Source organism: Lissotriton helveticus, chromosome 8 (genome assembly GCF_964261635.1).
Source record: "Lissotriton helveticus chromosome 8, aLisHel1.1, whole genome shotgun sequence".
NCBI classification, from domain to species: domain Eukaryota; kingdom Metazoa; phylum Chordata; class Amphibia; order Caudata; family Salamandridae; genus Lissotriton; species Lissotriton helveticus.
In genome coordinates, this window is record NC_136069.1 from 601,983,043 (window position 1) to 602,127,221 (window position 144,179).

The following is a 144,179-nucleotide window of genomic DNA, read 5'->3' on the forward strand; positions in this document are numbered from 1 at the left end:
TGAATTTTCCCAAGCTTAAAACAAAAATGAGCCAAAGTAGGAGGAAAAGTACACCTCACACAATCCATAATTCAATCCATGGTGAAATCAGATATGTTTCTTTGAGTTGATGAAAGAGTTCAGTAATTTTTTCTTTGAAAGTTTTAGTTGCTGGCGTTTCTTCATGTTCACTTGGATCATCAGAAAAGTCATCGAAATTGATGACGTAGCCAGATGCAGTTCTGTCAATTGTTGGAATTGCTTCCGGATTCTCATTAATCTTTGCACTTGTGTAGTCAGAGGCTACATCATTGTAGATTGGTGTTTCTTTTTTTTTTTTTTTTTTTTAAGATTTTTATTGTGCAAAGTAATATGATACAAGTATGGGCCTACAACCACAGGGGCCGGCCGCTAGGTTATCCTAAGCACGTTCGAACAGCAGAAAGTATCGGTCGGTGGCCCAGAGGCCTGGTGACATACAGTATGGAAGGCTCCACAACACAGGATGAACTAAGGATAACTTAATTTTGCTTTTAAAAGAACACAAAAGAAACAAACAAACAAACAAAACTCAAGGCGGGAACCACAGTAGATAAAGCCTGCTCCAACGGGGGGGACCCACAGTAAGGACAAATGACCAGGAAATAGACAGAAACCGCCGGGGGGGCGGGTCAGTGGGGAAGCTGGTGAATCAGGAGAAAAATAGAGTCATCCGGGATTGTCGGATCAGGGGGACGGAGAAAGGTCAAGAGTGTCATCCAGTGGGGGGTGTGCAAATGTGTCCGCGATAAGCATTCCATTGACTCCAGATTTTATTCCATACTTTAGGTTTACCCCTAGCCAAATACACAGTCTTTTCCCGAAACATACACCAGTCCATATTCTCCTTCCACACTGAGACGGAGGGGGCCTGTCGGGAACCCCACCGCTGTGCGATGTTTCTCTTCGCAATCATGTTCCCGAGGGCCGCCCACCGGGTCTGAGCGACGCTGTAATGATTCGGCTCCCACACATTCAAAAAGCATCTCCGAGCCTCAGGCAGCAGAGCAACACCGGTGACACACTCCATTACTGCATGCACATGAGTCCAATATGCAGCCACATCCCGGCACTCCCAAATGATATGAAGGAAAGTGGCACACGAACCACACCCGCGATTACACAACCCATCCGAGGAAAAGCCCATGGCAACCAATCGAGGACCAGTAACATAAACCCGATGAAGAATTTTAAGTTGGACGAGACGGAGACGAGCCGGAATGGCGACCTCCTTCGGGGACGACAGAGCCGACTGCCAGTCCTCGTCATCCAACTCTAGCCCATCCCCAGTCCAGGCCACCCTGAGACGCACAAGAAGATCAGCCCGCACATAAATCAGCTTCTTATATATCAACGATATCGTACTATCGGGCAGGTGACCATCAAGAACACGGTCCTCAAGCGGGGAGGACTCGGGAACGTCAGTGCCAGCGGCGAAGACCGATGTCAGAGCGTGATGGATCTGCGCGTACCTAAAGAATTCTCTATCACTCAAATCATACTCCTCCTGAAGGACCGCAAAGGACTTAACCGCGCCCTTCACCCAGAGGTTGCCCACTCTGTTTATACCTATCAAGTCCCACTTCTCGAAACCCTTCGATGTCCAGAGGCTTCCCAATTTTTCTGACGCATACAAAGGGGTGGCTCGCGTCAATCGATCGGACCATCCCATGGCCGCGTTCGCATCCTTTCACACACGCACCGCAACCCTAGTCGGTCCAGTCGAATCCCTCCCCGCTGCCCGAGAGTAGAGCGCCCTATTGTAGTCACCGCCCGGCAATTGATACCTGTCCATCTCGAAAGCAGGGTTCGGACTGGGAGCATACAATGCGTGATTGATGGCGGACAGCTGGGAGGCCCAATAATACCGCCTGATATCCGGGAGCGCTATGCCCCCGTCGTACCAGGGTAGAGTCAGTTTGATGAGGGCAATGCGCGCACGGCCGTCCCAAACGAGACATCTCTGCAAGCCCTCCACCTCCCGAAAGTAGCTCGCAGGAATGATGTCAAACGAATTCTGGAGAGCATTCAGAAATCGAGGCAGAGACATCATTTTAAAAAGTGCGGCGCGGCCGAGTGGCGACAACGGCAATTTACGCCACCGCGCCACGTCGAGTCTCAACCGACGGAGAGGGGGAAGGAGATTATGTTCATAGCGGGTAGCCCGATCCAGTGATATAAAAAATTCCTAAATACCTGAAACCAGAACGAGAGATCTGAATGGGGAATCTACTTGGCAACGAGGGAAGGCCACCCGAGATGGCGTAGACACAGGATTTCGACTAATTTATTATCAATCCGGAGTTCTTACCGGACAAAGAAAGGACGTCAAACAAAACGTTGAGAGACTTACAAGGAGAAGTGAGATACAAAAGAATATCGTCTGCGTACAACGAGACTCGGTCTTCAAATTCGGAGGTCCACCGGATGCCCTTAATCGACGGCTCCCATCGAAGCCAGGCCGCGAGCGGTTCCAATGCCAGAGCAAAAAGTAGGGGGGATAGCGGGCACCCCTGTCTGGTGCCCCTCCCAAGAACAAAGGGAGCGGACACCCGACCGTTGACCACAACCTGCGCCAACGGTTCCTTGTACAAGAGTTGCACCCATCCAACAAATTCCGAACCAAAACCGAATTTCGCAAGGGCGGCCCAAAGATAAGGCCATTTGATCGTATCAAAGGCCATCGTGGCGTCCAAGGAGGCCAAGATGGCCGGCTCCGAAAGAGACCCGGCTCTCGCAAGAACGCCATGCAGCCGCTTCAGATTGAGGGCAGTGCTACGATGCGGTATAAAACCGGATTGATCCAGATGGATCAGGTCGCAAATAACAGAGAGCAGACGTTTAGCGAGGATCTTAGCAAGAATCTTAGGCTCCGCGTTCAGCAGGGAGATGGGCCGGTATGATGAGCAAAGGTCCCGAGGCTTGCCCTCCTTAGGAATGACCACAATCGTTGCCAGACGTTGGTCACAAGGGAGAGTGCCCAGGTCACGAGACTCCAGAAACATATAACGGAGATACGGAGCAATTATATCAGGCCGTAGTTTGTACAGTTCGATAGGCAAGCCGTTCGGGCCCATAGCCTTGCCCGAACTGAGAGAACGGACCGCTGTTGCAATCTCATCCACGGACAGCGGGGCATCCATGCACCTCCGATCTTCCTCAGAAAGGCAGGGCAATGCAATATCGCGCAGCAACAAATGAGAGTCTTCCTCATCCCTGTCAGACACCGGGGAGTACACACCACGAAAATAAGCCGCAAAACACTCCACTATCTCACTCGGGTCAGTCACACTCACACCATCTAAAGTCTGAATCACAGGAACCACACGACTCGCTCTCTCCCTCTTATCAAGCCATGCAATCAGTTTACCCGCCTTATCCCCAACATCATACAGTTTACCCTGCTGCTCCCTAGAGATCGACTTGGCAGCATCAGTAACAAGAGATTTATAATCCAACTGCTTCAGAGCAAGGGCGTGGAGTTTATCCTGGGTGACACAGGATTCTAGGTCAGCTTCCAACCCCGATATCTCATCCTCCAGACACACCACCTCCTGATTCCTAACTTTCCTGGCTTCCGCAATGAGGGATAGGGCCTGTCCACGGATAACATTCTTAAAGGCCTCCCATAGGGAAATAGAGGAAGAAACAGACCCTTCGTTTTCCAGAAAATAGAGGTCCAGGGACTTTACCAAACTGTTACGGGTTTGCGGATTACGCAAATGCCAAGGATTAATAGGGGCAACTCGTCCCTCAACATTCATCCCAGTGTCCATACAGAAACACAATGGAGAGTGATCGGAAATGCCCCGAGCCAAGTGTTTAGTTTCCCTGACAGAAGAGGATTGGACAGCGGGCATAAGAATGTAATCAAGTCTGGAAAGACTCCAGTGGGCCCCAGAGTGAAAGGTGTACTGACTCTGTGTCGGATGCATCAGTCTCCAGCAATCCACCAGACCAAAAGTATCCAGGAACCCACGTAGCCATGACTGGGAATTAGGAATATGCCTGGGGGGGGGTTAACGATCCAAAGTGCCAGACAGCACAGCATTAAAGTCCCCACCCATGAGGAGGGTACCGTCAGGGAGTTCCAGTAACAGACAACCAATATCAGAGAAGGTAGAAGTCTGGAGACCCGGTGGAACGTACACAGTGAGCAAGGTTAGGGTCCTGCCCTTCCACCTACCAACTAGGGCGGCGTAGCGCCCTCTACCGTCAAGGATCACATCATCAATCTCAAAAGGGAGAGAAGATCGCACCAAAATGCCCACCCCTCTAGAACCAGTGGTAAACCCCGAATGAGCAACCAGCCGATAACCCCACCTATTCATGGTATGACACACATTTCCCACCAGATGCGTCTCCTGTAGAAGTACAACGTCAGGCGACAGGCGACGCAGATATTGCAGAACTACACCCCGTTTTATACGGTCTCCCAATCCATTGACATTCCAAGACATCAACCTCAACCCACTACCCCCCACCCCAACAGATAATGCATGAGTCACCCCACAGAGAGCAGAGCATTCGAAAAGTAAAAAAAAACAATACGTCGCCTTGAGGAAAAAGAGCAAACTTACAAACACCCCTTCCCACCCCCAACCAACACCCGTTACAACACCCCCCTCCCTGCACCCCTGCAATAGACTAAATTGCCACCCCAACATGCAGTGTGCCTGTCGCCCTAACAATCCCATTCTACAAAAAGACCCCGGAGGAGGAAAGAGACCCTTCTCCCCCGCCACCCTGAGAAGAATAGCAATTAGAGACATACATATAAAAACCCAGAATCCAGCTGGCCAATGTCAAATATCGGAAAAGAGGGGCCGAGTCATCAGTGTTAGCGAGGCTCACCACCCTCGGCACTACCAGGGTGCTCAGTGCGATCGCTTCGGGCGGGCAGTGAATCCAGCCAGTCTTCACAGGTTCCGGTCGATCAAAGAAAAGCGTCCGTTCCTCGTACTCCACACGAAGCCTAGTAGGGAAAAGCATTGCATATTTCAGGCCCCGATCTCGAAGACGTCGCTTTACCCCCTGAAAACTCATCCTTTGCCTCTGGACGAGCTGAGTAAAGTCCGGGTAAAAGTTGACCGTTGAGTTCTCGAATTTCACCGGGCCGCCCACCCTCGAAGCCTGCAGGATAGCATCACGGTCTCTGTAATGAAAAAGTTTTGCGATGATAGGCCTCGGAGGGGCGCCCAGTTTGGGCTTACCACCCGGGACTCGGTGGGCAAGTTCCACTGCAAAGAACTTGCTCAGACCAGAAGGGGCAAGATGGTTCAGGACAAGATCCTCGACTAGGAGATCATTCGGGAGATCTCTGGAATCCTCCGGAACACCCATGATGCGAATGTTATTGCGCCTTGCCCTGTTTTCAAAATCCTCCAACCGTTGAGACAGGAGATCACCAGCCGATTTCAGCGTGCCAGTCTCGGTCTGAAGCTCAGATACATCGGCCGTGAGGCTAGTAGTCTTAAGGTCCAACGATTTCACCTTCTCGTTGGTTTTAGCCAGGTCACCTCTGATCAGGGTGATATTGATCGCCACCGTGTCGATTTTACTGGCAAGAGCCTCATACTGTTGGCCTATGGTCTCCTTAATACCGGAAATGGCGCCCATGATATCCTGGAGAGACAGCTCCGTAGAGGCGATGGAGTCGTCCCTGGGGTCCCCCGGGGGCTGGCTAGTGCCACCAGGAGAACCTTTGGGTAAGGTGTACCGGTCCATAACGTTGGTTTGGACCGGGCCCCCTCGGAGGGGCGTCTTAGTCTTCCGTTTCTCGACGTCGATCCTGGCAGTCATGCTGGAAGATGCGCCCCGGAGGGTCCCGTGGGACCTGGTGAAAAGGGCAGCAAGCGGGCAAGGCAACTACAGTCCACAGAATCAGGCTTGCTCGACCAAGGCAAACTCACAGCCAGACCGGCCTCATAAGGAGTCAGAAGCACATACCAACCGAGCCGGTCGAATCCTGATGGGAGCTGTTCCGCAGTTTGACAATGCCTGAAATCGAAAGTGAAACTGAAAGTTGAGGCAGGGCGACTGGGGGACCACCCCTCCGCCGATGTTGTTCAACTCTGTCCCGGCGTTACAATCCACCAAGACCCCGGCTCACCTCCGGGCGGGCCTCAAAAGTTCAAAACGACGCAGTTACGGTTCCCAAAGTCCAAATCAAAATTTGAAAAGAGTTATGGCATCAGCTAAGGTTCCTCAGCAACGAGCTGTCCAGAAATTCAGGATTTGGTCAGGATGAGGTGCAAAGAGTGGCGAAGGTCCGGGGAGCTCTGTGCTCACGCGGCCATCACGGACGCTCGCGTAGCTCCTCCTCCTAGATTGGTGTTTCTTGATGAACTGTTGCAATTTGGGGTTCAAGAGGCACAAGTTCCATGGCTTTGTTGCATAGTCCTTTTTTAATCACTGCAGGTTTATCAAATGTGATTAGTCTCTCAGTTTGAACCTCTTGAATTGTAGCAAGGTTTGGTCTTCTGCTACTTCTTGGGAGTCCACTGGGCCTACTACTTATTATTGGCCACATGATTGTGGTTTTACCAGGTCGATTGATACAACTCTGTTCTCCTTTTTACCAGCAAGGGGCGGTAGTACTAGTGATCTTGTTCCGCTGACAGCTAAGACAGGTACTGCTTTTCTGTAAGAAGGCCCAAATTCCTTCTTCACCGCGATCTTTTCTCTGACCAGATCCCCAATCTTTGGAATCCAGACAGGTCTTTCTGGGACAGGTGTTTTTTTTTCAGTGGCCGTTGGCTTTAGCTTTATGTTACTTAGACTTCTTCTTGTTTCATTTAAGTCCTGTAAAATAGCCAAACGATCTTTGATATCAAAGGTTTTTTGTTCCACCACTGAAGTCTGACAATCGAGGTCACTGATGATCATTCTAGTACCAAACAAAAGTTCATACGGAGTGTTTCCCCCCTGAGAATTTCTTGGCAGATTATTAAGACTACGTTGGACACTTGTTAGATGTTTGACCCACCCGTCACCCGAACCTAATACCCTCGCTGTTATAGATTGCTTTATGTCACGGTTTTTTCTCTCCACTACCGCATTTCCCTCGGGATGGAATGGACTAGAGTACCGCAATGCAATGCCCAAGCTGGCCATGGCCTCCTTGTAAGCTCGAGAGCTAAACGCAGGACCCTGGTCGGAATGTAGCATGCCAATTGCGTATGTGCCAATAAAGACTCGCAAATCTTTTATAACAGTTCTGGCGTCAGCCGAGCACTGGGGCCACATCTAAATGAATCTCGTCTTAATATTTATGGGATCACATTTTTCCATATGGATGTCTGCGTATAGAAAGCCTAATGCTGTCTAATAGAGGTGTCTGGGCTGGTATCTGGTCCGGTTCACAACTGCGATCTCTGTTGCAGTCCTGACAATTCTTTGCAAAGTTATAAATTTGCACGCTCAACCCCGGCCACCAGTATTGTGATTGCAATTCTATTAGAGAATTCAGGATCTCTTGGTGCCTCAGACCCATTCCCATGTGTGCTTCTTGAATCAAGTAAGCCCTCCGGTTCGTGTTTGGAATTACTCTGTCCCACACTCCAGGGTTTCGAGCAAACGGAACGGAGTTCCCATCAATTATGTATGTATTTCCGAGTAGATAATTTAGAGGTAACGCCGCATAGTTGCTTTCCATTGAGGCTTTTACTGCTAGTAGCGTTTCTCCATCTATTTGTTTTTTAGAACGCTTTTTTGTAGCTACGGAAGCCGGTTTGACAGCTGCCGCTGTGGCTCTGTTAGCCAATGAATTCCCTGCAACGTGAACGCCATCACGTTGAAGACTCTGCGTATGTATCACGTGAGTCTTTCGTAGTTCTTTTTGTAAAATAACTACTTGTTCCCAAAGTTTTTTATGCTTTATTGTGGCACCTGTCTCATCTTTGTAACCGTTCTTAATCCAGGTCTGCATGTAATTATTGTAAGACTGGACGCAGTAATGTGAATCGCACACTATTATTGTGGGGAATTTGCGATCGGCATTTTCAAGCGCCATCTTTAAAGATCTTATTTCAGCTCGCTGAGCTGTACAGTTTCTGAGTGATTCAGTTTTAGTGACCAAGGGTCTAAATTTACCTAAGCGCCTGCGACCTTTAACAATCGCGCATGCTGCATTGTAAACTTGTTTTTCCACAATGTAGTGTTGAGCAAATCTGTCCGTGTATATTACACAGGTGTAATGTTCGAGAGGCAGAATTTCGATTGACAGAGGACATTCATGTTTGTATTCTAGATCTTCTAGTTTTTTCATTTTTGGATCAAATGCGTGTTTCACGTCTGTTGCAGCAAGAGAATTTTCCCATTGTATCCATCTTGGATCTAAAGCTTTAGCATTCGGAATGCTTGGTCTTGTTACTGCCTCAAGGGCGGATACTGCTGTTAAAACAGATATGTTCTTCCCTTGGGCTAGGGATCTTTCTTTTGCTACAGTCAGAATTTTTTTCAGTAGGACTGAATTTCATTTCAGCTTGTGTATACAAGTGTGATTTATAAGCTATTGGTACTGTTTCTCCCTCATTAGAGGTCAGGTACGTAAATCCGCATCTTCCTGGGATGACTCGGATTACAAGGTTGCGATCGTTTACGCATGTTTGCAGTTTTGTTTTAGTTAGCATGTCTGTTTGTATAGATCTTAAAAATTTTGTGTGATTCTGTGTCCAATTAATTGGTTTCAAATCAGGTTTTATTAATTCGTAGAGTGGTTTAACCCTCTCTGCGTAGTTTAGAATGTAAGTTCTTCCAAAATTCAGGAAACTTAGAATTGATTGCAAGTTTTTCAGCGTTCTTGAAGCTTGGAGTACTGCACACTCCTCTAAGAAGTTGTCAGCTAGGCTTTTGCCTTCACTTGATAACTCATATCCCAAAAATAGGAAAGTGAGGCGGGCAATTCATGACTTTTTAAAGTTGAATTTATACCCTTCAGATGCAATCCCAAGTATTATGATGTTCACTCTTTTAAAGTGTTTCTCCAGGTCATTGTCTGTAAGATAGATGTCATCGACATAAGATAGTGCCTCATCATCATACATTTGTAGTAATTCCGTTACCCTGGCTGAAAATAATCCTGGGCTGTTCTTGAATCCCTGTGGGAGACGGCAAAAGTGCTGTGGGCCCCCATACAGGAGAAAGCGGTCAAATACCTGCTTTCTGGTGCAATGTTTTGGCAGAAGAAACCATTTGAAATATCTAATGTCGTTTTATATTTTTTGCGCACCATGTAATTCATTAGTGCTGCACCGTGTGAGTTTTGTACTGCAAATGTTTTGCAACAAGAGTTTAGGTGTCTGTAGTCCAAAACTAGACGATATGACTCGTCTGGCTTGGAGACAGGAAACAAAGGATTGTTCATTTGTGAGGTGCATGTTTCAATCACCCCCTGGTATTCAAGTTGATCTAAGATCTCCCTGACTTGTTTTTTACCTTCTTGCTTAACAGGATACTGCCTCTGTGCAGTCGGTTGATTTTTTAACTGAATTTTATGGTGAGGAGAATCCTCATCCCATCCTACATGATTTTTATATAATGCAGGGGCTTGGGCCACTGCCCATTTTCTAGAATATGTGTATTTTTTATGAATTGGAATGTGATTTGAGAAGGCAGGCATAACCATTTCTTTGCCATGTGGGCACTCCCTGACAAACTCTGGTGGCCAGTCTTTCTCTGCTAGAAGGATATCATAGCCTTTTGATAGGTTCTCCCAAAAGAGACCTCTTATTTTCCTAGTTTTGTCCCCCTCTATACGTAATGTTATTTCATATAATTTATGGGGTACACTAACTCTGGTGTCTGCAGTTTCCACTTGAATGTATTCATTCGTGTCCACTGTCTCCAGAAGATTCATCAGGATGTTGCGAGCTATGGTCACTTCTGCTGCGCTGTCTAGCATTGTCTGGGCCCATTCTCGGTTCTTGAGTTGTGTCCTCAGAATCCTTGGCATTTTTTATTTTAATACTGGCTACCTTCTTTTTGGAAATTGTAATTTTTTACTTTGATGAGCAGGTTCCTTGTTTTTGGACTTGACGCGCTCTTCTTTATGTTCTGACCGTCCTCTTCTTTCCGATTTCTGTGAGGAAGTCTGAAAAGATCGAGAGGGACGTGTATCATTATCTTGATATCTGTCAGGTTTTCTTACTTTATCCCTATCTCTAAGGTTGTATCGTTTTTCAGAGGGCTCCTGTTGTGGAGACCTGCCCCCCCCCGTTCTGGAGATCTAGTTCTCCGTTGGGGAGACCTTCCTCTGGACTGGAACAGTTTTTCTCTGGGAGTGGTTTGTTTATTACCCTCCCACCTCTTTTCCGGAGTATTGAGATTATTCTTGATAAAGGTTTTTTCAGGATTTTCAGTTAGTTGTGGTTTTAGTGGTTTCCCACCCAAACTATCCCTACCTAATTCTTCATAGGATTTTTCAATTATTCTGGCAAGTTCAAAAGGTTGTTCTGCTATATCTGTTTCTTTCAATTTTTGGCGGATTGCCACAGATGCTGCTTCTCCTTTTCTGTTGGCTAGTAGTATAGCCGAGATTTGTTTGAAAAATTTCGTGCCTAGATTTAAGGCTGGCTCTGGACCGTATTCATTTTGAATCTGTCTAAATACGACTGGTATGACCGCCATAGATGGAACACCATGGGTTTTTGTGTATATTGAAGCAAAGACTGTTCCCCAAGTGTCACAGTCCTCCACATGTGGTGCAATCCCCATTGGTAGGCAGATTGTCAGAATTCTGTGTTTCTCATTAAGTGTAGTATCAGGAAATACTGCCTCTATCTGAGTAATTTTTTGAGCTAACCAGAACGGAATTTGTTCCTGTTTTGCGGGTAATTTGCCAATGACTGATTGTATAGTCTGTGGTGTAATTTTATTTGTGTTCCCCTTGTGAGGGGTGTGCTGTGGAATTTTTATCGCTGGTTGAACTGTTAAAGTCCGCATGACATATTGAACCAATTGTCTATGCATTTTTATTAGTTGTTTTAGCTGAAGTAAAAGTTCTCCGCTTGAAATTTTTTCAATGTCGGGATGTGGTGTATAGCTGGCTAGAACCGGCCATGTGGCTCCTGGTCTACCTAGTGGACCGAGCCTGGTGAAGTGATTTTGATGTTTTAGGGCGCCATTAAACCAGAGCTGATGCTCTTGGTAAGTTAGTGGAATTTCAATGTCCTCGAAAGGAACGTATTCCGTTGGAGATTCTCCTACTTTGTAGTAGTGGAAATCGTATGTCACAGCATGTGCTGCTGGAAAATGTATCCATGAATAGAATGGATCACTGACATAATATCGAGGGACATAATATCGACTAGAAAAAATATCGGTGACAAAATATCGACAGACAGAATATCGAGTTTGTATCTACAAACAGGTAAGTACAAAAATATCGAGTAAAAAATATCGTTTACAAAAATATAGTTTATAAAAATATCGACTTTATAAAAAACAATGTTAAATTAAATTAATATTAAAAATTAATAACTAAAATATACTTAGAAATACTTAAATTACCTTATAATAATTAAATAATTAATAAAAGTTATAAAAAAAATACAATCATATTTGTTAAAACATATATAAATAGTAACATAATATAATTAAATAATATCCAATATTATTACCGTTGATAGCAGAAGTGTCAAAATTACTATTCCCGCTCCAAAAAGTGCAACAGTAGGGAAAGCGTTGGATAGCGTAGGGGTAAAAATTACTATTCCCACTCCAGTGAGCGCAACAGTAGGGAAAGCGTTGGATAGCGTAGGGGAAAAAATTACTATTCCCACTCCAGTGAGTGCAACAGTAGGGAAAGCGTTGGATAGTGTAGGGGTAAAAATTACTATTCCCACTCCAGTGAGTGCAACAGTAGAGAAAGCGTTGGATAGCGTAGGGGTAAAAATTACTATTCCCACTCCAGTGGGTGCAACAGTAGGGAAAGCGTTGGATAGCGTAGGGGTAACAATTACTATTCCAACTCCAAAGAGTGCAACAGTAGGGAAAGCGTTGGATAGCGTAGGGGTAAAAATGACTATTCCCACTCCAAAGAGTGCAACAGTAGGGAAAGCGTTGGATAGCGTAGGGGTAAAAATTACTATTCCCACTCCAGTGAGTGCAACAGTAGGGAAAGCGTTGGATAGCATAGGGGTAAAAATTACTATTCCCACTCCAGTGAGTGCAACAGTAGGGAAAGCGTTGGATAGCGTAGGGGTAAAAATAACTATTCCAACTCCAAGGAGTGCAACAGTAGGGAAAGCGTTGGATAGCGTAGGGGTAAAAATTACTAATACCACTCCAAGGAGTGCAACAGTAGGGAAAGCGTTGGATAGCGTAGGGGTAAAAATTACTATTCCCACTCCAGTCGGTGCAACAGTAGGGAAAGCGTTGGATAGCGTGGGGGTAAAAATTACTATTCCCACTCCAGTGAGTGCAACAGTAGGGAAAGCGTTGGATAGCGTAGAGGTAAAAATTACTATTCCCACTCCAGTGGATGCAACAGTAGGGAAAGCGTTGGATAGCTTAGGGGTAAAAATTATTATTCCAACTCCAAAGAGTGCAACAGTAGGGAAAGTGTTGGATAGCGTAGGGGGTTAAAATTATTTTTCCCATTCCAAAGAGTGCAACAGTAGGGAAAGCATTGGATAGGGTAGGGGTTAAAATGACTATTCCCACTCCAAAGAGTGCAACAGTAGGGAAAGCATTGGATAGCGTAGGGGTTAAAATTACTATTCCCACTCCAGAGAGTGCAACAGTAGGGAAAGTAAATACTTCATATATTATTAAAAAAATATATAAATTAATATCTATAAAAAATTAATTAAAAGTAATAGCCAATTTAATATATTATAATAATTAATCAATTAAAATTACAAATTAAATTAATTATTACAATTAGTTACCTATTAATACAAATTAATTACAAATTAACAATTAATTAATAACTATTTAAAATTATTTAACAATTAATTCAAATTAAATAAATGTAATTATTTAATTAATAATGAATAAATTACTTCCCACTCTATTCCCCTATAAACCCACAACCCGCTACAGAAAATGAATTAGTAAAATTAACATAATTAGCAAATAATCAATTAAATATAATTAATTGGCATTTAAAATTTAATTAATTACCCATAAAAATTAATTAACAATTAATTCTAAATAAATACCAATAAATAACTTTACATATTTAATTAATTATAAATAAATTACTTCCCACCCAATTCCCCTATAAACCCACCACCCACTACAGAAAATAAATTAGTAAAATTAACATAATTAGCAATTAATCATTAATTAAAATTAATTGCCAATACAAATGTATTAATTACCAAATATAAATTAATTAACAATTAATTAAAAATGATTAACAATAAATACATTTATATATTTAATTAATTATAATTAAATCACTTCCCACCCTATTCCCCTATAAACCCACAACCCGCTATGGAATTAAATTACGCAAAAATTAATAAAACAAAATTCATTCATTAAAATAAATTATAACATAAAGACACACTTTTCACACATATAATAACATAAAAAACACTATAAAAAATTCGATATTATTAAAAAATTGATAATTTTAATAACCTATATTATATACTTCGATATTTTTACTTTCTATATTTTTAACATTCGATATTACATTACTTACCTTCAAAACGATATTTTTGATGTCTATATTCTGTCCATTCGATATTTTGTCCAGCCTATATTTTGTACTCGATATTATGCCCATTCGATATTTTGTAGTCAATATTATGTCTGTTTACCGAATAGAATACCTCTGTCTGCCGATATTAATGGATCTCTACCACAAATATGACTGTACCACCTCTTGGTGATACTCCATTTTCTATAAGTTTTATAGTTATGTTTTTCCTTACATTGACTGGGATTAGTATTGCCTCCGGGTCATCTTGGAGGGCTGTGTCATCTAAGACTGCTTGAGCTATTCTAGCTCTTTCCCTTTCGTCGTCCGACATTTTATTGTCAGAAAGCTTTTGCAGACCAAGTTTCAAGTAAACAAAGATTAGGTGCACAATATTTTGGAACACTGTATCCTTCAACGTTGACTAAACCAAAAACTAATACATAGGATTCTCGTCCTACTAAGTTTTGGCGGATATTAACCTTTCACCCACTCCAGACGTCTATTGGAGTTTTTACGGGAGAAAGGGGTCTGTGTAAAAAGCACGACTGAGTTAATCTAGTATCTAGCGATAAATTATCGCCTTACCAAACGTTGGGCGCCATGTAGTGTAGTTCCTATATTCCCAATAGACTCTGCGCATTGGAATAACATAAACGATAGTTTAGATGTAGGACTGAGGTCGACTAGGTCTCTATTGAATATGTTAGACTTAATTATGAATGCCAGGTAGCTCAGAGGTCACTAGAAACTTTCTCGAGTAAACAAGAAGGTGTTAACTTTCCTGAATAGACAAGAAGGGATAAGCGGAAACAATAGATAACTATTTCACTCAGTCAATCGTGCTTGCTTAGTTTCACTAGAAGCGCAGAGAAATAGAGAGACGGGCGTTTTCAATATAAGAGGTTATTTATTGAACAGTCTTCTTTCTCATGCAAGAGAAGTGAGTTGCCACAATTGCAATACTTATCATAAAGTAAAGTGCGTACAGTAAAAGGAGTATTAAAAGCATGGTATAGTTTCTAAGCCATACAGTGTTTAAAATAGATAAAATATATACATATATAAAATCATGACTAAACGTACTCAACTGGTGCTTCTAAGATACGCCTACCCCGGTGTACCTAACCTAAGCCTAGTACGTGGGAAGGAGTAAGTGAGCTGCAGTTTTAAGTTAAGATAGTTTTTGCCAAGAATCTGAATCAAGAATTCTCTAAGGATCTAATCAGCTCCGTACCTTGGTTATAGAATGAAGGAGGTCTTGTATCTCTTTCTCAGGACTCGATCTCCCAGCAACCCCCAGGGGTGACTGGAAACACTGGAGCTGGATTTCTCGGCACGAGAAAAGACAGCGTCTCTCTCAGTGCGTCAATGGGAGGGTTGGCTTCCTTCGGCACTTGCTACAGCAGGGCGTCTGGCAAGTAGATAGCTGATCTGCTCCAAAACACTGTGTGTTTGCTAGGGCTAGGGCAGCTGTTGGTATATTTTTTCCTGGAAGGTGCCGAGTTTGACGTATGGATCATGAACATTTGGGGAATACTAATTTTGCATGCATGGACAAAATAATTAACTAATTTGTATTGTTATTGTGTTGAATGCACAGCTTAAAATTAAGTAAACGCAATATGAATGTGCTTGTTGTACACATTATTGTGCTAAAAAGGTGTTGGATATGTAAGTATAAAACGCATATATGTGGCTTATCTGCTAGGTAATAACTAATAGGGAAACATTAGTACGGTGGGAGGGAAACAGAAGGGTATTCATTACCAAAATTAACATAAATTTGTGTTTGTTTCTATGATAGTTCTAAAAAGTGGCCTCTGAGGCCTGTCAGAAAAGGGCTGCTCGGGTAAACTGTGAGCAAATGCTGGACAGCGCAGGCGCGCCTAAAGCCTGCAAGTCAGAGTGAATTGCCTGTGCTCGGGGAGGTTCAAGGCTACCTTGCCTCAGAACCTAGGATGGGTGCCAAACATGGACGTTCGAATGTTCTGATCCTGGGAAAAAGTCCTGAAGTTGCGAGTGAAGCAAGTGACTAGGCCATGGACTGTCCTAAACAAAGCCCCTTTATTTTTCTGCTGAATCATTGTGAAGATGATGTTGTAATGGTGAGAAGATGCTCACCCACTCCAAATTGTCCAATCAGAACTCGAATTGGTAATGTTAGATACTTTTTAGATAGATTAAGTTAGGAAATTAGTGTATAAAACCCCTGGTTTTACTTAGAGGGGGGCGCTCTTTCGATTTCCTCTCGAAGTGCTGCTGGACTGAAGATCGATTCCTGGATGTAAGAGACTCTTAACCATTTTCCTCTTATTTGCTTTTCAGTATATAATGATTAGATGAGGGTGTTAGTTAGGGATGTTAGGAGAGAATGAATTTGGAACTTTCTGTTCTTTGCTAAACTTTTAACTGATTTCTAAATAAGTAACTTTTCTGAGCTGTAAATAAAATGATAATTTTGAAATAAAGTTTAAGATTTTTACTGAATAAAGAATTCATCAATGTCTAAATGTCAGACATATTAAAGTTTTGCTTTTAATAAAATTGGGAAAATGGAATTTTAAAGCTGGTCTTGTGATTTTCCTACGCCTAATTTTCTTTCTAGCAGATCCATTGCCACTATGGTGGTGTGTCTGAATAAAATGCATGTTAGATTAAACCATGGTAAAATGTATAAACTGTAGGTGTAAATAGTAACTGATTAAATAGGTTTTAGACACTCCGCCAAATGTTACAGCATTACTTCAATTTGCTTTTCACCAGATTCCTTGAGGCCAAGCTGTAAGTGAAAAGAGTAAAAGTGCAGTGTTATGGGCCCCACTGACAAATGGTTGTGTGTGCGAAGGTTTCAGGGAAATGGTGAGTATTGATAAGAAAAAGACTTTTGGAGTTCCGCTATAGCAGTTATATCTTGGTAGCAGAGTAGTGGTTGCTAAGGAAATTAGCTAGGGTTATGTATGAAATACTATACAGAATTTGATGTACAGAAATATGACTAACATCTGTTGAGTTCGTATTACGTTATATGTAGTTTTGAAAAGGCTTCCAAGTGTTGCGTGAAGCTCGTGCCTCTGTCTGCAGGCAGAGGAAGTGTGGCAAGTAAAGTCGCACAGTGCATTGGTCCGTTTCAAAAAAAGAGTATCGTCATATACTGCGGTGGTATTGTTGCATATCACTGTTTAGGGACATTAGGTGTGAAAGGATACATGTATAGTGAGGGCAGTCTATAAAATATCAGCCTTCAAGCACAGGGATTATTGCATATCCTGATTAAAACTTACTGCTGGGAGAGTAGTAGAACTTAACCCGAGCTTGAGAGAAGGGTAAAGGAGCAGCGTCTACTTTGCTAACGATAGAGGAATTCTGTAGTGGGCTAGAGGTAAGCGCTGCCTACTGGAGTTACAGAGTTCATGTGTATATGAATAGAGATTTCTGTATGAAAAGATGTCTGTATGTGCTTTCCTGGAGAAACGAGTTCGTTATTACCTGATAGAAGGGTAAAATAGGGTAGTGTTATTTTATCAACGAGTCTAAAAATTCTGAGGAGATAAGCGTCGTCTACTCCGGTTACAGAATACTTGTAAGATTGAGAAATCTATCACTTTATTAGTGAAACAGGCAAATGGTATTGTTCAGTGTAAGTTACTAACAGATTTTGTAAAATACCTTGTAAATACGGCTTCTTGAAAAAACCCTGTAAAGGAGGGGTCAGTCGGCGCTGCAGGAGCCGGAGCGCTGGTGACGTCAAAAGTGTCGCGCTGGGATTGGTCCTCGTGACCATGAATGTAGTAGGAGCTGATTGGTTCATCACAAAAGGCAGAAAAAGCTATTGGTTAAGCACTATAGTGACGTACCATGTTCTAATTGGTACATTAGTGCAAACCGCGCTGTGATAGGTTGGTGTTACGGAAACAGCAATAGAATAGTATGCGATCTTTTGAAAGTAGGAGAGTTTATTGAAAATGTCGTACTACTATTATGATGATGACAAGAAGAAAACTTCATGGTTTAAAAAGCTGAAGAACATGTTTGTAAAAGACAAGGAGGTAGTTACAAGAGAGGGAAAAATACTTCCTTCACCGAAAACACCTGCTTCTTATATGATATCGAAATATGGTTACCATACGTGTGTTTGGTTGGAGAATTTGGTACGATATACCAAGGATGATGGTGTGTTAGCTTTTCCAGAAGGAGGATCTTTTGATTTGGCAATTTTGAGAAATTTGAGAGACAAAATGATGAAACTTGAACCGAGACCTAGACCCACTCAATTTGAAGCACTGGTTGAGTGGGAAGGTGAGATGCATCAAAGGGAGAGTGAGAGGTTAAGTAGGCATCTTAGACCAAGAGGTAAAGGCCGAGATTTATGGGGAGAAACCCATGAGACTAGACTGCGGAGATGGAGGAATGGTAGCATGTGTGATGGCGTGTATGCAGTCAGATTGGTAGAAGAATATGAGGGACGGAGATGCACAGAGAAGAAAAAGAATGTTGAATCAGGGAATCAAAGTTATGGTGAAAGTGAATCAGAGGATGCTGTATTAGAAGAAATATTAAATAGGAGACCGCCACCATATTAACCAAGTTCTTTATGGACTACCCCGAATTCCCCAATAGCAGATGAGAGAGTTAGTGAAATGCCAAGACAACCATCAAACTTCCGAGATTTCCCTGAGAGAGTAGAGACAAGACATGTCCCAAGTACACCGATAGGAGCAGCTAGAATTTCAGGTACTCCTGTACAGAGTAATGACTCACACAAAATTGTGCTAAGTGCTGAAAGACGAAATGATGTGCAGCCAGATATTTCTGATTATGAACGTTCTGCACATTAATTGATTCAAAACCTTACTAAAAATATGGAAGCTGTAACTGTCCCAGTAACAATAGGACCTGTGATACCAGTATTTGAAAATCAGAGAATAAAAGAGCCGAGCTTAACAATTCCGTTACAACAGAGTCTGCAGAAAGTAAAAGAGAATATATATCCCGATTTGTCAGAAATAAGGCGGAATGTAAATGTAAATCCACCAGAATTTAATTTTAATCAAAGTTCATTATGCAGAATCTGACTCGCCTCGGCATTTCGGTCGGAGCCTCGCCACGACATAATTTGAAGAGACGCGCTATTTCTTTGCGTTCCGAGAAGCCTCTTTCCCCCCCTGGGGTACTTCATTAATCATCCAGAATATCGACTGGAATTTGTAAATTTTGTGTAGGCCATTGGCCTTCCCCGGGCAGACTCTGAGGCCCGTTCTTACTGGAAAGTAATTGTGGGGTGCCTAAACTTTCACACTACAGACTGAACTAATGCTGGGAACTTCGTCCTGGATGTAGATCTACCATCCCTTGGAGCTGCAACTGTGTCCCTCTGTGAATCATCTTCTTGCCATCGTGCATCGCCCAGGTTTTTTTCCTTTGCTGAGGATAGGGATATGATCGAATAATGTGATGTGAAGCTGCAGCCTGGATTTCATCTTTCAATGAAAAACTTGACAAAAAGCATTATATGATCGAATAATGTGATGTGAAGCTGCAGCCTGGATTTTATCTTTCAATGAAAAACTTGACAAAAAGCATTGTAAATAATTATAGTTTTGAATCTTTTTGTATATTGCTGATAGTTTGAAAAATTATTTAAGAACCTTTATGTACCTTTTTGCGCCCTGACGAAGGATTGGAGAATATCGGTCCTGTTCCGAAACGCGCGTCGGCGCTTGTTGTTTTGTTGTTCTGTTGTTTCTTTCTTTTTGTATGCCATTTTTAAACGATGTATATATTGGAATGTTCTTCTTTTGTGATTGTGTGATTCTGTACATATTGTTGAGTGGTATGACTGATGATGGTTTGATTGAGTGTGATTGGTGACTATATTGAAGTGGTGAGTGGGTAGGCTGCATTTTTTGAGTTTGATATGTAAAAAGAGTCTGTATATACATTTATGTCTTCACTGCTATTGGATTGGATGTATAAATGAAAATAACTTTTTTCTAGAAAATAAATAGACATATGATTTCCAAATAAATAAGTCTTGTGTGGGACAATGATGATGTTTTGAATCTTAGATTAGAGCGTTTGCCTTTCTTTATAATTGGACCTAGAGGAGGTTCTCCTGTTCTTGTTTGCAGAATCTGACTCTGCAACCCCAGAGAGAAGTGGAGACAAAATAGATTTAACACAAACACCTGGAGGACCATCAGATAAAGAATTGAGTGATTGGATCAAAACCTTAAAATTAAATGAGCAGGAATCAAAAGTGTTGGATGTAGCTTAACTAAAAGTAGATATGGAAGAATTAATAATTGGAACGATTGGAACAGACTGAGTAAAAACATACCAGGATGATGAACTCATGTTTTTATGTAAAAGCATAACATGGTAGGCCAAAACAATGAATGATCAGCTAGAAGAGGTGGCAAGTGTAAATGGCATTGAATTTTCAAAAATAAAGTCATTGCAGAAAACATGTCGAGTAGACTTTGCATAAAGAGACATTGAAAACATGAATACTGCCGGAAGATTAGCTCAAATAAAAGACTTCATTGTGCTGTTGCAAAAATGGGGAGATGTAAATAAATGGAAGATTGAGTGGGCAAAGAAGAAAGAAGAAATCAGTGATAAATCAACATTAGCCTTTTCAATTAGGGAAAAAGAGACATTAGCAGCTGAGTTTCCCATGAGAGAGATACCTGGAGGAGGATATGTACATGTTCCTTGGAGCAGGCAAGACATATTATCATTTACAAATGATTTTCCTAGGCTGAGAGAGAAACCAGTTGAATGGTACAGACAGGTAGACAGATTTGTAAAGGTGTCAAAAGTTTTATGGATTGATTTAGATGAATTGTTTGACATAGTGGTGCCAGCAGACTTATGGACAGAATGTAAAATATCTGTAGATTGGCCCAGAGGAGAGTTTCCCAGAGACAAAGCCACAGGAGCTCCATCACCAGATGTAGTGAGAAACTATGAACAAGTGATAGTGTAGCTGAAAAATAAAATACCACCAACAGAAACTGATTGGGTGAAAATAGACAGGACCACACAAGAGCCGAAAGAAACTGTACATTCATTTTATGAGAGAGTATTGTTAGTTTTCAAACAGTATAGTGGTTATGAGGAGCTGAATGAGAAGGATATGAGTCATTTCATATATAGATTTGGATATGGTTTGAGACCAGAAATTTCAGACATGGTTAGACACAGCATGATAGGATGACAGTCGAGTTCAGTAGATAAAGTACTGGGACAGGCAAAATACTGCTGTGAAGAAATTGATGCAAAACAGAAAAAGCTGAAGGAGAAAGCCATGTGGGCACAAGTGAAGGTAGCGGAACAGCAAGTAGCACAAATGGAGGGTAAAAATACAGGGAATCAAGGTAGTTTTAAAGGTAAACCTAAATAAGTAGGGAATATTGATGAATTGAAAAAGAAAATGCCATGTTTCAATTACAGCAAGTTAGGGCGTTGGAAACGAGAGTGTAAATGTCCGCCTAGACTAAATGAAGAAAATACATCATTAAATTTGCAGGTGTAGTTTGAGGTAAATCAGCAGCAACCGCAACAACAGCAGATAGCAAATCAGCAAAGTCAGGTGCCACAACCGCCACTGCCATACAGTGTAAACCATCCATCACCACCCCCTTTTGTACCATACAGTGTAAACCAGCAGAGATACAGTACAGAGACAGGATTTAGCGGAGGTGAACAGGTAAAAAGACCGCAAAGAGTGAATGCGTGTCCTCAGTATTGGTTACAAGAGGAGGATGGCAGTGAGCCGGATGAAAGTTTCTGACGGTGCCTGAGAGAGGAAGAAGAGTGTGTGCTTGGAGCCACTCTTGAGGTAGATCAGTCAGGTCCATTTGTGAGCGGAAAAGTGAATGATGTGGAAATAACTTTCCTAGTGGACACTGGTGCTACCCGTTCTACTGTTAGATCAGTGGAAGTTCAAAATCTTCCTCTCTCGGGAGAGACCATCCAAGTTGTAGGTGTAGCTAATAGACAGATAAAAACTCCCTTGACAAACCCAGTTCAAATAGAAATTGGAACTTTCAAAGACATGCATCGATTTGTGGTGTGCAATAGTAGTCCTGTTAATTTGCTAGGCAGGGATATACTGTGCAAGATGAACTGTGCCATATATTGTTCACCGGACGGCATAGAATTGCAAACTCCAGATGAAGATAGTTTGGATAAAATGACAATGCTCATGATTGAGGCAGAGCAGGATAAACTATTTCCTGTTTTTGACAAAGAAAAGATTCCTGTTGAATTGAAAGAGACAGTGAAAGAAAGAGTGTGGGATTTCACTGGAAAAGATATAGGTTTAATGAAAGGTGTTGATCTTGGGAAAGTTACAGTAAAAGAAGGTGCAAGTTACCCAAATAAACCTCAGTATAAAATGACTACAGAAGTAATTGAAGGAATAACTCCAGTAATTGACAAAATGATTGAGCAGGGAATTCTGAGAGAAATAGAAAGCAGTCCCTGCAATTCACCAATTATGGGATTGAAAAAGCCAAATGGAACTTTTAGAATTGTGCAAGACCTGAGAAAGGTTAATAAAATTGTTGTCCGATGTTGTCCGATTGTTCCGAATACAGCAGTGATTTTGTACCAAATTCCTCATGATGCAGAATGGTATACTGTGATTGATCTGTACAATGCGTTCTTTACTGTTCCATTGCATCCAGAAAGCCAACCAATTTTTGCATTCCATTTCCAGAATCGTATCCTAGCATGGTGTAGATTTCCACAAGGATACACTGAGAGTCCATCGATTTTTAATCAGCTACTAAAGAAATCATTAGAAAATCTGAACATGCCTGGAGAGTCTGTGTTAGTAACGTACATTGATGATCTTTTGGTTGCATCAAAAACAAAGGATGCATGTGTAACTGATACTGTAGCGTTGTTAAATCATTTGGCTGAGGAGGGACATAAAGTGTCTCCTTCAAAATTGGAGTTTTGTCAAAATGAAGTACAATAATTAGGTCACAAGATTGCTAAGGGAATCAGACAGGTCACAATTGAAAGAATCAAAATGATACAAGGAATGCAGCCACCTAAAACTCAAAGACAGGTGAGAATGTTTTTGGGAATGGTAGGGTATTGTCGACAGTGGATTAGTGGATTTTCATTGATTGCAAAACCTTTACAGAGATTGACAAAAGCAGACATCAGAGATCCAATTGTTTTGACCAAAACAGAGATGGAAGCATTTGAACAGCTGAAAACTAAATTGTGTGAAGCACCAGCTTTAGGAATGCCTGATTATGAGAAAGAATTTGAACTGTACTGCAGTGAGCGGGAAGGATGGGCTTTGTCAGTATTGGTTCAGAGACATGGAAAATTGAGAAAACCAATTGTGCATTTCTCGCTGTTTTGGACCCTGTTGAAAAAGATTTGCCAGGTTGTCTGAAACCAGTAGCAGCAAACAGTGTAAGTCTGGAGCAGAGTGAGGGTAATAGTGATGGGATTTCCTGTGAGAGTATATGTACCTCATTCTGTGGAGATTCTCCTCACTAGAGCAAAGACACAGTATATGACTAACAGTAGAATGACCCGTTATGAGAAAATAATTTTGGGAGCTGAGAATGTGACCATTACCAGATGTGTGAATGTCAATCCATCAAAATTGTTACCTGATACCATAGAGGCAGAAGTGAAAGGTGAGCTTGATCACAGGAGTTTTGATGTTCTGGAGTATTGTACGAAGCCTCGACCAGACATTAGAGATGAACCTTTACCTGAATCAGATTTTGTAATGGTTGTGGATGGATCATGCTTGAGAACGGAGAGTGGCGTTCTAAGTGCTGCATATGCCGTTTGTACAGTGGCAGAAGTGCTGGAAGCATCTTGTTTGAAAGGAATTCATTCTGCTCCAGTAGCAGAGTTGATTGCTTTGATTCGAGCATGTGAACTGGGAAAAGAGGTGAAAGTAACTATAGTGACTGATAGTCAGTATGGTTATGGAGTTGTACATGATTATGGACAGCTCTGGTCCCAAAAAGGTTATTTGACCTCTGCAGGAACACCTATTCGAAATGCTGAATTTGTGAAGACACTAATAGATGTGATACAGCTTCCTGAGAAAGTAGCGGTGGTAAAGTGTTCAGCTCACAAAAAGAGTCAGGATTACATTACTCGTGGAAATAATAATGCAGATGCAATTGTTAAGCATTGTGCTAGGAGTCAAATTTCAATCAATCGGGAAAAGTCAAAAGAACATGTTACGACTCCTTTAATGCTAGCCACTGTAGTTGAGACTTTGCAGGAAGTAAAACATATGCAGGAAGAGGCAGAAGCAGAGGAAAAGGATATTTGGCTAAAATCAGGATGCAGACAAAGGGAGGAAGATGAAATCTGGGTTTACAAAGATGAAAGACCAGTAATGCCCGATAGCATGATCTCAGACATGGCCCGAATGTACCATGGTCAGGCCCACATCGGTAGAGACGCTATGATTCGTCTCTTTAGGCAGACTTGGTATAATCCTAAATTCAGAATGATTGCTGAAAGCCTGTGTCAAAGATGCTTAGTCTGTCAGCAATTTAATCCTAACAGAAGAACTGTTGTAAGTTTGGGAACCATAGGACGGGAGGGTGGCCCATTTACGAGAGTTCAGATGGATTTTGTTGAACTGCCTCCATGCAACAGACTCAGATATATTCTTGTGATAATCTGTTTGTTCTCTCGATGGGTGGAATTTTTCCCCACGCGAAGAAACGATGGATTGACTGTTGCTAAACTGTTCTTACGTGAGATAATACCACGATTCAGGTTCCCGGTGACAATTGAGTCAGACCGACGCCCTCATCTCCAAAATGAGCTTATGCAGATGATCTGTGAAGCTCTGGACATTCGCCAGAAGCTGCATTGTGCTTACAGACCTGAGGCTTCAGGAGTAGATGAACAGGTGAATGGAACAATTAAAAACAGGATTGCAAAGATGTGTCTGGCAACAGGACTTAAGTGGCCCGATGCTTTGCCACTTGTGTTAATGACACTAAGAAGCATACCTGACAGGAAAACTGGATTAAGTCCACATGAGATTTTGATTCGCAGGGTGATGAGACAGGCCTATGTACCAGTTGATAAGTTGTTGACAATTAATGATGACATCATACTGGATTACTGCAAAAATCTATCTGATGTGGTAACTTCTGTGCTCCACCAGGTGGAAACTGAGTAAAATTCCAAAGAGAAAAATCCAGCTCATGATCTAGTCCCTGGAGACTGGGTTCAAGTTAAAGTGCATCGCAGGAGAAATTGCTTGCTACCTCGGTGGCAGAGACCACGTCAAGTTATCTTGGTCAGTACTACTGCAGTTAAATGTGCTGGATTGAAAAGGTGGGTTCATGCTAGTCACACGATTCGTGTGCCTGAACCTGAATACCCATACGACGGTGAAAGTACGACTGATTCTGACTCTGAAGCTGAACCAGAAGAAACTCCAGATACTGAAGATCGACAGGAACGTCGACACCTGGAAGTATCAGAAGCCAGTTCTGCGTCTCAAGGTGAAGGTGAAAGGGAGATTGTGGAAATACCAGATTCAGAAGATCAATCTGAAGGTCAAGAATCGGTAAAGACAGACACCAGTACAGACGCAAAAGAAAGTGAAGAGAAAGCTGTTGAAAAAGAGAATATTAAAGAGCAATCTGGAAACTCTGAAAGCAGGAACGGAAATCCTGAGACTGGGGAAGAGGAAGTAACTCACGGTAAGGATGAGATTCCAAGTACCAGTTATGAAGGTGTTCCTAACAGAGTAACAGAAGAAAAAGCTGAGTCTGATGAAGACAAAGAGATTGTGAAGATCATAATAAATGATACAGTTGAAGATACTGAAAGTGAAACTGATGACAGTGCAGACGAAACTCCATTAAGAAAAAGCCCAAGAAAAAGAGCTTGGAGAGTGGAGCATAACACAGTAGAGCCAAAGACTAAGAAAATCTGCAAAGGAGACAATTGGACTAAAGAAACAGGTGGATTGAGATTCAAAATAGAGAACAAAACAAAAGAACCGGAAGAACGAGTGAATGAGATCACTAGTCAGAAGGAAACACTGGGAAAGAAAATAGAAACTATTCAGAGGCCAAAAAGAGTAAGACGTCCACACCAGAGGTATAAATCACCTGAGTGGACGTACATCGTCCTACCACCCATTGTTGAAGTTAATAGCAGTCAAGAAAACCTGTACAACCCAAAGCCAATTGGGAAAAGTGAGTAAAGAAGTCAACTAAGAGATAAGAGACAGGTGCTCAAAAATATATGGTATTAAGTAAAAGTTCTGAAGTCCTCTGAGACGGATATTGTAAATATAGAAGAGGTTGGAGTTGACATAAGGTCGAAGAAAACTGGCAATGAATAACCATAAAACAAAATGTTCAATTTTTAGAAAATGGTGTAGATGTTGCTCAATATGTATGGGATTGTTGATAATATTATGGGTGATTCTAGCTATTGTAATTCCTTTTCAGGATAATTTAATGAAATTAAAACAGAATGTGAGTTCAAATAAGCCAAGTGAGAAAGAAAAGGTTCATGAGACCCATGTGTATAAACCAGAGTTACATCAAGATAGGTCAATCAGTGATTTTACAAAGAACACTTTTTCAAAGTTGTTACTTGAGTATATTAAAACTATGAATGTGGATGATTGTTATATTTGTGTAAAATTGCCAGCATCAGTGTCAGAAGGGGTGACCTATCACCACCTTCCTCTTACATATGGAGTAACTTGTAGTGTAATTGCAAGTTTGTTTTATCAGACTGGAAAACTGGAATATCATTATTCCAATGTAGATGAAATATTTGCAAAATTAAAAATTTATGGTATGTTGAATAAAAGAAAACCTGCAAAAGTAATGGGAGAATATTTCTTAGAAATAGATGAATTGACACATAAATATGCTTTTAACAACAATTTAACATGTAAAATGAGAATTGAAGAGATAGCATTTTTAAACATGGTTGAGGAGAGAAGGGTTGCTTATAAACGAAATGAGAAAATGAAGCATGCAAAATCTAAATATTTTACATTTGATGATGAGAATATTGAGGATAAAAATGTGAATGTAGCCATTAATATAGATGCTCCAATGTTAGGAAAATGTTGTATCAGAAGAGACAATTCAATGTATGACAATTATTTGTGGGTGCAAGTCAATGCAAAGACACCTATAGAATTATAGGGGGTTGGGGATTTAAAGGAGGAGATGATCCTGTGTTTCCTGGAATTTATTTTATTTGTGGGAATAGAGCTTATTATAGGTTACCAGACCATTGGTATGGGACAAGTTATGTGGGGTTGGTCTTTCCTAAAATTGTTCATGTAGATAGAGGTACTAATGGAAAGCATGAGATAGGTAAAGTTTCAAGTCGAAAGAGAAGAGAGAGTGTGTTAGAAATAATAGGTGATGTATTTGGAGCACTGATACCAGCAGTGGGAATTTTGTTTAATGCAAACAGATCAGAAAATTGTCCACAATAGTTGATCGATTATCAACAGACACAGCAGGAGGATTCCTGATGGTTAATACTGAAATGGTTGCTATGAGAGCTATGGTTATGCAAAATCGACTTGCCCTTGATATCATTTTAGCAAGAGAGGGAGGAGTCTGTGGGATTTTGAAGGTGCAACATTGTTGTACTAATATCCCAGATAAAAGTCAGAATATTGAGAAATATATTATAAATATTACAGATTTGCATAAAGAAATTGAACCACTGGAGGTTGAAGGTGTCCTTGAAAGGCTAGGTAAAAGTTTCTCAGCAATTAAGCATTGGTTCCAAGAAATAGGTAGTTCAATTGTAGGTAAAATATTAATACCAATAACAATTTTAGTGATAGTGATTTTCTAAAGCCTGCAAGTCAGAGTGAACTGCCTGTGCTTGAGGAGGTTCAAGGCTACCTTGCCCCGGAACCTAGGATGGGGGCCAAACATGGACGTTCAAATGTTCTGATCCTGGGAAAAAAGTCCTGAAGTTGCGAGTGAAGGAAGTGACTAAGCCATGGACTGTCCTAAACAAAGCCCCTTTATTTTTCTGCTAAATCATTGTGAAGATGATGTTGTAATGGTGAGAAGATGCTCACCCACCCCAAATTGTCCAATCAGAACCCGAATTGGTAATGTTAGATATTTTTTAGATAGATTAAGTTAGGAAATTAGTGTATAAAAACTCCTGGTTTTACTTAGAGGGGGTCGCTCTTTCGATTTCCTCTCGAAGTGCTGCTGGACTGAAGAAAGATTCCTGGATGTAAGAGACTCTTAACCATTTTCCTCTTGTTTGCTTTTCAGGATATAAGGATTAGATGAGGGCGTTAGTTAGGGATGTTAGAAGAGAATGAATTTGGAACTATCTGTTCTTTGCTAAACTTTTAACTGATTTTTAAATAAGCGACTTTTCTGAGCTGTAAATAAAATGATCATTTTGAAATAAAGTTTAAGATTTTTACTGAAAAAGAATTAATCAATGTCTAAATGTCAGACATATCTTAAAGCTGGTCTTGTGAATTTCCTACCCCTAATTTTCTTTCTAGCAGATCCATTGCCACTATGGTGGTGTGTCTGAATAAAATGCATGTTTGATTAAACCATGGTAAAATGAATAAACTGTAGGTGTAAATAGTGACTGATTAAATAGGTTTTAGACACTCCGCCAAATGTTACAGCATTACTCCAATTTGCGTTTCATCAGATTCCTTGAGGCCAACCTGTAAGTGAAAAGAGTAAAAGTGCAGTGTTATGGGCCCCACAGACAAATGGTTGTGTGTTCGAAGGTTTCAGGGAAATGGTGAGTATTGATTAGAAAATTATTTTGGGAGTTCCGCTGTAGCTTGCTTAACCCCCTGGTAGCTTGGCACAAAAGCAGCCCGGCTTAAATGTGTAAAGTTTTTATGCAGCACACACACAGTAATAAAGTGAAAACACAACGCAAGAAAAATGACACATGAATTTGGAAAAATAGAGTTAATTTTAATAATTTCTTTCACTCCAAAACAAAACAAATCCAATGAGTGGAACTGGAGTTATGCATATTTAAATTTGAAAATGAAAAATAGCATCTAAAAGTGCAAACCACAGACATCTAGTCATGCATGACCGGGGCAGAGCTGAAAGTTATGGTTTAGATACACAAAGTCTATAGGGCCAAGTCGCTGCTTATCTTGAGACTTAGAAAGAATTTTAAAAGAAACATGTCTGAGAAGGTAAAGTCTAGGGGGGCAAGGTGTCCAAGGAGAAAGCATTGGAAAGCGTTGGATGAGACTGCGGTGAAGATCTGTACATTTGGACATAGTCTGTTTCATGGAAGTCAAAAATCTCCAGCAGGACGATGCTGCAGGCTGGAGCCAAAGACGGCTCTATGATGTCGGATAGTCCTTCTGTGAGAAGTCGCCGAACAGGATTTGCTGCTGCTGGAAAGAACATAGCGGGAGCTGCCTCCAAGTCAGGTCAACTGGTGATGCCCCTTGGGCGAACTGGATAGCAGGTAGGACCCGGACCCCTCTTGATATACAGAGCATTTTTGGGCAAAAAATCTCAAAGTCCTAAGTTTAGGATTTGGGCAATTTGGGCACATTTAAAGCCACTTTCAAGGGTCAAGAACTGGAGGGGACCACTTGGAGGGTCAAGTCTAACACAGGCTGGGTCAAGGGGTGGGTTCAAAATGGTTGAAGCCTTTTCTGTCCCTGTCCAATCTTTTAAATAAAATGCACCCAGCCCTATGGTCTATTTAGGGCCTACCGGTGGGATGAGATATGTAATTAGATGGGTCATTTTTGGCCTAGCAAGGGATTTACTTTGCAAAGTCAAATTGGCAGTTTAAAACTGCAATTGCAGGCCTGGGACATGATTTAAGGGGCTACTTGAGGGGTGGCACTAGTAGCATTTCATTTACTAGCCCTGGGTCTATGGCATACCACCGTATTAGGGACTAATAAGTAAATTAAATATGCCAATCAGGTTTAAGCCAATTTTACAATTTTAGGGAGTGAGCACAAGCCCTTAATCACTGGTTAGCAGTGGTAAAGTACATATAGTCTTGAGGCCAACAAAAACGAATTTAGTCACTAGGGCTGACATTTGTAACATACATAAATGAAAATTAATTTTTTTTAAGCTTGGAGGGACAGGTTACCATCGCCCCTCCCCATCTGTGATGCAGACATTTAAGTGTTTCCCCCTCACAACACACTCTCACCTCACTGCTCATATATGTGGTGGTGCCGTGATGGGAATGAAAAGGTTCCTCTGATGAAGGCAAAGTTCGTAAATCAATTTTGCACCTTTTTGATGAAGTCAAGTACATTGTGACCCAAAATGTAAACAACAGTTTACTAAAGACTATTTAAAAATAGTATACCTAGCAGCAATATTTGGTCTAAGGCCTGATTTGTTTTCAACTTTATTGTCAGACATATTTTTGCAAAGAAAAAAAGCACCCCACACCTTTTTTTTCTGCTCCCTTTAATGTTTCTCTGCTGCCCTTCTTTCTGGGCGAGGCACACTCACCATTGTCCATATGCACTCTGTTGGGTCTTAGGGGACAACTGATGCTAAAACTTAAATGCTCCCTCAGCAGGAGTTGGAAGTGACGTGAGTGATCAGTAGATCGAAGGGTGTACCACGATAGGGCCACTGACATTGCAAGGCTTCTGCTCGTGCACCTATCAGCGAGTGGGCAGGAGTTTGAATACAATTCTAATAAGAAGATGGCAAATGACACGGCATTTGGAGCCCAGAGCCAAGAAGAGGTTGTTAAGTAAATAGAAGTACTATTTCAGCAAAATATTTAAAAACTCTAGCCAGAGAACTGGAGAAGCTCTTTAGATTTAGTAACATTTATAGATGTTTTGAGGCAAGGATTGGAGAGTAGCCAGGCCATAAGCAACCTTCGCAGAGGTCTTATTGATAGGTCGTAATCATCCCTTTCATCCTAATTTCGTTTCTTTTGTCATTTTAATCTTCAAAATCTATGAAAATACTTTCTGTGAAGCCGGCAGCGTTTCAAATGCTGCTTTCCAGAGAAAACACATCTCCGGTGAATCAAAGGAGCCCTTTTTTAATATAATTCCCAGGACGTTATACTCTTCAACAAACCTCCAGAGGAAAAACAAGAAAGGCGGGAAGCTCCTGAGAACCACAGCAGGCTACCTCCCCTTGTCCAAAGGGCTTAACCGTGCTGAGGCTGCGCCAAACTGCAGGTCCTCAGATCTCCCTTCAAGCTGTTCGGCGTGTTTATGTCTTCAGGATGACAATGTTATCACTGTGCCCCCTGTGAAATGGGAGGGGGTGCAAACAAATCCAATGTCATCCGTTTGACCAACATGGGAATGTCCTTGTGTGTTTCTATGCCTCAGCACCAGGATACCCTCACGGGTGATAGTGCGGCCTACAGATCTGCATAACATAACATAACATAACATAACATACCATAACATGGCTTTACGTAACATAAAACCACCAATCATAAATTACTTTTATCAAACATATCTGTCATTGTTTCGTCATGAGCGAGATACAATAAAATATAAAATTGCACTACGTAACGCATAACATTCGATAACATAACATAACATAGGATATCATAGCATAACATAAAATATACAAAAAACATGCATTGACTAGGTAGCCTAACAGTTAACTTTATATTACTTTATTGGTATTTTCATAGTGCTGATCTGTCATTGGTTGTTTGTCAGAATACTGAGGTCAAAAATATCGGACTGCACGGAGGGTAGGTCGGTCGCTACTTGCATAACCGACGGATGAGTTGGACGTGACGCCGTTTGGCTTTTTTCCTCCGCATTTTTGGTCCCTACTCAGAGGAACCCCGATGTGGTTGGTGTATTTGGTGAGGGTATGGTTATTTATGTCAATACACAGATATGAACTACTCCTCAGTGAGTAGTCAGTAGAGTTTTTAGGTCCTGAAGAAATGCCACGATCTCTAAGTCACTGAAGGACATGAAACATGTTGACCGGCTCCTTACTTAAATGCTTGATGAGATTACTAGATCCTCTTCTTGCAAGTATTGTAGGTTTTTAATCATGGCATGGAACCCGCAAATTTAAGGTGGTTCAGCTGGTTCCCATAGTTATTTTTAATTCACATATTCCACACACTCTACTCACCTTTGTATATACACTTCACCTTCCACACACACCGGATTCATCATTGGCCAAGCTCACAAGTGAAAGATCTCCGGCAATAAGCTCCCTTGCATGGCCCATTGGGCTTTGCAGCGCCGGCCCAATGAGGAGCTGCCCTATGATGAAGCATGACCTCCCTCAGGGTGTTTGAGGGCCCTTGCTCCTTATAGGAGCACTCCCCCCTGGTTAGGACCTTACCTTTCTCCACCTTTTTTAGGAACAGCACACTTCTTGGTTTCACAGTACATATCTTGGGGCTTATGTGCTGGACCTTTTTTGCCCTCAAGTCCCTACTTGTTGATTTGTCAAAAATATAAACCTACAAAAATATTTACTCCTGAATATCTACTAACATTATTATTCAAGGTAAGTGTACATAAGTATCCAGAATAGTGACTGTCACTGTATCACTAAAGTAATTACTTATAGGCAGATTTAGGCTTTACAATATTTAACTCCACTTCTACATAGCTTGACGATATATATGGGCATAGTTACAATAAAATGGCGCAGCGATGCAAGCAATTTTTCTGTTCCAAATTGCGTTCTTTAAAAAACGCAGGGATGCACTGTATTTTCAGGAATATGGCGCACCCTTGTGCTTCCCTCTGCGCTGGGGCTAAAACAGCAGTCTTGCGCCAACTCAGACACCCTTGTACCATGGTGCAAGGGTGCCTGCATTGCAGGGATGGTTATGTTTGTGCAGGAAGGGACACCTTGTGCTCCATTATTCTGCAGCACATAGAGAAAGAACAAAAACCGAGGAGAAATAAAAGTATTTCTCTTGTTGTTCCACTTTAATGCTTCACCTTGTTAGTTTCTGGCATTGCCTCAGATTTACCAATCCTTGTAAATCTGGGGCAGTGTCAAAAAGCCATGGGTGTTGCATGGGAACACCCACAGCATCACCCATGACACTCCCTTTCAATGCAGAATACTGCATGAAAGAGGGCCATATTTACAAGGCCGTGTAAAGCCATGCAAAGTGGATTGGTGTGGCCTTGTAAATATGGGTCAGTACACAGCGCCACCAGTGCATTTAAAAAGTGACGCTCTTGTGGCATTAGGGGCTTGTAAATATGCGCTATATAGATGATAGTTGTGTAGATCATCCTGGCATTAGCATAGCTTTGCAGTTCTAGCAGAGCATGGTATATTCCATATGGGATTTGAAGGATTTTGTCACAGACCAGAGTCCGGTTTTATTTAATAGCTCCAACATCTGGAGTCTATTTATGGTTCTGTTTTCTCTACTTTAGCTGTGTTTTAATAATTGATCGGTTGATGAGTTATGAGATGGGTTATAATAGTTGATGGTTTATGGCTGGATGTCTTGCAAAATCATGAATGGTGTGCGAATTATGTGGCTTATTCATTGTCTACCATGTTGTTATCTCTGGATAGTAACTGTAGGTAGTGTGCGGCATTTGGGAGCCGTGATACGTTTACTGTCCTTTCTGGATTGTGTTGTGCTGGTGTTAGGAGATCTGTTCAATATGTTTTGTTTTTGGTGGCATGAAGTCACAGGTTGTGTGTATGCTGCTGGCAGCATAATGATAACAAACTATATCTCATAGTTGATTTGCTAGATGTGTGTAAGGTGTTCTACATATTGTATTGTATGAGATATTTGTGTGTGTTATTTTTTAGTGATTGTTTCTGTTATGACGCCAAAATATTTAGCTCATTTGTGCAGTGTATTTGTACAAAGCCATCTATCATCCAATTGCTCTACTGCCTCTCTTTGTCAAAATTGCAGATGTTGTTAAAAATTCACGTACTTCCTTGAAGATTACCAACTCCTCCACTAGGTTCAACTGAGGTTCAAAAAAGGTTTACATTTGGAAACTGTGCAAAAACTACCAATGATATCCTATTCATCCTTGAAGATGGAGGCATCGCATCTCTGATATTGTTTGATCTATTGGCCGCGTTCAATACCATTTCTTACAGATCACTGTTAGAACACTTAGGTGAAGTGGACATGACGTATATGGTCTATTGCTGGTGTTCCTCATTCTTAAAAACCGCATGCAAACAGTTGGCCTGGGCAATTACCGGTCCTCTGCAAAACCAATGCTTACAGGACCACCTCAGGGATCATTGCTAAGTCCAACATTATTTAATCTTCATGTAGCACCTCTAGCAAGATGAATTGATTGTGGTGGCCAAAAATTGTAATGTATGCCATTAACACCCAATTCATCTTGAGGCTAGTTGGTGGCCTCAAAAACCAAATCACAACAGTTCTTCTCTCTTAAAAACGTTGTTTCCCTTAAACTGAAATAAAACAGAGGTGGTAAATGTTGGTAGCCCCTCCCTTTGGGCTAACAGTTGGCGGCCAGCAGAGTTGGGGTCATTGCCCATCCCCAATACAACAGACTAGAAATTCAGGAATTTTCGATGACGCCAAAATTATTTTCCAAAGACACATTAAAATTCTCACAGCCACTTGGGTGCGGCTTCTTTTTAAAAAAAAATATTTAAAGTTCTTTTTATTGTAAATATAATCAAGGCACAAGACAATCAGACAGTAAGTACAAGCTATATATCTAGACATTAGTAGGCTCTTGGCAATCGGCATATTGATATCGTATAGCTCATTCCATGTGGCACTATTCCAGTTATTGAAATCACAATTCCCCGTCACTTCCATCTTCAGAATCCCTCTCTACCCGTACCCGTGGAGGTTTACAGATGTATCCCCTAAATTTATTTTATGCCCCCCAGATCCTGCCCCACTTTTGAGGACACCCCCGGTTAATAAACACTGTCTTCTCGGTTACCATAAGAGTATCCAAATCCCAGCACCATACTGTGAGTGTTGGCGGTTCTTCGGCTCCCCTGGGTGCGGCTTCTTAATGTGATTGGGAAGATTCTTCTCTTCCTCCTTTCGGGGGCTAGGATAACAGTAGTTTGTGCTTTGATACTCCACAGACTGGAGTACTGCTATCCCTATTGGTGTGCCTCTCTGAATGTCTAACACATCGAGCACGGGCGATCTACAAAACATGGCAGCCTTGCTGGTTCTGGGACTAAAGCATAAATCATCCATTTTGTCAGCTTCATGGGTGCCTGTCACCAAAAGGAACTTTTTAAGGTACTATGCCTCTGCCACAAGGCAATACACCAGAACAATTACATGATCACCTTCGTCTGCTAACACCCCACCTGTACCCTACATTCTGAATCACTTGCTAATCCCCAGATGTAAAAAAAACTCAGGATATTAGGTAGATCTTTATTGGTGAAAATATCCAAGGCATAGAATGCCATACCTGCATCTCGCCAGATCAACCCAACTATGTACATTTTCAAAAACAGCTAATGACTTACTTATTTAACTTCACTACTTAACCTCTTCTTGTCTAGTCTACGTCTTTCTTTATTCTAATTGAAGGGTTGGCATTGGAGCCCTTTATCAATAACAGATGAATTCATTCATTATTCATATGTTTATTATGCATCTGCATGTTTTACATTAATATGTTGCTTTTTAATGCCCTAGATCTTACAGAGACCCTAGTCATGCAAAACAGAAATTCTAGCAAATATGGTCCAAGAACAGTTATTGGCCATCATCATATGTAATTCTTTGAAACAGATGGAACTTTTATGTGTTCTCTTTAATCATGATGTCAATATATAGCTGGAACATGTGTTTTCTCCTGATAGAAAAAGAGGCTATTCAGTGTGCTTTTTGCCTGTTCGGTTGTTGAACAACCATACTTCGTTTCTATTCCTAATCGCACACACAGCTGATCAATCACCTATAAGTACATTGACCACAATAAAATAAGGCATGTGCAACACGCTGAGCCATCTGTGCAAAGCAGGAGAACCTTAAGGTCCATTCTGAACACTGATAGATTTGGTCAATCGACAAACCAGGGCAGCATGTTTCAAAATCTGAAACATTGTATCACAAAACTTTGGTCTTTGCAGCTTTTGCATCTGATTTACAGAACATTGTGCCAGGCAACATAAGGAATCCATGTAAAAGACCAGGATAGTCCTACTTTGTGTAATAATTTAATTGTCAGAAAATGAGCTTTCGGTAGAAATTGCTTCCTTGATTAAGCAAGCACAGTGCTTTCAACAGTGTCGATACAGCATCTGTTCTTTGGAACAGAAATAAGATAACCAGTCGTAGTCTGTACTCAATCCTGCAATTTTCAGTAGCAAGTTTGTAATACGTTTGAATCATAAATGGATGAATTCACTTGAGCTAATGATTCTCATATCCAAGTCCATGAGTTCATGCTCAGATCCAAGTTCACAACATGCGTAGATTTCTGAACTTGTAACTGAAGGCCTGGCTGTCCAAATTTTAGAGGGCAATCTGGAAAAGTGATGGTGAAAGGAGTGCCTCAGAACATTACTTCGCTGTATTAAGCTTTCGTCCAGTTCAGCTCATCCAATATGCGATTAGTTGAAGGCTTTCTAATACATATACCTCACTGTCCTGGGCACCACGCATCATTTGAGATGTTGTCAGTGATATCATCAATGATGTTGTTTAACATGTCATTTGTAATGTAATATGCAGAGGTTATAGTTACTTCACTAACTTATAACTGCTAAGTTTCACTGTTTTTTGGGGTTTTATAGGTGAGGTATATTGTGTGCAGCAAGGGGTTAGCCGTAGGGGCCTGCGCTGAACCCCCAAATAAATGGCTTATGGCAGTGGGCCGCAGTTGGGGAATTTCTACTTTTAGAATTAGACTATTTTCTGGAAGTCGGATTTCCTCAGTGGAGCAATGCTACAGGCTCTAGCCAGAGAGGGTTCGATGTCGTCGAGCCAGCTGAATCAAATTTCTTGCTGTCTTTCTTTCCCAGTCTCCTGTTAGTTTCCAGCCAAAACTCTTGAAAATATTTCTAAGTCCCAGGTTTGAGGTTTGCACAGGAGGAGTGCACTCTGACACCAGCCAAAGGTTCCAGGACATCAGGACCGGCATTTGAGGGTCAGGACTCACCCTAATAGGATCTACCAGCAAGGTCCAGTTAAATCTGGTCCGCTAAGCTCTTTCTGGAAAGTGAGCTTCTTGCAGCTTCCGTGTCCCTGTAGCTTAAAAGATGGTCATCCTGCATACCTAAGAAGCCCATTTCCTGGTCCTGGGTACAAGTGGGAACAGACCCTAGAGTTCCCCTCACCGCTCTCAACAGCGGGTACAGTCTTTCTTCTGTGTTCCACAAGTCCAGTAGTGTTCTCAAAAGGTACCCAAGGGAGCAACATTTATGCCTTGCACTAGCTCAGTGATAATCAAAGTGTGGCCCTCCTAACATTACATGCATCTCCCTGGTAAGCAGGAGTACCGGGTAGCTGTTTTCTCGACTGAGAAAGATGTTAAAAACAAACTCACAGGCATTTATTTACATATTAACTGAAGTTACAGAAAGGAATTAACTAATGTGTCCTACACCACTTTACTTTAGGAATACCTTCATTTTAAAAAACTGTCTTGCAATAAACTTAAAATAATATGATAAAATCCCTTCAAAATTCACAAAATTAATTTTATTGACAAGTAGAAGCTTTTCACCTTAGTACATTTGATTATATCAGTGCATTAAGAAGTATTTTTTAAAGTGATAGCGAGCAAACATTAATTTGGAAATATTAATGCTTCCTCCCACCCTGGCAGCAATGCGAATAGTGAACTAAGAGGCAAGTAATTTGTTACGTGCACCCTCCGAGTCGCCTGGGTTGTTATTATAGATGAACAACAATATAGAATATTAAATATTATTAAATTATATAAATGATAGTTTATAATGAAGAAAAAGGAGGCAAAGTGAAATAAAACAATTGCTTAGGATCATACAATTTGGTCAAATGGGGAAGCTGGGATTTGATCCCAGGTTTTTTGATTTCACAATGTGCACTTCAGCTATTAGATGTACATGCTTCCCTTCCACTATGCCCACCTTGTACCACCGGCCCCATTCCCCTCTCACTGCCACCCTGCTGGCATCAATGCAGCCCTTGGTCACAAATCAGGCCAAATATTTTGGCCCAGTGGAAAATGCTTGTGAGTACCCATACACCAGCTTGTAGGTGAGGGTGGCTTTGACCGCTCGCTGTTGAATAGGGGAAACGTTTCCAGTGGAAACCTTACCACATTTTCAGTAGTTCCTGAGTGCCCTACTGCAAAACTTCCCAAAGTGCCCTTCTGTACCTAAATCCAACATGGCAGAAAAGGTCCTCCCTTGAGCAGAGCTCCAGATCCCACCCTACAGGTATGATCAGAAGATTGAGCAAACACTCCTCTGTTGTCAGCTTCTCTCCGACTGGGACTCGTTCCTGGATGGCTGGAAGGGCAATAGGGGGAGCCAGACCTACTATGAGCTACATTTGCCTGTGACAGGGCTGGTCCCTTTGAAGGCAACTACGTTCCTGAACACAGCCCAGATAGTCATTCTGTAAGAGGAACAGGATAACTCCCCACATTTAACCCAGTTTTAGGAGTCAAGTCACACATCATCACAAGATATTCAGGACTTGTGTGACAGTTGGAAAGTCATGTAAATGAAAGTATCTTTTGTAAAATATGTGTTACAATCCCAACTTTACCAATGAATTGAACTTGTAATACATATTTTAAATTGTCCATGAATAATCTTTTTATCTGGTTCCTAGGAGGAGATAAAACTATTTCATTTTAATATTAAATTCCCATGCTTTCCTATGGAACATCTAGCCCTCCTATATTGAAAATAGCCTTTTAGACCTTTTCACTGTAAGTACATTATTAATATTATAATTTTACATGTCCTACCTTTAAGCCCCTCAATTACCTCATGCACCCCTTCAAAGCCCTTTACAACACCGGACCTGCATACCTCAACCACCGCATGTCCTTCTACACATCCATCAGACATCTCTGCTTCATCCAACTAGCCCTGGCCACTATCTCAAGGATCTGCAAGACCTCATCTGGAGAAAGATCATTTTCCGACCTCTCTGCGAAGAACTTGAACTCTCTACCTTTACATCTCAGGCAATCCCTGTCACGGCCTCAATTCAGGAAGGACTTCAAGAGCTGTCTCTTCAACTGAAGCTGCAGACCACCCCTGCGCATTGAGACCTATACAGATGAACAGCTGTGCTATATAAGAACCATTATTGATTGATTAAATACAATGAAACCTGTCTTATGGACATTTCAGGCAAAATTAGGGGTGACTTATATATGTTTAAAAAGAGGGTTTAGGCTGCCAAAATGAGTTATTTTGACAGGTCCTATTTGCAGGTTTTCCCCAAAAATATTTTATTGATTTTAAAAAAACAACACGATAAACAACAACCAAAACATATCAATCCAATAAAAACAAACCCAGCAGCCATCAATAGAGTAACCCCTGCCCACTCTCTGTTCTTCCCTCCCTCCGCCTATCACTCAGAAAAGAATTACCACATTTTACACCACTTACCCCATCCTAAACCCGGGCCCCCCCAACTACTCAGCCCCCCATCCACTGCGACCCCAGGATCAAAATTTGGCTCCCTACCTATCCCACTCCCCCATATGTTCTCGTATTTATGCATGTAACCCCAACCTCATACAAAAATGTTTCCTTCACCCCGCACAGTTCCAACCCTTTCCACCACTCCATCAACCTAGGGCAGAGTGGGCTACCCCAGTGTCTAGCAATATCCCTCTTTGTCACACTGTAGCTCAGGTTAATCAAGAGCTTGGTGTAGGAGGAGACCATGGAGTCATAACTTAACTCCCCAATTAGAACAGCTCTGCACTGACATTGCACACAGGCGCACCCTGCCACTCTCCTTGATGGGCAGGGTGGTGCTGTACAAAATGAGGACCCTACCACGACTCCTATACGTTCTCCAAAATAGACCTTACCTAATACCGCCGGCTTTCTTTAGACTGATAGATCATGAGCTCTGAGTACTCCTATGGAAAGTGGGTGCACCACATATTGCCCTGGGAAAACCACCGAGGAGAGTCTTCAATTGGGGTTTGGCAATCCTGGAAATTAAAAGATACTGCTGAATCACACAGCTCCTTGTGGTTAATCATTGAGTGTTCTCGGACAGAGGGGAGCTGGTCAACAGAGACTTCATTAGCAATGGTAATTACGAAATCTTCCTCTACTGCTGCCGGAGGCACAAAGACCTATCAGCACACATGAAAACAGTTGCTAGGTGCTGGAGCGAGGCAGAATGCTACCTGGGCTAGAAGGACAAGTTTAATGGCTATGACCCCCCTTTGGCACCGCGACCAACTGGGTGAGGTGGCCACCTTGAAGGGCTTCTCGTGGTGGTCGGTGATAGAGATTGAGCACCTAGGAGATGTGTGGAGGGATAGTTTAGTGATTACATTTGAGAAATATAGTCAAGAGTACACATTCACGGATGGCGAGAGACTCCACTACTTCCTATTGTGGCATCCTCAGCAAGTTCATATACTGGAGGGGATAGTCCTGCCGGATTCCTCCCACCTCGAGGACCAACTACTAATGGAACCCATCCTGGACAAGGGGGTGTCCGCGATCTATCGGAAATTGATTAAAGGTTCCCCCGACCCATTGGGACCCCTGAGAAGAACCTGGACAGATGAAGTGGGAGACATAGACGATGAGGACTGGACTGAGGCCCTGCAGGGCCAACAGGAAATAGCCATCTGAGCCAGATTTAGGCTAGTACAGCTCTAAATTCGCCACAGGGCATACTATTGGTGCACTCTTTTGCACAGAATAGGAACAGTGGATACATCGCAATGTGTAAGAGGGTGCGCAAAGCAAGGCGCTATTTTCCAAATTTTGTGGGAAAGCCCCATGATCCAGGGGTACTGGTGGGGGTGACAAATATGATGTCTAGGGCTATGACAGTACAGATGCCCATGGATGCAAATGGTTACTACTGGTGGTACTGGGAGGGGAGGACTGGCCTCAATACACCAAGATTTGGCTGGCATTGGCGGCCGGATTGGCAAAACGCAATGTCACAAGATGTTGGGGGCAGCCCTTCCCCTTCATTGCTGAGTGGAAGGCTGACCTAGAACAGTGCCAGAGGGCAGAGGAAGTAGCCTACTGAAGCTGGGGTTGCTCCCGAAAGTGGTAAAGGGTATGGGCCACTTGACGAGAATATCACGGCATGACCTTGGGCGAATTAGACTAATGCATAATCTAGACCTGATGATCACTGCAATAGGGGGATTAAGTGCTAGAGATATTGCTTGAGGCTGTAAAAGAGCCAGATTGCTGTCCATTGTGTGCTGTAGGACATTGCCCAGTCATTTTATGTTTCCTATGCTGTAATGTACATACTCACTTCTTTGCAATGTCAATGCAGAATCTGAATTGTATGATGAGGTCTGTATGTGAACAAATACATTAATCAGGCTGCTGGATGATAAAAAAAATATAGGGGCCTGTTAAGTTCGCGGTCAGTCGGACGACCAACCATCATCGCACTAGGAATGGGACCACCAGACAAGGATTTGGAGGTCCAACTCACCGAATTACAATGGGACCACCAGCATGGCGGTCGGAAAAGTGCTCATCAACACTGCAGCTTGTGCTGCAGCCCTGGAACCAGGCTGCAGCACAAGCCGCAGTGTTATTGAGCACATTGTGAACATTCATGCACCACGGTGCATGAATGTGCATGGGGGCACTATATGTGCCCCCAGGGTCACATTCCAGTGGCCCACAGGGGCTTTGCTTGGGGCCCCCAAAGTCCCTTTCAGACAGCCTTTCCATGGCAGTGGGACCGCCATGAAAAGGCTCTCGGAAAGGGACATCGTAATCCTTATGTCAGTGCCTGCACAGGGACCACCTCTGGTCTAAGGATTACTGCCCGACAGCTGCCCCCTCAGGATCGTAGATCCTGGCGGAGGTTCGTCCATTGATGGTCAAGGGTCTGACAGCCTGCATCGTAATGCAGCGGTTGGCAGGAAGGGCTGTCTGTTGTTGGGACCACCACCGATGGCCTGTCGGTGGCGGCCCCACCGGCATTACAATGATGCCCATAGAGCGGGCCACATTAGAGAACAAGACAACAGGAATGGACAGTATTGATCTCGAAATGTCTCAAGGGGGATGGCAGCCTGGAGAGTTTGAAGGTAACAAGGAAAAAGTCCAAGCTGTTTACAAAGGTATTAGGAGGGACTCTCATACCGCAAAATAAGTCAGTCTCTCGTAGAATAATTAGCTAGATCTACTAGAGGATGAAGAAAGATTATTAAATTGGTTCAACTGTAAAGTGGTTCAGCAAAAGCATACAGTTAAAAGGGTTAAAGCAATCAATTTCAGCATTCGCTTGCTGTATATTTGATCTAATCAAAACAGAAATATTAAATTATCCTATGTTAAAGAGAGTAATTGAGAGTTATTCTTTTATATGAACAGTGAGAGTTGGGGTTACAAAATATGCTGTTAATAAAGGGCCTGATTTACAAAGTTAAACTTACACTTTTGTGTTCACAAACTACAAGTTAATTGTAAGTTTTTGACTGTGGATATTCTGCAGTCAGGGGGGTGAGCTCTGAACATAAAAAGACAGGTGGTCCTATTCCTATTAGAATAATTGAAAACTTACACAAAAATGTAAGTTTACCTTTGTGACTTTGGTCAACAGTGTCCGATAACAGCAAAGCCAGACTGAGCTTTCTGTAGTATAAAAGGAACTGAAGCAAAACAATTTTCTTCTATTTGTGAATGTTGACTGGGATTGGAAGAAGAATTGGATTTAGCATTATGTGGACTACAATGTTTGCAGATATTTAAAGTTCAAGATAAACATTAACATCACCAGATTCAAAAACAATCTGTATCAGAAAATATTGATGACCAGCTATTATGCATAAACTGAAGTTGATCCTAGATATGGCATTATAGAGAGCAATGTACATGAAATGAACATTATGAAATTGTGGATTACATTCTCAAAACGTCTCAGTGGTGATAGCAGCCTCAGGCATGAAACATTTATTAGGGAAAGCAATACAGTTATCAATGCTACCAAGTTTAGCATTCTTATCAGTAACTTTGGTATCCTCAAAATAGAAATCCAAGACACCAATTGATAGATGTTTATATTAAACCCACAGGGAGTCCAGGTAACAAAGACCATTGTTAGTAAAGATTTTGATGAGAGTAAAGTATGGCTAACCTTATTTATTTTGGGACTGCAACAAGAAAATATTTGTTCATAAGGCAATTGCAGATGGATTTAGATGATAATCCCATTATTCCTGTATATTCCCAAGGTCAATTTCCACATAGCACATGGCCAGGTGTGAATCTGAGAAAGGTAATTCATCCAGTATATTTACATTACCTCAGACAATCAAGGAACTAAAAGATAGAACTTTCTTGAAGATCCAGAGGATTTTATGTGCAAGTATAACAAAGGATAAATGTCAAATTTTGTTTAATGACCTGATCTTAGAGGACACATTTCAATTTGGTGCTAAGTTCTAGATCAATAAAAAAAACGGCACCATGGAAATAATTATATTCAGAAAATACAAGTTGACAAGAGGAGCAAAAGTTGAGGACTGGATTAAGGAACTGTGCAATTTAGCTAGTATGGAGGAGATCACGTTGAATTTGACCAACAGAGCAGACTTGTTTAAAGAGATTTGGTCAATATCTTTAAGTATACTATAATGTGTTACATCTGTTTCTCTCTTACCTCACTTCTAGCTACATAATGACTTGATATTATGTATATATTTAATCAGGAATAGATTAATAGATTGCAATACTTGTTTCTTGAGGAGGCTGATCTATGGTACATTATTAAATGTAGCGATGGTTTTACTATTCTGATAAAATATCTATATATTTAAGGTAGACTGTATATGTTTAAATACATTTTTTGAGGGATCTAGCCCAATAAAACTTCACACAAAAATAAGAAACATTTCATCCGAAACTCAGGAGACCATAAAGTGCATTCCTCCAGTGGGGGCTATCTAAAATAATTCATGATATGCCATTGCTCATAGATTTCATAAAGATATGTAGACAGAAATCATAAACCCACCAGAGAAATTGAATTAGTTAGAGTGAGTAAACTGTTAGTTCAAGAGTTATGATGAAAACTTGCATGCTTAGGATAACAATTAACTATAATAAAACAATCGAAAATAATTTGACTCATAAAATACTCATAATGTGAATGATATTCACAGCAAATAGAGTAAAATTAATTTAGAGTGCATAAAAACAGTTAATTCAGAGATCATGACAGTAGGCCCAAGCTCTTTCTTTGAAGCCAGGCTACATATAGATAGCGGTGAGGGCATATGCTATTAGGGAGCTTGCATACAATGTTAAAGTGTCTCACACCTAGTGCTATACGAGGCATCTTAATCCACACTCTTCTGAGCCTCAAGAATTTTGGACAGAAAAATTGTAAATGTTCAACATCCTGCAAGTTATACAGTACAGGATTTTATTGGACTAGACTTCCACGTATCAGTAAACTTACTGACCAACAATGTACCTAGCCTAAATTTGATATATATAATATTCGTGCCAGGCAAGGTGTGATTACGTCCAAAAAGGGCTACAAGGAAGTGACATATTTTTTTAGACAAAACACAGCACTATCCCCACCTATTTTTAAGCTACTGTGATCGGAATTTATCTTGAAATTCAAAAATGTCTCTTTCACAATGGCCGTAGTGCTTTTATTAATTGATAAGGGGTCACACCAATAGTTTCCCAAGCCTATATCATTAAAATACTGTTTAATATGATGCAGCCAAGGAGTTGCTTTTCCCAAATTCATGATTTCTACTAGAGCAGACCACAATCTGACCCAGTGAAGGAGGGGTTTCAAAATAGCTATATCTCCAACCCTTTTCTGTCACATCTTAGAAAATAAAGGGATCCAAGAGGTACTTTGGGGCAGGCTAAACAGAGATCTTACAAAACTATTCTCCTTTGTGGTTAGCCTGGAAAAGAACCCTGCTCCCCACATTTCTGCACCATAAAGGACGGAGGTTTGTACCTTTGCATGGTAAGCCTCAATCGCCGCAGAGACAGATTTTGGGGATCGTAGAGGCACGGTGTAGTAGAATCAATTCACTTTTAAGTATCTGAGATCTGCAAGAATTTGATTTATCTATTTTAAAGCTCATATAGTGAAAGCTATCCCCTGTTTGCAGAGACAACCCCTTCATCAAGAATCCTCCTCTAAATGTCCTATGGGGATTGAACACCATGATCTTAGTTTTTGATGTGTTCACTTCCAAGCCTCAAAGTTTACAAAAATCAGCAAAACTATCCATTAGGGTCTGTAGTCCAATTTGGGTATGGAAAACCAAAAGAGTGTTGTTATTGAATAACAGAGTCCAGACTGGAATACCTCCCAATTTGGGGCCATCATGGGTGCAGATGTTAAGATGTTTTATAACATCATTAATGTAACAGGAAAACAGAGTAGGGGTCAGCACACAACCTGAACACACCCCACACTCCACAGGTATGCGATTTGTATGCTTGACCCTCCCCCCCATCTGACTTGGGCAAAACCTTCCTCAGGCAGTTTAATCAAAATACCTAGTTGTGCAGGGTTAATACCCAATGATGCAAGAGGAGACCATAAGCATTGCCTAGGGACTAAATCGAATGCCAATCTTAAGTCCACAAATGCAGCATATAAGTGGCACTTGAAGAATTGTCAACTATTTCCACATAATAGGGTTGAGATAAAACATCTGGTCAATCATACTCACCATAGAGCGGAAGCCTGCCTGAAAGGGAGAAAGAATCTGAGTTTGTGCTATCTAATCAAGCAGTTGTTCTAGGACTTGGCGGCAAAACAATTTCAGTAGATTGTTGATTAGACTAATGGGCCAATAATTGCCAGGAATGGTCTTGTCTGCCTATTGAACAATAGAATTATCTCAGCACTGCACCAGGACTTTGGTATTCTTTCCCCAATAATATTCCTATTTGACAATGCATTGATGTAGGGGCCCCACAGAGCAAGCTGAGATTGAAATAAATCACCAGGGATATTTTCAGGACCAGGGACTTTCCCTGGATGCCAAGACTGAATGGCCTTGTATGTGTCCGCCATTAAATATTGAACAGGGTCATGGGCCTGTGAAGAATAATCAGACAAATTGGTTATGTGTTCTAAGTTTTGATTGTCTGCCTTGGCTTCTGATGATGCATCATGTTTAAAACTACTTGAGGCACACATTTCTTTGGAATAGTTTCCTCGCAGTTGTGGTTGGACATAAAACTCCAAATGGCTGGCATTACTTTGGCTACCATGTGCTAAAATATACCAAAAGGCTACAGGGTCTTTCTGTCTTGAGGCCTTTACAAGGGCATACCGGTTTCAAACGATCCAACTCTGTTTAGATGAGACCACTACCCATTTATATTGTGAAAGTGCTTCCCTGATTGCCTCAGGGTCCCCTAGCTTAATGGCCTCAATCAATACTCTTTTCGCTTTACGAAATTTGCTAGAAAACCAGGGTGAAGAATGGTAAACATTTGAGTAGGAAGGACAAATGTATTTTGTGCATAGGCATTAGAATGCCCTAAACAGTGCTGTGTGAAATGAAATTAAATGAAATGAAATGAGGGTTTTTATAGAGTGTGTGTTTGCAGTGGTGTCTTAGCACTAGCTGCCATTGATTTATGCAACAGGAGATTGGAGATTGGAGCAGCTATGGTTTAGGGGCGAAAATCCATGTTTTCAAGTATTTCCTGAACAACACTAGGTTGGTTTGGTTTCTAAGACGGATGGGCAACGTATTCAATAATTTAGGGTCCAGGTAGAAACATTCCTGCCACCCCATTTCAAAGTCTTTACCCTAGGAACTACAAGTAGAAAGGCGATGATGATCTAAGTCTTTGCTGTGGAGTATAGCGCTTGATATGTTGACTAAGGTGAGCAGGTCCAACCCTGTACAAGGTCTTATGCACAATACACATAGATTTGATTTGGATCCTTGCCTGGAACCCAAATGACTTGACTTATATGGTTGAATTTTGGAATCTTAAGTAGTAGACCGGCAGCAGCATTCTGTAAAGTCTACAGCTTATATATCATACTCTTTTTTGCTCCCAAGTAGAGTGCATTACGGTAATAGATTTTAGGTTGTATCAAGGCAGTGATAACTGTTTTTCTGAGGGCCATGGGAATGAAAGGTAGAATCTTTCCAAGGATTTTTAAAGTATGAAAGCACGAGGGAGTAATGCTATTGACCTGATCTGATATGAAAGGCGGTATTTGAGGTATTTTTATTAACTGTACAATTAATTAAAATCATTACATTAAAAACCTATTAATATGTTATAACTAAAACAATGATAAAACTTCAACCCCCCAACGCCAGTTCTACCACTATCAGAACTTCCCCAGGGTTTGTGACCATGGACGTTAGGTTGTAGTCACAACATATGTCAGTATTCAATTGGGAGCGCCTCACTGTCTTCCATTGGTTTTATGGTGCACTTCTCCAGAGTGTTATTTTGTTCGTCTGCCGTTTTTAAGGCAGACCTGATGTAGTGGATACATTTCCCCAGTCTTGCAAGGGTCATCGTGCTGGATTTAGAAAAGCACATAGATGACGCTTCACTGCTGGATTTTATTCCATTGGTGATACAGATTGGACGAAGTAGTCGTCGACGTTCTTCAGTGAGGTTGGGGCAGCAGCATAAGAGGCGCAGCCACGATTCCCTCTTGCAGATTCTAAAGTTTGTGGCTTCCCCCTTTCTGGCCCATGCAGGGTTGAAGTCCGCGATTCCTAAAATGATTAATCTCATTGACAGAATTTTGCTTTGGGACAATGGGATGAGAGCATCACTTAGATAAGGCTGAGCTTTGCGTACCATATAGGAGCTTTTCAGTGGGTCTAATGTGAGCTTGAGCGGAGAGATTTCACACACTTGTTTATTTATGGCTCTTTTCCACACATTCATGGGAATTTCCAGCCGCAGAATGCTCTCTTCTGCTATCTTCAATGTTTCGATTGCTTTATCTAGGCTGGTGTTCCAGGTCGTGCTTGGCTCTTCAAAGATAAATCTCAGCGGATGTTTAAGTGTGTTGGTTGGGCCCTTAAAATACTGAGATAGAGATTCATACTGTCCCTCTGGCACATCTAGTCCGGCCTCACCACACCTAGTTCCAGCCTTAGCCTTGCTTTGCTTGCTGACCTCGGGATACGGAGCACTGTTTTATATGCTTTAGATTGTGCTGAATTTAGGCAGGCATGCTGTGAGCCAGGGAAGGCCAGATGGCCATAGCTTATCGCTGGTAAAAGCTTTGCTTGTAAGACTTTCAATATTGGACTGCCAGTTGGACTGGTCAGGTGGAGGCTTAATTGCTAAAGTAGAAGTATGACCTTGTTAGCCTTGATGCTCTGATGTTTTGAGTGGGCATTTGCCTTAGCCCGTTCCATCAGCCAGACCCCTGGGTAATTGTAAGACCCTGCTGTCTTACTTTGCAAGTTGCCCATTTGCCATTGTGTTTTCTTTTTTCTGTCGGTAAGTCCCAAAAATGACGACCTTGGTCTTCCTTGATTTACTGACAAGGTGTTGATGTTATTGAAGCGATTTAGTGCATTTAGGGCTCTTTGTAGGCCCACCTTCGTATGATCCATTATGGCTGTGTCATCGGCGTATTGGAGCACTGGCAGCATCCTGTTTCCTAGTTTTGGTACTACTAGGCATGCTTCTTATAGGGCTTCCCCCAGATCTGCTGTATATAGGTTAAAGAGGATGGGTGCCAGCACACAGCCTTGCTTCAGCCCATTCTCCATGGGTATTTTCGAGGACACTGTGCTGGTGCTAGTTTTGACCCTTACATAGGTGTTCTCATAAAGCAATCTTATTGCTTTCAGTAGGTTTGGTGGAATGCCCCAATTTTCAAGCTTCCACCATGATCTACCTCGAACGACTTTGTCAAAGGCTGTGCTATAATCCACGAAGCGTGGTATAGACAACAAGGGGACCCGTCTAGGTAGTTGAGGACCTCGGGTAGTCAGTGATTATTCAGAAAAACAATGGTCCTGAACTTATACAGATAGGATTCAAAAGCAATAAACATAGGCTTAAATAAGAACTATGTGTATTCAATCCAATGTCCAGCCGGACAGAGGAATTTTTATTTTTAGAATAAAGCCAAGATAAGTATATAAATACGACACAACACAGATATACAACTGGGCACAAGCCTGTACCAAGTAGAGGAGTAGTGAAAAAAATACAAGGGGAAAATGACAGGCAAACAGAGTGGAGCAAACGGAGGCTTACAAAACAATGCAATCTTGTGTACGCTCATCCAAACAGTAACTGCAAAACATAATATACAGGAAAAAATTGCAGTACTGTTAACACAGTCGACGTAACGTTTCGATCCCTATCTCCCAAAAATATACTGGGATCATCTTCAGGACTACATTAATTACTATTACCTGAGTATTTAAAAAGGCCTGTGGGAATAAACAGGAAAGGGGAAGGGGGGGGGGAACAATTTTAACTCAGGGATAATTCATGTTTTAAAAAAACACAAAAGCATGTCAAAACACATTTAGGGTGATTTTTGATTCTGTGACTAGGTGCTCACGCGCCGTCGGTTCCCGTGAGAGCGAAGTGACAACAGTGCACGCCGGTCTAGGTGCATAATATGTTGGCCGGACCGTACGTGGAGTAGCTACTGGCAGGACTTTAGTAGTGTGCTATTAAATTTTATCTATGCGTAGTTGGTAAAGATACCATCCAAAGTGTATTTTCCAGTATGGGTAGACTCCGTGACAATTTGCTTTAAGTCTAGACTTTTTAGTCTGTCTTTTAAATTATTAGTGTCAGTGCTTTCAGTGGACTCTAAATAAAAGTTGAAGTCCCCCAGTATGGAAAAATGAGCGTATTACATACAAGACTCCATAACTGTTAGTATGGATTCAGCAAAAGGGTTTCTAGGCCCAGGTGGTATGTAAACTAATAGTCCTTTAAAAACAGATGTGTTGTTATTTTTGAAGGTGAACAGGATAGCTTCTTCCTTCAATTGGGGAATATCTGAGTAGGTAGTTTTAATATGAGAATGGTGAGCAATGGCCACCCCCCTCCTCGTTGTCCTTCTCTGTCGATTTTGAACAAATTGTAGCCAGCTGGTATGGCCGTATTTAAGTCAGGTTCTAAGGAACTATGGATCCATGTCTCTATAAGGAATATTATGTCTGGCTTTTATTGTTAGAAGAAATCGGGAGGTTCGTATTTATGCTTGGGAAGCGATCTAGTGTTCAGTAAGACACAGGTTAAAGCACGCTTAATGACTAAACGTGTGTCTGTCGGGTTTCACATTTCTGCCATTAGTAAGATGGAAGTTTGAGAAATTGGTGCCCATGTTAAAATTGCATGTAGGACAATCATGGACCAGGCAATCAATTTTGGGATGTAAGGAGTCACATCTAATTTGCTCACCTTTCTCGAATTTTTAGCAGAGTCTCTTTGAAGTAGGTAATAAATACATTTTGTCCAGGGTTTCTGGCGCACGGCGCGATCCGGTCGTTGACGGGCGCAGACGGCTTGCCTTTGGCGCACCGGCGGCATGCCTGCTGCGCGTGTCTGCTGCACGGTTGCATCAGCATGCCCTCTTGGAGGTATTTGAGAAGACGTAAATGCTCGGACAACTAGAGCGTCAACCAAGGAATTGGCGGCCCGCCCTAGCTTGCGGGACCGTCAGGAACCAGCAACACGTAAGTGCAAAGTAAGGCAATTTAAAATGGTACGACAAGGCGTATTTTCAAATTCATACAGTTGTAAAAGAGTTCAAATTGATTTGATAAAACAAATTTTAAGTTTAAAAACAGTTTACAATCCCCCAGAGCTGGTGCGAGTTCCCTGCAAATAACTTTGGGAGCCCATAAAATTAACTTTGGCTCCCCATACTTGATCTTAGTGTGAAGATCAAGTATGGGGATCATAAGCTGGCAGTTCTCAAATGGACCAAAGACATTGTTGAATTCATTATAAATTTGCAAAAAAAATTGGGTTTGGTAATTAGATTAGAACATTTGACTGATTTCCAAATATTCCCCAGAGACAAAACAACCTCCGACGCTTACATAAGTTAGTTGTGTCAGCCAAAAAATTGCATTCGAATGTTAGCTTTGAGGAATTATAATTGCTGTCACACCTAAATACTGTTTCAAAACCTGACACTATATGCCAGAGGTCACTGTCCAATATAATATAATCAATAGGACTCTGGCAACACCTTCTGTTGAATGTAAAGCTCAGTGCCTATCTAACGTAAATCTCCCATTGCAAGCAGGCACACCATATGTTTAGGTAAGGGTTAGTAATAGCATAGCAGGAGCTGGCCAGGATCGAATTATCTCTGCTACCAACTTCTGAATACCCCTGACTTTGTCTTCCATATTGGTAGCAGAGGAAATACCATCTGAAAGGCTCAAATAGGACATAAACGTCAACTGCAATTAGGAGATGAGACTAATCTGACCTGCTGGGGAGAAGGTGTATGAGCAACTGTAACGCTGGAGATTCTACATTTTTATATGTTGAACAATTGTACACATTATGTAAGGGTATCTTACAACCGTTACTCCCAACCCAATAGTATCTGGGCTGTCAATTTCCAAGTTACTTATAACTAAATTCAAAGAATTACGAACCCAGATCAATAAACCTCCTGCTGAGCACCTAGCTTTGGAAGCAATGGCATCAATGCGATAGTTTGAGAAGCCGGATCTAAAGGTTGTTTCAATGCCCACGTCAACAGTATAAGAATGATATTAAATTGATCAACCAAAAATTCCCCACTCTGGGTTTGTAATTTTCCCCCATAAGCCTACTCCATTCCAAGAGAGAATCCGGGTGGAAGGCAAACCGCCTTTTTCAATAAAAGGAGAGTTCTGAGAATGAACACAGGAACTATTCTGTGCAGATTTTTCAGAGTACTGTGAGCATATATTGATAACCGGAAATCTATTAATATTACCATAAATGAATAGGACGGCAGGGGTAATACAAAGAAATCCAATGCAAGAATAAGTATACAGTCACCCGCTGGTGGAGAGGACAGAGTAGGATAACTGAAAACATCAATGCATTTATTTTCAACTTTATGATTCTGTAGTCAATCAATCTCTGCTAGAGGGGAATCAGAAGATTCTGTGGGATGGTATTTACAGCAAAACCCATACCACTAGGGAGGCTAGGGATAGTTGGATCAGTATTACTGGGCATAGATGGTTTTGAAAAGGGAGGCGTTACAAAAATCTTAAAACTTAGGTGACTTTTAAATTGTATATTAGAAGTTAGAGGGGGAATAGTTCATTTACCCAGGGCCATAACCCATTCACTAAGTTAAAATCTCTCCGAATCAACATGATAGTATCGAAGTCAGCATTACAGTTGGTCAGACGTTATGCATAATTTACACTTGCTGCATTTTAAAACCCCTGCCCCTAAAACTCTTGCCACCAGAGAGCCGCCTATTTACATGATTAATGTCCCAAAGTTAAGGCTGGGACAAAGGGAATCCAATGAGTCACTAATAAATAAGGTGACCCATTGGACTCATTTTCAGCAGCATTGCCTCTACCTAATTCACTCAGATATCACTTACCCCTCTTATTTGTGTTGGCTCTTCCATTGTCCTTCTTATTGTATGTAATCTTGTTATTACTGTGATATGGGGGATCTAAACTGGCACCGGTGGAATAAAGACTAGCTGCATTGACTTTTTTGCCTTTCTATGGATTAACAAAAGATACATTGTTTGTTACTCAAACCCCCCAAGTCCAGAAATATTATAGTCAATATTGTCCCTCGGAGAAGGGAAAGCAGGAAAGAAAGTTACGTCTCTATTCCGAATAACATGGTTACCTTGGAATGTTCTGGAATAATGAGCTAAACCTGTATGGCTGCTCAGCTGTTTAATTTAACAAACAGGGTGATTGCAAGACTGGTGTGACAAAGGTTTCTCTGTTAATCTAATATTGGTTTCTAACATGCTCATTAGCCCTATATTCAAAGTGGATGCTACTTCTCTTACATTGTTAAGGTCATTCTTTAGACTACCAACATTAACTTTAATATCATCCAATAGGGTGTCATTGCCTTTCACTGTGCAAGCTTGTGAGTGGAGTTTAATGATTAGAACACATTAAAGTGGTCAAACTAGTTGTCTGGTCAATCTTAGGAACTTCCAATTATGAGTGACTGTTAGGTAACAGAGGTTGGAGCCCTTTCCTCCTCTAGATTTTGTGGATTAACGAGGGATGAACTTTGCTTACTAGGACTGTCTTCATTTGGTTTCCCTTTGTAAAACTGAGTTTCTTGGTCTTTTGGGCCTACGCCACAGGTGAAGTCCTCCCTTTATTGAGTATATCCTCTACCTTACAATTAAATTATCATTCTCTGGCAAGGTACAGTTTTCGGCCATGTGTCTTTTAGCGGTCTTCGGTTCTGTCCCAGTCCTCTGTGGATGATCAGCTGCCTTTTTGTAGCCCATTATAGAATTTCACCTTAAATTCCACCTTATTCTGTAGCGTCTAGTAAACCACAGCCTGAGTTAGAACCAGAAACTTTAGATATGTGGGGGGGCACTCTAGAGTTCCAACAAATACAGCTAAATTAACAGTCTTAACAGCATTGCCCTAGCTCTGTCCGGGGCACAAAATCAAGGAGGTTGTCCCAGCCCTTCCTCTTCTTGAAGTTGTCGCTGAAGGACACAGATCGGCCTGACCTTGGCCCATCGGCCTGACCTTGGCCCACGCGTTTCCCGTGCAGTGGGACTCAAAGTAGTGCTATATAGTGTGAAAGATGTATGGCTCCTCCTACCCGCCTCTCTTGCTGGCACCACTCAGGCATGATGAGTGGTGGGGCTTGAATCCCCCCGCCCCCCCACCTTACCAGTAACAAAGGTGTTTCGTGCAGTGGGAGTCCAAGTATCACTGCATAGCGAGAAAGGGTATGGCTTCTCCTCCCCTCCTCGCTTGCTTGTGCCGCGTGGCAGTGATGAGTTCCTGTATATGTATATTGTAGATGTGATAGGTTATCATTATACTTATCTAGCATTCCCAGCTGTGAAGTGGCCCCTGTATCTTTAGGCAAGACCCGATTGCAAGCCTAGATTTTCGAATGTACATGACATGGTGTTGACATGTGCACTTTACAAGTACTGGGCCCTTCCCCTTATTTATGTTTGTGTTTATTTGCAAACTGTTTCTAATTGTATTAAATCGTCTGCACAAAAAATTCTTACGAACTAAAAGTATTACGAAACTATGTCAAACCAGAATAGAAGCAACAAAAATAAATAAAAATGCATAAATAGTTCTGCTTCTTCTATTTAAAGCTTACAAGTATTTTCTCGGTTGGAAGACTCTAAGCAGAATCGTAAAGCAGTCCAATATTGGGTGCATGCCTTTTGCAGTCATTGCGGCCCAGGGCATTTTATAACAAAAAAACGTTTTGTGGGGAATTAAAAAAAAATATATTTTTTACATATAGCAAGTTAAAACGTAGAAGCTGGATACAAGCAACAATATTTTGCAGTGTTATATAAAGATAGGCATTTTTGAAATGCTTACTGGAGGAGAAGGAGATTAGAAAAAACGAAAGTAGGTAAATTAGGTGCTGGAAAAGCTTTTCAAAAATATTTAGAAAAATATTAATTAATGTGCAGAACTAAGGAGACTTAAAATACAACTATAATGGAAAATAGCACTAGGCAATCTTACTTAAACATGCTAGGCCTAATATTCTGAGTCACTGCCATATTAAAGTTAACAGAGCTAAAAAGCTATAAATTATTCATTTGAACTTGACCTTGACCCTTTTAACATACTTGTTTTTTCCCAATGAATGGTTGCTGTGCAAAATGTATTCTTTCACTTACATAGATGTTTCAACTTCTACATAGACCATTTTTTAAAAATGTATAGACTTGTTTAGAAGGTTCGAAATTTAGTTTTATTCTATGGGTGAACGGTTCATGTGAAACTTATAAATGATAAAACTTAGGTTCATATTTATGAGGAAGTGGTGGAGCACAGTGTTAGCCTTCTTGGCTTAACGCTGGACTGGAATGCAGGGCTGCACCGAATTTACACGGATACGGTGCAGCCCATTTCCACCTGCTCTGGTGCTAATTTAGCAGCCTAGCGCCAATGCAGACACCTTTGCACCATAGTGCAAGGGTGTCTGCGTTACAGGGGAAGATTGTTTATGTGCAGGAAGGTGTCTTTAAATGGTGTATTGTAACTTCTATGTGAGCTGCTTAACACAGCACACATAAAAGTTACAAAACATCATCTTCCCTTCCTGCACATAAACAATCAATGGAGTTTTGCTGTTTCTATGTGTGCTGCACAACACAGCACACGTGGAAACAGCAAAAACAAGGAGAATTTAAACATTTCTCCTCGTTGCGCCACGGTTAGACCAGGTTTTTCCTGTTCTTAATTTTGGTGCTACCCCATATTTACGCCACCCTTTTACATATGTGCAGCCTCAAAATCAATGGGTGGAATGCCCACTGCAACACCCATTGCCCTTCCCTTTCACGCTAAGAATAGCTTGAAAGGGTGTCTTATTTACAAGGCAGCGTTATGCTATGTTAAGTCGCTTAACGGTGCCTTGTAAATATGGCGAAGCTCCTATCGCCACCAAAACATTGTTTAAAGTGACGCTGTGGTGGCGATAGGGGCTTGTAAATATGCCCCTTAGTTGCAAACTTAGAAGATGCTGTCTGAGGAATACTGTGTTCCTATGAGAAGACAGGTAGGGAACACATAACCATAAGCACATTGGAAGCTGATTGGTCAACAGAAGACGAAGCAACATGAAGAATTGAAACAATATTTGTGTTTCTCTATACTAGTGTGTATGCCCAGAATAGGTTACCATCTTACCAGACACCTTGCGCCATATTCCTTATTTACCCCATTCCACGTTGCTCTGAGACTTCACTGAGTTTCTCAAACCTCTCTTTATGGGATGTTCTGCTTTGATTGATTAGTGATTTATTCTCTCGATAACAGAACTATTTATTGGTTTTGAGACTGACACCCATTTTTCCTCTCTTTTAGAATAGGGATTTTCTTTCCTGTATGGAACATGCTTAATTTAATGTGATTTATTGATTGCTCATTGATGAATTGATTTATAATGAGATTCTAATGACTGATATTGAAGAAATTACATTGCTCCCTAATAAAAATATCTTTCTAAAAATCTGACTAATAAAACTCTACTCATACCATTATTGTCTGACCTAGATAGAGATTGTGATAATGTAATGTGATGTATAGCTCTGATCTTCTATAAAGCAACAGCAAAGATCCATCAACCGAGTAGAGTGAGCGGGGAAACTTTGATTTTTTTCCACCCCCGCCTTCTAAAGTTGATGAACTAGAACATAAAACTTGACAATGCAATGTTAGTTATATTTTCCACACCCATTGCCAGGTAACTTGCTTCCCAAGTTAAAATTAAATGTTAGTACCACTGTCACTCTTGTTTGCTGTCAGAGTAATTAACAAGGCCTACTGATAAATCCCTTATAGAAATATGGAACACGTTCAGCAACCTTTTGTCTTACATTTAGCTAAGATGCTTAGTGAGCAACACCACAAAAATGCAACCTTAATGTGTGCATAAGAATCGGTATGACATCAACAAATCCTCCTTGGCAGGATTGTGGTGTCGGTTTGTTCGGCATTGCATATTTAAGAAGCCACCACAATACCCCCGTTTCTCATTCTGCCGAGGCGTTCACCCTCCTCAGGCGGCAAAACGGAGCTTTAATTGTCAATGACTGGTCTTAAAGGGCAAACTTGGGCAAAGTTATTGTTTGCACAAGTGACTCTGACATTTTAGGCGGACATCCTTGCTATTCAGTACGGGAGGGCTCCCAATGTTGAAGGCCAACTAGCGTTCGTTAACGCCCGACTGCTTCACACACGATTGGAAGAATATATTATATGTGCCAGCGGAACAATGCACTATTTTTTGCCTAACAAAAAATGAAGCACAAACACCTCAAACTACACGGAATCATTGTTTCGTTTCTCGAATATTCAAAACGCTTCGATTGAACCAATGGAAAAAGGAATGGTAATTATTGTTTTTTTACCTAAGTTAATGACAGTGAAGCTACATGCGCTCGATAAAGTTAACAAGTAGGGAGCATAAAATATTGTGCTGCAGTGTAAATGGCTTCAATGTCTGTGAGACTGTCGGTGTTTTCCATTTAAAGGGCCAATCATAGGAATTATGTCACGGGAAACTGGGAACGTCACAGAAAGACGATGTATCTTCCGGTAGCTTCCACGTGTACCACCATTTTCTAAAAGCAGTAACATAAAATTGTGACCACGTTTACTAATAGGAAAATAAACCTCGTCCTTGCCTAGGTAAAATAAATGGATGAAAGACTCTTTCTCGCACCACATTAACTGCAGTGTGATGGAGAAGCCCTCAGACATAAGAACGGTACAAAAGGGGGTGGTAATGGACGGAGCATCTGAACCAATCAAACACTCACACCCAGTCAAAAGATCTGGGTTTGACCCATCACCGTTCTTTAGCCCACTCTGCCACCCCAGTTCAGACAGGGCTATATGCAAATCAGTCTGACCCTGTGCCTCATGGGAACAGTCCAGCCCGAACTGCCAAGCCATGCCTTCCCTGGACCGGAAACAAGCTTCCGAGGACCGGTTTCTGGCATTACAGCCAGCTTCAGCCCGGCTTGCTTGAATCCAGTGGCAAAGTGAGCAAGGGACTCACGTCTGAGCATACCCTGCCACACTTATGGCGGCCAAAAGCGGTACAAAAGGGGGTGGTGATGGACGGAGCATCTGAACCAATCAAACACTCACACCCAGTCAAAAGATCTGGGTTTGACCCATCACCGTTCTTTAGCTCACTCTGCCACCCCAGTTCAGACATGGCTATATGCAAATCAGTCTGACCCTGTGCCTCATGGGAACAGTCCAGCCCGAACTGCCAAGCCATGCCTTCCCTGGACCGGAAACAAGCTTCCGAGGACCGGTTTCTGGCATTACAGCCGCCTTCAGCCCGGCTTGCTTGAATCTAGTGGCAAAGTGAGCAAGGGACTCACGTCTGAGCATACCCTGCCACACTTATGGTGACCAAAAGCGGTACAAAAGGGGGTGGTGATGGACAGAGCACCTGAACCAATCAAACACTCACACCCAGTCAAAAGATCTGGGTTTGACCTAGCTCTAGGACCCCCCCGCGCCGCACGGCCACCAGCTGCTGTGTGCGTGTTTCCCTGCCTGCTGCCTGCTGCCTCGCTAGCCGAGCTCCGCCGCGTGGCAACGCCCCCTTGCAGCGTGGTCCGCGACCTGCCCCCGTCGTTTAGCTGTGATTACTGATTTCTGTTACTGTTGCCTGTCTCCCTGTATTTTGGTGTTATCTTTCCTTCTGTTTAGCCAGTTGCGCCAGCCCCTTCGTCCCCCCTCCCCGCTCCCCGCTTCCCGCCACCGCCGATTACCCCACCCCTTTTGCCGTCTGTACCCTCCCCGCTCCCGCCTCCCAGCTGCTCCGCCCCCCCGAGCACTTGGCCATATATGGCGACCGTGCGACGCAGGTGAGTGTGACCTAGCTCTAGGACACCCCCGCGCCGCACGGCCACCAGCTGCTGTGTGCGTGTTTCCCTGCCTGCTGCCTGCTGCCTCGCTAGCCGAGCTCCGCCGCGTGGCCACGCCCCCTTGCAGCGTGGTCCGCGACCTGCCCCCGTCGTTTAGCTGTGATTACTGATTTCTGTTACTGTTGCCTGTCTCCCTGTATTTTGGTGTTATCTTTCCTTCTGTTTAGCCAGTTGCGCCAGCCCCTTCGTCCCCCCTCCCCGCTCCCCGCTTCCCGCCACCGCCGATTACCCCGCCCCTTTTGCCGTCTGTACCCTCCCCGCTCCCGCCTCCCAGCTGCTCCGCCCCCCCGAGCACTTGGCCATATTTGGCGACCGTGCGACGCAGGTGAGTGTGACCTAGCTCTAGGACACCCCCGCGCCGCACGGCCACCAGCTGCTGTGTGCGTGTTTCCCTGCCTGCTGCCTGCTGCCTCGCTAGCCGAGCTCCGCCGCGTGGCCACGCCCCCTTGCAGCGTGGTCCGCGACCTGCCCCCGTCGTTTAGCTGTGATTACTGATTTCTGTTACTGTTGCCTGTCTCCCTGTATTTTGGTGTTATCTTTCCTTCTGTTTAGCCTGTTGCGCCAGCCCCTTCGTCCCCCCTCCCCGCTCCCCGCTTCCCGCCACCGCCGATTACCCCGCCCCTTTTGCCGTCTGTACCCTCCCCGCTCCCGCCTCCCAGCTGCTCCGCCCCCCCGAGCACTTCGCCATATATGGCGACCGTGCGAACGCGCAGCGTTGACGCGCAGCGGGCGCGCCGATTGTGCGCCGAAGGCGCGCCAAAGGTAAGCCCGTCTGCGCCCGTCCGCGCCTGGACCGCGCCCAGTGCCAGGACCCCTGGCCCCCACCGACGGAAGCCGACCCGACGAACCTACAACGCCGCCGATCTCATCGCACTCAACACCGGCGGCATCCCGGGATGCCACCGAGCCACCCCGAAGCACACCCACGGACCCTTCAGCTGCCACGCCTGCAAATTCACCTGCATCTGGAACTACCCTGCACCAGCGCTCACCAAGCCGAACACCAGCAACAATCACCTGAAGTGCATCCTGCTCAACACCCGCTCCGTCCACAGACACGCCGTCGAACTTTGGAACCTCCTCGACACCACAGCCCCTGACGTCGCCTTCCTCACGGAGACCTGGATGAACGCCTCCTCAGCACCCGACATCGCCATCGCCATCCCAGAGGGCTACAAGATCACCCGGAGGGACCGCACCGCCAACCAGATGGGAGGAGGCATCGCCATCATCCACAGGGACACCATCCGCATCACGACCGACACCGACGACACACTAACCACCGCCGAACACCTGCACTTCCAGATCCACACCGACCCGAAGACCACCCTCAGAGGCACCCTGATCTACCGTCCTCCGGGTCCACGCACACAATTCAGCGAGGACATCGCCGACTTCATCAGCCCACACGCCCTCCCCTCCGCCGACTACATCCTCCTCGGTGACCTCAACTTCCACCTGGAGAACAACAACGACCGCAACACCAGCACCCTGCTCGACAACCTGGCCAACCTCGGACTCAAGCAGCTGGTGTCCACCCCCACCCACCTCGCCGGACACACACTCGACGCCGTCTTCTCATCCAGCAAAGACATCGCCTTCAGCCACGCAACAGGACTCCACTGGACGGACCACAGCTGCGTCCACTTCACCTTCAGAAGAACGACGATCCACCACCACCAGCAACAGGTTGCCCGAAGAAGCTGGAACAAGATCACAGCCGACCAGCTCGCCGCCTCCCTGAGCCAGCACCCCCCTGCCGGCTCAGCGAACCCCAGCCAGGCCGCCGACAACCTCACGAAATGGATCAGCAACTGCGCGGACGAACTCGCCCCTCTGAGGACCCCGCCCAGCAGACCCGGCAGCAGAAAAGCCCCGTGGTTCACCGACGAACTCAAGAGCTCCAAGAAGAACTGCCGAGCCCTCGAGAAAGTATGGAGAAGGGAACCAACAATGGACAACATGACCACCCTCAAGCTCGCCACCCGAAAACACCACCAACTCATCCGCGCCACCAAGAAAAATGCATACAAGGACCGGCTGGACAACAACGCCCACAACTGCAAGGAACTCTTCAACATCGTGAAAGAGCTCTCCAACCCCAACGCCGGAAACAACGACATCACCCCATCGCAAGACCTCTGCAACTCCCTCGCCTCCTACTTCCACAACAAGATCGCGGACATACACAACAGCTTCAGCAGCCAACCGACGCACGCCACAACCGCAGCAACGCCACCCACCACCACCCTCCGCGCCTGGACTCCGATCAGCACCGAAGATACCATCCGCACGATGAACTCGATCCACTCGGGTTCTCAGACCGACCCCTGCCCTCACCACGTCTTCAACAAGGCCGACGCTGTCATCGCACCCCACCTGCGGGACATTATCAACACCTCCTTCGACACCGCCACCTTCCCTGAGAGCTGGAAGCACGCCGAACTCAGCGCTCTACTCAAGAAACCTACAGCGGACCCCACCGAACTCAAGAATTACCGTCCCATCTCACTCCTCCCGTTCCCAGCCAAAGTCATCGAAAAGACCGTCAACAAACAGCTGGCCGCCTTCCTCGAGACGAATGGATCCCTCGACCCCTCACAGTCTGGCTTCCGAGCCAACCACAGTACCGAGACCGCCCTCATCGCTGCCACCGACGACATCCGAACCCTGATGGACAACGGAGAAACAGCGGCCCTCATCCTCCTGGACCTCTCCGCGGCATTCGACACGGTCTGCCACCGCACCCTAGTGCAGCGCCCTGGCGACATCGGAATCCAGGAGAAGGCACTGGAATGGATCACCTCCTTCCTCAACGGAAGAACACAGAGAGTTCGCCTACCACCGTACAAGTCAGAGGCCACCGAAGTCATCTGCGGCGTCCCTCAAGGATCCTCGCTGAGTCCCACCCTCTTCAACGTCTACATGAGCCCCCTCGCGGCCATCGCACGCCAACACAACCTCAACATAATCTCCTACGCCGACGACACCCAACTAATCCTCTCCCTGACCAACGACCCCGCCGCCGCCAGAGCCAACCTGCACGAAGGGATGAGAGACGTAGCCGAGTGGACGACGACCAGCCGCCTGAAACTGAACTCAGACAAGACGGAGGTCCTCATCCTGGGCTCCTCGCCCTCCGCCTGGGACGACTCCTGGTGGCCCCCCGCCCTGGGCACCGCACCCAAACCAACGGACCACGCACACAACCTGGGCTTCATCCTGGACTCCTCCCTCTCCATGACCAGACAAGTCAACGCCGTCTCCTCGTCGTGCTTCAACATCCTGCGCATGCTACGGAAGATCTTCTGGTGGATCCCCACCGAGACCAGGAAGACTGTCACCCAGGCCCTCGTCACCAGCCGACTGGACTACGGCAACGCCCTCTACGCCGGAACCACCGCCAAGCTCCAGAAGAGACTCCAGCGGATCCAGAACGCCTCAGCCAGACTCATCCTCGACATCCCACGAAACAGCCACATCTCCGGACACCTGAGAGACCTGCACTGGCTCCCCGTCAACAAAAGAATCACCTTCCGCCTCCTCACCCACGCACACAAAGCCCTACACGACCAAGGCCCGAGCTACCTCAACAACCGAATCAACTTCTACGCTCCCAAGCGCCACCTCAGATCAACCAGCCACGCCCTCGCCGCCGTCCCCCGCATCCGAAGAGCGACAACAGGAGGAAGGTCCTTCTCCTACCTGGCCGCCAAAACCTGGAACTCCCTCCCGCTCGACCTGCGCCTGACCCAAGACCACCTCTCCTTCAGGAAGAAGCTCAAGACCTGGCTGTTCGAGCAGTAAAGGCACCCCCCCTCCTAGCGCCTTGAGACCCTACGGGTGAGTAGTGCGCTCTATAAATGTATTGATTGATTGATTGATTGATTGACCGTTCTTTAGCCCACTCTGCCACCCCAGTTCAGACAGTATATGCAAATCGGTCTGACCCTGTGCCTCATGGGAACAGTCCAGCCTGAACTGCCAAGCCATGCCTTCCCTGGACCGGAAACAAGCTTCAGAGGACCGGTTTCTGGCATAACAGCCGTCTTCAGCCCGGCTTGCTTGAATCCAGTGGCAAAGTGAGCAAGGGACTCACGTCTGAGCATACCGTGCCACACTTATGGCGGCCAAAAGCGGTACAAAAGGGGGTGCAGTGAGGATGCTGACCCTAATACCCTGATGAAATTGCCTCCAAAATGTATAAGGCAATGAAACATGTTGGTTTTAACTGAGCAGGCGCACAACAAGGAATAAAATAGAGTAGCCAGTGCTGCCTAGCTAATTTTTAAATTAGGGAATACCACATTTCTCAATTAGATGGTGGAATCCCTGTAGGGTCACCTATAGAAAATCACTACACACTTTTAGTTTTTTTCTATCCCTGCACCACTCACTCTTCAGTTTCGATGGTAGGCAGATGCTAATGATGAGAACCTGAGGATGCTGGTGAGTACCAGCTTGTAAACCTCCCTTGGTGTTACTCCCGTGAGGCTCTGCCTACTTTTCCCTCACCTTTTTTCCTTTCCGCCTCCTTCTCTGATGCCTTGTGTACACTGATGCGAGGGGGATCTAGCAGCTACTGTACCACACTCTTTTAAATTGATGCAGTGATCTAGGAAATAATGGCGCAGTTGTGAAAATAAAATCCACTGTGGTGGCACTCTAAGAAGGGTGTCTTTACAGAGAGATATTTGGTGGCTTCATTCCCACACATATAGCAGGAACAGGTTTGGTGTTGTATTGCAATATTGAGTGGGGGGCGACCTGTTCCGTTTAGAACCCCCTAGGCTCCCTTTTGTTGATAACATTATTTTGCAAGACACCTCAATGTGCTAGTTCATATTTGTTCCCTAGATGATTTTTCTGTTTGAACACAAAGGAGGTATGAGCCATGAAACCTCATTGTCTCACAGGATTTTCAGTGTAGTTCAGGATTTTATTGGTGTAGTTCGAGAGAGTATCACGACGTTTGACCCCAGAATGTTGCTTACATGACATCATCACCATTGTGCAAAGTTCTTTGACTGATGCAAAAAGAATATTTATATAATGGGGACTATAAGCACAGTGGCAAGCCCCAAGTTCCGCTCGCTTCACCTCATTAGCGACTGGCACGGATCGGGGGTGGCGGGGCAGGTGTGGGTAAAGATAAAAAAAAGAAAATTTAGCTCCTCACATCTCTTTGCTTCATCCCTAGTTCTCCTCGTCCTTCCGCTCCGGCCGGAAGAGGCAGCAGCCAAGCTACCCAGACCAATCACAACACTGCAACTCAGCATTGTGGTTGGTAAGCACCAAGGCTCCCCTAAGCAATCACAACGATGCGCATTGTGATTGGTCTGAGCACCGTGGTTCAGCGCTCAGATGGGGAATAGGGGCCTGGGCATGTTCTCCATGCAGGCTCTAATGCAGCCTGCATGGAGGATATGCAAAGTGCGCATGACTGTTTCACTTGTTTTCCTTAATTTCCACTGTGAAAAGCAGCGGGGCGACGCTCCTCCGCCTCAGCGGAGGAACCGCCACATGAATCTCGTCAAAGTTACATGTGCACAGCTATTGTCTTGCACATCTTTCTATGGGCTCAGGGCCTAGTTTATGGGCTTCTTTTTTCTTAAAGGTTATATCTCTGAAACTTCTCAACTGAGAATTTCTAGGACAATTTCAATTTTTTTTATAACAAAATACTGTCAATGAGCAGAAGAATATGGGTGCAGGACCTACAATACAGATAAGACCCTTGCCCGGCCTCATGATTGCAGAACCTTCTGTGCATGTTCTTTGCCTTTGTGCATCCTGTGGTGAGTGCAAGCCTCTGCCTTGCACCAAGCTTCCACATACCCAGAATCTGCTGTGCATAGAACATGCTCAAGTGCACTAGGCTCTAGGTATGTAGCATGTTCCATATTTCTAGTGTACCTTTAATTTTTTTTTATTTGTAGGTTTCTAATTATATCTATCAAATTACACACAGCAGTAATCATTAACAAATGAGTATCTGTGGGAGCTATTGTTGCCGGGTGCTGCACCCACCAAATTCTCTTTCTGTTTCTCCTTTCCCAGGCTCTCTCCCCCTCATCCTGGGCTCCTCGCTCTATCTAGGGGCAAGTTAGGAGTAATGTGAGTAAGGCTTAGGTGCAGCTTTAAAAACCTCCACATACATATGTGCTCTCAGTCCCAGGTGTTTGCAGTCTTATCCACTGAAGAGATGAGTAAGTACTCCCAGTATTGCTTCCGGGCAGCCCAGCACTCTAGTGGCATGAATGCACACCCAGGAGAGCATCAGTGCACTGGCAATAACCACAAGAGGTTCCTTGGCACCAACCATAGGGCTGCATTCAGATGCGTGCCAGCTCAGCCTTCGGTTTGCAGTTGTCTGAAGTTCGGCAATCCTGAGATGGCAAATCCCAGCAGAATGTTGATAGGTGCCCTCTCATCTGGGTCCTTACAATAGGCATCTTTACCCCACCTCACACTCAGGAATTTGACAGCTGCAGCTTGTACAGGTCTTTCAGCAATTTGGTAGATACTGCCCTCCACAGATCATTCAGCAATTCAGCAGATGCAACTCTGCATGGGACATTCAACAATTAAGTAGATGCAGCTGTGCCTGACCGATCAGCAATCTGGCTGGTTCAGCCCATCATGGGCTGTTCAGCAGCACATGATCACAGTTCTGACGGGGCCTTCGATAATCACGTCATCAAGGAGTCATATTTCCCACCTGGAATCAACAGGAGACTATGTGTGGCTGTCTGATACCAGTAAAACTCCCACATTACTTTTTACTAGTCTGGTACTTCTTGGCGCACTAGACCACCAGGAAGCTCTTGATGTCGCTCCTTCCCAGACAGTCTCTCCTTCAGAACAGGCAGGCCCTTTCCCTGTCTCGTCAAGCAAGCAGGTGGGCTTCTAGGCACTTTGGGACAGGTACAAAACTTCTCCAGCAAGACTTTCAGACATCAGGTAACCTCCTCTCATCTCTGGGACGGTGACTGTCAGGCAGACACTCTCATTCTTGGTTATACAGGACTTGAAAATGGAACAAAGTGGGGAAGTTGGGTCCCCACTTTTATACAAAACTAGCTGACAGGAGATCCACTCTCTCAAACTGTAGGTTTGGTTTGGGTTGGTTCTGCTTTCAGGTTTCCTTTTCAGGCTGTTTTCCAGACAAATACTCTGTGAAGTGTGATGTTTCTCACAGCATGGGAAGGTTATGACTTTTTTCTGGGATAACAAAAAATAAAACTTGCAATGTGCTTTGTGATTTGATTCTTCACAATCCACATAATTTCAAATGAAAGTTACCTGAACTGTTCCCTAGAATTTGTGTCTACATAATTAAACGTATATTGCTACACACTTCATGCACCAGATTATATAGCATGGATATATATATATATATATATATATATATATATATTACCTACTGGCGGTCGCCAGTAGGTATATATAGTTAGGATTTTTTTCCTATGGGATTTTTGAAAATTCTATGTCAAATAACTTTGGCGTTTGTGGACGGAATTGGCTGAAATTTTCAGGAAAATGGCACATTTTGTTTCTGAGCAGCCCCTGAAAATTGGGGGGGGGGTTCGTCCAGGGGGGGTCGAGAAAAAAGGGGGGTCCCAAAACGTGTTTTTAACATTGAGTTTTCCATAGGGCGGTTGGCCTCACTTTTAGCCCGAACGGCTGAATGGATTTGCACGAAACTTGGCAAAATTGTAGGGACTGGTAGCCCGATGTGCCTTTTGTAGGTCTCAATATATGTGCTACAGTGGATTTTGAGAAATTAACGTTTAAAAAACAGATATATATCTGTAACAGCGGACCGGGCAGCGCTCCAGTACGCGTACTTTTCGCGCAACGGTGCTTTGTGAAGCGAAGCTGATTGGTTCTCCGGCGTCTGTAAACATTCCAAACAGTCCGTAGCGGCCGCCATCTTGTCTCTCGGTAGGATCGAGAGACAAGAGGAGGCCAAAGCGAAGGGGAAAATGACCATAAGGGGGCATAGTAGATCCTCGCTGACCCCCTAGGTTTGATGTGGAGGTTTTAAAAGGGCCCCGCGGGGCAAAAAAAAAAAATAATAATAATAATCGAACGGCTGAATGGATTTGCACGAAACTTGGTAAAATATTAGGGACTGGTAGCCCGATGTGCCTTTGCTAGGTCTCAATATATGTGCTCCAGTGGATTTTGAGAAATTAACGTTCAAAAAAAGATATATATCTGTAACAGCGCTCCGCTTCGCGTAACGGAGGTTTGCGAAGCTGATTGGTCATTCTGTCACTGGGCTATAGTTGGGCTACATCTGGCTGATATTTGGGCTACATTTGTTTTTTTTGTCTCTGGTGGCCATCTTTGGGCTACATTGGGCTACATTGGGCTTCATTGGGCTTCATTGGGCTACATTGGGCTACATTTGGGCTCCAACATATATATAGGCCAATGTAGCCCAATATATATTTTTCAAAGTTAATTTTCGTAAAAACCACTGGAGCATATATCTTGAGACATAGCAAAGGCACATCGGGCTACCAGTCCCTACAATTTTGCCAAGTTTCGTGGAAATCCATTCAGCCGTTCGAGCTAAAAGTGAGTCCAACCGCCCTATGGAAATGAAGGAAATGAATGGGTAATTTGTAATTAGCAAATAGCTCATCGCAAACTAGGAATGGTAAAGAATCGCTATTTATTCCTTAAAGTTCGCTATTTAGGAAATGCAAAAAACTTTGATGATACATATGGCGGTTCATCTCTAACAAGATAAGAAGCATAGGGATAGATTTATGATGACTGGCGCATCACCAGGGATGTGTTAGTCATTCTGTGCTGCTGTTCCGTCACCTATGGTGTGCTGCATTTACAATGCGGCGCATCATGGGGCAAAAACAGCACAGATGCGTGACGTATCTGTGCCGTAAAGGTGGCGCATTGCTGGAGTTGTATCGCAAGTGTGATGAAGCTCCAGCAAGGCTCAGGGGTGCCCCTGTCGCAGGGTTTCTGTTCTCACACAGAACTGTGGACAGAGGATTGGAACCTCGGCGAATTAGGGTGCCCCAAAACTCACCTTAGTAATCAAAAACCCCTTAGCAAGCTAGGTACAGTGTCACATTGGATATAACAAACTCTCAATGTTTAGACAATCCAGAATATGAACTTATAGTACCTCAGGATACGTGGAACTCATGAACAGTCGGTCGTTATATATTTCTTAGAAACCAGAACATGGAGTTAAGAAGAACACATGTGTATTTGAAATGTTTATTTACTAATGCCGTCTTCTCAGGCGTAGTATCTTAGATAATACAAGTACACATATTATCAGTAGCAAAATTACCAGCATAGTTACTAGTACATAAAAAGCGAATGGTGACAGTATGTTAACATGCTGTAAATGAATAAGAGTTAGCAACACTTATAAGCAGCCTCGGGCCGTGGAGGGAGTTACGGTGGGGCAGGGAGGCGGGGTAGGGGGAGGGGCAGGGTGGAGAGGGCTAGTCCACCTCTCTGCAATGCAGCACAGTGGCACTTACTGGAATCACCTGGTGGGCTAGTTGGCCCCCGGGGCCCTCAGGATTGCAGGGGAATTATTTCCCCAACTTAATACGCGCCACAGGGCGTGTATGCACATGTCAACTCAGGCCCTGACCCCTTCCTTCCCCACTGTGTACACGTGCCCTGTGGCCATTTTTAAGTTGGGAGGTTAAGTCCCCTTGAATCCTGAGGGTCCCTAAAGTCCAACTAGCCAACTAGGTACCTCCAGTAAGCGCCACAGAGCTGCATTGCAAAGAGATGTAACAAGGGGCACGGCCTAGACCACCTCTCTGCAACGCAGGGTAGTGGTGCTTGTTGGAAACACCTAGTGGGCTAGTTGTCCCCCAGGGTCCCACTGGATTGAAGGGGAATTATTTCCCCAAATTAAAATGCGCCACCGGGCGTGTTTGCACATGTAACCTCAGGCACCGTCCCATCCCTTCACCACTGTGTAAATGCCCCCTGTGGCCGTTCTAAGTTGAGAGATTAAGTCCCCTTGAATCCTAAGGGTTCCTAGGTTCCAACTAGCCCACTAGGTACCTCCAGTAAGCACCACAGAGTTGCGTGCAAAGAGATGTAAAAAGGGGTGTGGCCTCTGAACACCTGTCTGCAACGCAGCTCTCTGGCCCATACTGGAGATACCTGTTGGGCTAGTTGGCCCTCAGGGACCCTCAGTATTCAAAGATAAATAATTCCCCAACTTACAACTCGTACGGGGTGCGTTTGCACAATGTTGAAGGAAGGGGGCGTGTCTGCAAACACGGCCTTGTGGAGCGTTTTAAGTTGGAGAATTAATTCCTCCTCAATCCTGAAGGTCCCTAATAATAATAATAATAATAAGAAGAAATTTGTAAAGCGCATAGTTACGCCATCTCGGCGTGTCCCCGCGCTGGGTGAGAAGAAATGACATAGCCAGATTTAGGACCACTTCATGCTAGCCGGAGAACAGATATGTCTTAAGCAGCTTTCAAAATTTCGCTTCAGAGCATTCCAACCTCAGTTTTTGCGGGAGCTTATTCCAGTTCAGAGCAGCCTGGAACCTGAAAGAACGGCCCCCCATTCTGCCCTTTTTTACTTTAGGGATTACCAACAGCCCTGTCCCACTGGATCTAAGAGACCTCCTAGGCACATACTTGGTGACCAAGTCACTCAGGTAGGCAGGGCCAGTGTTCTGAAATATACGGTGGAAAATGCATAAGGCCTTAAACATAACTCTTTCCCTAACTGGGAGCCAGTGCAGTGAGTCCAGGGCTTTTTATTGAAGCTGCTCTCCTAGGCTGCATAAGAACCAGCCTTGCGGCCGCATTCTGCAGGACTTGTAGTCTACCAAGACCCTTAGCCGTGGCCCCAAGATATAGGATGTTACCATAGTCAAGGCGCGAAGTAATTAAAGCATGCACCATTGTCTTCCTAGCCCCTAGCGGTAGGAGGTCCAATGTTTTACAGAGTTTTTTTAGTACTCCGAAACATTTCCCAACTACCCGCCTAATATGTCCATCATATGAAAGAGTAGAGTCCATCCATATGCTCAGATTTTTTGCCTCGGTGCACGGTATGGGGGTGGGGCCCAGACTCGGAGGCCACCATTCTGACGTCCAGCTTGATGAATCACCACCCACACCTCATCACCTCGGTCTTGCTGCCATTCAGCCTCAGGTTGTTATTATCCATCCAGGAGGCCAGATCCTGCATGGAGGCAGCAATCTCCGGTGCTTGGGATAAGGAGATCACCAGCTGGGTATCGTCAGCATAAGATACCACCTCTACTCCAAAACCCTGAACTAATTCCGCCAGAGGAGACATGTACAGGTTAAACCGGGTGGGACTAAGGGCAGAGCCCTGAGGAACTCCCTGATCCAGTTTAAAATCCTTGGAGTAGTATTCTCCCTGTCTAACTTGAAAGCTGCGATCAACTAGAAAAGATTTCAGCCATTTCAGGGCAGGGCCCGAGATGCCTCCTTTGTTCAGACACTGTAGCAAGGTGTAATGGGCAACAGTGTCGAAGGCGGCACTAAGGTCAAGCATAATTAAGGCCATGGTATGCCCCGCATCAGCCCCCTGTGTGATGGTTTCCGTGGCCCGTAACAGGGCGGTTTCCGTAGAATGCCCTGCCCGAAAGCCAGATTGCGATGGATGGAGGAGATTAGCATCTTCCAGATACGTCATCAGTTGGCGATTAGCTACCTTCTCCGCCACATTTGCCAGAAATGGCAAAAGCGAGGTGGGGCGCAGATTCTCTAGTTTATCGTGACTGATATTTGGCTTCTTCCTGACCGGGAGAACAATGGCTCGTTTCCAATTCCCTGGCAGTGTGTGTCTACTGAACTGCCAACTAGTCCGCCAGGTACCTCCAGTATGCACCAGAGAGCTGTGTTGCAGAGAGGTGTTCAGAGGCCACGCCCCTTTTTACAACACCCTGCAACGCAGCTCCTGGAGGTACCTGGTTGGCCCCCAGGGACCCTCAGGATTAAAGAGGAATTAATTCCTCAACTTAAAATGCACCACAGGGCGTGTTTGCACACGTGTCACCTCAGGCCCTGCCCCCTCCCTTCACCACTGTGCAAACGTGGCCCATGGCGTGATTTAATTTGGGGGATTAACTCCCCTTGAATCATGAGGGTCCCTGGGGTGCAACTAGCCCACCAGCTACCTCCATTAAGCGCCACAGAGCTGCGTTGTAAAGAGGTATAAAAAGGGGCGTGGCCTCAGTACACCTCTCTGCAACGCAGCACCCTGGAGCATACTGGTGGTTCCTGGTGGGCTAGTTGGCCCCCAGGGACCCCCAGTATTTAAGGGGAATTTGTTCTTCATCTGCAAACGCGCCAGGGGGCGAGTTTTTAGAGTGCTTCAAGGAGGGGGCCTGGCCCCCGGCACCAATGCCGGTCTTTTATTACTTTTTTATTTTAAGAAAGGGGGCTGTGTGGCCCCCCTTCTTTTTGTAATTTATTTGCTCTGGGGACCCAATCCCCCAAGGCCTGCCCCCTATTTCCTAAAAACAAATGAAAAAACCAGGAAGGGGGCCACGTGGCCCCCCCTCCTGAGGCCATAATCTGCCCCAGGGAACCCATCCCCCCGGGCATGGCCCTTTTTTAAAATTATTTTTTGGGAGGGGTTCTGCCTTGCCCCCTTCCTTAGGCCATTTATGGCCCCGGGGACCCCATTCCCGGGGCTGGCCTTTGTTTATTTATTTTTTTTCCCATTTTTTTATTTGAGGAGGGTGCCGCGTGGCCCCCCCTCCGGGGCCACTAATAGCCCCGGGGACCCCATCCCCTTGGGCTGGCCCTCTCCGTTGGGGATGGTGGGGGGTCCTCAATCCTCCCACGGTCCTGCCGTCTCCCCGCCTCGTGCAGGAGCTGGTATTGATTTTCCACACGAGGAGCTGCTAAGATGCAGCTCCTCCTGTGGAAAAGCAATTTGCTTTGCTATTTGGAAGAGAGAGCAGGTTTCCTGCTCTCTCTTCCAAATAGCAAAGCAGTTTGCTATGGGAAACTACAGTGTTGCGGGGTTGGGCACCCTGTGAATCCCCCCACGGTCCTGCCGGCTCCCCGCCTCCTGCAGTGATGTCATGAGTGATGTCACTGACCATGTCATGAGTGATGTAATATGTGACGTCATCAGCAGTGCATTGCACGCGCAAGTTATAGTGAGTCCAACTAACTATAACGTGGGAATTTCAATGGTTTTATGCGAGTAAAATTTCCAGCTAACTATAAGTGGTGTAAAACCTATGGTTTTTTCAGTGAACTTAATAGGTTTTTTAAATGCTGATTCCTAACTATAACTGGTGTGAAACCTATGGTTTTTTCAGTGAATTTCAATGGTTTTTTAATAGCAAATCTTAATAGGTATAGAAAGTGAAACATTTTAAAACGAAATTTATATTGTATAAACATGTAAAAAAAATATATATATTTTTTTATTTGTAACTCGGGGGCGCTCCCGGGGCGTGTACAGGTGAATGCACCGGTAAGCGCAATGTTACGGCGCGCCCCGGGGCGCGTACCGGGGAGCGTCCCGTTAGCACTATTCTCGTGAACGAAAACAACATCGTGACGTTTCGCGTAACCGCGTGATGCGTCATATGACGCACAGCGTAATCGCAACCGAAAGCACGCGATCGCATACGATCGCGAAATGTCCTGACGCGCTTACGCTACGCACCCGCGGGCTCGCCCCGGAGCGCGACTACGGGTGCGCCCTGGTGCGCATAGCGTAAGCGCGTCGGGTCATGTGACCTGAAAATAACACTTTCTATTGGTGCAGAACAGTTTTGGTTTCCAAATGAGTATAGCCTGGGTCTTGTGACCAGCCTGGGTCTTGTGACCTGAAAATAACACTTTCTATTGGTGCAGAACAGTTTTGGTTTCCAAATGAGTAAAGCCTGGGTCTTGTGACCTGAAAATAACACTTCTGATTGGTTCAGCACAGTTTATTTTTCCAAATGATAAAAAACCCCACCTTTCTTCCTCACTCTGACTTTGTCTTTTGACTGAGGAAGACCTGTTTCATCTACAGAGACAATTCTTTTGTACTTTGAAATGGCTACTGTAGCAGCAGCTGGAGCATCTGCACCACCACCACCACCACCACCACCAAGAGGACCACCACAACAATACATTGCTGGTGGAGAAGAGGAGGAGGAGGAAGAGGAAGAGGAGGAGGGGAGCAGATGGCTGCCGGAAGAAATTACCCCATACAAGCCAAAAGAACACATTGTATGGGAGTTTTTTTCTCTTCCAGAGGGCAAGAAGAAAGTTAATGCGGCCAAGGTAACGTGTTGAATCTGTGGTGCAGAACTCTCAAGGGGCAATCCAAATAAAAAATATTCATTTGGGAATCATACCATGATTCGGCATATGACCCGGAAGCATCCTGCTAACTATTCTCGTGCAGAGATCAGGGAACTGGCCAGTCACCTACCCCAGTGTTCAAGGACCAGCTCAAAAAGAAAGCAACCCAGTCAATCGGACCCAGAAACAACAGAGACGATGCCTTGCATTCAGCAACAATTTGGTACTTTTAGAATCACTTGTACTGAATGTGGCAAGCTCATTGCCTATGGTGAAAAGAGCGTAAAGCTGATTGTCCTTGCTGGTTAGAATCACATTTGCCCCAAACAAAAGAAGTAATTTTTTCGTTTTTTGTTTTTTGCTCCAGTTGAGCCATTTTCAATTCCCTTTCTCTTTGTTTCTTCCCATAAAAAATACAAACAAATATAAAACTGTTTTGAAAAGCCAAAAAAAGTACAAAATGTTCAAAAAACATTAAAATAAATATAAAACAACAAAAAGAATTAAAAAAAAAGTTCTTTTCAGAACTACCTTTCATTTATCAAATTAAACCTATATTTTTAAAGGATCTCTGTCAATTTTTTGTCCTTAGGGTACGCGTACCGGGGCGCGCCCTGCAAAAAAATAAAAAATTTAATGAAGCAGTTAGCATGAAGGAAGGACACAAAGAGAGTTATGTTAAGAGAAAAAGAGCTACAAGATGACCACAGAGGGATTATTTATTACATAGTAAAAAATAGAGAAGGTGTAATTGGATGAAAGTGAGAAAAGTAAAATGAGTAAAGGAGCGAAAGAAAGGAAGAGAGAGGAAGAACACTAAAGTAGAGATAGTGTGAGACTGTGATTGGCTGTTAAAAGAAAAAAAAAGGACAGTAAAAAATGGACAATGAAGGGTAGTGGCGGAACCACGATAAATGAAGAACGATGAGGGAAAGTGAGAAAAGACCAGGTAGTATAAGTAAAGAGGGATGAAAGAGGGAGAAAAATTTAATTAGGATAACACATGGGGAGTGACAAAGAGAGAGGACAAAGAGAGTAAAGGAAACAGTACCTGAATGGACTTGAGTAAAACAGTAAAAAAAGATAAGTAATGCAGTGTGTGTGATTTACAGGGAGTCAGTGGGTGTAGGTCGGAGTGTGGGTGTGTAAGGTGTGTCTGTGGGTGTGGTTGTGTGCAGTGTTTTGGTGTGGGTGGAGGTGAGGGTGTGTGAAATATGTGTGAGAAGTGTATGAGTGTGGGGTGTATATCTGTTCAATGTATGTGTGTGTATGGAATGTGTGTGTGTGTTTGAGGAGTGTGTGTGGGAGGATTTTTTGTGTGTATGAGGTGTGTGTGTGGTGTGTGTGGGGTGTATGTTACAGGTGTGTGTATGTGTTGGAAGGGGGATGAGGTGCATGTGAGGAAAATGATATTTTGCCTGACCAAAATGTCCACTACATACACCCTATGTTACATACATGTGCATGTCACCCATGCATATTTCTCGTAGTGGCCTGAATCACTAGGCCTCTGCAAACATGTCCTGCAAGTCATCAAGTCATCAAGTCTCCCAAACATTAAGCTAACATGAAGGCCCATGTTTTTTCATTTTGCATTGTGCACTTTTTAAATAAATATCGTACTGAACCTATTTTTTGTGGTTGAGCCTGAAACCACTTTCTGAATTAATGTTTTTCATGACTCCTGGCATACTGAAAACTGCAGTCACGTCAGCAAGAAGCCTGCCAAGACAGTGTTATGAATAACAGTTATCTGTTTTCAGTACAGAGTGGCATCCCTGCCCGGTGAGGAAAAGTAAACAGAACCCGTCCGCGACAGATAGGGCCTAACTCTCTGTCTCAGCCCCCATGCAATGAATGGAGAAATATATGCTTTTTCCTTATTTCTAGTGATGAACAACCTTTGCTTCAGATAAAACATCCCCTGACTCTAGATATCAGCTGTACCAGACGTGCTCAAGTCGCCCTGACACAGGAGATTTCTCTGCTAGGCCGAAAGTCAGCTCTCCTCCCAATACACGTCAATTACACGTCATACTCAAGTTGCACAATTAGGGCAGAGTTCCAGCTGGTCATGCATACTCCTCCTCTAAGTACCCACCCACCTATGACACCTACCTATCACCTACCTATGACTCATCAAGTGTACACCCTCATACACGCCCACATGCTCTTATCTCTTTCTTTCTTGCTCTGCCTGGAGCGCTCCTCCCTATGTACAAGGAGTAAAATGTATATATTCTGTTCATTGTTATTAAATGTTAGATTACTCTTCCTGAACCTCAGTGGTGATGGAACATATTCTCCCTTTGACTCGAGTTATTGGAATAAAGCCCATTTTAACTTGGACACCACGGATCCTGTCTCTCATTTGATGCATGATACTTTGTTAATGCCTAGAAATTCTGCCAGGGTAATATTTTATTTACCACAATAATTGGCGCCCTTGAACAGGGACATGTCCCTTTCCCCACTCGCCGGAGTTTGTAGGTCTAGTCTTTGCCCCCTTCCACAGCCGTGACGGACTTTAAAGTGTACACGTCATTGGGATTTCCCGCTACTCCCTCAGGCCCAGGAGGAGGACGGACTGCGACCAGGCATCCATGTGAGGCGGTGAGGAACGCGGATCTTCTCAAACCAGAGCCCAGCCCGTGAGAGAGCAAGGTCCGAGGTCTCCAGAGGTCCACCTGTTCCAAGGCGCATGCGTAGAAGTCCGAGGCCTTCAAGTTTCAAGGTTCTGCTTCCCGGTGAGTACCACTATGGGGAGTGCATCAAGTTTCAAGACGGGTCCACTGTAAAAGGTGGGAACGATCAGTCAAGACGGGCCCATGGTAAACGTGGGAACGGTAAAGACGTGTCTCATTTATGAGACCGGTATGGTTGTACTGTATTTCAGTGCATAAAGTTTTTCAAGTACATGTTTAGCTCTCTGTATCAGGTTAGGTGGTAACTGTTTTAGTGTTTACTTTTTGTTTGTGTGTGAATGATTGTTGATTGTTTCAGTCTATTTTTGTGAATATTGGTTTCAAACATGCCACTGTTTTCAAAGTTACGTCAGATAGGGACCAGAAAAGGTATACCAGAAGAATCAGTTAACATCCCGCCTAGAGACACACCTGGTCATTATATGTATAATAAGCATGGATTAGATGCCATTTTGTTTTTAGATTTATGGGTAAACTATACAAAGGACCTGGAGGAAAAGTATAGATGGCCAATCTCGGGAACATGGGATCCTGAATGTATTATGAGGGTGGAGGAAGCGCTATGGAAAAGGAAGTCAAGACCCTCTCAGAAAGATGCCATCGAATTGTGGCGCAAAGAGTCACATAGGAGAACAGAGAAAGAATTGAATAAAGCAGATAGAACTAGACAAGCTGGGGAAAAAGCCAGAGAAAAGGAACTGCGGGAGGAGGGGGAACGTGTCAAAACAGAACAGACTGATAGGGGAATGAAACGCCTTTGTTAATGGTATTTATCCCGTTCTGTCAGAAGAACTAGCTAAAGTGACCACCTCAGAAAGATCCAGTAGGCCGCGAACGCCACCACCTGTACCATATAGAGTACATAGAATAAAGCCGACAGCATCAGATGCATTCATTTCCTCGTATCTAGACGAGTCCCTTCCAGACTACGTTAATGCAGGTTTTCCTCCGCCCCCACCAGCAGATCAGCTCCAGCAACTCCAGCAGCAGCCCGTAAAAGATGACGTAGGTCCCGGGGAAGTGGGAGGGGCGCCTACTGTAGATGCAGCCATTCCATTTTGTGTATATGATCCAGAACCAGGAAAGGGTTCAATGGTCGTGATTTCACGTAGACTAAGACAAGCTGTTGCATATCTAGAGACATTACCAGACATGAAAGATCACCTAGATAGCATGTATCGTTTTATTAGAACGGGGGAGGGACCAGATAGTATAGCACAAGCCATGGCACAAAGAAAGGTAGGGGTTAAGAATCATATCTTACGTTTTAATATTAACTGCCTGATCAGGAAACAAGACGAAGGAGACGGAGATGTAAAGCCAGGTTTGATAGAATGGAGTGATCACATAGATGCCGGTAGACATGAGAAACAGGGACAGATAGATGCCATGTACAAGAAAATACGAAAGGAAATAATAGAAAGGCACAGAAAAGAGTCTGACGAGAAGGGCGAGTCATCATCCGAAGAGGTAGAGGATCGTCAGGATCCGAAAGGCAAGATTAATTATGTAGGAAAAGCGCGACAGTTTGACAGACCCAAGTGCCTTGATTACTGTAAACAAGGGCCAGCTATAAAAGAAAGATATTCCCTTGAAGCTCTATTCCAGGCTACTGAAAAAGCACTGAAACAATGGATAGGGAGTGAGAGACCTCCCACACAACACGAAATAGAGTTGGCCCGGTCAGCCACCCAGTGGGTGTCCAATGCCAATATATATAGTAGTGATATAGTGGCTCAGACCTTCTTAAGCCTTCCACCGAACGAACAGCGTTTGGCTGGTATTTACATGGTTCAACACTTGATAACGTTGTATAAAAGTCAGCATTCTGATCCTGGTCACTTGCATAAATTACTAGACGACATTTTACTAGATAGATGGACAGGTTTAGGTACTGAATTAATTAATGTTATCCTGGATCAACGACATAAGTACATAGATTCTCTGACTACATGCATGCCTCCAGTCTCACACCACGGTAGACATAACGTACACATAGACAGACAGAACCCCCTACGAGAGGTTCATCCCGTCAAGAATGCGGCCAATGAGTTACAACGGGTGTATGTTTACACCCCCTTAACGAAATTAGAGATTCTTGAAATGAAAAAGATGTTGCCTTGTCATGATAAAGACCCAGGGGGATTTCACCGTGAATTAAAAGACATCCTCCGCATAGGAGATTATACATACGCTGACATTCTGAAGCTATTAAAAGTACTGTTACCTGCAGGGATTTATGAAAAGCTTAAGGAAAAAGACTGGGAAGTGGGTGAGAAAAAGTTAAGTTGGGATGCATTGGAAACAGAAGAGAAGGGCAGGTTCCCAGGAGTTGGTCTTGGAGATAGAGCTAGAGAACTACCTGAATTCCTGATACAAGTTTTGCCAAGATTATTGATTACTAAAAAGGAAGACTGGGATGCTATTTCAGCCTGTAAACAAAAGCAAGACGAGGACACAAGTGATTTCTATTCTAGATTTGAGAAATGCTTTACTATTAATAGTGGCCTTAAGCCTGGTAGCGAGTCATTTCCACATCTTTTTGTGAGCAAATTAGTAGAGAATTCCTTACCCCAGATCAAGAATAGAGTACTGAAGGTTGAGAGTACTTGGCAAGCAAACAGCCCTTCACAAATGTTACAGATGCTACAGTATCATCAGAATAGGATTAGAGAAGAGCAGGATCATGAAAAGAGACGCATGAAAGAGACAAAAATGAAGGTGCTGGTTGCCCAGACGGTACCGGCGACTTCAAACAAACATAACACAACACCTGTCAAAGGGAACTGTAATTATTGCAAACAACCAGGTCACTTTGTAAAGGACTGCACTGTTCTGAAACACAATATAGCTACAGGCAAGACAAAAGAGCGACAGTACACTCCTAGACAGAATAACACGCAACAGAACACACAACAGACAGTAGCGAATTTTCCTCCACCACCGCCTGTTCATGCCACACCACAAATGTATCAGTACACACAGTCTGACTATCCAGAATATCAACAGTTCTCATGAAACAGCCTCGAGAGGGAAGTAGGCTTGCCCCTTATTGAGGTTCCTGTAGATCAAGAGGGTCCGTATGTACATAGTCGTGTTCTAGGTCAGGATCGAAAGTTTCTGATTGACACAGGGGCGAGCATAACTACCATCAGTCATGACGAGGTTCCAGGGGCACCTCTCTCGGGCTCACAGAATGTTTCCCTGGGATTTTCAGGAAAGCCTATTGTTAATGAAGTATCAAAACCAGTTTCCCTAGGGGTTGGTCCACTGTCACGTACCACTGACTTGCTACTTACTAAGTCATGTCCAGAAAACTTACTTGGTATGAAGACATTAAAAGACCTAGGAGCAGTTATCTGCTGTTCTCCAGAAGGAGTACGCCTGTTCTTACGTGATTTTAAGGGACATTATGTACTGACTGATTCTGACCACAGACTCAAGAATGTGCCACAGACACTATGGGCACAAGGACCGACTGACGTAGGTTGCATGGACATAACGCCACACCATGTCACACTCAAGGCAGGAGTAGTACTTCCACGTATTAGACAATACAAGTTACCACCTGACGCCGAAACAGCCTTATTGAAATTAGTTGACAAACTTATTGCACGAGGAGTAGTGGTAGAGACAGTCTCAAATGTATGTAACTCGCCTGTCATTCCTATCCTTAAAAGATCTGATCCTAGTGTACTGCCAGTGTACCGACTAATTATTGACCTACGAGAATTGAACAAATGTGTGGTACCACAATATCCAGTGGTTCCAGACATTTCTTCATTACTGACTGCCATTGATTCTGAGGCCACGTTCTTCACTGTCATAGACTTAAAGAACGCTTTCTTTAGTGTTCCCATCCATCCCGACAGCCAGTACCTGTTCGGATTTTCATTAAAAGGTCGTAGCTTTGTCTTTACAAGAGCTCCTCAAGGTTTTACAGAAAGCCCTAGTATTTACAGTCAGGCATTAAAAAGACAGCTACACAGTGTTCACATGCCTACTAACACTGCCCTACTCCAGTACGTAGATGACATCCTAATTACAGCACGTTCAGAAAAAGAATGCGAAAATGCTTCATTGACAGTTTTACATTTTCTGGCAGACAAGGGGCACAAGGTGTCGCCTTCGAAGTTGCAATTCTGTGAAATGCAAGTGGTGTATCTTGGACACTTGCTTTCCAAAGAGGGGAGACAGCTAACACAAGCACATATACAGCTCATTGCTAACCTTTCACAGCCCAAGACACAAAAGGAAGTACGTGCCTTTATTGGCCTCACTTCATACTGTAGGCAATGGATTCCCCAGTATGCCTTTCTAGCCAAACCACTCATACAGTTAACTACACAGGAGGCAGGGGGGACTGTCCTCCCTTGGACACAAGAACACACCTTGGCATTTGAGGAATTAAAAAGAGCTTTATGTCAAGCGCCAGTTTTAGCGACTCCATGTTACAGCAAACCTTTTTTGCTTTTCGTAACTGAAAGAGAAGGAACAGCGTTATCTGTTCTCACACAAGATCAAGCAGGAAAACACAAGCCGTGTGCTTATTTTTCCAGTACACTAGACCCTGTGGCCCAGGCTCTGCCAACATGCCTGAAATCAGTTGCAGCAACAGCCCTAGCCATAAGACAAAGTGATTCAATAGTATTGGGTCACCCTCTGACAGTACAGGTACCACATGCAGTAGAGGTTCTCTTAAACAGAACACAGACACAACACTTGACTGTAGCAAGACTGAGAGTATATGAACTGACATTATTTCAGCCACACATAGAAATCAGACGTTGTAACATTCTGAATCCTGCAACACTTTTGCCCTCAAGTACAGTAAATGCACCACCACATGACTGTGTGGAAATAATGAATATAGTGACGAAACCAAGACAAGACCTGACAGATATTGCACTTCAAGAACCAGACTTAACGCTCTATGTAGATGGATCATGTATGAGAACGAGTGCAGGAGAGTTAGTAGCAGCCTATGCTGTGACCACTGCTACAGAGGTCATAGAGACACAGAAAATAGACACATTGTCAGCACAAGCAGCAGAGCTCATTGCTCTGACACAAGCCTGCATAAGAGCTAAGCACTTGAAAGTAAACATTTATACTGATTCACAATATGCCTTTGGCGTTGTTCATGATTTCGGGGTACTATGGAGGGAGAGAGGTTTCTTGACCTCCCATGGGACCAAGATCCAGCACGGCCAGCTTATTCAGGCCCTGTTAGAAGCCATACATTTGCCTACAGCCATTTCTATCCTGAAGTGCAAAGCTCACACCAAAGTTACAGACACCATTTCCCAGGGTAATGACCTGGCAGACCGGACAGCTAAACTTACAGCCCAGACAGCCCAGACACCAACATACACGACAAGGACAGAGGTACCATTACTGACAACAAGTATGACAGTCAGGGATCCCACACAAGATGTACTTGACATACAGACACATGCCACCACAGATGAGATAAAGAAATGGACTGAACAAGGAGGGGTCCAGACTGACCAAGGTTGGATGACTAAGGGAAAAAGCTCATGGTTTCTCCCAGATTCTATGGTACAAGTAATCATAAATACAGCCCATAGTCCAGCACACTTAGGAGAAAAAGCAATGTTAGCCAGCTTACAGAACATCTGGTTTAACAAGCACATGCGTGCAACAGCGAAGCAGAAAGTACGAACATGTATGATCTGTTGTCAGTTCAATCCAGGTAAAGGCATCCCGGTGGAACAAGGCGGATTTCATCCTCCTGACCACCCTTTTGAGGTTCTCCAGATGGATTATATCCAAATGGACAGATGTAGAGGTTACAAGTATGTCTTGGTAGTAGTGTGTGCACTGTCTAGATGGACAGAAGCATATCCAGTTCCAGATTATACTGCTGTGACAACAGCCAGACAATTAGTGCGCAAGTACTTCCCCAGGTATGGATTACCTCGGGTGATCTATTCAGATAACGGCCAGCCATTCTCCTCTGAATTAATGAAACAAGTGTCCCTTCTGTTAGGTTATACATGGAGGTTCCATTGTGTCAGACACCCAGAAGCAGCAGGCCTTGTAGAAAGACATAATCAGACCCTCAAGACAAAAATTGCCAAGATCTGTGCAGAAAAAGGCGTGGATTGGATGGTAGCCTTGCTGGTTGCTCTCTTTTACATGCGTATGGTAGCTCATTCCAGAACAGGCCTATCTCCGTATGAAGTGGTTTTCGGTAGACCGCCAAATATGTGGGGTACGCCTATGCCCAGAAAGATAACTGATGTTGACAGTAACATGCTGACAGATTACCTGGCTTCCTTGATGTCTGCACTTCTCTCTTGTCGTTCACAGGTTGCTGCCGCCTTCCCTGACAACACACAGGTCAAGGAACACGCCATAGTCCCAGGGGACTTTGTGTGCATCCGGAATTTTGATCGTTCCAGCCCCCTCGAGCCGCGCTGGAAGACCCCGAAATTGGTGCTTCTTACCACGAGGACCGCGCTGAAAGTGGAGGGACGCAAGGGCTGGATCCATGCCCATCACGTTAAGCGGTATTTTGGGCAATGTGGAACATTTGCAAAGAACATTGACTTAATGACAATACAGACTTTGTGCCGCCTTTGCTTAAAAAGACCCCTCAGCAAGAGTATAGGTCCAAGCTAAGATCTAGTAAGTCAGACGTAGTTTAATTGTTTAAGCCCACCCGGTGGTGAATCGGTTAGACTAGTTTCTGACATGTATAAGATCACATATGAGAATAGCAAGAAGAGAGAAAAATACTGCAAGATATTACGCAGTAGATGTATTGTTACCTTGATCATTCCTTTTATTCTGTGTATTGTTATAATCTGTGTCAGTTTATTGCTACATGTTTTCTTTCCCATTTCTTCACATATATACTCTTCCAGTAACAGTACCATAGAGCATACATTTAGTGTATTGCCACCTCATGAATTGTCATATCGACTTGCCTTGCGTAACAATACTTTTATTCAAATGTTACACCATTCTCACCAGACCAGCAATGCAACTGATTGCTGGGTATGTGGCCAACTACCCCCTTATCAGAAAACAAAGGGAGTTCTGCCAAAATAATTTCTCAAATTTTTGGAAAAAACGCCCATTGGATAACATGGCAAATCGCACCTCCGCACAATACATGCTTTTTCTACCACTTCCACAGCTCAGATCCTTTTCAAATTTGGCATCACAGTAGTCCAAGCGATGCCCTAAATCCTCACCAAAAAGCAACCAAATCCCTCCACTGGAACAGGTACGAATTTCCGCTCAAAGACACGCCCCCTGCAAACACCAAACAACGCCAAAATCCCTCAACACCTTGTTAAACAGCATGTTAAAACAAATACTGCCTTCTCAATACAAGATATTAACTCTTTGGCAGCTGAAGCACAATCTTTCTCCAATGACTGCAGTACATGGGAAAGTCATGAACTCATCTCTCCACGTTATCACATAACACGTACGCACATCTTCAAAACGTTTTCTCCAAACACTTGAAAGAGATCCAGCTCTCTCCTGCCTAACGTAATGTCAACATACTCTGCACAAACCATATCCACATGGCGCTATTCACAAGCCATATTTACAAGAAACTCAACAAGTTATAATAATGACATGCTCTTCATAAACCATATTTACAAGGAGCTATTTACAAGGAACTTCACTCTCAGACGAACTTTCCTCTTCAAAACATCACGCCATACCTATTTCATTTGCGGTCAGACAGCCTATGTACATCTGCCCTTAGACTGGGGTGGGACTTGTTATATAGCAGACTGAAACAGCGTGGGAGCAATATACAGATTTCAACAAAGGTTTCTTTTTCTTTGTTGGCCCCGTCCAAAACAGTAAACTAATACGCAAGTTAACAAGAACCCTGGAAGCAGTTGTAAATGTGACTGCATCTGCCCTGGCGAACTTGACCCAGGAGCAGTCTGCCATGATACTATCTCTGTCTGCAGTGTGGCCTGGCGATTTGCGGCCTGTGTGCAACTGCTTGCGTTCCCCATCCACATGTACAAAGGATAAAGATGAAGAAATGATTCTGTATGATCAGCTATACGGTCTCATGAATATAGATGTATCCTAAAGGGTTATGTAGGAGACAAGGAGGGAATGAGGAAAATGATATTTTGCCTGACCAAAATGTCCACTACATACACCCTATGTTACATACATGTGCATGTCACCCATGCATATTTCTCGTAGTGGCCTGAATCACTAGGCCTCTGCAAACATGTCCTGCAAGTCATCAAGTCATCAAGTTTCCCAAACATTAAGCTAACATGAAGGCCCATGTTTTTTCATTTTGCATTGTGCACTTTTTAAATAAATATCGTACTGAACCTTTTTTTTGTGGTTGAGCCTGAAACCACTTTCTGAATTAATGTTTTTCATGACTCCTGGCACACTGAAAACTGCAGTCACGTCAGCAAGAAGCCTGCCAAGACAGTGTTATGAATAACAGTTATCTGTTTTCAGTACAGAGTGGCATCCCTGCCCGGTGAGGAAAAGTAAACAGAACCCGTCCGCGACAGATAGGGCCTAACTCTCTGTCTCAGCCCCCATGCAATGAACGGAGAAATATATGCTTTTTCTTTATTTCTAGTGATGAACAACCTTTGCTTCAGATAAAACATCCCCTGACTCTAGATATCAGCTGTACCAGACGTGCTCAAGTCGCCCTGACACAGGAGATTTCTCTGCTAGGCCGAAAGTCAGCTCTCCTCCCAATACACGTCAATTACACGTCATACTCAAGTTGCACAATTAGGGCAGAGTTCCAGCTGGTCATGCATACTCCTCCTCTAAGTACCCACCCACCTATGACACCTACCTATCACCTACCTATGACTCATCAAGTGTACACCCTCATACACGCCCACATGCTCTTATCTCTTTCTTTCTTGCTCTGCCTGGAGCGCTCCTCCCTATGTACAAGGAGTAAAATGTATATATTCTGTTCATTGTTATTAAATGTTAGATTACTCTTCCTGAACCTCAGTGGTGATGGAACATATTCTCCCTTTGACTCGAGTTATTGGAATAAAGCCCATTTTAACTTGGACACCACGGATCCTGTCTCTCATTTGATGCATGATACTTTGTTAATGCCTAGAAATTCTGCCAGGGTAATATTTTATTTACCACATATGTGTAGGAGTAAGGTAAATAATTAGGAAAAAGAGAATGAGTGAAGAAGCAAAGGAAGGGATTAGAGGGTAAGTAAAGTAAAGAAAAGGGATTGAAAGAAGTTCAATATGAGATGGGAAATCGGAAAAGGGGAGTAAACATGTAGAATAAGAATAAGTGAGTGAAACAGAGTAAAGACACAGGAGTGTGGTAGATTAAGAAAATGTTAGTGAGCTTAAAGCAAAGGGTGATCACAAACTACATTTTTTAGTCATACTTGCCATATAATAAATACATTTTTTAACTACACTTTGTATCTGTGAAAGAGAGAAGAAAAAATAGGTTATCATTAGTAAAATATGTATTTTAAATTAAAAGATACAAATGAAGAGGTTAAAAATCATAACACTCTATTTAGAAATAAAGTTAGAGTGAAGAACACAGAAAGGGAAATAAACTAAGGTAGAAGGACAAAAAGAGGGAAAAAGAAATAGAAGGAGAGCAAATTACAAAGAGTAAGGCATATAGATTCACTGAGAAAAAGAGAGAGAAGAACAGAGAAATGAACTGAAGGTAAGAAAGATACTAAAACAATGTGAGTTAGCAAAACTAAATCAGGAAACAGAAGTAAGTAAAAAGATAATGACTGAGACAGAAAACAGTCTAATTAAGGATGCATTTAGAAGAATGAGGAATAGAAGATAACTGAGAGTAAGTGAAGAACAGTCATAGAGTGAAAGGATGAAGGGAGACAGGATAATATACAACGATTGAAGGAAATGGACGGAGGAAATTATAAGGTAGACACACTAAGAGAAAAACTGAGTGAGGTGGAGTACAATGAGTGAGAAAAGGAAATGAGTAAGTGAGGAAAAAGAAGGAAAGAGAGGAGAAGACGACTAAAACAGTGGTACTGAGAAACAATAATTTGGTGATGAAAGCAAAGAGAAGGACATTGAAAGAAAGGAAATGAAGGATAGTAATGGAACCAGAGTAAAAGAAATTGGGATGAAGAACGATGAGAAAGGAGCAGTGAAGTTGTTGTAAAAGAAGTGATAGAAGGTTTATAAACACAAGTGAACATAACACAAGTAGAGTGAGGCACTGAGCACATAGAAGTAGTGAACGAAAAACAGAGAGAAGAGGTCAAAAGTAAGGAGCAAACAAAGATAAGCTAAGGAGAGTGGGTGATTTATAGTGATAGAGTGCAATAATACTGCTGAGTGAGTAAACAGGAATTACTAAAAGAACAAAGGAGGAAAATACGGAAAAGAAAAGAAAAACAGAAAGACTGAAAGCTGAAAAGTTATGCAAGGGAGAGACGGGATACACACAGTTGAAATGAAAATGAGGGATTGTCAAAGAAGGGGAGTAAGGGAACGGGGGTTACAGAGAGTGAGAGAAAGACATTATAAGTGAGTAAAAAGAGGTGAAAGAGGATGGAAAAAGGAAAGTAAATGTCAGAGAATGGAATACAATTTAATTTACACAATCCAAAGTATAAAATAACTTGTACAACATGTTACAAAGTTTATTTTTGCTGTTCTCAGAATATATTGAATTTCACTTAAAAGAGTGAGTTCAAATTACTCATCATATGACAGCGGGAAAAAAAAACATAATCTAAAAGATTGTGTTGTAAAAAAAACCTTAGATACTGACAAATCACAAATCTACGCTAATCTTAGATTGACTTACTTTTCCTTGAGGCCAAATACTGTATCATGGTGGTCCTTTTCGCGTTGGAAAGTAGTTTGCTGTTCACTTTAAAATCCATTTCATCGCCTTTCTAGAAGAAAAGCTCCAAGAACATCTGAAATATTTTCAATATTTTCATATACTCCTTTTTTCAGTCATGACTCTTTACTCATTCCTGCACCTTTCCATTTGGCCAAATAGTGTCAGATGTATGAGTATTTGTTCAAATTAATTCTAAGGCACTATGAAATGATCTTTTTCCCGACGTTCTGAAAGAAAGGCTCTACAACATTTTCACAACTTTTAAATATTTGTAAAACCATCTCTGACTCACTCATGTTCATCATTTTGTATAATACTAACCTCACTTATTATGAGATCCAATTACAGTACCTATATGACAAGTCAATTTTTTATATTGCCTGGAACACTTTTACTCAGAATATATTTTTAAACAGCAAAATAACCTTTATAAACTACTCTTGTCTTCATATGCCAATTACTTTTACCTAAATTTTGGCTGTAAAAACACTAGGTATGAATTTATAAAGCCAAAAGGCAAACGTTGTTTGAAAGTCAAATGAGTGTCGTTACATTGGGTCCAACCTTTAGAAGTTTTTAAATAGCATGTGTAATGCCCTGATGTTGTAGAAGGACCATCATGAAAAATAATAGCTACAGTTGCAAAGGTTCTTCCTGATATCGATAACTGAGAAGCCACGCAATTTTTAATAGAAGTTGTAAATTTAGTTCCATCAGGTCTACATCGTTGGAACATTAAAATGACATAGTGACCATAATTTTGTAGAAATAATGTGGACAGCATTGTAGACTTACATTGGGTACACACCATATTGTGATCAACTGCTTTAACTAGATTATTAAAAGGCACCGATTTGCAGTCTGGTAAAGTCAAATATATAAATCTTTCACTGTCTATTCTAGTAGTACTTGATGAAGCACAGTTATCACAGTCATGTTGCCATTGATAAGAAAGGTTAAAAAGATTTTTTATATCTACTCCTTCATCTTCCAATACATCAAACATATACATTAAAAATTCCTGACAATCCTGCTGAATTATCTGTGAAAATTGATTTTGACCTGAACATATGTCTACAAGATTCCTAATTTCTGAAACACTTTCTATTTTTCCTCTATCACTACTACATTTCTCTAACACAGAATTCAATAAACAGCACAATGTTTGTTCCCGATTTTCGACAATCTGTTTTTGTAAATTTTGAAGAAAAAAAATAACATTAACTACTACATTAGCATAGCAGTTGACACCAAAACTGTTTTCAAACTGAAATCCAACAACATCCTCAACAGAATCCTTTTTCCTTCTGCTTACAATTACAGTTTCATCTACTTTTTGTCTTTTTGCTACTACTACCTCACTGCAATTACTCTCATTTCTTCTTATTCGGCCTACCACACGTTTTTCAGTCAGAGGATATTGAGGCAAATTTGGAGCATACTCTCTTCTTAACCTATTGTGTTCTTTAACACAATCTAGATCTGCACAAATCTTTGTTTCATCACACTCAATCAAGTACAATCCTGATAAAGTTCTGACTCGTGATAAAGCCACATATGCCATACCCTCTTTAAACACAGAACTTCCAATGTTGACCAAAGCACTATCTACACTTAAACCTTGAGATTTATGAATTGTCACCGCATATGCCAAACAAATAGGAAACTGTTTTCGGCGAACATATAAGTCTTTCACGAGCAAAAATCTAGCTGAACAACGACAAATTTGTTATATTTCATCAATGCCATCAAATTTAATTTTTATAATTTCAATTCCATCTCTATTTTTGTAATTCACAAAACCAACAACATGACCCATTGCTCCATTTACCAGACCTCTTTCAACATTTAAATTCCTTCTCAAAATGACACGACAATTCAAACAAACATTCAGAGTCTTTTCAAAACCAGCAGTTTTAGATATAGTCTTCTCCACTGAATCCAATTTTGATTTCAAATTTTCTGACAAAGTAATTGTTGCTCCCATATGCTCTATTTTATCTATAGCTTCCAGTTTCACTATCTCTTCATTTTCTAACTTCAGCATTTTGATGTTGAACATGGAACATTCTTTCAGAGTAGGCATCAAACATATGGCAGATTTCTTCTCGTTAATTTTCTTTAAAATATTCTCTGGAAGAATGTTTTCATTTGGGTACAAATTAGAAATTAACCGTCCATGTAAAGCTTCTTTCCCTTGTTGACTTATTTTTCCTACTCTTACATCTTGTAAAATATTTTTATAATCTTCATCCTTTGCCTGCCGCATATTTTGAAGCAGTTCTACATATTTGAAGTTTAACCATATATTAACGTTTCCAATGCTTCCTCTGCACTTCCTGGTATCTTCATGTGTGAGCATTTTGAACACAGGTTGTCCTTTCACTGGAGTCAACTGCAGAAGATCTCCAAAAACAATAATATGTTTTCCTCCAAATAAAACATCATAGTCTGTTCTAAGAATTTCTTGCATTCTCAAATGCACAAAAGCAAGCATTATATTTGACACCATGCTTACTTCATCAATGATAAGAAGTTTCATTTTCTTCAGGACTCTCGAAACTTCGGAACACGCATCTCCAGATAGCTTGTGATATTGCAATGTGTTATCATGCTCCACTGGCAGCATCAGTAAACGATGTACAGTAATCCCTTTAATATTATGTGCTGCCAGCCCAGTTGGAGCGGTAACAAAACAAGACAGCGGTGATTCAGTCCTTTTCTGCAGATAAGATGCAATTGCTTTAATCAGAAAACTTTTTCCAGTTCCCGCTTCTCCACTCACGTACAGTCGGACAGGCTTAAATGATGTACATGAGCACTCTTTCTTCTCATGACTCAATCCATGTTCAACCTGTCCTGTGACTTCGTCATATATCAGTTTCTGCTCAAGGTTTAATTGTTTCACCAAATCTTCTAAATGAATTACATCCTCTTGAGCTTGCTCCATAGCTCTTTCCACTTCATCCATGGCAGTGGCAGCTTCACTTTGGATAATTGGTCCTCCTAGTGGATCCTGACTCAATGAAGCAGAACTCTGACTGCCTTGAGAACTATCTTTCGCAATCTCTGCAGCAATTGTTGATTCTTGCTCTATTTCTTCATTCAACATTTGCAGATAATTTGGAAAAACAGGACATTCTATGGTATCCTTCGTAGCATTAAAAGAGTCTTCATAACAGAGAAAATCTCCAAGTAGTTCCTCTTCTTCTCGCCATGGTTTAAAGAGTTGCAAAAGAGCAAAATAGTAAAATTCTCTTTTGTCTGGATTTTCACAACTCAATTTTCGATGATTAATCAAATTACCTTTTTTCTGTTTCACTAGACATCCTTCACATCCAATGATTCCATATATTCCATTATTGATATCTTCTCTGATGTTCCTCTTATAAATATATCTTTGCAGAACTTCATAGAGACAAACCTTCTCAAGGTGAGGACTTCTATTTGGATAGTATGTATCCAACATGTTTGTCTTCAAAATATCTGTACTTTCTGGTTCTTTCTCCGCCAAATACTCTATCTCTTGTACAGATTTCAAAACTCGATTTCGTGTTGCAGCAAGACCTAGACTCACCCAAATGATGGTTCTAGATTTGGCATAGAGACTTGCTGACGACAATCGATCAGAACATTCATATGCTCCAATTTCTCGATGCGACAACATCTTCAGACTGTAACTGTACAATTTCTTGCTTAGACTCTTTTCATGTGAAATGTCCTCCCACATTTCCTTCAGTTCTGTCTTTTCTTTTTTTGTGATGTAAGACGTCACATATCAAGCTACAGCAATAGAGTTGTCAGCAACGAATTGAATATCCATGTTAGCATTCCACATGGACAAGATCACTGGGTTGTAGTCATTGATGTACTTGGACTCTTCGTTTCTTTTTAAATTGTATGTATTTTTTGGTGATTTTCTCATCACAGTATGTCGCAGAGAAGACATTAAATTATTTACTCTTCCTTTAGAAATCACTGGTCGTGGAAAAGTGAAACGACATTTTGTGTAGAACTTGTCCTTGTTTCTGAATTTTCGACGACAGTACTTTCCACAACGATGGGATTGAAAGCGTAAAACTTGTTGCCTTAAATTGTTTTCTTCGGTAGTTTTCGGAACAGCACATGTTGAATACTTTTCAATGAAGCTCATCACTGTCTGATCGGAATCTGTTCCAAACTTGGGTGCATCTTTAATCCATAATAACATATATATGTGAGGAGCACCTCTCGCTTGATACTCCTTTCTCCAAAAGAAATCCAAAAGGGGAGGATATTTTTGGTGGTAATAAAAGACATCATAGCTTCAAATCTATGATTGAAATATCTGCATACATTCACTGGATCCAAACAACACAGTTCTCCAGGTGTTTTGAATTCTATATTTTGTATATTAGCATTGGCCTCTCGTAGAAATTGAAGTAAGTCCTCCCATGCATACTCGGCACAGCTAAGAGTGAGGAACCATGTAGGAGTTCCTAAGTTTCTTAGCATACATTTCAATTCCCCATGGCGACGGTACCAATACTCATTTGTACCACGCTGACATGCCATGAGATTGATTAGATGAGATTCTAAAATATTATCTTGCAGATTCACTTTCTCCATAAAGTCCCTCGCCGAAACATTTTGCAGATGTGCTCCACTTTTCAGAATATGGTTTACTGCATAAGAAAGCCCAGACAAGTCACTTTCATACAGTAGATGAAACAAATAGGGAATGCATTGACGAAACCTTGCATCTTCAGCATATAATCTTACAGTTCGATATTCAGATGCAGGAATTTGAAGTGGTCGATCGTCATATCGTCCACCTCGACCTGTTGGAAATAGCTGTGGAAAACAACGAGCTTCCAAACTTTCTTCCCATACACTAATGGGACTTCCTTTTGCTGTTTTCATTTGAAACAATTCAATTGCATTCCCCATTACTTCTTTGGAATGCAAAGGATGAACAGTATAATGTTCATATATTTCTTCACTTCTAGACACATCAACTTTTTCAATTTGGCCGCCTGAACAATCACTGTCTTCATCTGCAGCTGTTTCCTCTGCTGCAACACATACATCTTTGTAGTACTCATTGTTTTTGACTAAATACAACGTTGCCTTTTTGACTTTCCTAACATCCACTAAATCTTGCCAGATTTTTTTACTCTTTGTTGGAACCCCATTAACTAGAATAACTAAAGGTTCCTCTTCTACTTTTTCTATACCAATTGTATCAATATTTTTTTTCAAATCTAGGGGCAAATAAACAACTCTTCCCTTTAATCCTCTCTGCAAATCTGTAGGAGGCAATTTCCCTATCTTAGGCTCCATGCAAACAATTGCCTGAAAAGGATGGACACATTGAATCAAAATAGACTCATATGTATTTAAATCCATCAATTCGCGGGGAATGTCTACCAACTCCAGATTATTATGAACAGCTCTAGCAGGCATTCTGTTTTGATTTAATTTATCATAACAATATTTACAAATACGCTGATCAGAACTCAAAATCAAAACAATTCTCCACCCACAAATAAGTTGCTAAATCTTTCCACTCATAATTATCCATCTTTTCACTTTTTGCATATAAATCAACTAACCTAGTCTGAATCTTGTAATGAGTCCGTCGACAACACACACAAGTAAAATTCGGCCTTTCACTTGATTTCACCTTAAACCTGGTAATTTCCTTCTCAAACTTTTCTGTATTTAAAATCTGTACATTGTCTTCCACATTACCTTGAATTGCAGTCTCAATTTCTACACTGTCCTCTTTTTCACGAAAATAACAAATCTCAATTTCTTCACAAATCTTCTTCACATCTAATTCAGTTCCATGCAAAAGAGCACTGTTTAATTGTTTAAGCTTAAGTGCGGGACTTTTTGCATAATACAACATTCACACTAATTTCCTCATTTTGGTATGATGCACTGCTAACATCCTAAAATTATGAAAAACACTCTGACAGACTTTTCTAGAAAGACAAGCCAGTGAATGGCCTTGCAAACCTGTGATTCCTCTCTAAGCATGGGCGCAAAATCCGTTCCGCTCGCGGATTTTGCGAATTTTCGGTAAATTCGCGATCCGCAAACTCCCGCGAATTTACCGCGAATTCGCAAATCCGCGAGCGGCGGATTCCGGGGGCAAAAGTTGAAGCCTTGCTGGCCTGTTGTAACTATTTTACAATGGCGCCGGCAAGCTGCCAGCGCCATCCTAAAATAGTTACTAAGTTAGCTTCAACAGGAAGCTCTAATAGATAAAATAAAGCAGGTGCTCGAGCACCTGCTTTATTTTATCTATTAGAGCTTACTGTTGAAGCTAATTTAGTAACTATTTTAGGATGGCGCTGGCAGCTTGCCGGCGCCATCGTAAAATATTTATAACATGGCCTTCCTGTGACCAGGAGCTTCTGTCAGGTGTGCCTTCTTCCCAAATCTACCCTCGAAAATCAGCTGTGATGCTGGATAGAGGCCTTTGCATCCTTGACTTTCACGAGCGCAATCCTCGTGCTGTTCCTGTGGCCAGGAAGCTGAAGGGACCCCTGCACCCCTCGGGGCGATTGCATAGTAACACACACATGGTCGCTGAAACTAGTTGAAGCTCAAATGCAGTGACTCATTCATCTGCCCAGAAAAAATCATGAGCGTCGTCGAGGCAGGTGTGCCTTCTTCCCAAATCTACCCTCGAAAATCAGCTGTGATGCTGGATAGAGGCCTTTGCATCCTTGACTTTCACGAGCGCAATCCTCGTGCTGTTCCTGTGGCTAGGAAGCTGAAGGGACCCCTGCACCCCTCAGGGCGATTGCATAGTAACACACACATGGTCGCTGAAACTAGTTGAAGCTCAAATGCAGTGACTCATTCATCTGCCCAGAAAAAATCGTGAGCGTCGTCGAGGCAGGTGTGCCTTCTTCCCAAATCTACCCTCGAAAATCAGCTGTGATGCTGGATAGAGGCCTTTGCATCCTTGACTTTCACGAGCGCAATCCTCGTGCTGTTCCTGTGGCCAGGAAGCTGAAGGGACCCCTGCACCCCTCGGGGCGATTGCATAGTAACACACACATGGTCGCTGAAACTAGTTGAAGCTCAAATGCAGTGACTCATTCATCTGCCCAGAAAAAATTGTGAGCGTCGTCGATGCAGGTGTGCCTTCTTCCCAAATCTACCCTCGAAAATCAGCTGTGATGCTGGATAGAGGCCTTTGCATCCTTGACTTTCACGAGCGCAATCCTCGTGCTGTTCCTGTGGCCAGGAAGCTGAAGGGACCCCTGCACCCCTCGGGGCGATTGCATAGTAACACACACATGGTCGCTGAAACTAGTTGAAGCTCAAATGCAGTGACTCATTCATCTGCCCAAAAAAAATCGTGAGCGTCGTCGAGGCAGGTGTGCCTTCTTCCCAAATCTACCGTCGAAAATCAGCTGTGATGCTGGACAGAGGCCTTTGCATCCTTGACTTTCAGGAGCGCAATCCCTTTGCTGTTCCTGTGACCAGGAGCTTCTGTCTCTTCACCTACTGCTCTGATCGGCCGCAGCCCTTTTACCCACACAAGAGGCATGTGCACTCGCATCTGTGCATTACCCCACTCGCATAGTAACACACACATGGTCGCTGGAACTAGTTGAAGCTCAAATGCAGTGACTCATTCATCAGCCCAAAAAACAATCGGACCTTTTACCCACACAAGAGGCATGTGCACTCGCATGGAAGCCCCGCCCCAAATCCGCGGATCCGCAAATCCACAAAATCCGCCGATTTTGCGGATCCACAATCCGTAAATCCGCAAATCCGCGAATCGTGGATCCGCAAAATCCGCCCATGCCTATTCCTCTCACTCTGCAAGGATCCAAGTCTTGCAACAACTTCACTTTCTGCTTTATACTTTTTTTACTATATGTACGTAAGAAATTACAAAACAAATCAATTGATTCCTGTCCCACACTACAAATACTACTACACTTCCAAGTGTACACTGGACCCTTAGTACGTCTCCCTAAAACTCCATCAGATAACACCTCTTCTGGTTCTCTAGGCACAAGTTTCTCTTTTTCAATCGGACAACCGTCTTTCACTTCATACGCTCGACCACTGGTGTCAACTGCATGCACTAAATCATTCTCCTGGAAGTAACTCTCCTCATTAAAAAATGGCTCACAACTTGAACTGTGCATCCATTCTCCAGAAAAAACTTTACAAAAATGAGTCCGATTAATTACTCTTTTCCATCTACTGTTTGATTTGAAAACATCAATTGTCTTGTTAAGTGTCCTAATTCTATTGATTATTAAAATAAATAATTTTTTCTTAACTTCAAAAGCCTGATCAACAATCTCCTCTACACTTTTCTTTTCCTTATAAAAAGCAGCTCTCTGTTTACCTTTCCTAATGTTTTTTAACAAATTTAAAACCATTCTATTGCGAAACATTCGTCTACGAATGTCTCTAAACTGATTCTGCCTTCTATTCCTATACATATTATTCTCTCCTGCTCCAGTTTTAGGATTCTTTGAAGTTCTCTCCTTCCTTTTCAATTTTACTCTCTCATTTTCTTTTTCTACATGCTGTCCATCATTTTTTTGGGATGTACATGTGTTACATAAAAAAGACTTAGTTGTCTTACCAGGAGCTTTGTTCCTGTTTTTTGAAGTATTTGTTGTGGAAGAATGCTGTAATTCCGTTGCTGTTTTTGATTTTTCCCGGTTACGTTGTTTCTTTGTCCTTTCCTTTGTGGGCATCTTTGCTTACTCTTCAAATAACGATTTCAATCTGTGTTAAAGAAAAAAGTAGCACATTATAGACCACTATTACCAAACAACAAAGCAATGACAAAAAGCAAACAATCTATACAGGGTTACAGATCAGGTGAGGATTCTCCAGGGGTGCGCAAAAGGTGAGGCCTGTTTTGAAGAGTATAGTGGAAGACAGCTCTGTCCACAAGTACAAAGAACATCAGACCTATGTCTAAGTCCACTGCACTCTTATACACAGGCTTCACCACCTATGCTTCCCGAGAAAGTATTGAGTTATATAGTTATATAGAATTGTATTTTATAAAATTGTGAAGCTCCATGTGAAAGCGTTTGCTTCAGTCTTATTCCTGTTGTGAGGCAGGTGCAAGATTTTGCCTCAGTCTTATCCCTGCTGTGAGACAGATGATTGTAAATAGGATCTGTGCTGTGTTTCCTAAATGTGATGTCAAAAACGATTTTGGAGAAAATGAATGGTTTTTACATTTTTGATTATAATGTGGCGCAGAGGTTTAAAAAGTGACGCATCTACCTACATGCATCTACCTACATGCGTCACTTATAAAATATGGGGGGAAAAGGTACATGTTTGGGCTTTCCTGGGGAGCCTAGGTGGTGAGGCTTGTATCTAAGAGTGCAGTGGACTAGGCTTCCTGAAGCATATCCCTGTCTGCATTCTTAGAGACAGGTGTCAATTTGACTCTTTACAATGATGTTACCTGTGTTTTAAATCAGTGTAGGAAGCATATTGAGTTTGTTTGCATAGAGGAATTGTATTTTGTAAAATTGTGAAGCTCCATGAGAAAGCGTTTGCCTCAGTCTTATTCCTGTTGTGAGGCAGGTGCAAGATTTTGCCTCAGTCTTATCCCTGCTGTGAGGCAGATGATTGTAAATAGGATCTGTGCTGTGTTTCCTAAATGTGATATCAAAAACGATTTTGGGGAAAATAAATGGTTTTTAAATTTTTGAGTATAATGTGGCGCAGAGGTTTAAAAAGTGACGCATCTACCTACATGTGTCAATTTTTAAATAGGGGGCAAAAAGGTACTTGTTTGGGCTTTCCTGGGGAGCGTAGGTGGTGAGGCTTGTGTCTAAGAGTGCAGTGGACTAGGCTTCCTGAAGCATATCCCTGTCTGCATTCTTAGACACAGGTGTCAATTGACTCTTTACAATGATGTTACCTGTGTTTTAAATCAGTGTAGGAAGCATATTGAGTTTGTTTGCATAGAGGAATTGTATTTTGTAAAATAGTGAAGCTCCATGTGAAAGCGTTTGCCTCAGTCTTATTCCTGTTGTGAGGCAGGTGCAAGAATTTGCCTCAGTCTTATCCCTGCTGTGAGGCAGATGATTGTAAATATGATCTGTGCTGTGTTTCCTAAATGTGATGTCAAAAACGATTTTGGGGAAAATAAATTGTTTTTACATTTTTGAGTATAATGTGGCGCAAAGGTTTAAAAAATGACGCATACATGGGTCAATTTTTAAATATGGGCCAAAGGGTACTTGTTTGGGCTTTCCTGGGGAGCGTAGGTGGTGAGGCTTGTGTCTAAGATTGCAGTGGACTAGGCTTCATGAAGCCTATCTCTGCTGCATTCTTAGCCACAGGTGTCAATTTCACTCTTTACAATGATGTTACCTGTGTTTTAACTCAGTGTAGGAAGCATATTGAGTTTGTTTGCATAGAGTAATTGTATTTTGTAAAATTGTGAAGCTCCATGTGAAAGCGTTTGCCTCAGTCTTATTCCTGTTGTGAGACAGGTGCAAGATTTTGCCTAAAAACACCTGTGTCTAAGAATGCAGCAGAGATAGGCTTCATGAAGCCTAGTCCACTGCACTCTTAGACACAAGCCTCACCACCTATGCCCCCACTAGGAAAACCCAAACAAGTACATTTTTGCCCCATATTTAAAAATTGACACATGTAGGTAGATGCGTCACTTTTTAAACCTCTGCACCACATTATACTCAAAAATGTAAAAACCATTTATTTTCCCCAAAATCGTTTTTGACATTACATTTAGGAAACACAGCACAGATCCTATTTACAATCATCTGCCTCACAGCAGGGATAAGACTGAGGCAAAATCTTGCACCTGCCTCACAACAGGGATAAGACTGAGGCAAACACTTTCTCAAGGAGCTTCCCAATTTTACAAAATACAATTCCTCTATGCAAACAAACTCAATATGCTTCCTACACTGATTTAAAACACAGCTAACATCATTGTAAAGAGTCAAATTGACACCTGTGTCTAAGAATGCAGACAGGGATATGCTTCATGAAACCTAGTCCACTGCACACTTAGATACAAGCCTCACCACCTAGGCTCCCCAGGAAAGCCCAAACATGTACCTTTTTTCCCCATGTTTAAAAAGTGACGCATGTATGCCTCATTTTTTAAACCTTTGCGCCACATTATACTCAAAAATGTAAAAACAATTTATTTTCCCCAAAATCGTTTTTGACATCACATTTAGGAAACACAGCACAGATCATATTTACAATCATCTGCCTCACAGCAGGGATAAGACTGAGGCAAAATCTTGCACCTGCCTCACAACAGGAATAAGACTGAGGCAAACGCTTTCACATGGAGCTTCACAATTTTACAAAATACAATTCCTCTATGCAAACAAACTCAATATGCTTCCTACACTGATTTAAAACACAGGTAACATCATTGTAAAGAGTCAAATTGACACCTGCGTCTAAGAATGCAGACAGGTATATGCTTCATGAAGCCTAGTCCACTGCACTCTTAGACACAGGCTTCACCACCTACGCTCCCCAGGAAAACCCAAACAAGTACCTTTTTGCCCCATATTTAAAAATTGATGCATGTAGGTAGATGCGTCACTTTTTAAACCTCTGCGCCACATTTTATTAAAAAATGTAAAAACCAATCATTTTCTCCAAAATCGTTTTTGACATCACATTTAGGAAACACAGCACAGATCCTATTTACAATCATCTGTCTCACAGCAGGGATAAGACTGAGGCAAAATCTTGCACCTGCCTCACAACAGGAATAAGACTGAGGCAAACGCTTTTTCATGGAGCTTCACAATTTTACAAAATACAATTCCTCTATGCAAACAAACTCAATATGCTTCCTACACTGTTTTAAAACACAGCTAACATCATTGTAAAGAGTCAAATTGACACCTGTGTCTAAGAATGCAGACAGGGATATGCTTCATGAAGCCTAGTCCATTGCACACTTAGATACAATCCTCACCACCTAGGCTCCCCAGGAAAGCCCAAACATGTACCTTTTTTCCCCATATTTAAAAAATGACGCATGTATGCGTCATTTTTTAAACCTTTGCGCCACATTATACGCAAAAATGTAAAATCCATTTATTTTCCCCAAAATCGTTTTTGACATCACATTTAGGAAACACAGCACAGATCATATTTACAACCATCTGCCTCACAGCAGGGATAAGACTGAGGCAAAATCTTGCACCTGCCTCACAACAGGAATAAGACTGAGGCAAACGCTTTCACATGAAGCTTCACAATTTTACAAAATACAATTCCTCTATGCAAACAAACTCAATATGCTTCCTACACTGAGTTAACACAGGTAACATCATTGTAAAGAGTCAAATTCACACCTGTGTCTAACAGTGCAGTCAGGGATAGGCTTCATGAAGTCTAGTCCACTGCACTCTTAGACACAAGCCTCACCACCTACGCTCCCCAGGAAAGCCCAAACATGTACCTTTTTTCCCCATATTTAAAAAGTGACACAGGTAACATCATTGTAAAGAGTCAAATGTATTTCTATTAAACATGCACACATTCTTTATTCCTTTTAAAAAATGTAAAAACCATTTATTTTCCCCCAAATCGTTTTTGACATCACATTTACAAAACACATCACAGGTCCTATGTAGAAGCATTCCATGTCACGACTAAAACTTCACAATTTTACAAAATACAATTACTCTATACAGTAAAAACTTTTTACCAAGCATTATCAAAAAGCATGACACAAAGCAACATTAAAAAAACACAATTTGCTTCCAAATCTTCTCCATAGAGTATACAAGTCTCTATGTATATTAAATGAATCATAACTCACCTTTACAAATATTTTAGGAGATTCAGAACAGTGTCAGATACACACACCAATATTTCTTTAGCAGAGCAAAAGGTATGTTCTACAGACACTGCAAACCATAAAGGCACAGAAAACCTCTAATTCTACACACATATTGCTCATGGTAACCAATCAAATCTCTTCTCTCTGTATTTTCAAACCAACACCCTTCCCCCCCTCAGCCGTTCTACCTGTTACCATAGCAACTCCCTCCTCACTGAGCTCCCAGGGTTAAAAGTTTATTCTACAATGTTGCAAATCACCTCATCAAGGATGTTTGACCTGCGAATACACCAGCTTTTCTGGTACAAGGTTTCTTTAAATTACTTTTTTTTAACCATTCAAATTACTTCTTACACAGAACACAACCATGCACCCTAACTTTCAGTTTTCAACTATCTCATTCTACCAATCAGAGCACTGAAACTCCACAGGTTTTTTTTGTGCAAACTCCTATTGTTCCAACTGCCATTTCTTTTCCACACTTCATCTGACTGCATCAGAATCTCCTCTCACCATGTATTCTGTCTGGATTATTGGACATAGCTATATCCACTGGGCTCAAAGGTATGCAGCTACCAGAAATTTTCACAACCTTGACTTACCAAATGTGTAGATTAAATGGATTGGCCACAGAGGATTGAAATGTCACCAATTGATACCATTGGTGAAAACCTTTTTGCATTTGCCACACCCTGACCTTTTAATTGTGCACTGTGGAGAAAATGACTTGGGCACTTTGACTGGGGTAGGTCTGGAAATGTTATAAAGGACACCTTTGATCAATTGATGGCACTTTTTCCTCAAACTGCCTTGGTATATTCCAATATATGCCAAAGGCAGAAATGGAAGTGGTCCAATCAATTTTGTCCACAATGTGAGAAAGCACGGAAACATGTGAATAAATCGGTTTCTGCTTACATGAGAGACTATGGAATGGGTTCAATATACAATGATAACTTGCGTTACAACATGCAAGATATCTACAGGGAAGATGGTGTGCACTTTTCAGATGAGGGGAATAGAATATTCCTCCTGAATTTAAGACTGTGCGTTGGTACCTACTTGTAGGTACCTAAATCAGCCACAGAACCCAAAAGCCCTTTTCAGGGCTACCCTATCTCTGATCACTCCAAATGATTATCTTTTTCTAACTTCTTTCACTATTTTTCACCATAGTACGCTCCCCGGTACGCTTCCCGGTGCGCGTACCGGGCGCTCCCCCCGCGAAAAATAAAAACTTTTTTTTTGTTTGCCTATTTGGGTCTCCTAAGACCCCCTCAGAAAACCTAGAGGGTCAAGGAGTGCCTACGATGCCCCCTTATACCCATTCCCAACATTGTTTGTCCTCCATTTTCTGTCTTAAATCTACCGAAAACAAAATGGAGGACTGCCGTAGCGCTGCCGGTACGCGTACCGGGGCGCGCACCGGGAAGCGTTCTAAAAAAATGTTAAAAGTTAATTTACATAAAAACCACTGGAGACACTTTCACCAAATATAGAATAACTCATACTACATACCAATCCCTTCCATTTTCCCAAATTCGATGGAATTCCATTGAGCCATTTAGCCTGTAGACCTCTCTAAATACCCTGAGGTAAATTACTTCACAAAAACACATCTGAAGTGTTAGAATTGACAACCAATTAAAATGTTACTTTCATTTTCTACTTTTTTTTTACCTGACATTTGATTGGTTATGTACATGAATATATATAAAGAAAGAGAGGGAAACACAGCCATTTTGACTACTACTTCCTGGTGTACATTTCAAAAGGATTTTCACTAATAACTTCAACTTCTTTTTAAATGTAAGTTGTTATTTTGAAAACTGAAGTATGTTGTGCACTTTAAGTTAATATGGAAAACTTTTTCTGATAGTTATATACTACCCCTCTGTAATAGTTATAGATTTAGATAGACTTCTCAGTTATAGTTATGGATGGATTTAGGCTTGTCTTGTATAAATATGAATTTACTTAGGTTTCATCACATACACCATTTTATATTTCTACTTCCAGCCTGATACCATACATTGCCCAAAGATAACTTCACTGTTAAAAAATCAAAACTACCTGTCTGAACTTAAACCCAACAGTGCCCTATCTCTACTGATACATTTATTTGTTATGCAATTTACAGCAACATAATGGAAGGAGATCAAAATAAATGTAATATTTCATTCGAACTTGATCTTCAGGACAACCCAGAGGAAGAGAATAATGATTCAGATTTTTTGGATCAGTCTCTTGATGAAGAGTTTCTGAAATATGTGGAAGAAATGGAATCAGGTAATCCAAATGAGGACATTCCCGACGACATAATGTTGGAAGTCTTATTAAATTTTGAAAAATCAGAGCAATAAATTTATATTTAATAATTAAAAATTGTTCCAGACATTATTCTTTTTTATATGTAATCAATGAAATAGTACCAAAATGAATATAATATAATGTGAGACTTATAGTATACTGTGCAACTTTTTTGTTTTACATAGTAATTTTGCTCATAGATACTTCCTTTCTCCCACTATATTATCTCCAAAGTGTATTTGACATCTCTTTTTCATCTCCTGCCTCCATGTTCTTTATGTTTTCCTGACAGACTATGGTATGCATTCCATATACCACAATAACTTCTATTACAACATGCAAATTATCTACAGAGTAAACGGTGTACATTGAATTTAAGACTCTGCATTGGTACCTACATGTTGGTACTTAAATCACCCACACAACACAACAACTCTATTCAGAGATACCCTACCTCTAAGCACTTTAAATTATTATTTTAGTGTTTCACTGAGTTTTCTCCATGTGTGGGGGTGGGGGAGGTGTGTGTGGGGGATGTGCGGGGTGTGTCTGTGAGGTGTGTATGTGTGTGTGCGTGTGTCTGGGGGGGATGAGGTGTATATCTGTGTGGGGTATGTGGGTGTGGGTGGGGATGTGGGTGTGTAAAGTGTGTGTGTGGGTGTGGGTGTGTGGGGTGTTTCGGTGTAGGTGGAAGTGTGGGTGTGTGAGGTGTGTTTGGGGTGTGTGTGGGTGTGGGGAGTATGTGTATAGGATGTGTGTGTATGTGTGGGATGTGTGGATGTGTCTGTGAGGTGTGCGTGTGTGTGTGGGGGGAGGTGTGTGGGATGTGTGAGGTGTGTCTGTGAGGTATCTGTGTGTGCGTGTGTGTGTGTTGGGGGGGTGAGGTGTGTGTGTGTGTCTGGGTGTGTGGGATGTGTGGTTGTGGCTGTGGATGTGTAAGGTGTCGGTGTAGGGCTGTGGGGTGTTTGGGTGTGGGTGGAGGTGTGCGTGTGTAAGGTGTGTGTGGGGAGTGTGTGACTGTGGGGGTGTAGGGTTGTGTGCGTGTGGGTGTGGGTGGGACGTACTTGTAGGTACCTAAAACAGCCACAGAACCCAAAAGCTCTTTTCAGAGCTACCCTACCTGTAATCACTCAAAATGATTATTTTACACTATTATTTTCACTATTTTTCACCAAAGTACGCTCCCCGGTACGCTCCCCCCGCGAAAATCGAATTTTTTTTTTTTTGTTTTACCCGAGGGACCCTTTTATGGCCCCCACATCAAACATAGGGGGCCAGGGGGGTCTACCCTGCCCCCTTTTCATTATTTTCCCTTTTGTTTTTACCACCTCTTGTGTCTCGATCCTACCGAGACACAAGATGGCGGCCGCTGCGGACTGTTTCGAATGTTTACAGACACCCGAGAGCCAATCAGCTTGCCGTGCGCAAGTCGCGAGCCGCGTACCGGGGCGCGGCTCCAGATATATAAAAATTTTTGAACCTAAATTACTCAAAATCCTCTGGAGCACATATCTTGAGACATAGCAAAGGCACATCGGGCTACTAGTCCCTACAATTTTGCCAAGTTTGGTGAAAATCCATTCAGCCGTTCGAGCTAAAAGTGCGACAGACCGCCCTATGGAAATTAACATGGGGAAAACACGTTTTGGGACCCCCCTTTTATCTCGGCTCCCGCTTGACGAATGCCCCCCAAACTTTCAGGGAAGGAGCGGAGTTAGGAATCCAGGCCTGTCGTGCATTTTTCAAACAAAGACCTTTATCCTCATTCTTCCATACTGAAATGTTACTAGACATCGTTCAACTGTGTCTAGTTAACAATTTTTTCGTTTTTGACAAGATCATTTACCAACAGATCCAGGGGACGGCGATGGGAACCTGCTTCGCCCCCAGTTTTGCAGGTCTTTACCTCGGCTGGTGGGAGGAGCAGGTTGTGTACAAATCCCAACAGTACAGAGACCACGCCGTCCTCTGGCTCAGGTACATAGACGATATTTTCTGTATATGGAAAGGTACAGAAAATGAGGCACATGAATTTCTAGCATCTTTGAACACCAATGATTTAAATCTCCAATTTACATATCAGCTGAACAAATCCTCCTTTGAATTTCTAGACCTCAAACTAGAGATAATGAATAACAAAATCTTCAGTTCCCTGTATTGTAAAACGACAGCTGGCAACAGTCTGCTGCACGCAAATAGCTGCCATCCTAAAAGTTTAATACGCAGTATTCCGTATGGAGAGTTTTTGCGTGCACGCAGGAACTGCAGCACTGATGACAAATATGAATCTGAAAAACTGATCATGACTGAAAGATTCTTAGCCAGAGGGTACAGTGCTAAACTTGTCAGAGAATCCAGTAACAAAATTGACACTCTTAAACGTAATGAGCTTATGTGTCCTACCAATACAAATGAAGTATCTGAAACTAAGGTACCAATCAGATTCATTACCAAGTACAATACCCATGCTTGGAAAGTCAGAAAAAGCCTGAGGAAATTCTGGGAGGTGTTAAAAACTGATGAGGATCTGAGGTATCATGTGGGAGAATATCCATCTTTAACCGTTCGCAAACCAAGATCTTTACGTGACCATCTATGTAACAATGTAATTCAAAGTCACAAAAGATTGAATGTTGTTAAAGGGTTCTACACCTGCAACCAGTGCAAAGCCTGTAAATGCAGCAGCAATTCTAAATCTATAAAGTTCAATAATCAAGAAGCGCCATTCAGTATAGAAAAACACACCGGCTGCAACACCGAATTTGCCATATACACACTAAAGTGCACTTGTGATAAATACTACATAGGTAGTACTATACATAAGGTCAAGAAAAGAGTGCTTGAACACTTGCGAGCCATTAACAAAAATGATAAAAATTATCCAGTGGCTAGACATTTCCAAGAGTTCCACAAAAGTAACCCCAACCTAGTCAAATTTGCAGTGATTGATTGCATTCTTCCCAACATTAGAGGAGGAAATAGACTAGCTGAATTAAGACGCTTGGAATCTAAGTTCATCATTAGATTTAACACTATGGCCCCTAATGGACTTAATAAAGATGAGGAATTGTCCGCACATTTACATACGTAGTTTCCAAACAGCTGTACTGTGAACTTAAGATCCGTATTGATGTTGTTTTTTAAACCTAGTGCTATTATTGTAATTTTTGTGTAATTTTTGTGCACTTAGTCACCTTAATGATTTTAATTCACTTTTTCGTCTCTTATTTTTTACAGATATAAGGAATATATTCAAGTCCTTAGAAATTGATAGAACCTTGGGATAAACTGCATATTAACAGAACTGATTGACTAATTTGCCCACTTGGGCTTTCAATAGATGTGTAAAGGGGTGTTACACATGAACACTACCAGACTTAAGCCCACTGGGGCTGTATAACAATAATTTCTTTGGAAATCAAAATTATTATGAATTCGTGTAGGCAGCATGAGATGCACAAGGCTTTATGGACTACATTATTTTCTGTTCAGACTTTGTGAAATTGAACGCTGAATATGCTTTATATGACATGAGCATTCATATTCGAGCAGGTGGCTCGAGAGGCTAAACAGCCCGACAAGCGTATGATTTTGTACCCGATGGGGGTTCGCGCCTTCACTTTTTTGACTAATAGACATCAAGTTGCAAATTGTTGATTTATTGTATCACCAATGAAGTCCAATATTATTATTTGGTTTGCAATGCACTGGCATTAAGTTTTGTCCATAATTACAAGCTCTGTCTATTGTAAGCTGCAACGCGTAATGTGAACATGTTTGTAATCAAAGTTTAAGTTACTCTGTGGTTTATACTCTGAAATCATGTAATATTACATAATGGTCAGGAACACTCTTGATGCTTATGTTTAGTTTTTTATATAATCTTTATTGAGACGAATACTGTGACAACTCCCTGTGTGGAAGTATGTTGTCCATGTCCATGAGCACGTGATTATACACTTTATTAGTTTCCACGTTAACACTGTTTACTGCCCGTGAAGAAGGAGTGATTGAAACTCCGAAACGCGTAGGACATCGTGCCTGAATAAAACTAGCACTAAAATACTCGTGGCCGCGGCTCCTTTGTTGTGACTCGCTTGGGATGAAAGGAGTTTGACATTGGCAACAGTGTGTGGAATATATATATATATATATATATATATATATATATATATATATATATATATATATATATATATATATATATATATCACTGAAAAAAACATAGGTTATAGACCATATATAGTTAGCTGGACATTTTATTGACATAAAACCAATGAAATTCCATATATAGTTAGTTGCACTAACTATATATCGCGCACCCGCAATCCACTGCTGATGATGTCACATATTACATCATTCATGACATGGTCAGTGACATCACTGATGACATCACTGATGACATCTCAAATGACTGCAAAAACAACAATGATGGACAGAATGTGGATCAATGTCACACATTCACCCCAGTCAAAAGATCTGGGCCCAAATCCATCGTTTTTCCACTCCACACCACCCTGGGTTAGACAATGGCGATATGCAAATCAGCGCTGACCCTGTGCCCCATGGGAACAGTCCAGTCCGAACTACAAAAGCCATGTCCTTCCCAGAACGGAAACAAGCATCCGAGGACCGGCCCGGTTTCGAGGTAACACCTCTCATCAGCCCGGCTAGCTTGCTTCCAGTGGTGTGGAGTGCCTGGGACTCACGTCTGAGCATCCCCAGTACACTTAGAGCGGTTACTGCAAAAACAACAATGATGGACAGAATGTGGATCAATGTCACACATTCACCCCAGTCAAAAGATCTGGGCCCAAATCCATCGTTTTTCCACTCCACACCACCCTGGGTTAGACAATGGCGATATGCAAATCAGCGCTGACCCTGTGCCCCATGGGAACAGTCACATCTCAAATGACATCACTGATGACATCACTGATGACATCTCAAATGACATCACTGATGACATCATCTAGTGTCTGTGTGTTTTTGTAAAGTTTAAATATGTTTTACATATTGAAGAATGAGTGGATGTATGGAAGACTGAGTGTGTGTGGCTGGCTGGGAGGTGTGTGACTCTGTGCATATCAATGTGTACTTGTATCAGTGATTGTATAAGAGAGTAAGTATGTGTTAGTATATGTGTGAAAAGTATGGTGTTCTGTGTTTAACTGTATAGATGAGGAAATCGAAGTGTGATTGATTCTTCACAGGACTGACTAGGTGTATGAGTGCATATGATAGTGTTGTAATAATGAGTGACTATGTATGAGTGATTGTATGGGTGAATGAGTGAATGTGTGTGTAGACGTAGGAATCAGTGAGTGCGTATGTAGTAACTGGTATTGGTGTGTCATGATGTCATCAGTGATGTCATTTGAGATGTCATCAGTGATGTCATTTGAGATGTCATCAGTGATGTCATCGGTGATGTCACTGAAGTATGGTGTTCTGTGTTTAACTGTATAGATGAGGAAATGGAAGTGTGATTGATTCTTTACAGGACTGACTAGGTGTGTGAGTAACTCCATGGATGAGTGGCAGTGTGTGAGTGTCTGCATAGGTGTATGAGTGCATATGATAGTGTTGTAATAATGAGTGACTGTATGTATGAGTGATTGTATGGGTGAATGAGTGAATGTGTATGTAGACGTAGGAATCAGTGAGTGCGTATGTAGTAACTGGTATTGGTGTGTCATGATGTCATCAGTGATGTCATTTGAGATGTCATCAGTGATGTCATCAGTGATGTCATTTGAGATGTCATCAGTGATGTCATCAGTGATGTCACTGACCATGTCATGAATGATGTAATATGTGACATCATCAGCAGTGGATTGCGGGTGCGCGATATATAGTTAGTGCAACTAACTATATATGGAATTTCATTGGTTTTATGTCAATAAAATGTCCAGCTAACTATATATGGTCTATAACCTATGGTTTTTTCAGTGAATTTCATTGTTTTTTTAAAAGCTAATATCTATAGCTGTAAAATATATTCTTTATTACGTGACGTATCACGTAGCCACGTGAGACGCCTCATGACGCGTCGCATAACCGTGACGTATCGGCTCTGCAGCGCAAACAAAACCCGTAACGTAAGCGTACCGGAGCACGCTTACAGATATATATATATTTTTAACCTTAATTAGACAAAATCCACACGTGCACATATCTTGAGGCCTTGCAAAGGCACATCAAACAAACAGTCCCTACAATTTTGCCAAGTTTGCTGGAAATCTATTCCCTTAATTTATTTTTTACTGTTTCTCTTGGTTTTCCCCTTGTTACGCTTACCGGGACGCTACCCGGTACGCGAACCGGACGCTCCAAAAACACAAGATGGCGGACTCCCGTTACGCTGCCGGTTAGCTGCCCGGTTCGCGTACCGGGAAGCGCCTCTACCGCGAAAAATCGCGGGGGACTTTAATATCCCCCTCATCAATCCTAGGGGGTCAGGAGGGGTTTACCCTGCCCCCTTGCCCCCTTTCCTTCATTTCCCCCTTCTTTTTTCACCACATCTTGTCTCTCGAACCTACCGAGAGACAAGATGGCTTCCGCTCCGGACTGTTTACAATGTTGACAGCTACGCTGCCGGTTAGCTGCCCGGTTAGCTGCCCGGTGAGCTGCCCGGTTCGCGTACCGGGACGCGCCTCTACGGCGTAAAATCGCAAAAAAAAAAAAAGTATTTTTTGCCCCGCGGGGCACTTTAATATCCCCCTCATCAATCCTAGGGGGTCAGGAGTGGTCTACCTTGCCCCCTTTCCTTCATTTCCCCCTTCGTTTTTCACCACATCTTGTCTCTCGATCGTACCGAGAGACAAGATGGCGGCCGCTCCGGACTGTTTAGAATGTTGACAGACACCGGAGAGCCAATCAGCTTCGCTTAGCGAAGTTCCGTTACGCGTCAGGTACGCGAACCGGGGCGCTAACCGGAGCGCTGTCACAGATATATATATTTTTTTAAACGTTAATTTCTCAAAATCCACTGGAGCACATATATTGAGACATAGCAAAGGCACGTCGGGCAAACCATATCTACAATTTTGCCAAGTTTCATGTAAATCTATTCAGCCGTTCGAGCTAAAAGTGAGTCCAACCGCCCTATGGAAAAATGAATGGGAAAAACGCGTTTTGGGACCCCCCTTTTTTCTCGGCCCCCCCTTGACGAAACCCCCCCAAATTTTCAGGGGCTGCTCAGAAACAAAATGTGCCATTTTCCCAATTCCGTCCACAAACGCCAAAGTTATTAGACATAGAATTTTCAGAAATCCCATAGAGAAAAAATCCTAACTATATATACCCACTGGCTATCGCCAGTAGGTAATATACATATATAAACATATATAATCTGCATATCTATATAAATATAAATGCATGCATACATATACATATATGCATACATATGCATGTTATTTACATGAAAGTTTTAAAAACACTAATAAAAGCAAAGCTAAAAAGCCACCTCATTACAAACAGAATGGCTTTAACTTAAACGAGGGCGAGATCTATTGCATTTTCAATGCTTGTTTACTTTGGTTCTATCAAGAAGGCATTCAGATGTGTCACACATTTGCCATAAATTCTGAATGTTAGCACTCTAGTTGCTCATTAGATCACTGTAGTAAAGCTAGTGCTCACCAGGGAAGTCTGCTGCTAATCATGGTTTGCAGCCATTTTCCCGCATTTTTTATCCCGCAGACTTTCAGTCCGCATACCATTATCCCGCAAGGTCATTGACCTCGCATACCATTATCCCGCATTTTTTCAAAACGCATGTGCATTTATCGCGCATGCCTTTACAAAGAATTACGTTTTAAAGGCATGTATGGTAAATGCATTTGCGTTGTGAAAACCACGATGACGAGAGAGGTAAGTGGGTTTATGTTAATTTTTTCGTGGGTCAGTGATTGTGTAGTGTAGTGTAGTGTTGTGTAGTGTAGTGTTGTGTTAGTGTAGTGTAGAGTTGTGGTGGTTGTTTAGTGTAGGGTCATGCTGGGGGTAGTGTTTTAGGGTTTAGGGTTGTGTTGTAGTGTTTGCGTAGTGTAGGGTCATGCTGGGGGTAGTGTTTTAGGGTTTAGGGTAGTGTTGTAGTGTTTGCGTAGTGTAGGGTCATGCTGGGGGTAGTGTTTTAGGGTTTAGGGTTGTGTTGTAGTGTTTGCGTAGTGTAGGGTCATGCTGGGGCTAGTGTTTTAGGGTTTAGGGTAGTGTTGTAGTGTCTGCGTAGTGTAGGGTCATGCTGGGTGTAGTGTTTTAGGGTTTAGGATAGTGTTGTAGTGTCTGCGTAGTGTAGGGTCATGCTGGGGGTAGTGTTTTAGGGTTTTGTGTAGTGTTGTAGTGTTTGCGTAGTGTAGGGTCATGCTGGGGTGTAGTGTTTTAGGGTTTAGGGTAGTGTTGTAGTGTTTGCGTAGTGTAGGGTCATGCTGGGGGTAGTGTTTTAGGGTTTTGGGTAGTGTTGTAGTGTTTGCGTAGTGTAGGGTCATGCTGGGGGTAGTGTTTTAGGGTTTTGGGTAGTGTTGTAGTGTTTGCGTAGTGTAGGGTCATGCTGGGGTGTAGTGTTTTAGGGTTTTGGGTAGTGTTGTAGTGTTTGCGTAGTGTAGGGTCATGCTGGGGTGTAGTGTTTTAGGGTTTTGGGTAGTGTTGTAGTGTTTGCGTAGTGTAGGGTCATGCTGGGGGTAGTGTTTTAGGGTTTTGGGTAGTGTTGTAGTGTTTGCGTAGTGTAGGGTCATGCTGGGGGTAGTGTTTTAGGGTTTTGGGTAGTGTTGTAGTGTTTGCGTAGTGTAGGGTCATGCTGGGGGGTAGTGTTTTAGGGTTTTGGGTAGTGTTGTAGTGTTTGCGTAGTGTAGGGTCATGCTGGGGGTAGTGTTTTAGGGTTTTGGGTAGTGTTGTAGTGTTTGCGTGGTGTAGGGTCATGCTGGGGGTAGTGTTTTAGGGTTTAGGGTAGTGTTGTAGTGTTTGCGTAGTGTAGGGTCATGCTGGGGGTAGTGTTTTAGGGTTTAGGGTAGTGTTGTAGTGTTTGCGTAGTGTAGGGTCATGCTGGGGGTAGTGTTTTAGGGTTTAGGGTAGTGTTGTAGTGTTTGCGTAGTGTAGGGTCATGCTGGGGGTAGTGTTTTAGGGTTTAGGGTAGTGTTGTAGTGTTTGCGTAGTGTAGGGTCATGCTGGGGGTAGTGTTTTAGGGTTTAGGGTAGTGTTGTAGTGTTTGCGTAGTGTAGGGTCATGCTGGGGTGTAGTGTTTTAGGGTTTTGGGTAGTGTTGTAGTGTTTGCGTAGTGTAGGGTCATGCTGGGGGTAGTGTTTTAGGGTTTAGGGTAGTGTTGTAGTGTTTGCGTAGTGTAGGGTCATGCTGGGGTGTAGTGTTTTAGGGTTTTGGGTAGTTTGGTAGTGTTTGCATAGTGTAGGGTCATGCTGGGGGTAGTGTTTTAGGGTTTAGGGTAGTGTTGTAGTGTTTGCGTAGTGTAGGGTCATGCTGGGGGTAGTATTTTAGGGTTTAGGGTTGTGTTGTAGTGTTTGCGTAGTGTAGGGTCATGCTGGGGGTAGTGTTTTAGGGATTAGGGTTGTGTTGTAGTGTTTGTGTAGTGTAGGGTCATGCTGGGGGTAGTGTTTTAGGGTTTAGGGTAGTGTTGTAGTGTTTGCGTAGTGTAGGGTCATGCTGGGGTGTAGTGTTTTAGGGTTTTGGGTAGTGTTGTAGTGTTTGCGTAGTGTAGGGTCATGCTGGGGGTAGTGTTTTAGGGTTTAGGGTAGTGTTGTAGTGTTTGTGTAGTGTAGGGTCATGCTGGGGGTAGTGGTTTAGGGTTTAGGGTAGTGTTGTACTGTTTGTGTAGTGTAGGGTCATGCTGGGGGTAGTGTTTTAGGGTTTAGGGTAGTTTAGTTGTTTAGTGTATGCTAAAGGCATATTCGTTCTAAAAGTTTTCGTTATTTTAATTTGCGGCCTAATAGTACATGCGGGATTTTTTTTGCGGACTGATGGTATGCGGGATTTCGTCATATATTCGCTAATCATACTTTCTATGGCAAAATGAACCCCCTCATTTTGTTCCTTTTTAAATTAAATGTTTTAAGAGTTACCACTTTATTCCAATCAAGATGGCTTCAGGTGTGCCATACCTTTGTAATAAGTAGGACTGTTAGCACTCTAGTTGTTCTTTAGAACACTCTGGGACATTCTGTCATTGGGCTATAGTTGGGCTACATCTGGCTGATATTTGGGCTACATTTGTTTTTTTTTGTCTCTGGTGGCCATCTTTGGGCTACATTGGGCTACATTGGGCTACATTGGGCTACATTGGGCTACATTTGGGCTCCAACATATATATAGCCCAATGTAGCCCAATATATATTTTTCAAAGTTAATTTTCGTAAAAACCACTGGAGCCTATATCTTGAGACATATTAAAGGCACATCGGGCTACCAGTCCCTACAATTTGCCAAGTTTGGTGTAAATCCATTCAGCCGTTCAGGCTAAAAGTGAGGCCAACCGCCCTATGGAAAATTGCATGGGAAAAACACGTTTTGGGACCCCCCTTTTTTCTCGGCCCCCCCTTGACGAAACCCCCCCAAATTTTCAGGGGCTGCTCAGAAACAAAATGTTCCATTTTCCTGAAAATTTCAGCCAATTCTGTCCTCAAACGCCACAGTTATTCGACATAGAATTTTCAAAAATCCCATAGGAAAAAAATCCTAACTATATATACCTACTGGCTATCGCCAGTAGGTAATATATATATATATATATATATATATATATATATATATATATATATATATATAAAAATATATATATATATATATTACCTACTGGCGGTCGCCAGTAGGTATATATAGTTAGGAATTTTTCTCTATGGGATTTTTGAAAATTCTATGTTTAATAACTTTGGCGTTTGTGGACGGAATTGGCTGAAATTTTCAGGAAAATGGAACATTTTGTTTCTGAGCAGCCCCTGAAAATGTGGGGGGGGGGTTCGTCGAGAAAAAAGGGGGGTCCCAAAACGCGTTTTTCCCATGTTAATTTCCATAGGGCGGTTGGCCTCACTTTTAGCCCGAACGGCTGAATGGATTTGCATGAAACTTGGCAAAATTGTAGGGACTGTTAGCCCGATGTGCCTTTGCTAGGTCTCAATATATGTGCTCCAGTGGATTTTGATAAATTAACGTTCAAAAAAATATATATATCTGTAACAGCGCTCCGGGTAGCGCTCCGGTTCGCGTATTTGACGCGTAACGGAACTTCGTGAAGCGAAGCTGATTGGCTCTCCGGTGTCTGTCAACATTCTAAACAGTCCGGAGCGGCCACCATCTTGTCTGTCGGTAGGATCGAGAGACAAGAGGAGACCCAAACAAAGGGGGAAATGACCATAAGGGGGCATAGTAGATCCTCCCTCACCCTCTAGGTTTGATGTGGAGGCTTTAAAAGGGCCCCGCGGGGCAAAAAAAAATAATATATATATCGTTTTTTTTGCGTGGGGAGCGCCCGGTACGCTTTTGTGCAATGGGCGGTGGTAATCTAAATGATGAGGGGGGGGGGGGGCAGCGTTCAAAGCACATCAGCGTGCATAAACACGAAAATGTTTTTATCTACCACGTACTTGACTTATCTCTCTGAGATGCATTCCCTTGTGTTTCGGCAATGGTAGTCTGTTCATTACATAGATCGCCCGAGGGCGGTAGTACAGACCGCGCGTAGGAAAGGGTCAAAAGCCAGGGGTATAGGAGTATGTAACAAGCGTGCCATTTAATTGAAAAAACTAAACGTGACAAACGGTTGCAGGATCAGTGAAGGTTGATTTTATAATTGAAAGTATAACAGGATCAGTTACAATAAAATCGTCCATACGCACACCATGGGCGAGTATCATGGGTAACAATATTTCGAAGCTTTATTAATACAATAATCAATAATGAAAAATCGACATCAATAGGGTTGTCCGTATTCCTAGTCAGTACCCTTCCCCGCCCGCCATGTGCACAAAGACCGCATACATCACCCATAATGTCAAGGCTAAGTAACTAGAACGTCATAAGGAGTTGCAAGTCGCTCCCATACTGGCGCCATTTTGGACGAGGCCAGGCAGGTCCAGAGTATAGTTCAATGTCTCCAATAAGTAGCGGCAGGAGCAGAATCCCTTTCGGCAGTTCTGGCTTTGTCATTACAAGCACTAGAAAACAAGACATTCTGGGCAATACCACCCTTGACGCAGCCCTTTATTCTACAAGATGGTGTCTTTCAAAAGCCAGGGGTATAGGAGTATGTAACAAGCGAGCCATTTAATTGAAAAAACTAAACGTGACAAACGGTTGCAGGATCAGTGAAGGTTGATTTTATAACTGAAAGTATAACAGGATCAGTTACAATAAAATCGTTCATACGCACACCATGGGCGAGTATCATGGGTAACATTATTTCGAAGCTTTATTAATACAATAATCAATAATGAAAAATCGACATCAATAGGGTTGTCCGTATTCCTAGTCAGTACCCTTCCCCGCCCGCCATGTGCACAAAGACCGCATACATCCCCCATAACGTCAAGGCTAAGTAACTAGAACGTCATGAGGAGTTGCAAGTCGCTCCCATACTGGCGCCATTTTGGTCGAGGCCAGGCAGGTCCAGAGTATAGTTCAATGTCTCCAATAAGTAGCGGCAGGAGCAGAATCCCTTTCGGCAGTTCTGGCTTCGTCATTACGAGCACTAGAAAACAAGACATTCTGGGCAATACCACCCTTGACGCAGCCCTTTATGCTACAAGATGGTGTCTTCCATTCAGAAAATATTGTTGGCAGCATTTTGAAAGGAACGATAAACGGCCGTTCTCCTAGTGAGTCTCACATTGTTACATTTATGAAGAATGTTGAAGAGTAGTATGTTGAAAATCTGAAGCCATCGTTCTACAAACTCGCAACCAGCCTTGGATGGAAAAATCCTGAAGAATGTACAAACTGAAAACCAGTTTTTGTCTGCATAGCATCAGCAGCAACACTTGAGTCAGCTTTGTGTGAAGCCGCCATCTTGATCCAATCAATACCGTCCCCCTGCACACATTCAGGGACCAGGCCGCATTGCGAGGGCACCGCAAGACGTGTCTTCAGGTCAAACAGATTGTGGGACAAGGTCCAGAATGAAGAGTCACCAAAAGGCAAAAAGTTCCGCCGGACCCCGGGAGCCGGCCGCCTATGTCGGGGGCGATCTCAAGCCACACCAGGGCAACAAGACTTGGGGAGGGGGCAGGAGCCAAGCGCCCCCTCCCAGTACGCGCCACCACACCGCCCCTCGGGGGCCTCCGTCAAGCGGTTCAGGGAGGCACCGCAGGCAGCGGTTCTTCAGATCAGTGGCTCTCACCGGCAAGGCTCCCCTCCGTCAGCAGCGATCGTTGGCGCTGTGGTTGCGGCCGGAGGCCCCGCCTAGTCAACGCCCCGGCCTCTCCATGTCGTAGGCCACAAGAGTGGGCGCAACTCAGCTGGATGGCGGGTGAGACGCTGTAGCCGCAAGAGTAGGCGAAACTCAACCGGCCGAGTGAGGCACTGTGCCGCAAGAGCGGGCGGAACTCATCTGGCCGAGCGAGGCACTGTGCCGCAAGAGTGGGTGGAACTCAGCTGGCCGAGTGAGGCACTGTGCCGCAAGAGCGGGCGGAACTCAGCTGGCCGAGCGAGGCACTGTGCCGCAAGAGTGGGCGGAACTCAGCTGGCCGAGCGAGGCACTGTGCCGCAAGAGCGGGCGTAACTCAGGTGGCCGAGCGAGGCACTGTAGGTCTTCCTCTCACAAAGATGAAAGTCAGAGTGAGGAAACAAGGAGGGGTTTTCATCATTTGGGACAAAAAATAGTTCTAAACCAATGAAAAGTGTCATTTTTAGGTCACATGACCTAGCCTTACATCATTAGGAAACCAAAAGTGAAATGAACCAATGAAAATTTTTATTAACAAGTCACATGACCTGTTATGCTTACGTTACGCGCTCCGCGCCCCGGATCGCTTCCGGGAAGCTGCGCTTCGCGCCTCGCTTCGCGCATCGGGTGCGCTAACGCGGCGCGTGACCGTTCCGCGAGCAATCATGGCAGTCGCTCCCCACCGGAAGTCTGCGGGAGTCGGGGGCCCCGGTGACTCTTGTAGAATCTTCAAGGCTGAGGGGACGCTTTTGGGAATGGGGCCCATGCCCTAGCAGTCAAGCGTCCGAGTTCCAGGGTTGCCCAGAGCCATCCTTGAAGGCCAGGCCCAAGTCTGTGGAGCCGACCGCCATTTCGTGAGCTCCGTGGCAGCCGCCTGTCGCTGTACCGCAAGAGTGGGTGCAATTCAGCCGGATGGCGGGTGAGACGCTGTAATAGCAAGAGCAGGCGCAACTCAGCTGGCCGAGAGAGGCACTGTGCCGCAAGAGTGGGCGTAACTCAGCTGCCGAGTGAAGCGCTGGGGTGCAGCTGAGAAACCTCCACCTGGGGAGGTGGGGGAGGCTCGTTCGCGCCGCCTCTCCCTTCCAGTGCACCCCACGCCGTCTCCTGGCGCAGGTATATGTGATGGTCGGACCAGGGCACCGCAGGACGTGTCTTCAGGTCAAACGGATTGTGGGACAAGGTCCAGAATGGAAGAGTCACCAAAAGGCTAAAAGTTCCGTCGGACCCCGGGAGCCGGCCGCCTACGTCGAGTGAAGCGCTGGGGTGCAGCTGTGAAACCTCTACCTGGGGAGGTGGGGGAGGCTCGTTCACGCTGCCTCTCCCTTCCAGTGCACCCCACGCCGTCTCCTGGCGCAGGTATATGTGATGGTCGGACCAGGGCACCGCAGGACGTGTCTTCAGGTCAAACGGATTGTGGGACAAGGTCCAGAATGGAAGAGTCACCAAAAGGCAAAACGTTCCGCCAGACCCCGGGAGCCGGCCGCCTATGTCGGGGGTGATCTCAAGCCACACCAGGGCAACAAGACTTGGGGAGGGGGCAGGAGCCAAGCGCCCCCTCCGAGTCCGCGCCACCACACCGCCCCTCGGGTGCCTCCGTCAAGCGGCTCAGGGAGGCACCGCAGGCAGCGGTTCTTCAGATCAGTGGTCTCACCGGCAAGGCTCCCCTCCGTCAGCAGCGATCGTTGGCGCTGTGGTTGCGGCCGGAGGCCCCGCCTAGTCAACGCCCCGGCCTCTCCATCTCGTAGGCCGCAGAGTAGTCGGGGAGAAATCCTGGAAACGGCGGCATGTATTTGGATCGATGTTGCAGCAGGCTGCCATGTAAATAGTTATTTAATAAAATGTTTTACCCTGTTACTTTGCTGGTGTGTTGTATATATTTATAATATTTGCATAGGGTTTGTCGTTATTTTGGGCGGGGTGGGCGGCGGAGCCGAGCTGTCTTGCAGCCATCATGGCGTCGAGCTCGGTTCCTCTCACTAGTTTCATATTTCTCTTGAGGGGTTGTTCCTAATGTTTCTATTTTAGCGAGGTCAAAAAGAGATCCCATTAGTGGCCTACTGATTTTGCTTGATTCCTTTTGTTTTTTCTAACGATTTTTCACTATCTGCAAAGACTAAACAGAGTATTGCGACTCTGTGCTTGTTTGTAAATAGAGAATGAACCAAAGAGAAGCAATTCCAAAACAGTAAATGCTTGGATAACAATCAATCAAATGGAGAGGGAAGCAGGCACGACGGATTACAACGGGGGCAAAGGCCTGCGTTACCTACCCTTCACTATCTGCAAAGAGAGAATACTCCTAAAAGAAAAGAGGGGGGGGCAGCGTTCAAAGCACATCAGCGTGCATAAACACGAAAATGTTTTTACCTACCACGTACTTGACATTTTAAAGCTTTTGATATTTGCTAATAAAAAACCATTGAAATTCACTGAAAAAACCATAGGCTATAGACCATATATAGTTAGGAATTAGCATTTACAAAACCTTGAAAATTCAATGGTTTTGTGTGAGTAAAATAAGGTTTTGTAAATCCTAATTCCTAACTATATATGGTCTATAACCCATGTTTTTTTCAGTGAATTTTCAATGTTTTGTAAATGCTAATACCTAACTATATATGGTCTATAACCTATGGTTTTTTCAGTGAATATATATATATATTAGGTAGTTATAGTTAGGACCAAGTTTCCATAGGAAGAGCATTTTTTGTTTTGCTTATAACTTTGGCGTTGTGTGATGAATCTTCATGAAATCTTCCAAACTAATTCTTTGTTCATATCAGCTCTTATGTTTAAAGTTTGGGGTGATACGTCAGGGGGGGGCTGAGAAAAAAGGGGGGTCCCAAAATGAATGCGTTTTCTCCATGCAATTTCCTTAGGAAACTTTAGACAAGGCTACAGGTCGAACGGGTGAACAGAATTACCCCAAATTTGGCAGGGAGAAGGGTATTGGTCTTTTGTTTATTTGGTGTAAATCACTTCAATAGTTTTTGAGAAATGTCGAAATTTACAGATATCGATATTTGGGAATTCTGCCATCTGATTGCATGAGGCATTACGAGCACGAACTTGCTGCTTATTGGTTGTGAGCGCTGCGAGCGGTTGCAGCTAGGAAGTGTTGGCCGCCATTTTGTGATTCTGTTTAAGCGAGTAAGGGGAGAAAAGGGAAAAAAAAGTAGGAAAGAGGAGGGTACAAGCACTGTAACCTCTTTGGGGTGTCTAGGGTGTGCTATACAGAGGGTGCAAAGCAAACTACTCATACCTACTGGTCTGAAAGTGCTGGGGTACGGAAATTAAATGAGGTATTACCTAGAGTCTGATGCTACTAAGGTGAGCTGCTGCGGGACTCGGGGATTAAAGCGTGAGCCCAAACTGTGTGTCTTATGGTGTGAAGTCATGTGACCTGGCCGCTGCAGCACACCTGTGAAAGTAGTGTCAGCATGTGTTTATAACTACTAGGACAAACTACAGCCCCTACTGGTATGAAAGTCCTGGGGTACGGAAAATATGTGAGGTATTGTCTAGAGTCTCATGGTGCTAAGCTGAGATGCTGCCGGACTTGGGAATGAAAGCGTGAGTCCAAACTGTGTGTCATATGCTGTGAAGTGATGTGCTCTGGCCTCTGTGCCACATCTGTCCAAGTAGTGTCAGCATGTAGTTATACCTACTCGGAGGAACTTTTTTTTCGATCATTGTAACTTGTATATGGTGCTTAGGGGTGTTATACAGGGAGTGCGAAGGCAAATTTGAGCATATCAAATCAATTCGGTATTTGTAAAGTGCAAACTACTCACTCCTACGGGTGTGATGGCACAGGGGGAATAAGCTGAGCTGCAGCCGGACTCGGGGATAAAGCCGCTGAACTACTGACCCCTACCGGTCTGAAAGTGCGGGGTATGGAAATTAAGTGCAGTATTGCCTAGAGTGCCATGCTGCTAAATTGAGCTGTTGCTGGACTCGGGGATAAAACCGTGAGCCCAAACAGTGTGAACTATGGTGTGAAGTCATGTGCTCTGGGCACTGTGCCACAACTGTCTGGGTAGTGTTAGCAATATTTTATATGTAGTAGGAGGAAGTTTTGTTTGGAATACGGTAACGTGTATATGGTGCTTAGGTGGTGTTATACAGGGAGTGCGAAGGTAAATCAATACGGTATTTTTAAAGCGCACTACTCACCCCTATGGCTCTGAAGGCCTTGGAGGCCGGCGTGGAACTTATGTGAGCTATTGCCCAGAGTCAAATAGTGCTGAGCTGAGCTGGTGCCGGAGCAGGGGATTAAACCGTGAGCCCTGTGCTCTGAACTCATGTTTTCTGGCCCCTGCGGCACACCTGTCCAAGAGTGTCAGCATGTGTGCATACATACTAGTAGGAACTTTTGTTTTAAACAGTATGACGTCTGTAGGTTTATTAGGGGGTGCTACAGAGGGAGTGTGAAGTTCAATTCTGCCGTTTCAAATCAATCTGGTATTTGTAGAGTGCAAACTACTCACTCGTACGGGTCTGCAGGCGCTGGGGGCCGGTGTGGAAATTAAGTGAGCTATTGCCCAGAGTCACATGGTGCTATCCTGAGCTGTTGCAGGAGCCGGTGATCAAAGGAAGAGCTCTGGGCTCTAAAGTCAGATGGTCTGGCCGCTGTGCCACAGCTGGGTGGAGAATACATTTTGGCGAGGGTTTGGAAGTTACCGGTACATGGCCCTAATAAAGCGGGCCTAAGTTGTCAGTTACAGGGTGGCTCCAAAAAGAGCCCTTGTGTTCATTAGTTGGCGCTACATGTAGGTGCGGATGCACAACTTCAGGTTATTCAGAAAACCTCTGTTTCCTTGATCTGTGAAGTGTACTACATCACTCCTGTAGATATCAGCCGTATCAAAACTTATGTTGTTTTTGTAGATTGACCCCATTCTATGGTCTCTGAGGTATGCAGACACAGCTTTGTTGACATTCTTCCTAGATTTTTCAATCTGAGGACAAAATTGTTTTGACCATTTCCATTTCTGTCTTAGGCATATATTGGAATATACAAAGACAGTTTGAGGGAAAAGTAACATCAATTGTCCAAAGGTGTCCTTCATAAGCACTTCCAAACCTACCCCAGTCAACGTGCCTAGGTCATTTCCACCACAATGCACTATCATGAGGTCAGGGTGTGGAAGATGCAAAGAGGTTTTAACCAAAGGTAGCAATTTGTGCCACTTCAATCCTCTCTGTGCAATTTAATGTTCACATTTTGTAAACCTAGGTTGAATCAATACCTCTTTGTTCTGCATACCTCTTGCACCAGAAAATATAGCTATGTCCTACGATCCACACTAGCATTTTGAAGGTATGGCTGGAAGGTATGGAAAGATGTCTGTAGCTCATGCAGTTCCTTCGTAGAATAAGAGATATGTTTAAAGATGGTGAACTACTTTTTTTTGCCATACAAAAGGATACCTGATTGGGAGATGAAAAGAATTGTTTTTTAAAAGTAGGGTGCACATTCGTTTTGTGGAAAAGCATCTTTGTGATTGGTTCAGAAAAAGCAGTTTCAACGTGGAGTACATTTTATAGGATAAAATTTGCTCAACTTAACCACACCTGCTACTTGCATTTGGAAGCCACTGTTCGAACTTAAAACACTCGTGAACTTTAAACCTGCACGTACCGTTAAAAGTTCGAGAAAATGTTGCAAAACAATATCGTTAGGTTTAAAGAAATTGATGAACTTTTGACCTGCACGTGTTGTAGAATCTTCTAGAAAGTGTGTTGATAGAATACGTTGCACTGCTGACTTCTATGTGTGGTTGAATATGAAAAAAACTGTTTATATGGAAAATTAAAAATAAACTAATAGAGAGAAGTTTTGAAACCTAACAGAATCAAGGAACTATTCTAATTTGTTTGTTATATGTATTTATGTGTGGAGCAACAAATTATAGACACAACAGCACCAGGAAGAAGAAGAAGCAGGGAGTGGAGGACATGGGGACATGGGCACAATGGCACACATGCACAATTAAGTACAGCACAAGTATAGACAAACAATGGCCAAAATGAAACACACCAATAAGGAGCACAAGTCACACAACCCGTCAACATCACACCACTGAACGAGCATAGAAGTGAAAACCACGCTGCATTCATACAGGATGTGTACAAAGGCCGGTCGTGGGTGTTGTGGGATGTCTGGGACCGTGGTCATCATGGATGAGATGCCCAGCACGTGGCACATGGGTGGGTTCACTGTGTGTTACGTTGCCAAACAGATGCTCCTCCCTCCCACGAGCCCCACACTTTTGTACGGTGCGCTGTTGTATCCCGTGCACTCGTACGACACACCATTGTAATGCCTATTCGCGCATGTCCTGCGGCATTCCAACTACACCATGACAGTGCCGTTTGGAGGTGGTGCATGCCACTTTACAACATCAACTGCTGCGGCCCTTCGGGCAGGCCACACCAGAACACAGAGACACACTTACCGCACTTCCTGTACACGGACATGTTTGAAACACCCCGTTCTCCCTGCTGGATAGGCACACACCTGCGCTGACCTGTGTACACCAGACCAGCACACGCTGGTTGTGCATGCAGGAGGATGCATGCATAGCTACATGTCCAGGGTCACTGCCAACGCTGAGATGACTGCACACTGTGATGTTGCAGGGCCCATGCCTATCATGCTAACACAATGACCACAGGGACACACTTGATCAGATGCAGGGTTGGGGGGCGTTGGCGGTCCTGGGGTTGTTCCGATGAGTCTTGTGGCCCTCATGGGTATCCCTGTATCATGCTCATTGACTCAATGGTACCTGTGGTTGTTCTGGTGTGGCTCTTGGCTGTGTTTCCTGTCATGCTGCAGGTAGTCGTCCTGCTTAACACCAGCAGAAAGCAGGTGTAAAATCCCTGGTGCTAACGTGGTTTATCGCCAGAATTTGTTTCACATTGCAGTTGTGATGTGATTTTCTTGTGTGCAGAACAATATACGAACTGGGCAGTGTATCCCATCAAGATCCAGCACCTGACGCACTATTCCCAATAAATATAAATACAATGAGATTTCTGCATTGATTTTGTATGTACACTGTAAGTGCAGCCACTACCTCAGTGCAATTCAATACAGGATTTTAGTATTTAGAATAAATCGCAAAGGTGCACCTTGTGTCTTTTTGAACTCCAACAGCTAGTCTGCATTTCATTATCAGCTCTTTAATGCAAGTAAAGTTGAGATAAATCTAACACACTATTCAGAAGTTGGTGCAAACTGCAGACATCACCAGTATTCCCGCTATAAGTGCCCCAAAATTTAACACCATGGTGGACACCATCAAATAACAGTAATAAGAACAAGAAAGAGTCACTCAGCAGTTAAGAAAACAGCCAAAAATTTTATTATTTTTTTCAAACTTTATTTTTTTAAACATATATATATATATATTCACTGAAAAAACCATAGGTTATAGACCATATATAGTTAGGAAATAGCATTTAGAAAACCTTATTTTACTCACACAAAACCATTGAAATTCCATATATAGTTAGTTGCACTAACTATATATCGCGCACCTGCAATCCACTGCTGATGATGTCACATATTACATCATTCATGACATGGTCAGTGACATCACTGATGACATCACTGATGACATCTCAAATGACATCACTGATGACATCACTGATGACATCTCATTTGACATTACTGATCACATAACTGATGACATCATTCATGTGATGATACAATGAACCTCTTCAGACTCTAATATAACCTTAGATACACTCAGTGTAAACAGACACTCACAGACTGTCACTCATCCATGGAGTTACTCACACACCTAGTCAGTCTTGCAAAGAATCAATCACACCTCGATTTCCTCAACTATATAGTTATACACACCTTACTTATTGGAACATATAATAACACATATTTACTCTGTTATACAATCCCTGATACAAGTTCACAATAATCCATACAGCCACTCACACATTCACTGGCTCTTATGCACAGTTATTTATATATGTCAACTATCACATGTACTGTGTTTTACATATGTACTTACTTTGACATGTAGCACTGAGATATCCATTCACTCACCAATACACTCATGCACACAGTCAACCGCCCATACAGATGTTTCCACATGCACTTTTGAACCCATACATCTAGTGAATCAACTGCTCACACATCTATGCACAGAGTCATACACCTCCCAGACACCCACACACACACTCAGTCTCCCATACAAATACTTGGGCAAGTAATCAATAACCCATATAGTTAGTCATATAGCTAATGATCAACACATGCATCAGATTACAAAACAACAGACACAATGATGCACAATTTAAAACAGTTTAGTCACTAACCCATGCACTCAGTGAGACACATTTAATCACTCACTTATACAGTCAGTCATGCACCTACTAAATCCTTCATCCAGACACTTATACATCCACTCATTCTTCAATATGTAAGACATATTTTAACTTTACAGAAGCATACAGTCACTGGATGTTGTCATCAGTGATGTCATCAGTGATGTCATTTGAGATGTCATCAGTGATGTCATCAGTGATGTCACTGACCATGTCATGAATGATGTAATATGTGACATCATCAGCAGTGGATTGCAGGTGCGCGATATATAGTTAGTGCAACTAACTATATATGGAATTTCAATGGTTTTGTGTGAGTAAAATAAGGTTTTCTAAATGCTATTTCCTAACTATATATGGTCTATAACCTATGGTTTTTTCAGTGAATTTTCAAGGTTTTGTAAATGCTAATTCCTAACTATATATGGTCTATAACCTATGGTTTTTTCTGTGAATTTCATTGGTTTTTTAACAGCTAATATCTGTAGCTGTAAAATGTATTCTTCTTTAAATCCAAAAATATATTTTATATGTTTATGAATAATTTTTTTTTTAAATATTTTTTTTTCTTCGTTCCCGCTTCGCGAATCGGGAAGCTTCCCGTTAGCTGACCTTGATGCCGCGAAATAGACCGCGAGCCGGTAAACGTTTCTTTACCGCAAGTGCCGCGTTAGAAAACAACATCGTGACGCCTCCCGTCCGCATGACGTTCCACGTTGTCGCTTGATACGTCATATGACGTGCTACGTTAGCGAACTGGTACGCGAAGCGAGTGCCAAAGCGCAGGTTTCTGGAAGCAAACAGGGAGGCCCTGCAAAGCGCTTAACGTAAACACAGCAAGTCATGTGACTTGGTAATAACACTTTTCATTGGTTCATTTCACTTTTGGTTTCCTAATGATGTAAGACTAGGTCATATAATCTAAAATGAACACTTTTGATTGGTTGAGAACTCTTGTTTTTCCCAAATGATGAAAATCCCTCCTTCTTTCCTCACTCTGACTTTCATCATTGTGAGAGAAAGACCCTTTGTGATCACTGAGCAATGGCTTCTTTAGTAGCTTCAGCTGGTGCTTCCCCACCACCTCCACCACATCCAAGGAAGAGTGGACCACCTGCTCAAGTTGTAATTCAACAAGAAGAAGAAGAAGAGGAACAGGAGGACGAGCACGAAGAGAGGCAGTTTTTGCCTGAGCAGCCCAAGACGTCTCACCGGAAAGAAAACTTCATTTGGCAATTTTTTAAAATTCCCAAAGGTCAGAAAAAAGTAAATGCAAGATACGTAACTTGCCTTATATGTCAAGATAGACTGTCCAGAGGGACCGACAAAAAATACAGTTTCGGAAACTACACAATGCATCGCCATATGACTAGGTGGCATCCTAACAACTACAGTGCTGCACAGTTTCGGAACGACCTAGATAATCTCCCTATTATGGCCAGAAGATCTGTTGTACCGGAAGTAACGGGACCAGAGGGCAGGGAGATGGTGCCAAATATACAAATGAGATTTGGTGAAGTAAAACACACCTGCGTATTTTGCGATGGATTCATTTCCTACGGAGAAAGAAGCATCACTCTGATCAACAGAGCTATTGACTATCATATGCAAGTTTGTCCGAAACGCCCAAAATAATAAATACTTCTTTTTTTTGTTTTGTTGCTCCTGTTGAGCCCTTTACAATGAATCGTTTTCATTGCCCCCTCCAAGAAAAACCAAAAAAAATATAAAACTGTTCCGAAAAATTCAAAAACAGTAAAAAAATGTTCAGAAAAATAAAAAAAAAAGTTCTTTTCAGAACTACCTCCCCGTTATTAAAAAATTGGTACAATATTTGGAACTGTGCCAACCTCTATTTCTCTTAGTTCGCTTCCTAGTTCGCTCGCTGGTACGCGAACTGGAAGCGAACCAAAAACAGTAAGTATAAGGGAAGGAAACACACACTTATGTTAAAAGAAAGACAGCTATAGGGGAGTAAACTAGAGATACTATTACCCATAATCCACTACTGATGATGTCACATATTACATCATTCATGACATGCTCAGTGACATCATCAGCAGAGGATTGCGGGTTTTTTGGCAACATGCCTTATCCACGGTTTAATAACGCTGCCTTTTGCTTTATATAAGTTTTCAAATTGTATGAAATATATACCAATAGGTCTTTATGAACCTTTAGGTAGTGCTTTTGTTCATGAGGTCTGGTCGCTTCCATACACATACAGATGTTTCAAAGATGATCAAGAAGTTTATCTGAATGGAGAGGAATGCACTGAGACGCCAGATCATTCACTAATGTGTAGGCACATACAGTTACACGATTCATGCAACAAACACCGACCAAATATGGCTTGCGTGTTGCAAGGCACGCCAGTTCCTGCTATCATCCCCACGTTCAAGTTGTTGGAAAATGGTAGTTATTTGATGCTCAATAATGAAGATTGTTCTGAGTTAATTAAAAGTATTCCTTTTATCGTAACAGTAAGTGAACGGGTTATTTGCTGCAGAAATGTTCTATTTCCTCCCACACATGAACATAGGGAGTTTTCAATCTGGCCACAAATACCAACCTTGGGACACGTTTCAACGGCATGACAAGAATAAGAGCTCTTTTGTCTCAGAGAGAGGTGGCCTTGAGTTCGGCCCGTGAAACTTTCCTACTTCACATAGCGAACACCCGTACACAGGTTTGCCTTTCAATTTCAGCAACATGTTTCCGACTATCTTTAACGCATCCTCCACAAAATCCCTGGCACACTTTTTTAAAGTTGTTACCAGTGGTCTCGTGACTTCATTTGAGAAAATCTTTGGAGTCATCCCTGCTCCCTTTCATTCCATTTTCTCCACTCTGGTTCGTGGATTGCATTTTTACTTGCATTACCAGCGGACGCTCTTGTGCTTTTTTACATTTTTAAATATGGATGTCCCTCCTATGCAACCTCCGACCCTGCAGCTGCTGACACTGTTCCGCAATCGCATGCTAGAATATTATGGCACAATGCCGTTGGCGATATTAAGCACGGCATATGGATTATCTTTTCGGTTCTCCTACTTCACCTGTGTCCAGCCTGTATTTCACTGCCTGACCTGTGATTTCGATTGGGCCATTGATTTGTGTCTCTGCGGACCGGTTTCTCCTGACGTCGACTTTAATCAGCTGATGACTCCTATCATTACTCACGAGTTGATTTGTCCTGGCGAAAGGATTATGGCTGTGGCATTGATGCATGGACTACTTGGTCCCTGGAATTTACTGGCGGCAGCACAGTCTTTCTTGGAACACAGCTTTCTTGAAAACCCACCGAGCTGTCCTCTGATGGTGATAGAGGATCCGGTGCTGGGAGAGCACGTATGTTCTTTTCCGCTTTTAAATTGGATGGCTGAACTGTTTTCGGATGAAGATGGTGACTTCCTATTGGAGGCTGTTGCAGCTTATTTTGCATACACAGTTATGTCATAGACCTTTTTCATGTTTGATATGCTGAGTACTAGCATTTCATTGACAATTCATTGACTTATTTGTCAAGTTTTTATTATTTACCTTGCCTATTGGCTTAAGACTCGATAAAGTACTTGGCTGTTTTATTTTTCTTTAGCATTGAATTTTCCTAGTTTTTAATGCTTTACCTTGCGGACCGTCCACATATAAACTTGCAATCTGCTCTCATGAGATGGCACTTCTATTATCTTATTCAGTTCGTTTCCGGATCATGAGGAGGTGTCATCTAGGTCCTGGATATCTTTACACCGTGTTAAGTTAGCATGGGCTCATTACCGGTTTAAACGCCATTTTTCCTTTTTTGCAACTTCTGCACACGACACTTAGTTGTTGCTTTAGCTTTCCACCTAGTAGTTCATCGTGGTTTACATGAGAATAATATGTTATTGGTCTACTATCTGCTTTACTTGTTAAACTATATCTGTACAGCGAGTGCTAAAGTTTCAAGAACAACACGATACAGAATTGTTATGAGGTCTGATCTCCACGACTTCATACTCATAACATAAGTGCAACTTCTGCCAATTCTGGGCATGAGGCGGGTTTTATATTGCTTTGCCGAACACACATACACAACAGTTGATGCGGTTCACATGAAGAGAGAGCTGGTGTATGCTGATGTGATTCCTTCAAATCTAAGACACTAAAGTATGGACACGCCCTAAACCAACACAAAGAGACCTTCTTAGCAAATAATATAATATGTGTATTAGGGAGGGTGAGATATAAGCAGCCGCGGGCCGTGGAGGGAGTTACGATGGGGCAGGGAGGCGGGGAGGGGGAGAAGCAGGGTGGAGCCCTCTCTACCTTGCCCCTCCCCCTCCCCGCCTCCCTGCCCCACCGTAACTCCCTCCACGGCCCGCGGCTGCTTATAAGTGTTGCTAACTCTTATTCATTTACAGCATGTTAACATACTGTCACCATTCGCTTTTTATGTACTAGTAACTATGCTGGTAATTTTGCTACTGATAATATGTGTACTTCTATTCTCCACCCTGCTTCTCCCCCTCCCCGCCTCCCTGCCTCACCGTAACTCCCTCCACGGCCCGCGGCTGCTTATAAGTGTTGCTAACTCTTATTCATTTACAGCATGTTAACATACTATCACCATTCACTTTTTATGTACTAGTAACTATGCTGGTAATTTTGCTACTGATAATATGTGTACTTTTATTATCTAAGGTACTACGCCTGAGAAGACGGCATTAGTAAATAAACATTTCAAATACACATGTGTTCTTCTTAACTCCATGTTCTGGTTTCTAAGAAATATATAACGACCGACTGTTCATGAGTTCCACGTATCCTGAGGTACTATAAGTTCATATTCTGGATTGTCTAAACATTGAGAGTTTGTTATATCCAATGTGACACTGTACCTAGCTTGCTAAATAGTTTTTGATTACTAACGTGAGTTTTGGGACACCCTAATTCGCCGAGGTTCCAATCCTCTGTCCACAGTTCTGTGTGAGAACAGAAACCCTGCGACAGAGGCACCCCCGACCCTTGCTGGAGCTTCATCACACTTGCGATACAACTCCAGCAATGCGCCACCTTTACGGCACAGATACATCACGCATCTGTGCTGTTTTTGCCCCATGATGCGCCGCATTGTAAATGCAGCACACCATAGGTGACGGAACAGCGGCACAGAATGACTAACACATCCCTGGTGATGCGCCAGTCATCATAAATCTATCCCTATGCTTCTTATCTTGTTAGAGATGAACCGCCATATGTATCATCAAAGTTATTTGCATTTCCTAAATAGCGAACTTTAAGGAATAAATAGCGATTCTTTACCATTCCTAGTTTGCGATGAGCTATTTGCTAATTAGCCGAATGTAGCCCAATGAAGCCCAATGTAGCCCAATGTAGCCCAAAGATGGCCGCCAGACACACAAAAAAACAAATGTAGCCCAAATATCAGCCAGATGTAGCCCAACTATAGCCCAGTGACAGAATGACCAATCAGCTTCGCAAACCTCCGTTACGCGAAGCGGAGCGCTGTTACAGATATATATCTTTTTTTGAACGTTAATTTCTCAAAATCCACTGGAGCACATATATTGAGACCTAGCAAAGGCACATCGGGCTACCAGTCCCTAATATTTTGCCAAGTTTCGTGCAAATCCATTCAGCCGTTCAATTATTATTTTTATTTATTTTTTTTGCCCCGCGGGGCCCTTTTAAAACCTCCACATCAAACCTAGGGGGTCAGCGAGGATCTACTATGCCCCCTTATAGTTATTTCCCCCTTTGTTTTGACCTCCTCTTGTCTCTCGATCCTACCGAGAGACAAGATGGCGGCCGCTACGGACTGTTTGGAATGTTGACAGACGCCGGAGAACCAATCAGCTTCGCTTCACAAACTCCGTTGCGCGAAAAGTCCGCGAACCAGAGCGCTAACCGGTCCGCTGTTACAGATATATATCTTTTTTTAAACGTTAATTTCTCAAAATCCACTGGAGCACATATATTGAGACCTACAAAAGGCACATCGGGCTACCAGTCCCTACAATTTTGCCAAGTTTCGTGCAAATCCATTCAGCCGTTCGGGCTAAAAGTGAGGCCAACCGCCCTATGGAAAACTCAATGTTAAAAACACGTTTTGGGACCCCCCTTTTTTCTCGGCCCCCACTGGACGAACCCCCCCCAAATTTTCAAGGGCTGCTCAGAAACAAAATGTGCCATTTTCCTGAAAATTTCAGCCAATTCCGTCCACAAACGCCAAAGTTATTAGACATAGAATTTTCAAAAAACCCATAGAGAAAAAATCCTAACTATATATACCTACTGGCGACCGCCAGTAGGTAATATATGTATATATGTAATACAAATTTCTTTCCCTTCTAAAGACAATATCATGAGATAACTACATCAATGAGTCTTTCCTCTATATTTCTTGTAGTCCACACAGACTCTGTAGTTCGAACTTCACTGATTCCCTGGTGCACTTTAAAATGGTTATTGTTTTGTTTGTTTGGTTGGCTATCGAAGAAGACCGCTAAGTCGAAACGCGTCGCCAATAAACGACTTCTACACGGACCCTGGAGTGCGAGTCTTTTGTGTTTCCTAAACCACGTGTGGGGACCCTTTCTGACATATCTATATATATATATATATATATATATATATATATATATATATATATATATATATATATCATCAGTTTCCCAAAGCACAAGAACAATTTGTGCCGATGCACTCCACTCCAATAAATGGTTGCAGTAAGTTTACCCGTGAGCAAGACGAGTTCATCGTCGAAACGCGTTGGGTGTTTTTCCATTACTCGATACATCATGCTGAAACTTTGCTAAATAAACCTTCTTTTCTGCAACTACAAATTTGAAGTGGCAAACCATTTATTGGAGTGGAGTGCATCGGCACAAACTGTTCTTGTGCTTTGGGAAACTGATGATTTGACGACAGGGCGACCTCCGACCCTGAGGTGCACCGCTGTCATGGAGTCCCGGCAGCCTCGGAGGAGGTGTGGAATGTCTATATATATATATATATTACCGTGCGCGCACCGTACGTGTACCTTCGCATGCACGAGCTGCATGCTGATTGGCTGCCACTGTCTGTCAACACTCCAAAACAGAAATTGTTGGCAGCCATCTTGTGCCGCGGTAGACTGAGGCACAAGAAAGCAGAAAAACAAAGGTGTAGAACTCAAAAAGGGGGCAGGGTAGAAGCACCCTGACCCCCTAGGCCTGCTCAGGGGGTCCCACAAGGACCCCCAAGCCCCCCCCCCGAAAAAAAAGTTTGTTGAAAAATCGCAAGGTGCGCGTACGGTATACATACCCCGCGGATTTGGAAAAAAATATATTTTTGGGGGGCCTTGGGGGTCCTTGCATTTTAAAAACCTTGGAAATTCACAGAAAAAATCATAGGTTTCACACATGTTATATTTAGGAATTAGCACTTAAAAAACTTTGTAAAATCACTGAAAAAAACATAGATTTCACACACGTTATAGTTAGGAATTTGCATTGTAAAAACCTTAGAAATTCACAGAAAAACCATAGTTTTCACACACATCATAATTAGGAATTAGCATTGAAAAACCTTGCAAATTCACTGAAAAAACCATAGGTTTCAGGCCTGATATAGTTAGGAATTAGCATTTTAAAAAACTTGCAAATCCACTGAAAAAACCATAGGTTTCAGGCCTGATATAGTTAGGAATTAGCATTTAAAAAACCTTTGAAATTCACTGAAAAAAATGTAGATTTTAGGGGTGTTATAGTTAGCGGGACATTTCACTCATACAAAACCATTGAAATCCCTCTGATATAGTTAGTTGTACTAAATATTTCCCGCGCGCCCGCAATCCACTGCTGATGATGTCACATATTATATCATTCATGACATGGTCAGTGACATCACTGATGACATCTCAAAGACACTAGAAGCTGTGATAGTTACTTGCCTACTGGAGTCTGTAGATGCATATTAAAATACCCCTCACTGATTGAAGGGAGTGGTGCTGTGGTTGTGCCACGGACTTGACGTCACTGCCATTCAGGACCAAGGACACAGTTACACATGTGGGATCGGCTTATTTTGTACAGAGTTAGTTGGCACTACGTGTCGCAGGTCTTCCGCAGTGTAGGCCGGAGGCTGCAGTCAGCAAAGGCCCACAGGCATGTGACGTTGACTTGAGCTGCACAGATTGGGAGCATTTGGTCTTCTTAACCCATTTTAGTCTCTTACACAATTTGCGTCGCTACTAATCTCGAATTGTGAAGCGTTTAACCCCAGTGTAGGTCGGAGGCAAGGGTCAGGATGGGTGCACAGCCACATGGCGTTGAGTTGAGCTGCACAGTTAGTGGCACCTGGAGTACTCAGCATGTGCGCACCCTGCGATGATACGTGGTCCCGGCGGGCCGCACTGGGAGCAATGTCTTTTGTCTAATGAATTCTGCCTTAATAAGGGTACGTGGTGATGACTTATGGTGCAGTGACTTAGTAGCATCTGAAGCACACAGCGTGTGTGCAGCCTGCAATAATGAGTGGTCCAGACAGGTCGCACAGGTCGCAATGTCTTTTGTCTAATGAATTTTGCCTTGATAAGGCCACTTGGCGATGACTTATGGTGCAGTGAGTTAGTAGCAACTGAAGCACACAGCGTGTGCGCACCCTGCGATGATACCAGGTCCTTGCGGGCCGCAATGGGAGCAACGTGTCTTGCGAACTGGACTGCGTCATATGCATTCGCCACTGCATCTGAATTGTGAACCCTGCTCTCCGCAGTGCAGCTCGAAGGCAGTAGTCAGTACAGACATAAGTCTGCGGTGCTGTGCCGTTGGGTTCGCAGGGGGCCTGTGTAGAGGAGGCCCACGGTCATGGTGGTAGCCACATGGCAGGGTGAGGGCCGCCACTGTGGGAGAGTTGTTGGTCTTCCCACAAGTGAACCACGCCCAAGGGCCTGGCCTATTTATTCATACTCCAACAGTGGAGTGGCGTACGTTGGACTAGCCCAGTCCGCTTCTGCTTCCAGGGGGGACAACACAGCTACATGACCAAGATCTTCACTACTGCCTGAGGTTACATGGTTGTGTCCACTGTGCACTACAGTACAAGTATCAATAGTATATCACCACATGGAGAGGTTTGTGCTTTGCATAGTGAGGTCTGTGCAGCACATCAACATTACACTTGGCAATGTGTGCTTTATTATTGATGGGTGACTTGCCTCCTTCATACATACTTGGTTGCCACATCTACCAACATTCAGCTATTATGCGGCTGAGGGGCCATGGTGTTTTGGGAAGGTCCGTTGTCCTGTTTTGCGCTGCCGCCTCAAGAGTAGTAGGGGGGGTGGTCCGGGGGGAGGTTCTGGTGGTGGTGGAGCTGCATGATCAGTAGCTCTATCGCATATTCCCAACCGCCCTTTGAGGTCTAGCTCGTTGCTACTACTCCACACTCCGCGTATTAAACGCAGTAGGTCAGGGGGCAGGGCCTTTTCTTATTTGGCCCCTAATTACTGGAGCAGTCTCCCCGTAACCCTTCGAAGTATCCCCATCTACATGGCTTTCAGGAAACATCTTAAAGCATACCTGTTCTAATGCTGCCTTATCTGGTTATTTGTCTCTTGTTGTGACTAAGAAAAGCGCCGAGATGCCCCCCGGTGATTCGTGCGCTATACAAACTATCTTAACATAACATAACATAACATAACATAACATGTTGGTCTTTAGATGTGGCTGTGAGTTGGGTCCAATTCACGCAGTAAATAGTCGACCTCCTTACACCAGTTAAAGGTTGATGTTAATTTGTTACTGGTAACTTGGCTTATCGCCTGCTTTTTGGATCGCATTGCAGATTTGGCTGATCGTTGAAAATATGGGGAAGTGGTGTTTTCGTGTTCTTTTTGCACGGGAACGCCTACTTTTCATATCATGAGCGTTAGTTGTGGCTCTCGTTAGTGGTGATTTTGTTGGTGGAAGGTATCGATGGAAGAGTGGTGAGATATATAGTTTTCACCAGGTTGAGAATGGGATGATAATTAAAAAACACAGGAAAAAAAGATAGGTTTAATGAACATTATATTAGAAATAAGCATTTAAAAAAACTTTGAAATTCACTGAAAAAAACGTTGGTTTCAGGCACGTTATAGTTAAAAATTAGCATCCATACAGTCACTCATACATTCAGTCAGCCATCAATACAGCATTATCATATCCAGTCACATATCTACTACATGATCTCAGGCAGTGATGCCTTACATTTGGTTATATATCGTACATATTCCAGCATGGCCACTGTATTCACTGTGATTACTTGCACTTTAGCAGTCTGTTTTTTTATTTCTTAAACTATGCAAGACCTTCTCTCACGTCGGAGATCTTGTGTGATCAAGTCAGTTTCACTGACGAAACGCGTCACGACGAATAAAACACTTTGGTATATACCCCGAGCGCAAGTCCTTCTTTTAGAAGATTTGGTGTAAAAATTCCTTACCGGGAGACCTGCCCGGCTTGACTTGCCACTTGCCAATGGGACACGGACTTCGGGAAACAGGGTCATGTGTGGATTATATTGCTGAGAAGTCCAACGGCCGGCCACTGCTCTGCTTTTGGTTTGGCAGATTATCATACATTTCATGCGGGGATGGGACGATTTCCTAACGTTGCAGGAGGTAGGTGTCTCTTTTTCCCACACGGGGAGCATGGGGCGTGTATGGGGAGGGTAGCGTTTGGTAGCAGGTGTGTCCCATCTCTTCCGGTTCCATAGCTTTAGGAGACACGATTCTTGCGCTAACATTTCTACACTACAGATAGTTGCTAACTGCATGAGCATTCCAGAAGAATAAATGACCATTGGGGAAATAGTCATATTCAAGGAACGCTCTGTATGAAGTACTACTAAAAACCTCGGTGAAGTGGACACGAGGTAGAGGAAATCGGTACAATCCTGAGCACAAGACATTGGGTCCACTTAAGTATTTTACACAAACGCACTCAATTCAAACTCCTCACATACACATTCAAGGCATTACACAACTCAGTACCCACCAATCTGAACAGTTACTTCTCCTTCCACCAACCATCCAGATACCTCCCCTTTGCAGGACTCCTGCTCACACACATCCCACATATACACAGAGAAAAGATGAGAAGGATGGGCTTTCTCTTACATCGCTCCTAAAGTGTTGAACGGCCAGCCACTCCACACGAGAGCCTCCCCCTCTCTTCTATAATTCTACAAGAAGCTGAAGACATGGCTTTTCAATTAACCAACTTACCATAGGCATGGTTAGGCATACACACGAGGATAGCTTTGTGGGTGAAAATACGCTTTACAAATACACATAAAATACCAACATGGAAGCCAGGGTGGCAGATTCAGAAAGAGAAGGTAAAGGAAGATATGAGAGGCGAAGAGGAGATAATGTTGGGGTGAAGTGCTTATAGCCAGGGGCTGAACTAGCAAGAACAGGTAATAGGTTGGGCAAGAGATGATGTGAAATATACAGTAAAGAGGGAAGAGGTTGATGCACATTGGCAGAATCAGCAAAAAACATAACAGACTGGAGAGGAGGTAAAAACGTTGTGCGTGCAAGGAGCCGGCAGGGTCATGGGTGCCCTAAGGCTCCTATTGCAGACCCAATGTACAGATTAGTGGGTGCCGCGGGTGGACACTGATGCCCCCACTCCATCCTGGGTGCTGTAGGATCTGGCATTGATGCTACACCACGGTAGTAGCTGTTTCTGCTTGCTCCTGCTCGAAGTGAGCAATCTGAGTTTCCTTAAATGCAAGAGTGTGGGCAGGGAAACAAAGTTTACTCCCACCCGTAAAGAGCTTTTCAAAGCTCCTGCCGGGTGGGAACTCACTTATATTCCCTGCCTGTATTCCTGCAGGCAGGGAAACCATTGTGTCCCGGGGAGGAGCTCCTCCGCACACAATGTAAGAGCTGTCTCAAGGGGATGGGGTCTCTGGGTCCTATATAGGCTTGGGGGGAGGGTGTGCATACTCCCTTCCCTTAACTAATGTATTGGCCCTGGGGGATGGGGTCTCTAGGGTATATTGCAAGCTCAGGGAGTGGGTACACAAGCCCCCTCCCCAATTATAATACATTTTGGCCCCAAAGGATAGGATTCCAGGGTCCATTCAGGCCCAGGAGTGGGGACTTCATGCCCCTTTCCCATTGTTATACAACTAGTATTGGGCAATGGGGTCACTGGACCATATTTGGCCTAAGAAGGGGGGGTGCGTGCCCCCTCCCTTCTTTATAACCATCAGCCCCATGGGGATGTTGTCCTTTTGGCCCTGCTGAGGCAATCAGAGGGGCGGCCATGTGTGTCCCTTCCCTTTGATTTTAACAGTGGCCCTCGGCCGCCATGTCCTTTTATTAAAAAAATGCTGTGATCCCGGGGGAGTCCCATGGGTCTTTTGCGGGATCGCAGACTTTTTTAAATTACATTCTTTTGGCCCAGGGGGGGGTCCTCTGGGACCCCCTTAGGGCCTAGGGACATATATTTTCCCTGCATCTTAAATGATTTTTCACATTTCAACTCAGGACAGGGGACTAAGTCCCCGAGTCCCGTAATGGCTGCCTGCAACATTCTTCTTCATGCTGCAGGGAGCCAATCAGAGTGTTTGCTCCTAAAGGAGCTTGTCTACTGTGGAAGTAAATTGGCCCATGAAGAAAAAGCAACCTTGGCCAATCAGGATGCTCTGTTTAAAAGAAAGACTCGCAACAGATCCTCCAACGCAACAATCCAGCTGTGCAAATATTTTTGTTCCTTAATTTTTCAAAAATTACTGAACAGATTCACACCAAATCAGAAAAGGCACACTTTCTGGATCAAGATCTAATATCCCTGCTAAATTCAGTTTAATTATGTTCAGCAGTTTTTGCGGTAGCATTGAATACTCAATCAATCAATCAATCAATCAGGGGCTTTTAAAGAGTGCTACTCACCAGTGAGGGTCCCAAGGCGTGGGGGGGGGTGCAGCTCTGGGTCACCCGAAAATCTAGGTCCTGAGGCTCTTCCTGAAGGTGTGCAGTGTAGGGGAGCATCTGATGCTGAATGTGAGATCATTCCAGGCTTTGGCTGTGAAGTAGGAGAAGGCTCTTCCCCAGCTCTGGTTGTACGGATGCGCGGCTTCGCTGCCAGGACGCGGTCGGTTGAGTAGAGGTTTATTTTGGGTGCATGGAAAGAGATTCTTTCATTTAGGTATTTGGATCAGATGTTGTGAAGAGATTTGTAGGCGTGGGTGCTTAGCTTGATAGCTACACTCCCTACTCGACGGGGAGCCAGTGGAGGTCTCTCAGGCTTTGGGTCATGTGCTTATGTAGTGGGGTGCCAAGTACGAGTCTGGCTGCGGTGTTCTGGATGGTCTGGAGTTTGTGTAGCAGGGATTTGTTGATTTCCACATAGAGGGCGTTTCTGTAGTCCAGTCTGCTAGTAATGAGTGTGTGGGAGATGGTCTTTCTGTCTTCAGGAGATATCCACTTGAAGGTCTTGTGGAAGACTTGGAGGGAGTTGAAACAGGTGGAGTCAACGGCGTTGATCTGGCGAGTCATGGTAAAGGAGGAGTCTAGAATGATGCTGAGGTTCCGTGCTTGGTCCATTGGAGTGGTTGGATTTCAAGGGCGGAGGGCCACCAGGAACAGTCCCAAGTGGTGGGGGAGGGCCAAGGATGAGGACCTCTGTCTTCTCCGAGTTCAGTTTTAGGCAGCTGTTGCTCATTCAGGTTATAACGTCTTTCATTCCTTCCTGGAAGCTGAGTCTGGTGTCTTTGGGGTTCTTCGTGAGGGAGAGGATGAGTTGGGTGTCATCGGTGTAGGCTACTATGCTGAGCCCATGCTGTCTGACGATGAAGGTGAGGAAGGCCATGTAGATGTTGAAGAGCGTGGGTCTGAGCGATGATCCTTGGAGTACCCCGCAGTTGATCTCTGGGTTGGGAGAGGAAGGGTGGGAGTAAGATCCTTTAGGTTCTACCGGCGAGAAAAGAGTGGATCCAGTCAAGGGCAGATCCCCATATGCCAGCGTCGTGGAGTCTGGCTGCAAGAGTGCGGTGAGAGACTGTGTCAAAGGCAGCGGAGAGGTTTAGCAGAATGACAGCTGTGGTGTGTCCCTGGTGAAGTAGTACACGGATGTCATCAGTGGCGGCAAGGAGGGTGGTCTCGGTGCTGTGGTTGCTGCGAAATCTGGAGTGGGAGAAGTCGAGAATGGCGCTGTCTTTAACAAAAGTGGTTAGTTGTGCCATGACAAATTTCTTTGTGACGTTGGCTGCAAAAGGAAGGAGAGAGATGGGCCGTAGTTTTTCAGGTCCTATGGGTCGGCCTAAGTGGGCGCTCTTCATGGTCGTGGTGGTGTCTTCGGTGGTGACTGGTGTCCAGGTGGTGATGGTGGGCTGGCTGTCATTGCTGGAGGGGGGGGTGGTTTCTGGAGTCTGTTCATTGAAATTGTCATAGAGGTCCTTGATTTTCAGGTGAAAGAAGGAGCCGAGCTTGTAGCAGAGGTCCTGGGGCAGTATGATGGCTGTGGATTCGCTGGGGGGTTTGGTGAACTGCTGGATGATGTTGAAGAGTTCCTTTGTGTTGCTGGCTTTGGTGAGGATTTTTTTCCTGATGAAGGTCCTCTTGGTGGATAATATGAGTTGGTGTTATTCTGTCATGGCGTGTTTGTAGGCGGACTGGTCTTTGCTGGTTTTGCTGTTTCTACATCGTTTCTCGAGTCATCTGCAGGAGCTTCTGGCTTCTTGGAGGTCAGTGGTAAACCAGGCAGCCTTCAGAGAGCGTTGTCTGTCAGGGCGTCGGAGGGGATCAAGCTTGTCGGCGCAGCTTGTGGTGGAGGGGGGATTTAGACAAGGGTAGAGTTGAAGTGCTCCTCTGTAAATTTGCTCCAGTTCCTTCATGGTGGGCGCGGGGTGGGCTTGTGTGCAGTGGTGGTGCTGTAAGAGAAGTGTACGCAGTTATAGTCTGTCCAGAGGGGCTGTGAGGTGTGGCTGAAGTGAATGTTTGTCCCTCTTGCGAAGATGGGGTTGAGGATGTCTCTGGCCTTAAGGGTGGGGGGGTGATGAGCTGCTTCAGTCCGAGGTTGTCCATGAGGGTGGTGGAGTCGGGGGTCGCTGAGGTTGTCGAGGTGGAAGTTCAGGTCTCCGATGATAATGTAGTCCGTGCAGGCGATGGCGTGGTGTGCAATGAGGTCGGCAATGGTGGTGCTGAAAGGAGCAGAGGGCCCAGGGAGTCTGTAAGCGAGGGTGCTGCACAGCGTGGTTCTGCGGCTGGCCTGGATCTGGAAGTGGAGGTGTTTGGTGTTGGAGAGGGAGTTGCTTGTGCTGGTGGATGAGAGTTGGAGGGAGCTCTTGTGTGCTATTGCGAGTTCTCCTCCTGGGAGGTGGGGCGGTCCTTCTACTGGATCTTGTAGCCATTGGGAATGGTGGTGGTGATGTCAGGGGCAGAGGTGGCATTTGTCCAGGTTTCAGTGAAGAAGGTGACGTCTGGCAAGAGGGTGTCGAGGAGTTCCCAGATCTCTAGGTCGTGTATGTGCAGGGAGCGCACATTGAGGAGAATGCATTTTAGGGCTTCTTTGGTGTGGGCATCTGACTGTGGTTCAGAGGTCGTGGGTGTGGTGTGGATGGTGAAGGAATGTCGGCAGTGTCAGCAGGAGATTTGGCCGTGGGTTGTGATTGGCATCAACAGCTGGCAGTTCATACTTCTACCAGGGTTGAGTGCGAGGAGGGCAGCTGGGTTGTAGCGGTGGAAGGTCGGAGATCCAGGGTTCCTGGTGCTGGTCGCGGACGGGTCGCAGACAGGCACAGACAGGCTTGCCTTTGGCGCATCGGCGTTGCGGCAGTGCAGCGGCCTCCATTAAGTAGTGGTCGGGGAGGGCGGGGCAGCTGGTAGGTGGGAAGGGGTGCAGGAAAGAAAAACGCGGGAGAGGGAGCAGGAGAGGAAGGGGCCGTGGGGGCAGCAGCGGCAGGAAGCGGTGGGAGGCCAAGGGCTAAGACTGACAGAAGTAGGCAGGCAAAAAAGACAAAAAGGCTGGCCGAAGAAGTATACTGCCAAAGACAAAGCCAGTAAATAAGAACCAGGTTAAAAGAGAAAAACTAACAGCTAGAAGTAAGGGCGGTCCAGGGGTGATTCACAGGGGCTAAAATTGCAGTCTGAAGTGGGCTGCAGCGGAGGTAGAGGCAAGCCACAGAGCTGCGTGCTGAAAGAGCAGGAACCCAGGGGGTTCAATATAAAAGGCTATGAAAAACTATAACTACCCAGTATAGAAATATATATAAAAGAAAGCCGGGAACCCTGAGTAGTTCCCAAGAATTTGGTGAAGAGCAGCTTTTATATGGAACACTCTAGTAAAACACCATCCAATCCCACGTGGAATTAATAAAAGCAGCACATGACACATGTGTTTCTCTCCTACTAGAGTTCATCAGGGAGGGATAGCTTCATCCAGTCACAAGGGAACACCAAATATAAGTCAATACAATGCCATTTTATGACATAAAGTGCTGCATATATGTCTCTTATGTTATGTTATTTACATTTTTAAAGCGCAATGGTTATCCTGGGGTGTCCTGGTGCCATTATGCCAAAAAGGAACCAAAGAATCCTGGGTAGTTCCCAGGATTTAGGTGGAGAGAAGCTCCTTTATATGGAACATTCCACATCACCACAACATCCAAATCTTCTCAACTCAAATGTTTGTTTTTCCAGCAGTTTTTAAACACAGGATTAGCACAGTATCATCCTTGGCGAGCAAAAAAAGTGACAAAGTCTTTTTGCCATTTTTACAGCAAAGTCTTTAAGCATAAGATTAGCAAGTGCTTTCCACGGAGAGCTGAGAAATAACAAATGCCTTTTACAATTCCATGCACAGAAATACATATTTGTGATTAGTAAATTACTATCCAAGTCAAACTTAAAAGAATGAAAGCAGCCACTGACTCATGTGTTTAACTCTTATTAGGGCTTGTCAGCCAGGCATAGCTTTGTCCAGACACAAGGGAACACCCAGTGCTGAAGGCAATTGCCCTTTCATCCTTAGAGTGTCGCAATGTATATATATATAGTGGTAGTAAGAACAAAACTACAGCTTTACATCTACTCACCTGACTGCCACCATACAGTATTCCATGACAATATCAGTGCATGCGCCAAAAAAAGAACTTTCCAAATGGCTTTTAAATGCGAGGACTTCCAGTTCGCACTTTTTCAGAACGCGCATTGCACTATGGAATTTGAAGTTTTTGTAAATTGGTCACGTGAATAAAACATAAAAAAAACGCTTGAGCTCACGTCTGCGTCACCTTCCACCTGTGAGCAAGGCTACTGATGCCGAAACGTTAGGAAATGGAAGCTGGCGCTGCTCGACCTTGAAAGCAATTTTACTGCAGCAGTGGGCTTCAACATGTTTGTTTTGCACGGCAAGTGTATTTGATGGGCTGCTCCCTGCCCATTTCCTCTGAAGCCGCCCTGTAGGGTCTGGGGCTCCAGAACGAGAGACTTTTTGTGTTTTTGATACATATATATATATATATATATATATATATATATATATTACCTACTGGCGGTCGCCAGTAGGTATATATAGTTAGGATTTTTTCTCTATGGGTTTTTTGAAAATTCTATGTCTAATAACTTTGGCGTTTGTGGACGGAATCGGCTGAAATTTTCAGGAAAATGGCACATTTTGTTTCTGAGCAGCCCTTGAAAATTTGGGGGGGGTTCGTCCAGTGGGGGCCGAGAAAAAAGGGGGGTCCCAAAACGTGTTTTTAACATTGAGTTTTCCATAGGGCGGTTGGCCTCACTTTTAGCCCGAACGGCTGAATGGATTTGCACGAAACTTGGCAAAATTGTAGGGACTGGTAGCCCGATGTGCCTTTTGTAGGTCTCAATATATGTGCTCCAGTGGATTTTGAGAAATTAACGTTTAAAAAAAGATATATATCTGTAACAGCGGACCGGTTAGCGCTCTGGTTCGCGGACTTTTCGCGCAACGGAGCTTTGTGAAGCGAAGCTGATTGGTTCTCCGGCGTCTGTCAACATTCCAAACAGTCCGTAGCGGCCGCCATCTTGTCTCTCGGTAGGATCGAGAGACAAGAGGAGGTCAAAACAAAGGGGGAAATAACTATAAGGGGGCATAGTAGATCCTCGCTGACCCCCTAGGTTTGATGTGGAGGTTTTAAAAGGGCCCCGCGGGGCAAAAAAAAATAATAATAATAATAATCGAACGGCTGAATGGATTTGCACGAAACTTGGCAAAATTGTAGGGACTGGTAGCCCGATGTGCCTTTGCTAGGTCTCAATATATGTGCTTCAGTGGATTTTGAGAAATTAACGTTCAAAAAAAGATATATATCTGTAACAGCGCACCGCTTCGCGTACTTTTCGCGTTACGGAGCTTTGCGAAGCGAAGCTGATTGGCTCTCCGGTGTCTGTAAACATTCCAAACAGTACGTAGCGGCCGCCATCTTGTCTCTCGGTAGGATCGAGAGACAAGAGGAGGCCAAAGCGAAGGGGCAAATGACCATAAGGGGGCATAGTAGATCCTCGCTGACCCCCTACGTTTGATGTGGAGGTTTTAAAAGGGCCCCGCGGGGCAAAAAAAAAAATAATAATAATAATCGAACGGCTGAATGGATTTGCACGAAACATGGTAAAATATTAGGGACTGGTAGCCCGATGTGCCTTTGCTATGTCTCAATATATGTGCTTCAGTGCATTTTGAGAAATTAACGTTCAAAAACAAGATATATATCTGTAACAGCGCTCCGCTTCGCGGAGATAAAATTATATGTGTATTACCTAGCTGTTGCTAACACCAGTTAGCGACGGCTAGTAGGAGATAGCGACCATCTTGGGTCCCACTTTGCATGTGAGTGATATTTATCACTAATGACATGCAAAGTGGGCATGCCAAGATGTTAGCGACTGGAAACAGTCGCTAACATCGCTATCTCCTATTATCAACTTTTGGAAATATTCGAGATAAGCGCGAATATCTCCAAAAAGTAACAGCTGCCCTGAGCAGTTCTTAGCCATGTTATCCAATGGGAGGTGGATAACATGGCTAAGAGCATTAGCTCGGTAATGCATGAATATCGCGGAGTTTTCAGCGACATTAATGCATTGCGCTCGTTTTTTATCGTATTTGCGATAAACCTTGATAATAGCAAGGTTTATCTGCGATAATTTCTGACGGTAAAAAAATCTTTGCAATGCATCGTTAGGGATAAATATCGCTTAACTTTGGTAATATGCCCCAACGTCTGTTAACGTTCGATTCGAAGGAAATCAGGAATTGTTGAAAAACATTGTGTGCGCCATCTTGTCTTTTTTCAAATGCCACACTTTTGTCGTGCACGGCAGCCATTTTAGATGCCTTGACCAGATCCACTCTGTGAACGCTGTCGATCCTTAGCATGGCTCCCCACCCTCGCAAGCATCTCCCCCAGGCAGTGGTCACCCCCGCTCTCTGTTTTATGCATGGGTAATAAACCTCCCCCCATCTGCGCTGTTCTTCCCTGAGAATCACACCCTGTGCCCGCCCGACACCTCCCTTTCGCCCTATTCACTACCGCACCCTCTGACACTCCTTTTCCTCTGTGTCCGATTGTCCAGGCCGGTCCTAGGCTATCAGCTAGCCCTGCAGATGTAGTTTATGGCCACAGCTGTAAAGAATCACCCGTCTTCAAAGGAGTTATAGTAGATCAAGGCCCACACTCGATGAGATCCGTCACAGCAGAAGCGTTGCTATTATCTGAAAACCATTCTGTATTGTGATTGGGGAGGGGACCGAGCGTGAAGCGGAAGATTCCAGGGATGACTCTTTGTACATCAAAGTTTTTACAATTATGTGTCACATTAAAAATATATAGCACTCCGACAAAGTAGTAAGATTATAAAACTTTAATAATTTATAAATATATACAAGAAAACAAAAATAGTAATAACATATAAACATTTTTAGAGAAAAACAACGAAGTAGCGGTCGGCTGTGCGAATAGTCCCAACGCAGCACAACGTCCAGATTTCCGGCGTGGGGCGTCGCGGGGGGTGGGTGATCAGTAGCAAACTGTTGTGCGAATAGTTCCAAGGCAGCAGAACGCGCCGAAATCTAGATGACACAAAAGTGATGTCTAGTAAGTTGCCACCCAGCAAATAACGGCGTGGGGCGTCGCGGGGGGTGGGTCATCAGTAGCAAACTGTTGTGCGAATAGTTCCAAGGCAGCAGAACGATGGCACCAAGGTGATGTCCAGTAAGTTGCCGCACTGGTTTTGGTATCCTACAATGCTGCTCCGAATAACGGCGTGGAGCGCCCCGGGGGAGGCGGCGTGAACGGGCCTCTCCAGGTGGAGTCTCGTCTGTTGTAGTGGGGCGCCCCTTTACCGTTTCAGTTGCCATTCCGTCCGCTTTTGGTCCACTGTGTCAAAATCCGCCATTCAGCTGAGTTGCGCCCACTCTTGCGGTGCAGCGATAGGCGGCTGTCACAGGACTCTCAAAATGGCGGCAGGATGTTTCCTTTTTGGGCCTGGTCCACTGAAATGGCCCTGGGACACCTTGGAAATCGGACGCTTGTCTGCTAGGTCTTGGACCCCATTCTCGAAAGCGTCCCCTCCGCCTTGAGAATTCATCAAAAGTTTTGGGGGCCCCGACTCCTGCAGGCTTCTGGTGGGGAGCGGCTGCCATGATTGCTCGCGGAATGACCACGACGGAGCTACGAGATGGTGGTGCTCTCATGGTGACGCCAGCTTCAGTCTGAAACATCCAGAAACAAGGTGGGGCTTTCATCGTTTGGGGGAAAAAAAAAGTTTTCATCCAATGAAAAGTGTTGTTTTTAGGTCATATGATCAAGCCTTCCATCATTAGGAAACCAAAAGTAAAATGAACCAATGAAAAGTTTTATAAACAAGTCACATGACCTGTTA